The sequence below is a fragment of the Xyrauchen texanus genome, chromosome 27 (genome assembly GCF_025860055.1).
Source record: "Xyrauchen texanus isolate HMW12.3.18 chromosome 27, RBS_HiC_50CHRs, whole genome shotgun sequence".
NCBI classification, from domain to species: domain Eukaryota; kingdom Metazoa; phylum Chordata; class Actinopteri; order Cypriniformes; family Catostomidae; genus Xyrauchen; species Xyrauchen texanus.
The window spans coordinates 12,642,115-12,786,293 of NC_068302.1; the positions used below are offsets into that span (position 1 = coordinate 12,642,115).

Sequence of the window (144,179 nt, forward strand, 5' to 3'; positions counted from 1 at the left end):
TGCCCTTGCCCAAAATCCTGCACTTTAGGAAATACTTTTTTTTTTTTTTTTTACAAAAGCCATCTACCATACCTTAATTTATTCACTGTATTTATAGAAAGCTTTCAGGAATGAAGACTCGGAGAAGTTTACCTCTGATGTCAGGAGGAAAGTGTGTATAAAAGAGAGCTGGATTTCCACATCACTTAATCTCACAAGCATTCCACGACCTGTAGAAGAAGAAGAATACTTTATTTTGGTCACACATTATACACACAGTTTTTTTTTGCATATATACAGTGAAATTTATTAGTTTTCACATATCCCAGCTAAGCTGGGGTCAGAGTGCAGGGTCAGCCATGATACGGCGCCCCTGGAGCAGATAGGGTTAAGGGCCTTGCTCAAGGGCCCAACAGTGGCATCTTGGTGGTGCTGGGGCTTGAACCCCTGTCCTTCTGGTCAGTAACCAGTAACCCTGAGCCTCAACCACTGAGCCACCACTGCCCTGTAGCATGACATAAACCCTGTAAAAGCTTCTGGCAATTGCTCCTTATACATGGGTTATGCCTCATAACTATTTTAACACTTATAGAAACATTAAGGGAGAACTTTAAGGTGTTTGATTCATGTGTCTCATTAAATGGCAATGTTGAAATACTGGATGCTCCTTTGTGGTTTGATGCCAAACCCAGTTTCTAGAAAATGTAATTATGTAAGTGTCTTGCTGAAGAGATCAGCTAAGACTTCGATTTCCAGGCTGGTTTATGCTGGTTAGTGTTGATTTGGTCAAGTAAAATAATTTTTATTTGTATAGTGCTTTTCACAACACACTTTGTTTTAAAGCAGCTTTTACAGAAACTTAAGCTATAACAGAAAATTAAGCTGTAAAATTTGTAATATCGTAGTTATCATTGCGCTGTTTGATAAAGACGTGATTGCAAATTGTGCCTTAAATAAATACAAATAAAATAAAATAAGTAAATTAATAATATATGTATTTACACCACTGGAGTTTGGTCAAGCTGCTTAACCAGCATAGCCATATTTGGTATTTATTATGTGTTATTTATTCACATTATATTTTCACACAAGGTTTGAAGCACTTTAGACCTAGTTTTCCAGGTTGGTTTCTGCAGGTTAGTGCAGGTCTGGTTTACTAGTATAGTTATGCTATCCACCTGCAAAACCTAGTTGGTAACCTTAAATGGTTACCTTAAAGGGATAGTTCAACCAAAAATGAAAATTCTCTCATCATTTACTCACCCTCCTGCCATCCCGGATGTGTTTGACTTTCTTTATTCTGCTGAACAAAAACATTTTTTTTAAATATAATGTCAGCACTGTAGGTCCTCACAATGCAAGTGAATGGGTGCCAAAAAAGTAAAGCTTCAAAATACAAATAAAGACAGCATAAAACTAATCTATAAGACTATAAGTTGTTAAATCCATTTCTTCAGAAGTGAAGTGACAGGTGTGGGTGAGAAACAGATAAATATTTACTATAAATTCTCCTCCCTGCCCAGTAGGGGGCGATATGCATGAAGAATGGAAATCGGCAAAAACAAAAGAAGAATGTAAAAAGAGATTTAAATATTGATCTTTTTCTCACCCACACCTATCATATCACTTCTGAAGACATGCATTTAACCACTGGAGACTAATGAATTAATTCTATGCTGCCTTTTTGTGCTTTTTGGACTTTCAAAGTTCTGGTCACCATTCTCTTCCATTGTGAGGACCAACAGAGCTGAAATATTCTTCTACAAATCTTTTTTTGTGGTCAATAGAATAAAGAAAGTCATACACATCTGGGATGGTATGAGGGTGAGCAAATGATGAGAGAATTATAATTTTTGGGTGATCTATCCCTTTAATGAGCTATTTCTTACTTATCTAAGCCTTTATATTAGTTTTCTTGGTGTAAACTGAAAAAGTGGTAACCTTCAGTTATTGCCTCTATTTGAAATTAAATTGTCAAAATTGAATCTACTTCAAGGTAAATTAAATTTTCAGATTAAATATAATTTTTTAAATGGAATAAAACCAGTTAATTTAGATGTTTTCATATACACTGATCAAGCCACAACATTAAAATCACTGGCAGGTGAAGTTAATAAAATGTATTATATCATTACAATGACACCTGTATAGGGGTGGAATATATTAGGCAGCAAGTGAACAGTCAGTTCTTAAATTTCATATGGAAGCAGGATAAATGGGCAAGCATAAGAACCTGAACCTTTGACAAGGGCCAAATTGTGATGGCTAGATGACTGGGTCAGAGCATCTCCAAAACGGCAGGTCTTGTGGGGTTTTCCTGGTATGCAGTGGATAGTTGGTACCTACAAAAAGTGGTCCAAGGAAGGACAACCGGTGAACTTGCGAAGGGTCATGATTGACCAAGGCTCATTGATGTGCGAAGGGAGTGAAGGCTAGCCCGTCTTGTCTGATCCCACAGAAGAGCTATTGTAGCACAAGTTGCTGAAAAACGTAATGCTGGCCATGATAGAAAGGTGTCAGAACACACAGTGCATCGCACTCTGCTGCGTATGGGTCTTCATAGCTGCAGACCGGTCAGAGTGGCCATGCTGACCCCTGTCCACTGCCGAAAGTGCCTAAAATGGGCATGTGAGCGTCAAAACTGGACCATGGAGCAATGGAAGAAGATGGCCTGGTCTGATGAATCAAGTTTTCTTTTAGATCATGTGGACAGCCAGGTGTGTGTGTGTGTGTGTTGTTTACCTGGTGAAGAGATGGCAGCAGAATGCACCATGGGAGGCAGTGTGATGCTCTGGGGGAATGTTCTGCTGGGAAACCTCAGGTTCTGGTATTCATGTGGATGTTACTTTGACACATAACACCTACCTAAAATTGTTGCAGACCATGACAACGGTATTCCCTGATGACAGTGGCCTCTTTCAGCAGGATGCGCCTTGTCACACTGCAAAAATTGTTCAGGAATGGTTTGAGGAACATGACAAAGAGTTCAAGGTATTGACTTGGCCTCCGAATTCCCCAGATTTCAATCCAACTGAGTATCTATGGGATGTGCTGGACCAACAAGTCCGGTCCACGGAGGCCCTTTCTTTTGGCTTTGCAGCAAACAGGTAAGCAAAAATTATATTTTCTGTGGTCTCCCATTAAACACTATAGAAGTTTACCCTACATTGGTTTACTTCTGCATTCCAAAACCTGGAAATGTAAAAAAAAAAAAGTATATTTGGTAAGACAAGCAATACTATTTTGATTGCTCATATGTCATGTTAGGGATTCGAAGAATCTATTAGAACATAAATCACATACAAATCATGCTGCATGTTTAGGATGTAATGTATGATGTGTTTGTTCATGTATTTCATGTCTTTTATTTTGAAAGTTTATTTCATGTTTCATGTCATGTTGAACCCTAGTCATGTGATTCCTGTTTCCCTCCATGTTTATATCTCTTGTTTTCAATGGGTTATTGTATTGTTTTCTTGTTATCAGTTCTGTCTGTTCATTGGTTCCCTCGTCATTGTTTTACCCCTTGTCCATGTATTTAAGCCCTCATGTTTTCCATTGTCCTTGGTCAGGTATTGTGTTTGGTAACATTGTTAAGTCAAGTCAAGTCTAGTTCATATTTATGCTTCATTCACGTCTATAGGTAGGGTTTTTGGATTTCACTTTTGTTAAAATTGCACTTGGGTTCTTCACTCCATCGTCTTTGTCATTGCCAGCACCAGCAACATTCGTTACATAGGAAAGGTGCTTTGTTACTTTTCTAAGTGATCAGGCAGATGATAAAATGGGTGAAACAATCCTTGACTTGCATTAAAGGAGGGATCTGCGCCATGTCTAAGGCCATATCCAATGCCTTAGAAACCACCCAAAAGAACCTAGCTACCCCACAACAATGTACTGAAAAGCACCCAAAAGCACAGAACCCAAGTATTGTTGTTGCAGCAAGTTTTGTCCAACCAAGCACCACTCATATTTTCTTAAAAATTTAGTCTACAGCTTGGGTTGGTGTTGAATTCAGGCCAGGAAAATGAAGAGAATGCAAGGTAGTTGATCACATGCCACTCTCATTTTATTTTCATTTTTAGATTTGTGTTACTGTCTATCATGCACTTTGTTCAGACATGAACACAGTGTGAGTTGATGATGACATAGCAACAGAGAGAGAGCATGGCAATGACAAGCAGTCATGACTCAGAACTGCATGGTGAATGTAATGGTGACAGGCTGTGGTTGTGTAGCAGAGATAGAGAGAAAGAGAAAGAAAGACGACATGCCGTGTGAGTGTTTGAGAGAAAAATCCTTGCACTTAAACATTCCATCATTTACATCCCTGCAGCCTCTCTGTCCCCCAACCCCTCCTCCTAGAGAGAGAGAGAGAGAGAGAGAGAGCGAGAGAGAGCGAGAGAGAGAGAGATTCAATAAGCAAGGCAGCAAATGGCAAGGGGACTCCCATCTGCCAAAGCACAGCACTGCTGCTTGGCTTCTTGAGAGGAGAGAGGCAGAGAATCACAAGCCTTCTCCTCCTCCATCCTGTGTGTGAGCGTGTGGCTTTTTTTCACTGGTACACACGTTGGCTGGTGGAATCACACAGCACTGTTAGCATTAGCGGAGGATCTGTGCTGTGTCTTCCAAAATGCTCAACAATCTCACTGAATGTGAAGAGGGCGAAGGGGGACCCAACAGTCAGGGTGAGTGCTGTCATCCTGTCGCAGCAATTGGATGATGCAAGTGTATGAGTGTGTGTGTGTGTGTGTGGGAGGGGAGTGCAGTGGAAAAGCAATGAAAATGTGAATTTGTGCCGGTCACTGTTGGTGGTACCAGTGCAAGCTATGTGTGTGTGTGTAGGTGCAGTGGATGAGCAGAGATTGAGAAAATGTGAATTTGATATATGCTGTATATACATACATATAAATTAAAATGTTCTCAATATCTGCTTATATATGTGTGTGTGTGTGTGTGTATCTAATGAATGACGGTAGATGAAGTTCAATCCTGCCAATAATTGTGTATACTGTATACTATATTGAGTGTGTGTGAGTGAGTGTGTGTGTGTGTGTGTGTGTGAGTCTGATGAATGAGGGTAGATGAAGACCAGTCATATACCAAAGACTGATGGCTGTAGAATTGGTAATTACAATGGTATTATACTATAAATGTGGTTTATGAGGACATTTGTAGTGTCTCCATTATTCAAATCGCTTAAAAAAACATACTAAACAATGTTTTTTTGAAAATTGTAAAATGCAGAAAGTTTTTATGAGGGTTAGGCTGAGGTTTAAAGTTAGGATATAGAATCTATAGTTCATACAGTATAAAAATTGTTATGTCTATGGAAATTCCTCATAAGGATAGCCACACCAACATGTGTGTGTGTTTTAGTGTGTGAGAGTGAGATATTAGGGGTGAAGTCAACAAATATTTCTATAAATGATGTCATAAATGCATAAATGTGTGTGTGTGTGTGTATTTGGTATAAGCACAGAGATAGAGACAGGGAATGGTTCAAAGGAATAATACAGTTGGGAATTCTTATTTGTGTGTGTGTTTGTGTGTGTGCTGATGTATATACAGCTTGGCAATGGCTTGTGCTGCAAGGATGCTGTGAGGAGAATGATAATGATTTCTGTGTCTGTATGAGGAAGTATGACAGCAGTGTGTGTGTGTGTGTGGATAGTCCAGCATCATCACGTCCCTTGGGAACAACTCAACCTGCCTCCATCAACATTTTATGTTTGTCTTTCTTTTTCAGTGTCTTTCTATTTGTCACTCTCTTTCATAATCTTATTTAGTTTTTACAGTCAGTGGATGATGGGCTTCGCTTTGTCTCTTAGATCCTGGGGAGTAATTTGAATAATTGGAGCATCTTAGTAAAAGCAGACCTTTCAGTACATTTAATGTCCTTAATCCCTGGCTGTCTTGGAAAGGAAAGGGGTCTTGCACATGCAGGATGCTCAGTTTGTACTATAAAAGCTTAGTACAGGTACAGTAGCAACCTGTGAAAGAGAGGCTACCTGACATCCTCTGTCATACAGTGTATTCTTATTAACGCCCTACAGTACGGCAGAACATGCACTCATTATATGAATCCAAAAGCTTGTTAGGTGTGTGATATATTCTTTACATGTATGTGCATAAATATGTGATTGAACATATACATGTATGTGTCTGTGTATTTCAGTTCCAAATTTGACATAATTTTATTGCAGTGATTGTAGCAGGTACTCTGTCCATGGTGCTGAAATGAATGCCTATTGAGCCAATATTATCAGTAATGCTGTCCATGGTCCTGAAACAGACTTCCGCAGTCAGAATTCACATGTAATTTCACAGCATTGTGAATGTACACCCGTTTTAGGGCCTCTGTTACCACAGGACTGTGCTGTTTTGTGTAGACCTGCGTGGAGCTGGCTGCAGAATGCTGCATTGTTGCTTTTCATAGGGTCTCTCTTTCTCTCTCTCTCTCTCTCTCTCTCTCTCTCTCGTCTCTCTCTCTCTCCCCCTCACTGCCTTGCTCCCTCCAAAGTCTAATGCTGCCCTGAATTTTCTCTCAGCCTTTCCCTCTGTCTTTCTCCCATCAGGGGGTAGGGACAGTACTGCGGTGGTTTTAATGCCTATTTGCTCATAAAATTCATGCTTGGTAGATCACCAGCTAAAGCTGTCCTGAAACAATCTTTTGGGTGTTCACTGTCGTTGTCTGTCAGGAAGTTGTGAGGGCATTTACATCGTCTTCATTATGCTAAAATGTAACTTGAAGAAGCTATTTCTATCTGATATTACCTATAAAATGAGTTTTGTTGGTGCAACCTAATGTATTCAGATTGATTTTAGTTATTGACTTACTAATATACTACTATATATATGCTACTATACTACACACTTTTTACTCCAGAGAACATTTCTCAGAGTAGGGGTATTTTTAAAGTCAGCTTCCGCTTATACCTTAAATATACAGTATGCAGGGGCAGTGGTGGCTCAGTGGTTGAGGCTCAGGGTTACTGACCAGAAGGTCAGGGTTCAAGCCCCAGCACCACCAAGATGCCACTGTTGGGCCCTTGAGCAAGGCACTTAACTCCATGTTGCTCCGGAGGGATTGTCCCTGTAATAACTGCACTGTAAGTCACTTTGGATAAATGTAAATGTAAAGTCTTAAAGTTACTACATACATAAAAAGATTCAGTTCATTGAATTCATGTTGACATTTTGTGACAACTTGCCCCAATTGCAGGGCATGTTGTCACAAAACATGGGGCAAGATGTCAAACTGGAACCTGTGAATCAGCTTTTCAGCCAAATTTAAAAAGTAAAACAACTATTAGGCACAAAACAAATCATAAAACAACAAAAATGGAAAAGATTATATAAACCAATATCCAACAAATATTGTTATTGCTTTTAAAACACGTGACAACCAAACGTGTCAACATGATGTGACCAGACATAAAAAATAGCTTTGTCTTAATAACAAATGTAAATCTTACTTTAAAAATCTGCCTTCATAATATAGCTGACCATTGCCTTAATGTATGTCAGAGGGGTTTGATTATGTTTGCTTGTTTACCCAAAATCTATAACAAAAATATGATATTTAAAATTGACTTGGGAGGATGGAATTCACAAAAATATTCTAATTTAAGTGGGTTTAAAATGGTGTCTTTGAAACCAACATACAAAACCTTTGCTAGAGAAAACACACAATTGTCCGACTGGACTTTTGACTCCAAATCTTATTGTTACTGAGACATAGCTCTTGTGTGACAACTTCCCCATGTGACAACTAGACCTGGTCTCCACTATTTTAAAAAGCCCCAACCATAACACTTTGCTTAATGGTTGAGAGAATGTCATATTTGTGATTAGATTGATATAAATTAAGACCCAAAGTACAGTGTTTGAAACCCTAACTTCTCTTGAAGACAACTGGGTTTGACAGATATACCATAAGTGTTATAACCATGTTTTAGCAGCTTCACAGATAATGTATTGTGATTACAATTGCTATGACAGTGGTTTAGTTACATCACACTTAGTGTAGCCTGACACAATCATTTTTAACCTTTCTCTCATTGGCCTATGAGGTTTACAATCTATCTGATTGCATTATGACACCGATGATCTTTGGTATTTGTCAGCAATCAAGAAGGCTGGACTAGGTAAGTGACAAATTAAATGAAAGGGAAAGGAAATTGATTGTTGATCGACTTCACCGGCAATGTACAACCTCTGAGCTATTTGACACATCTCATCACAGCTCCACATGACTAATAGCGATACCGACACCATTTACAATCAATGTCAAAAATACATTCATCTATGATTTGAGAATTAGAAAATGTTTTATGAGTTTTTTTTAAAACAGTTTCAAAACTTTTTTTGGACTTAATAATAGCTTAACATTATTAACTTTATCTATTGAAGAGCTTGTTAATTATTATAGCTAAAATGATAATATCATTAGCTAAATGATTTTAATAGTATTAAATGAATGTCGAACACTCAATAAATCATGACCCTGCACTTATAAAATGCAAAAATTACTAAATCTTAAATATCAAATTAAATATCTAATTCAGTCCATGTCAAGTGCTTTAATTGCCATTACACAAGACATGGGAATTTGATTTGAATTATTATGGTGTTGTGGATTTATGTTGGCTTGGCTGAAACAAAACAAAAAATCTTACATTATTTCTCCTTAATCTGATTATTATAATGACTTTAATTTCAAGCACAGGCCATAACTATTAGGAATCTAGTATCTGCAAGAATGACTGTGTACACTGTAATATTTCCAAATTTCCTGTATAAAAAGCACCTATAATAATAATAATAATAATAATAAAAACATTTCTAAGTATATGTAGTGATTATAGTCCATTCAATTTTGTCATAAACTTCAAAGCAGCATTAGTCAAAGAGTTTAAATCAATAATAGTAAAATAAAAAGGAGATACATTGAGTGACTATTGATGAGTGGTTTGTCATTAAAAGAATATTCTGGGTTCAGTACAAAATAAGCTCAATCAACGGCATTTGTTGCATAATGTTGATTTCCACAAAACTTTATTTTGACTTGCCCCTCCTTTTCTTTAAAAAAAGCACAAATCTGGGTTTCAGTGATGCACTTACAATGGAAGTCAATGGGGGCCAATCTGTTAACGTTAAAATACTCAATGTTTCAAAAGTATAGCCATGAGACATATGCGTGTGAACTTGATTTAATTGTGAAGTCACTTATTAACTTTATCTATGTAAAGTTGTATCCACTTTTGCAATGATGATGTAATGTCAACAAGCTGTAAAACCCTAAAATGACAGTAACTGTCACGAACCCAGCTCCTCCGCTTCCTCGGGCGCGCACGCTTGCACTCCGCTGGCGTGCTCGCGTCCCGCTCCCTCGCTCCGCCCCCCTGGGCTCGTACGCTCTTTTTCCTCCCACGAGCACTCACGCTCTTGGTGCTGTTGCGAGCTCTCGCTCGTGGGCTATCTCCCTCCTCTGACTCACATGCCCGCTTCACGCCAGAACATTATGACCACTTTCACACACGCGCCTCCAATCTTCTGCACTCCCACACATTAGTTACACCTGCCACAGTCCCAATCCCCTGTTATTGTCTACACCTGCACCTTCCCCTATAAATACCCAGCACTTCCGTTTCACGGGTGTTGGTTATTGTGTGTTTAGTTTCCCGTGCTTTGCCCCGCTAGTCCCGTCTAGTTCTGCCCCCGCTAGTCTCATCTAGTTTCGTTCTCGTTACCTCTTAGCTTGCCAACTCCCTATTCTTCTCGTTCCCGTCATTGTTCCCGCTCGTCTCGTTTTGTTCGTCGCCCTACTTGTTAACTGTTTTCCCGTCTTCGACCCCTTGTTATATCTTTGATTCCCCGGCTTCTGACCCAACGCTTCCCTCGACTACTCTCTCTGTATTTGCCCTGTGGTGTACTTTTGCCTGCACTGCTTTTAATAATCATTAAAAGCAGTTTTCACCGACATTGTGACTGTCTCATCTTGTGTGTGTGTGTTCCCGGGTTACAGAATAACCAACCTCACCATTGACAGTCACAATGCCCCGCGATCAGGATTCGCGCAGCTCACTCGAGCGGAGAAACACGTCACATTCGGCGCGCGGAGCTACTGTGTGGAGAGAGGACCACGCGCTCTCGGCCCGGGGGCAGCAGGTAGGCATAATGTCTGATTTATGTCACCCTGTTTTACCTGTGTCTGCCCCCGAGCCCGTTTATGCATCTAGTGCATTTCTGAGCGCCGTGCACTCTTCGGGCGCTAACCTAGGGTTATTTATGCGAGGTAGCGGTTGTGTGGCTCTTAGCCCCGCCCTCGACATCATGGACCCAGCGGCCCAACTCATGGTTTTGCGTCAGGGGAGCCAAACCTTGGAGGCTTATGTCTCTGATTTTTGTGCCCTGGCCAGCCAGGTGAATTTTGATGAGGTGGTTCTGAAGGACATTTTTCAAGATGGACTGAATGAGCCAGCCTCATCATACATGCCTGGTGGTCGCTGCTCTCTCAACCTGGTTCAGTTTATTGACCTCGCCCTGCTGTGCGTTGGTTCCTCGTTTACTGTGGGGGAGGCAGATACTGAACCAGCGCTTTACACGGCCCCCAAGCCTTACACGGCCCCCGTCTTGAAGCCTACTACGGCCCCCGTCTTGAAGCCTTACACGGCCCCCGTCTTGAAGCCTTACACGGCCCCCGTCTTGAAGCCTGACACGGCCCCCGTCTTGAAGCCTGACACGGCCCCCGTCTTGAAGCCTTACACGGCCCCCGTCTTGAAGCCTGTCACGGTCCCAGTCCCTATGCCTGACACGGCCCCAGTTCCGGGGCCTGTCACGGCCACAGCCTCGAAGCCTGGCACGGCCAGCGAGTCAACGCCCATGCCTGCCACGGCCAACGAGCCAGCGCCCACGGCCAACGAGCCAGCGCCCACGGCCAACGAGCCAGCGCCCATGCCCGCCTCGGCCAACGAGCCAGCGCCCCTGTCTGCCACGGCCGGTGTGCCAGCGCACATGTCTGCCACGGTCAGCGAGCCAGGGCCTGTAGCCTCGACCGTCCCCATGGCCACGTCCCCTGTTGGCCGAAGACGTAAGAGAAGGAAGAGGGCCCCTTCTCCCCAGTCTCGTCTTGTGTTCAAGACCGCAGAGGGTCCCTCAGAGTCTCCCACGGCTCTGCCGGGCTCTGCTCCGCCCCCAGAGTCTCCCACGGCTCTGCCGGGCTCTGCTCCGCCCCCAGAGTCTCCCACGGCTCTGCCGGGCTCTGCTCCGCCCCCAGAGTCTCCCACGGCTCTGCCGGGCTCTGCTCCGCCCCCAGAGTCTCCCACGGCTCTGTCGGGTTCTGCTCGCCCCTCTGAGCCCTCCCGGGCTCCGCCTCACGAGTCTCCAAGGGCCCCTCACGAGCCTCCCAGAGCTCTACCCCTCAAGTCCCTCAGGGCTCCACCCTTCAAGCCTCTCACGGCTTCGCCCCTCGAGTCTCTCAAGGCTCCATCCCTCGAGTCTTTCATGGCTCCACCCCTCAAGCCTCTCACGGCTTCGCCTCTCGAGTCTCTCAGGGCTCCATCCCTCGAGTCTCTCATGGCTCCACCCCTCAAGCCTCTCACGGCTTCGCCTCTCGAGTCTCTCAGGGCTCCATCCCTCGAGTCTTTCATGGCTCCACCCCTCAAGCCTCTCACGGCTTCGCCTCTCGAGTCTCTCAGGGCTCCATCCCTCGAGTCTTTCATGGCTCCACCCCTCAAGCCTCTCACGGCTTCGCCTCTCGAGTCTCTCAGGGCTCCTCCGCCTCTCAGGGCGTCCCCTCTCGAGTCTTTCATGGCTCCACCCCTCAAGCCTCTCACGGCTTCGCCTCTCGAGTCTTTCATGGCTCCACCCCTCAAGCCTCTCACGGCTTCGCCTCTCGAGTCTTTCAGGGCTCCACCCCTCGAGTCTTTCATGGCTCCACCCCTCAAGCCTCTCACGGCTTCGCCTCTCGAGTCTCTCAGGGCTCCTCCGCCTCTCAGGGCTCCGCCCCTCGAGTCTTTCATGGCTCCTCTCCTCAAGCCTCTCACGGCTTCGCCTCTCGAGTCTCTCAGGGCTCCTCCCCCTCTCAGGGCTCCGCCCCTCGAGTCTCTCAGGGCTCCTCCCCCTCTCAAGCCTCTCAGGGCTCCCCCTCTCGAGTCTTTCAGGGCTCCTCCTCCTCTCAAGCCTCTCAGGGCTTCGTCTCTCGAGTCTTTCAAGGCTCCCCCCCTCAAGCCTCTCGAGCCTCCCAGGGCTCTGCCTCCCGAGCCTCCTATGGCTCTGCCTCCCGAGCCTCCTACGGCTCCCCCTCCAGAGCCTCCTACGGCTCCACCTCCCGAGCCTCCCAGGGCTCGGCCACTAGAGGCTCCTACGGCTCCGCCTCCCGAGCCTCCTACGGCTCCCCCTCCAGAGCCTCCTACGGCTCCACCTCCCGAGCCTCTCATGGCTCTGCTCCCAAAGACTCCAGAGCTTCCTAGGGCTCCGCCTCTCGAGCCTTCCACGGCTCCGCCACCCGAGCCTCCTACGGCTCCCCCTCCAGAGCCTCCTACGGCTCCACCTCCCGAGCCTCCCAGGGCTCGGCCACTAGAGGCTCCTACGGCTCCGCCTCCCGAGCCTCCTACGGCTCCCCCTCCAGAGCCTCCTACGGCTCCGCCTCCCGAGCCTCCTACGGCTCCCCCTCCAGAGCCTCCTACGGCTCCACCTCCCGAGCCTCTCATGGCTCTGCTCCCAAAGACTCCAGAGCCTTCTAGAGATTCGCCTCCCGAGCCTCCTACGGCGCCACCTCCCACGGCGTCACCTCCCCCGGCTCTGCCTCCAGAGCCTACCAGGGCTTCACTCCTGGAGCCTTCTACGGCGCCACCTCCCATGGCGTCACCTCCCTCGACTCTGCCTCCAGAACCTACCAGGGCTTCACTCCTGGAGCCTTCTACGGTGCCACCTCCCACAGCGTCACCTCCCTCGGCTCTGCCTCCAGACCCTACCAGGGCTTCACTCCTGGAGCCTTCTACGGTGCCACCTCCCACGGCGTCACCTCCCTCGGCTCTGTCTCCAGAGCCTACCAGGGCTTCACTCCTGGAGCCTTCTACGGCGCCACCTCCCACGGCGTCACCTCCCTCGGCTCTGCCTCCAGAGCCTTCCAGGGCTTCACCTCTGGAGCCTCCTACGGCGCCACCTCCATGGGCTCCACTTCCAGAGCCTTCCAGGCCTTCACCCCTAAAGCCCCCCTTGGCTCCACCTCCAGAGCCGTCCAGGCCTTCGCCCCTAAAGCCTCCTTCGGCTCCACCTCCAGAGCCCACCAGGGCCTCGCCCCTGGAGTCCTCCACGACTCCGCCTTTCACGGCTCCGCCCCCTGAAACCTTTCCTCACTGGGTCTTGCCTGCTCCTCTTGTGACCGTTCCTCTCCCTGCCCCCTGGCCTCCTGACCTTGTCCGGTGGCCTCCTGACCCTCTACCTGTCCTGTGGCCTCTTCCCTGGCCTCCGGACCCTATTCCTGTCCGGTGGTCACCTTCCAGACCCCCGGACCCAGTCCCTGTCCTCCAGTCGCCTTCCAGGCCCCCTGACCTAGTCTCTGCCCTATGGCTGCCCCCTAGACCTCCCGACCACCCGCCTGTCCACTATGTTCCCCCTGACCTTGCCTTATACTGCCCATTGACCCCGATGGACTGTTTCATTCCCTTTGTGCCTTCTGCCCCCCGCGAGATCACACTCTCGTTCTGTTCCCCGCGAGATCACACGCTCGTTCTGTTCCCCGCGAGATCACACGCTCGTTCTGTTCCCCGCGAGATCACACGCTCGTTCTGTTCCCCGCGAGATCACACGCTCGTTCTGTCCCCCGCGAGATCACACGCTCGTTCTGTCCCCCGCGAGATCACACTCTCGTTCTGTCCCCCGCGAGATCACACTCTCGTTCTGTCCCCCGCGAGATCACACTCTCGTTCTGTCCCCGCGAGATCACACTCTCGTTCTGTCCCCCGCGAGCTCACACTCGTTCTGTCCCCCGCGAGCTCACACTCTCGTTCTGTCCCCCACGAGCTCACACTCTCGTTCTGTTCCCCGCGAGCTCACACGCTCGTTCTGTTCCCCGCGAGCTCACACGCTCGTTCTGTTCCCCACGAGCTCACACGCTCGTTCTGTCCCCTCGCTCCGCAGCCGCGGCGTGGCCGTCAGGAGCCGTCCTATTCAGAGGGGAGTACTGTCACGAACCCAGCTCCTCCGCTTCCTCGGGCGCGCGCGCTTGCACTCCGCTGGCGTGCTCGCGTCCCGCTCCTCGCTCCGCCCCCTGGGCTCGTACGCTCTTTTTCCTCCCACGAGCACTCACGCTCTTGGTGCTGTTGCGAGCTCTCGCTCGTGGGCTATCTCCCTCCTCTGACTCACATGCCCGCTTCACGCCAGAACATTATGACCACTTTCACACACGCGCCTCCAATCTTCTGCACTCCCACACATTAGTTACACCTGCCACAGTCCCAATCCCCTGTTATTGTCTACACCTGCACCTTCCCTATAAATACCCAGCACTTCCGTTTCACGGGTGTTGGTTATTGTGTGTTTAGTTTCCGTGCTTTGCCCCGCTAGTCCCGTCTAGTTCTGCCCCCGCTAGTCTCATCTAGTTTCGTTCTCGTTACCTCTTAGCTTGCCAACTCCCTATTCTTCTCGTTCCCGTCATTGTTCCCGCTCGTCTCGTTTTGTTCGTCAGCCCTACTTGTTAATTGTTTTCCCGTCTTCGACCCCTTGTTATATCTTTGATTCCCCGGCTTCTGACCCAACGCTTCCCTCGACTACTCTCTCTGTATTTGCCCTGTGGTGTACTTTTGCCTGCACTGCTTTTAATAATCATTAAAAGCAGTTTTCACCGACATTGTGACTGTCTCATCTTGTGTGTGTGTGTTCCCGGGTTACAGTAACATTTATGATATAAACAAATTTAAAGCTCAAATAGTACATGTTTACAGAAGAAATGTAAGTGCTTTATAAAATAATAAGCTTCACATTTCTGTCTTTAAACCCTCCAAAAATTGGCTTTTTTTTTTTAAGAAAAGGAGGGACGAGTCAAAATTCTTTTTTGAGGTAATCAACACTGTCACAAATGCTGTGGACTGAGCTTCCCTTATATTGAACCCTGAATATCCCTTTAATTTAATGACAGACTGGTAATCAGTCATAAAAAGAAAATTTATTTTATTATTTTTTATCTTTTAAAATGTAAAGGATGTATAGTAAAGAACATAATGGCTTTTGTCCTAAGTTTAATCCTTTTTATCCTCATTACATAATTTTTCCAAAGAGCTGACCACAATTAAGAACATCAGTGTGGTCCAAAGTCGTCAATAGCATTGATATGAATTAGAGATGGGTGGCTCAATACACTGCATGTTTACTATGCAGTTAGCAATGTAAACCAAGATTTCAGAGCGATGGAAAAAAAGATATGCTTTGATTCTGAAAAGTAAGAAAGAGGGAGAAAAGAGAGGAGTGTGCACGGATGGCTGCTTGTCCTTTTAGTGGAGTATCAGGTCAAGATGAACATCAGGCCAGATGGTACAGACCTGTTTTAGCAGCCACAGACACATGAGGACATTAAAGTACAACAGGACCACCCTGTATTAGTAACATATGGAGCACTGCACTCACTTAAGTCTTCAAAAAATATACATAGTCACAGATGTACACGCAAACGGTGCATGAGAGAAATACTTGTTCTGAAGCAAGCTTCATTGCCCTGTTGAAACTTAATGAATTTTTTTGCTGGTTCAGGCTGGTGGGTTAATCAAGCATGGTCTTTCTGGTGAAGCTGGTTGACCAAGAAACTCATGTTAAGTCATGTAATTAAGAAGCCTCATAGGGACACCAGCAAACCAGCATCTCCATCCAAAACAGTACATACTGTATGCTGGCCTGTTCAACAGGAATATAAGACTTATTTTGTCATGTAGTCTCTCTATCTTAAAATAATGGACCCTATTCATAATGTTTTAAAACTCCAGAACATGACAGAACATGACTTCAAACCCAGAAATCCGTGCTGCTCTATTATAAACTGCATCTCTGCATATTATGTCATTTATCAAATTCAGGTTTTCTGACAGGCGTGTAAAAGCTCAGTAATATATGTATATACTTATACTCAGATGCTTGTAAATGCTATTAGAGTTTACTGCAGTTTAATCATATCTGTTGACTATTGAACACAAGGTTAGTGGATATGTCTAATGTAACATTTCCCTCTACCAAGATCTAATTAATCAACACACCAGATGTCAACAACAACAACTACACCTTGCTCTCAGCCAATCAGCACACAGGATCTTCTGCACATAATGTGACAATGTCTACAATGGGACTAGTTTGCAAAACTATTGTATCATCAGTCTTTCAATACTTTAGACAAAAACATAATTACATTTCCTTCAACAGGATAGTTAATTTATAAACTAAATATCTTCATCGGTTGGTTTCTTAGCTCTGAGCTATCATATTTATGGAAATATAGACTGCTGTGACAATTGGTTAATTTGTTACTGTTTATCTTTCAAGAACATCAGGCTATGTGGATGTCACTTGACAATTACAGTTGTAATTATAATGCATACTACTTATCATAACGACTTATTGCACTATATTTGCATTTGCATGTTTATGAGGGTAGGTGTCTGTTTTGAAGGTCAGAGGGATATAGTTCTTACGCAATTGTGGCACTGTAATGAGTATTATGCCAATGCAAATGACCAGTGCATTATATAAAAATATTTTCCTAATGCCGCATTTCTTTTTTTAATATGCCCTCTTGTAATCCTGCTGATGTATTTGCCCTTGATGGATTTGTTAAGTTGTAATGGCCAGCTGTCTGTGGCAGGTGCCTGGGAAGCCATTTCAGGTTGAGACAAGAGAGGAGGGTAAATGCTGTTAGGTTTGACAGAAAAGAGAGAAGGATGGAGTGAATACATTTAAGAAATAAAGAAGAGAGACAGATGTTACTGTAGCTCACATGCAATGTATAAGCTAGTGTTATGCATGAACACACAGACAAAGGCCACTATGTCTACAGGAAAGTGATCAGGTGTGTCGATACAAACAAACAAATACATTAATGTAATTATACCAGCCTTTCTACAGTATTAGTAGTACAGAGTATCAAACTTTACTCTGCAACAGCTGTAAACAGTAAACAAAAATGTGTGAAATGGTAAGATTCTTTGTGTGTCCAATCAGAGGACTTTAAGCCATTTACTGCCTGTCAATCGTTTTGTTGCAAAGACATTACCAGACCATATTTAGGAGGGCTTCAGTCCCAAATTTAACCTCAGTCCCTTCTAAAATCTATGAATTTGCAATCAGAAAACAAATCTGCCATCGCCCATTGTGAGCTCTTTGAACAGTGGCAGCACTGCACTAGTTTGAAGCGCAAGACGGCTTTGATGGCTTTTCCCACATGTAAAGATTGACTGTAGCATAAGTCTATAGCATTCGTGTCTGGGCTGTGAAGAAGCATATCATTGGTTTGACAAACTGAATGAATATGACCCTTCACTGATCCTTTTGGTCATTTGAGTTTCATAAAGAAGGTTTGTGAACAAGAGAGGATCAGCGTCGGTTGACCGACCGAAGGAGAGGAAAAAGTGTGTTTGTTTAGTTCGGTAATCTCGTTTAAGGAGAGAAAAGGGCTGGATCACTTATGAGTAAAAGTGACTGATGTGACATTACAATGACAACAGGATGTAATTGAAAACGAAAATTATTTTAGGCTAATATTTTTGTCTTTTTTGTATAGCTTGATAGGCATGCATAGCAGTTCACAAAATGATATATATACTTTTTGTCATAATGGTGTAATTTTATGATGCTTAAACACTCTACTGTATTCTCTAAGTAGACTTGCAGACATGCACATTTTAAGAAAGTATACTTAGACCCGTCTCGGTCGTAAATGACTCAGTGCTTCATCAAGGTTTAATGACTAATTCAAAAGACATTCATTTATTGCCACCTACTGGCATGAAATGTGAGTTACAAAAATCACCTGACTGAACAAATCTGAAATACTCTAATCTTTTGAACGAATTCAAAAGACTCGAGCCTCAAGCTATTGACAGACAGAGAAATATCATCTGGAGCCAATTCACTCCACTAAATAGCGAACAAGCTAAATGTGACATTTGTGCAAACAAGCAAACATGTATACCCTCAGATTCTCTTTATCTGTGTCCACGTAATGGAGAAACATGATCACATGGAAAGTCAGCATGGTGTTTATATCAGAAAGACTCGCAGACTTGATAAACATAATATAACATTTATTTGATGAAATGATATTGAAAGACAGAATATATTTTCTCTTTTGGCGTAAGCCCCGTCTGGCAGTCCAATGAGATTGCTACTCAATCCTGCCCCCGTGCAGGACGGTACTTGACTGGTGGATTTGGGGAAGTGTAGGTTGCCATGTTGGCACACTGAAACAGCAAAGAGGTAGATTAAATGCAGGCTTTTAAAGCAATGGCTGATGTATGATTGACAAGGAGCTAACTAGATAATGGCGTGATGATGTACAGCTGTGAGTCTCCCGCTAGAACGACGCTTACACTTATATTTCCGAGATTTCCAGTAGGATCGGCAACATTGTGCTAACTCACTAACAAGAGGAATCTCCTATCAGACATTTTGCATTGGCTGTGCTTTGCACATATCCGTATGCTACTGGGGCCAGTGTTTTGAATTTGAGGAAACACAGATCGATTTTAGCTAAAGAAATGTCAACATGCTGTTTACGATTTCACTGTTAGGTCAGTGTAGGAGAACAGAGCACAACGGTCTGGTTACTGAAGTAAAAATTACATTACTTTTCTTCATGGACGAAATTATTTTTAACAAACTTATGAACATTTAAAAACAGACCTTGTTAATAAATGGTTTATGCTTCAGTTGAATTAAAAAACATAGATAACATTTGAAAAAATTACATTTAATATTGGAATTACTGGTTAAGAACTAAACTGCCTGTGAATCCTAAAGAGAGAGCTCCATCAATCAGAGCGCAGCGAAAAAAAATTCAAATTGCAAATGACGCAATCAAGTTAGTCTACCTACACTCTCAGACTACGTCTATATTTGTATACATCTGAATATTTTGCAATGCATTTAAAATACAATATATTGTTTCTTCAACAACCTAATATTAATAGTTTTATATATTTCCATAGTTTTTAAATTGATTACTTTATTCACAATACTTCTTGGTATTATAGTTAATTCTGTCATTAAAGATATTAAAGCTGGATAAGTTTTTCATTGTTAAAATATTTTCTCTTATCCCACTTAATATGCAGAGACAACTATATGTAAGCTATTCAGATGTAAATTTTCAAAAAAAAACAGTAAACACTGTGTCTCTGTGGCGCTATGAAAATTCCTGTTTGTTTTGAGTGACAACATTGACTCGGCCAATGGTGTGAGTTTGGGGCAGGACTATCTGTATGTTATTTCAATGGAAGATGGGTATTCAATATACTGTTTTGAAAACAATGTTTATTTTTTCAATTCCGTTCAGTGACTCTAATGGCATAGAAATTCACACTTCACCTTTAAGTACACAGTCTTGTACCTTCATATTTTTGTCTGATTAAAATTATTTTTTTTTTTGCCTAAAATCAAAGTTTGAAATGTTGTGATTAACCTTGGAACTTGTTGGTTTGGTTCATGGGTAAGAAATGTTTTTTATGCAGAATTGTTTAATATCCCTAATGAAAAAATGAATAGGGAAAGACTATTACTGGGGAACCAAGATAACTGGAAAACTGCGCGGACACTGTTAAACTCTTTTAAGATTGGCACACCCTTAAACTGCTATACTGAGCTTATGATGTAGGGGGAAGTGCCTCTGTGACTGTACATTACTCTGTGAGGTATTGTTTTGTTTTTTTCGGTAACACTTTACAATGAGATTCCATTTATTAACATTAGTTAACAACATGAACTAACAATGAACAATACAATTGCAGCATTAATTCATTTTAGTTTATGTTAATTTCAAAATGTACTAATACATTTTTAAAATCAAAAGTTGTATTTTCTAACATTAGTTAATGCACTATGAACTAACATGAACTAACAATGAATAATTATATTTTTATTAACTAACATTAACAAAGATTATTAAATGCTGTAAAAATATATTGTTCATTGTTAGTTCATGATAACTTATGCATTAACTAATGTTAACAAATGGAACCTTATTGTAAAGTGTTACCGTTTTAACTGTTGTCACCTTCCTGCTGGTCTGAGTGAGTTATTCATTTATAAAGTGTCACTCTGAAGCTCCAAATTTGTGATGGCAGTGTCCTTGAAAAAGTAATGAAGTTAGCCTTGCATAACAGCAAGGAAAATTGGATAGGAAGAAAGAAAGTGGGAAGACCACACTAAGGTTTCTTGCTCTTTTAATAATGGCCTTTGAGCAAAGAAAGGCAGCTAAGAGCCTTTGAGTTCGACCTAAGACTATTTTCTAAGTAGTTTTCACATCAGTCATAACATTGCATCACTGGACTGTTCATTCATAATGACAGTAAGGTCATCATTTAAAGGTCTATTCTCTACAGGATTTTTTAGGTGTTGCATGCATTCTGACAAATTGAGCTGTGTTAGTCCTTTCAAAGTTTCAAGCACTCCTCATAGTAATACTACTAAGGATGTCTTGATGGCAATAGATCTTATTAATGCATAGTAGACAGCAAATGTAATATGCTGTGAACTAAAACAGTTGTGAATAACAGTTTGTTCATTATGTCATATAGTTTTAACGTCAACACTATAGTTATGTATAGTTATCCATAAGTGAACCATGTCTGGCGCATGCGTTAGCTGCGACGGCACTGTCGGTGCGTTTGTCTGTATGTGTTGTTTGAGTTTATTATTATTTTTTTGTTAATTCTGAGAGTGTACTACGGCAAAAACATCATGGGAAATTGGACAAGTTGGTTTTGGACTATCCTTATAATTATATGGATTGTAACTGACTCCGTGGTATGGACTATTCAATTGGATGATATCGGAGCAGGGAATGGACTCACCTATTCCCGGGATGAACTTCTATCTCTGCGCAATTCTATCCACTGCCAACTGTTTCCATCTACGATCATGCCCCCTGAGCTAATTTCAACATCAAGCTTAAAGAGGAAATGAGGAAGGCGAGGAGGGTGCGGTGCAGACTTAGAAGACGTCCTTTTAAACCTCCGCTACCTTCATTAATTCTCTCAAATTAATTCTGCTTTTAATTCATTGAGAAATAAAATGGACTTGTTGCATGCTAAATGTCTCACGGATGCATCGTTCAGGGAGGCATGTGTTTTTGCTTTGACTGAGTCTTGGCTAGATGAGTCTGTCCCGGACACCGAGGTTAGCCTGGATGGCTTTGAGATCTTTCGGGCGGACAGAAACAGTAACTCTGGGAAAGAGCGTGGAGGTGGGGTGTGTATGTACATCAACTCGCGCTGGTGCACTAACATCAAAGTACACGAGAAGATCTGTAATCCAAACCTGGAGCTGCTCACCCTGTCCGCTCATGCTTTCTATCTCCCTAGGGAATTTCCGACTGTTGTGCTTAGTTGTGTATATGTTCCACCAAGCCTAATGTCAAGGCAGCGGCTGAGCAGATAGCGCAAAATACACAGGCTATGCTCAGCAAATACCCGATGCTCCAGTGCTACTTCTTGGTGACTTTAACAGCTGTCGGCTTGACTGCTCATTGCCAGCCTTCAATCAACATGTGGATGTACCAACGAGATTCAATAAAACTATAGATTTGTGTTACAGTAACATTCCGGAAGCCTTTAAAGCCAGAGCTCTCCCACCGCTAGGGTTAGCGGATCACAATGTTATTCATTTACTTCCTGTTTACAAACAATGGCTGAAACAACGCAAACCGGTAATACGCAGCATCCCCCAGTGGTCGGAAGATGCTATTGCATGCCTTCAAGGCTGTTTTGCATGTACGGACTGGGAAGTCTTTGAGGGAGACCTGGATGAACAGGTTTCAGTTATTACAGATTACATCAAATTCTGTATGGATCTTTGTATACCGGTAAAGACTATCAGAGCATATTCCAACTCAAAACCATGGATTAATCCACAGATAAAATATATTTTCAAGAAGAGGAAACTTGCCTTTAGGCAAAAGGACTCCGCTGGTCTCAAAAAAATAAATCAGGATATCAAAAATGAGATCTTTAAAGCGAAAAATAATTATAAAAACAAATTGGAGCAGGACTTTGCAAATATGAACACCAAGCAGGCATTCCAGCGTGTTAGGACTCTTACTGGACAAGCCTTTAAACAGACTACTTGTGCATCAGATCCCACCACCTTTGCAAGTAATCTTAATAAGTTTTATGCCCGTTTTGACACATCTGACTTTTCAGCAGAGTGTGATAGCCTTTTGGATTCTTTGCCCCTTCAAGAGTTGAACTATGAGTCCCTTCTAACCAGGCAGGATGTCTATTCCCAGCTCATTAAGTGCAAACCGAATAAGGCTCCTGGGCCGGATGGTATTCAGGGCCGGGTCTTGAAAAGCTGTGCCCTGGAATTAACCCCTATTCTCCATTCACTCTTCCTCCGTTCACTCTGTACTTCAACAATACCTGTTTTGTTAAAAAACATTATGCTTCCATATGTTATACCATCTCTAGATTGTCTACAATTTGCATATAAGCAGAAGAGAGGCACAGATGATGCAGTGGCCTGTCTCTTACATTGTCTACTTCAACACCTGGACATTTCGGTGAATTATGCCAGACTTCTCTTTATTGACTTTAGTTCTGCTTTTAATTCGATTCAGCGTCACCTGGTGATAAAGAAACTACAGAGAATGCAAGTCCCATCATCCCTAATATATTGGATCCATAATTTTCTTTCCAATAGACCCCAAGTGGTTAAGGTGGGCAGTGCATCATCAACCATTGTCCTTAATACCGGCGCCCCTCAGGGGTGTGTACTTAGCCCATTCCTTTTTATTCTTTACACAAATGACTGTCAGAGTCCTTTTACAACGACTCATTATTTTAAATATGCAGATGATACAGCCATTCTTGCTCTGCTTAATGAGGACAAGGAATCTTTTTTGGACTATCAACGTTCTACAGCACATTTTAGAAAGTGGTGTGAGGATAACTTTCTGCACCTCAATATTTTAAAGACTAAGGAACTGGTCTTTAGCACCTCAAAAACACAGATCCATGCTTCTAGCATTATCATTGATGGAGAGATAGTTGAGAGAGTAGAGCATTTCAAATATCTTGGCATTATTTTGGACCAAAATCTCAATTTTAACCAGCATACTCTAGGGGTTTACAAATGCTGTCAACAAAGACTGACTGCTATTCGTAAACTTAGGCACTTGTCTGTTCAGCCACGCTTCTGTATCGTAGTATTATTGAACCGGTCCTTACTTATGGGGCCATTTGTTTTTTTTCATATGCTTACAGTTACCAACAAGAAAAAATTCTTAAAGATAACTCATTTAGCAAGTAAAATTATTGGTATCCCTACCCCCAATTTATCGGATAGTGTCTCGACATTCACGTTGCGAAAGGCACAAAAAATATTAAATGACTCAGAACACCCACTTTACAAGTATTTTATCCTTCTGCCTTCTGGCCGCAGGTATAGGTTACCGATGTGTAGGAAGGCCAAGTTCAGTAAGAGTTTTGTTCCTGTATCTATATGAGCTCTAAATACATAGGAAATCAGCCTTTGATACGTCAGGTATGCTCTCTGTCTCTGTCTCTGTTTTTTTTTTTTTTTGTAGATGTTTATATGTTGATGTTTCTAATATGTTATACATGTTTGTCTGTATTATGTACGCACCTATGGTGGAAACAAATTTCCTCTCGAGGACAAATCAATCAATCAATCAATCAATCAATCAATCAATCAATCAATCAATCAATCAATCAATCAATCAATCAATCAGTCAATCAATCAATCAATCACAACCCATGCTTTCTCTGTGTTTTTTTTTTCTTTTTTGTCGACTGAAAATATTATGCGTTTAGTATGCATCAAATTAAATACTGTATGGTGTCTACTCTGATTAAGGTGTATAATTTGTGTTATACCAGAAGTACTGTTTGATGTCAGGACATGTAATATACAGTGCTTTGGAAGAGGCACATTTGTCCATACACTGCTGAGAACAAGAAAACACCTTTAGAATGTAGATGGTACATGCTGTCCCTGAGAGTGCTGGATGAGTCAGTTTCACCCCAAGCGCACTGTGTTCTTTCTCCATCTCTCTCTCTCTCTCTCTCTCTCTCTCTCTCTCAATCTCCCATTTTCTCTCTTTTCCTTTCTTAGAAAGGGGTGAGGATCTCCCTTTCTCAGTTGGAACTGTACTAAATCCCTCAGCCTGTTTTCATGCATAGCTCTCTCGCTTCTCTTCTCCATTTGTACCAGACCAACAGTCCTCTTTGCTCTCATCCTCTTTCAACAGAAGTCAGCAGAGCAGCATATGTCTCTCTCTCTCTCTCTCTCTCTCTCTCTCTTGCAGCTGCAGAATAAATGAATTTCCACCTTTAATTTCTCTGTCAGACAGCACTGTAAATGTCATCTTATGCATGGAAAAATGATGGTCTGGCTGTCATCTTACACCTCTGTTTGTCTTTTTTGATCTTGCCTTTGTGTGTGTGTGTGTGTGTGTGTGTGCGTCTGTGTGTATGTGCATTTGTCTGAATGTGTACAGTCATGCATGCTTGTCCTTGCAATATAACTTGCAAAAATATCAGTACCATTCAGATTTTAACTAATGTCATCAGTACATGTTCATGTACCTTCAGTATTGCCTACAGCATTTTTATTGCAAAGCAAATTTCAGTACAAGGTGTACATTTTCTCAGTATATGTGTTCCGTGGGAATATACACCAGGAAACTCACCAATGTGCTAATTTTTCCAATAGCAAAATGAGTGAAATACCAAACTACATTCCCCCTGTACTCCTCTAGACGGCGAGGCAAGGCAAGTTTATTTATATAGCACATTTCATACACAATAGCAATTCAAAGTGCTTTACATATAACATTTTAAAGAAAATGCAAGATACTTTACAAATTAAAAATTAAAATTGGGTAATTTATTTGGGAGGCAGTTCTAAATGATTTGCGGTGTAGATTCAAAAGAATTATCACATAAGAGTCATTCACTAGGGAACACAAACAAAGATTTTCAAAGTGAGAAACAGATACATATTTAAGTCCTTATTTTTACTATAAATCTCCACTTTCACTTTTTTAAATGTGAAAGAATTAGAGAGTGAAAGTGGAGATTTATAGTAAAAAGTTTCTCACCAACACTTAAATTGCTTATATTTAACCACTGGAGACTTATGGAGTACTTGAATGCTGCCTTTTGTAGATTCTATGTTTTGGTCACCATTCACTTGCATTGTGAGGATCTACAGAGCTGAGATATTCTCCTAAAAATCTTTGTTTGTGTTCTGCAGTAGGAAGAAAGTCATACACATCTGGAATGGCATAATGAGAGATGAGAGAGTTTTCATTTTTGGGTGAACTATCCCTTTAATGGAACTGAAAATCATTCAGATCAGGTGGTTTTTTTTGTTAGATTTTTTAAAAATCTTTTTATCTTTTAAAATCTTAAATCTTCCCCTCCACTGCTGCTCTCAAATCTCATTCACCATTCCATTCTGCATATTCAAACTGTCATGTCCTGTTCACTAATGACACATGTGTGAACCAATGGCGTTTTTGCATCAATGACATCAAACCTGGTGTGATGTGTTTTGAGAGCTTTTGCAAAAGGAAAGATTATCAGTGAAGTAGAATTTACATATTCTTCAGCAAATCTGTCGTATGGCTCCAGAAGACTTATATACTGTAGTGCAAAAGCACTACTTTTATGGTGTTTTTAAAAATAATTTGGGAACTTAACAGCCATGAAAATTGGATTTTGAATCTTTAATCGGATTTTATTTATTTATCTATTTATTTATTAATAATACCTATATAATTAATACAATTTTATGCAGTATTCATTAATATTGAGTGAACGTTTTAAGTCATCATTACCATTTAACTTGGACCCTTTTAACAGCTTTGGACTGCATATAGATGACTGTATTGACAAAGACAACATGATATCCAAGGACAAAAATTTGAGGCACGTGTTGCAGCTCATATGCAAGACAGTGAAATATGACATCCCATCCTATGTGTGAAAGACGCGTGTGTGTGTGTGCAGTATGTGTGTGTTTGTGTATTTAGTCTAAAAGGATGTCCTCTGTCCACACAATGTCTTCACGTGATGTGCTATTGGAGTCAGTGAAGTCTGCCAGTATTGGCTCTTAACACTTTGTACTACCCTCACACTCTGTGGGACAAACCTTTAATAGCCGCTCAGCTGGCTTGAATACTGTCTGCGGCTGCTCATCTCTGTAAGCTAGGCTGTTAAGTAGACATATGTGAGTCTATCTTACCAACACCAGCCTGACCTAAGAAATCTTCAGTGTCAGTTCAACCAGCAGCTCTATAGAGCAGTCATTCTTGTGGTATGCTACATATTAAGGGATTCCTTACATTTTATGTTTGAAGAAATCACTGTAGTGATGAAATAGCTGAATGACTCGTGGGAATTTTATGCATGGACACACACATGCCTGGTGAAATACGTGTGTATCTGATTATGTGTGTGTGTGTGTGTCTGTATCCTTGTGGCAGCTGCATGCGCCATCAGGCAGTAGTTCTCCACTATGTAGGTCATACTGCATTGAGGGAGAAAGGGCTGAACGGCACCAACACTGTGACTCTACTTGTTTATTTATTCAATTGGAACCAATTTACTGCAAAAAATATTTTTCTTACTGAGCAGTTCTGTCTTGTTTTTTAGTTAAAATATCTAAACATCTTTAAAACAAGATACATTTTCCAGAGAACCAAAATTACATTAGATATTTACTATAGTTTTCAGAGAAATCTAAAAAACAGTTGTGAGGTAATGCTTAAAGGTGCACTCAGTAATTTTTTAAGTACCGTAATTTCCGGACTATTGAGCGCACCTGAATATAAGCCGCACCCACTGATTTTTAAATAAAATATTATTTTGAACATAAATAAGCCGCACCTGTCTATAAGCCGCAGGTGTCTACCGGTACATTGAAACAAATGAACTTTACTCAGGCTTTAACGAAACACGGTGTGGCAGCGGGGGCGTGGTCAAGCGCCCGTCCGGGAGAGAAAAGCGGTAAGGGCGCTTACACCTGAGCTAAATTATGCCTAACACCGGTGTCTAATTTCAGTAAGCATGGGGAGAGTGGCATAAAAAGGCAGCAGCCACAGAGCTGAGAGAGTGACACACGTCAGTCTAGTGTTGGCGCATAGAAGAATTGAGAAACTTTATAAAATTGATTAAACATTGTTGTGGCCATTAAAAGCCTTACCTGGAACGTCAAGTGCCCTGCTGAAAACTGTCACACTGTTGCCCGTGTGACAGTTTTCCCAAGAAGGACACGTGAAGCAGGGCACTTGCAATTAGACACCGGTGTTAAACATAATTTAGCTCAGGTGTAAGCGCCCTTTCAGCTTTTCTCTCACGGACGGGCGCTTGACCACGCCCCCGCTGCCACACACGGCTTGTAATAAAACATTTGCAGTAAACAGTAGCCTACCAAGTCATTGGTCACTATCTTCCTCGTTCCTGTGCACTGAAACCACTGAAGTCATCTCCTTCGGTGTCGGAGTTAAATAGCCTCAGATTTAGTTGTCTTTTTGCACTGAGTCAATTCCTCACGCTGCTGTTTCCAGCGTCTTATCATCGACTCATTAAGACCAAGCTCCCGTGCAACAGCCAGATCAATCGCCTTCAACTTGAAAGCAGCATCATATGCGTTTCTCCATGTCTTTGCCATGGTGAGGGTGACAAAATGACTACCGTAGGCCTAATCAGAATGATGGGACGTTTGAGCGCGCTCGATTTAATCTAAACTGTAAACAAAAAAAGTTGTTTTGACCTTAACCCGTTCGGCAATTTCATTGGTCTAATGAAAGCTTCACGCTGCCAAAAAACTGAGCACGTCACAGAATGTTTTTTTTTTATTTATTTTTTTTTTATAAAATTTGAAAGCGGGAAAAATCCATATATTAGCCGCGTCATTGTATAAACCGCGAGGTTCAAGGCATGGGAAAAAAGTTGCGGCTTATAGTCCGGAAATTACGGTAAATCGAAGTATGGATTACACTGACACCTAATGGCCTGGATGCTGCATCATTCAAACACAGTAGCTTTCAGTTACCAAAGCCATTGTAAGAATTCATTACGCACTGTAAACTAGGATTAATTTAATCCATGAGTGAAAGTGTCCAATTACAAGGTAGGTACTGAGATTAAGCAAGAAGTATTCTCATGGTCATGTGATGCTAACATGGCTGTCACCATGAGGTGCCCCTGCACAATGTAGAATAAAGGAGATTTAATAAGGTTAATTAAATGACTGAACTCTTAATCTCACATTAGTTATCGTGGTTTTATACACGTTTCAAAATTACTATTCCACAAGGAGGTTACCCCATGTGTCTCTACTCTCCCTAGCATATGGGATAACCATGTGACTCTACTCTCCCTAGCATATGGGATAACCATGTGTCTCTACTCTCCCTAGCATATGGGATAACCATGTGACTCTACTCTCCCTAGCATATGGGGTAACCATGTGACTCTTCTCTCCCTAGCATATGGGGTAACCATGTGACTCTACTCTCCCTAGCAACCTGGCCAATTTGGTTGATTAGGAGACCTGGCTGGATTCTCTCAGCACACCCTGGGTTCAAACTCACAACTCCAGGGGTGGTAGTTAGGTTTCATATGTTAACATTAGTTAACAACATAAGTTAACATGAACCAGGGCCAGCCCTAGCATTTTGGTGGCCCCTGAGCAGAATTTAATAATGCCACCCCTACCTAGAAGTACACCTATCCAAACTCACCCAACATCAATAACTAAGCAAGTTTAAATTGTGCAAATAAACAAGACTATTTCTTAAATTATTCAAATTGGCAAATATTTTTTTCTAGTATAAAATCAATCATTTCTGTTATATTTCTTTAGAAACAAGACACAAAAGCTTTGTCATTTTGCTTCTTAAGTAAACATATCATGTTTTAAGGACGTTTAGATATTTTAACTGGAGAACAAGACAAAAATACTAATAAAGAACCAGATTTTGTAGCGTTCAAATTATAATATCCACATCTGAAAAAAAAGGTTAATTTGTTTCGAATTAGTTTTTCTTTTTGTGTTATGATAATCTATTTCCAACCTTGTCATGCTTTTATTATTGTGCTTGCTAACATGTGGTTGTATGCACTATTAATGATCTTGTCATAGGAATTGTAGTACAGTAAATGCAACTCCCCTGGGGGTTTATACAGACAGATCAGAGAACTCCCTGGACGGACAGGGGTTTGTTTGTTTGTGTATGTGCATGTGTGTGCAGGTGCGTGGATGTTGAAGGTCAAAGATGCACTCCTGAAATAAACCCCCCAAAACAGGCCCACACAGGGATAGTTCTCTCTATGGTTTACTAGGGTGCATATCTGTATAGACAATCATCATCCTGAATCAGAAATTTCCCAATTTCACCTAAAACAGGAGATTGCAAAACATTTTTAATACAATGTAGACCTTCTCAGAAAAAAAAAAAACATTTATTAAAAATGCATAGATTGAAGGACTGATTTTTAAATGAAGCATATTATGTAGGTACGGGTATGGTAGTGCCTGGTTTGATTAACCATTAATAGCCTAATTAAATAGAGGTAATTTATAATATAATATAATATCATATAATAATAAAAAAATATATGTTTAATTAGTTTAATCACATGTATTAAAAAGTATTTTCAGTGTTAATTAACATATAAAAGTGTGATAATGCTGTAGTACATTTTACTGACATGCAAAAGTGAGGGAGATCAGAGGCAGTACAACAGAGTGAGAGAGAATGAAATGTCTTTGCCAGACGAGCCATTATGGGAGATTAAATCTGATCTAGACCAAAAGTGACCCAGTGGAGAGAGAGAGAGAAATAGACTCTCAGCTTGGCTTATTGTATTAATAGCTGTCGGTGGGTGTCAATATCTCTATATCACATTGGAGAGACTTTGATCTGATTTAAAGTTTGTCTGGACAAAGTGGGTCAGTCTCTGCCCTTATGATAACAGCACTAAGAAGTCTTTTCCTAAGAGACTCGAAAAAGTCTATTTTGCCAAGGTCCCTGAGGTCAGTTCACTCTGACCTTAACAGTTTAGGCAGCACTAACCCTAATTCTAAACCTAAACCTAAACCTAACATTACCTTACCTTACCTAACCTAATCTAATCTAAACTCACCTAATCTAAACTAACCTAATTTAGCCTAGCCTTACCTAAACTAATCTAAACTAACCTAATTTATCCTAACCTTACCTAACCTAATCTAAACAAACCTAACCTAATTTATCCTAACCTTACCTAACCTAATCTAATTTAGCCTAACCTTACCTAACCTAATCTAAACTAACCTAACCTAATTTAGCCTAAACTTACCTAACCTTATCAAAACTAACCTAACCTAATTTAGCCTAACCTTACCTAACCTAATCTAAACTAACCTAACCTAATTTAGCATAACCTTACCTAACCTAAACTAAACTAACCTAATTTAGCCTAACCTTATTAAAACTAACCTAACCTAATTTAGCCTAACCTTACCTAACCTTATCTAAACTAACCTAACCTAACTTAGCCTAACCTTACCTAACCTAATCTAAACTAACCTAATTTAGCCTAACCTTACCTAACCTTACCTTACCTAACCTAACTTAGCCTAAACTTACCTAACCTAATCTAAACTAACCTAACCTAATTTAGCATAACCTTATCTAAACTAACCTAACCTAACTTAGCCTAAACTTACCTAACCTAATCTAAACTAACCTAACATAATTTAGCCTAACCTTACCTAACCTTATCAAAACTAACCTAACCTAATTTAGCCTAACCTTACCTAACCTAATCTAACCTAACCTAATTTAGCCTAACTTTATCTAAACTACCCTAACCTAACCTAACCTAACTTAGCCTAACCTTACCTAACCTAATCTAAACTAACCTAACCTAATTTAGGCTAACCTTATCTAAACTAACCTAAACTAACCTAACCTAATTTAGCCTAACCTTATCTAAACTAACCTAACCTAACCTAACTTAGCCTAACCTTACCTAACCTAATCTAAACTAACCTAATTTAGCCTAACCTTATCTAAACTAACCTAAACTAACCTAACCTAATTTAGCCTAACCTTATCAAAACTAACCTAACCTAATTTAGCCTAACCTTATCTAAACTAACCTAAACTAATTTAGCCTAACCTTATCTAAACTAACCTAACCTAACCTAATTTAGCCTAACCTTATCTAAACTAACCCAACCTAATTTAGCCTAACCTTACCTAACCTTATCAAAACTAACCTAACCTAATTTAGCCTAACCTTACCTAACCTAATCTAAACTAACCTAACCTAATTTAGCATAACCTTACCTTACCTAACCTAACCTAACTTAGCCTAAACTTACCTAACCTAATCTAAACTAACCTAATTTAGCATAACCTTATCTAAACTAACCTAACCTAACTTAGCCTAATCTTACCTAACCTAATCTAAACTAAACTAACCTAATTTAGCCTAACCTAACCTAATTTAGCCTAACCTTATCAAAACTAACCTAACCTAATTTAGCCTAACCTTATCTAAACTAACCTAAACTAACCTAACCTAATTTAGCCTATCCTTATCTAAACTAACCTAACCTAACCTAACCTAACCTAATTTAGCCTAACCTTATCTAAACTAACCTAACCTTACCCAACTTAGCCTAACCTTACCTAACCTTATCAAAACTAAACTAACCTAATTTAGCCTAACCTTACCTAACCTAATCTAAACTAACCTAACCTAATTTAGCATAACCTTACCTAACCTAAACTAAACTAACCTAACCTAATTTAGCCTAACCTTATCTAAACTAACCTAACCTAATTTAGCCTAACCTTACCTAACCTAATGTAAACTAACCTAACCTAATTTAGCCTAACCTTATCTAAACTAGCCTAACCTAACTTAGCCTAACCTTACCTAACCTAATCTAAACTAACCTAACCTAATTTAGCCTAACCTTACCTTACCTAACCTAACCTAACTTAGCCTAAACTTACCTAACCTAATCTAAACTAACCTAACCTAATTTAGCCTAACCTTATCTAACCTAACCTAACCTAGCCTAACCTTACCTAACCTAATCTAAACTAACCTAACCTAATTTAGCCTAACCTTACCTAACCTTATCAAAACTAACCTAACCTAATTTAGCCTAAACTTACCTAACCTAATCTAAACTAACCTAATTTAGCCTAACCTTATCTAAACTAACCTAACCTATCCTAACCTAATTTAGCCTAACCTTACCTAATCTAAACTAACCTAACCTAATTTAGCCTAACCTAACCTAATTTAGCCTAACCTTATCAAAACTAACCTAACCTAATTTAGCCTAACCTTATCTAAACTAACCTAAACTAACCTAACCTAATTTAGCCTAACCTTATCTAAACTAACCTAACCTAACCTAACCTAATTTAGCCTAACCTTATCTAAACTAACCTAACCTAATTTAGCCTAACCTTACCTAACCTTATCAAAACTAACCTAACCTAATTTAGCCTAACCTTACCTAACCTAATCTAAACTATCCTAACCTAATTTAGCATAACCTTACCTTACCTAACCTAACCTAACTTAGCCTAAACTTACCTAACCTAATCTAAACTAACCTAACCTAATTTAGCATAACCTTATCTAAACTAACCTAACCTAACCAAACTTAGCCTAATCTTACCTAACCTAATCTAAACTAAACTAACCTAATTTAGCCTAACCTTATCTAAACTAACCTAATCTAATTTAGCCTAACCTTATCTAAACTAACCTAACCTAACCTAACCTAACTTAGCCTAACCTTACCTAACCTAATCTAAACTAACCTAACCTAATTTAGCCTAACCTTATCTAAACTAACCTAAACTAACCTAACCTAATTTAGCCTAACCTTATCAAAACTAACCTAACCTAATTTAGCCTAACCTTATCTAAACTAACCTAAACTAACCTAACCTAATTTAGCCTATCCTTATCTAAACTAACCTAACCTAACCTAATTTAGCCTAACTTTATCTAAACTAACCTAACCTAACCCAACTTTGCCTAACCTTACCTAACCTTATCAAAACTAACCTAACCTAATTTAGCCTAACCTTACCTAACCTAATCTAAACTAACCTAACCTAATTTAGCATAACCTTACCTAACCTAAACTAAACTAACCTAATTTAGCCTAACCTTATCTAAACTAACCTAACCTAATTTAGCCTAACCTTACCTAACCTTATCAAAACTAACCTAACCTAATTTAGCCTAACCTTACCTAACCTAATCTAAACTAACCTAATTTAGCCTAACTTATCAACCTAACCTAACCTAACTTAGCCTAACCTTACCTAACCTTATCAAAACTAACCTAACCTAATTTAGCCTAACCTTACCTAACCTAATCTAAACTAACCTAACCTAATTTAGCCTAACTTTATCTAAACTACCCTAACCTAACCTAACTTAGCCTAACCTTACCTAACCTAATCTAAACTAACCTAACCTAATTTAGCCTAACCTTATCTAAACTAACCTAAACTAACCTAACCTAATTTAGCCTAACCTTATCTAAACTAACCTAACCTAACCTAACTTAGCCTAACCTTACCTAACCTAATCTAAACTAACCTAACCTAATTTAGCCTAACCTTATCTAAACTAACCTAAACTAACCTAACCTAATTTAGCCTAACCTTATCAAAACTAACCTAACCTAATTTAGCCTAACCTTATCTAAACTAACCTAAACTAATTTAGCCTAACCTATCTAAACTAACCTAACCTAATTTAGCCTAACCATCTAAACTAACCTAACCTAATTTAGCCTAAACTTACCTAACCTAATCAATAGCTAACCTAACCTAATTGGTCTAACCTAACCTAATACCATACTAACTAACCTAACCTAATTTAGCCTAACCTTATCTAAACTAACCTAAACTAATTTAGCCTAACCTTATCTAAACTAACCTAACCTAATTTAGCCTAACCTTATCTAAACTAACCTAACCTAATTTAGCCTAAACTTACCTAACCTTATCAAAACTAACCTAACCTAATTTAGCCTAACCTTACCTAACCTAATCTAAACTAACCTAACCTAATTTAGCATAACCTTACTTTACCTAACCTAACCTAACTTAGCCTAAACTTACCTAACCTAATCTAAACTAACCTAATTTAGCATAACCTTATCTAAACTAACCTAACCTAACTTAGCCTAATCTTACCTAATCTAATCTAAACTAAACTAACCTAATTTAGCCTAACCTTATCTAAACTTAGCCTAACCTTACCTAATCTAAACTAACCTAACCTAATTTAGCCTAACCTTATCTAAACTAACCTAAACTAACCTAATCTAATTTAGCCTAACCTTATCTAAACTAACCTAACCTAACCTAACTTAGCCTAACCTTACCTAATCTAAACTAACCTAACCTAATTTAGCCTAACCTTATCTAAACTAACCTAAACTAACCTAATTTAGCCTAACCTTATCAAAACTAACCTAACCTAATTTAGCCTAACCTTATCTAAACTAACCTAAACTAACCTAACCTAATTTAGCCTATCCTTATCTAAACTAACCTAACCTAACCTAATTTAGCCTAACCTTATCTAAACTAACCTAACCTAATCCAATTTAGCCTAACCTTACCTAACCTTATCAAAACTAAACTAACCTAATTTAGCCTAACCTTACCTAACCTAATCTAAACTAACCTAACCTAATTTAGCATAACCTTACCTAACCTAAACTAACATAACCTAATTTAGCCTAACCTTATCTAAACTAACCTAACCTAATTTAGCCTAACCTTACCTAACCTAATCTAAACTAACCTAACCTAATTTAGCCTAACCTTACCTAACCTTATCTAAACTAACCTAACCTAATTTAGCCTAACCTTACCTTACCTAACCTAACCTAATTTAGCCTAAACTTACCTAACCTTATCTAAACTAACCTAACCTAATTTAGCCTAACCTTATCTAACCTAACCTAACCTAGCCTAACCTTACCTAACCTAATCTAAACTAACCTAACCTAATTTAGCCTAACCTGACCTAAACTTATCAAAACTAACCTAACCTAATTTAGCCTAAACTTACCTAACCTAATCTAAACTAACCTAATTTAGCCTAACCTTATCTAAACTAATCTAACCTATCCTAACCTAACTTAGCCTAACCTTACCTAACCTAATCTAAACTAACCTAACCTAATTTAGCCTAACCTTATCTAAACTAACCTAAACTAACCTAACCTAATTTAGCCTAACCTTATCAAAACTAACCTAACCTAATTTAGCCTAACCTTATCTAAACTAACCTAACCTAATTTAGCCTAACCTTATCTAAACTAACCTAACCTAACCTAATTTAGCCTAACCTTATCTAAACTAACCTAACCTAATTTAGCCTAACCTTACCTAACCTTATCAAAACTAACCTAACCTAATTTAGCCTAACCTTACCTAAACTAATCTAAACTAACCTAACCTAATTTAGCATAACCTTACCTTACCTAACCTAACCTAACTTAGCCTAAACTTACCTAACCTAATCTAAACTAACCTAACCTAATTTAGCCTAACCTTATCTAAACTAACCTAACCTAACCTAACTTAGCCTAATCTTACCTAACCTAATCTAAACTAACCTAATTTAGCCTAACCTTATCTAAACTAACCTAATCTAATTTAGCCTAACCTTATCTAAACTAACCTAACCTAACTTAGCCTAACCTTACCTAACCTAATCTAAACTAACCTAATTTAGCCTAACCTTATCTAAACTAACCTAAACTAACCTAATTTAGCCTAACCTTATCTAAACTAACCTAAACTAACCTAACCTAATTTAGCCTAACCTTATCAAAACTAACCTAACCTAATTTAGCCTAACCTTATCTAAACTAACCTAAACTAACCTAATCTAATTTAGCCTAACCTTACCTAACCTTATCTAAACTAACCTAACCTAACTTAGCCTAACCTTACCTAACCTAATCTAAACTAACCTAACCTAATTTAGCCTAACCTTACCTTACCTAACCTAACCTAACTTAGCCTAAACTTACCTAACCTTATCTAAACTAACCTAACCTAATTTAGCCTAACCTTATCTAACCTAACCTAACCTAGCCTAACCTTACCTAACCTAATCTAAACTAACCTAACCTAATTTAGCCTAACCTGACCTAAACTTATCAAAACTAACCTAACCTAATTTAGCCTAAACTTACCTAACCTAATCTAAACTAACCTAATTTAGCCTAACCTTATCTAAACTAACCTAACCTATCCTAACCTAACTTAGCCTAACCTTACCTAACCTAATCTAAACTAACCTAACCTAATTTAGCCTAACCTTATCTAAACTAACCTAAACTAACCTAACCTAATTTAGCCTAACCTTATCAAAACTAACCTAACCTAATTTAGCCTAACCTTATCTAAACTAACCTAACCTAATTTAGCCTAACCTTATCTAAACTAACCTAACCTAACCTAATTTAGCCTAACCTTATCTAAACTAACCTAACCTAATTTAGCCTAACCTTACCTAACCTTATCAAAACTAACCTAACCTAATTTAGCCTAACCTTACCTAACCTAATCTAAACTAACCTAACCTAATTTAGCATAACCTTACCTTACCTAACCTAACCTAACTTAGCCTAAACTTACCTAACCTAATCTAAACTAACCTAACCTAATTTAGCCTAACCTTATCTAAACTAACCTAACCTAACCTAACTTAGACTAATCTTACCTAACCTAATCTAAACTAACCTAATTTAGCCTAACCTTATCTAAACTAACCTAATCTAATTTAGCCTAACCTTATCTAAACTAACCTAACCTAACTTAGCCTAACCTTACCTAACCTAATCTAAACTAACCTAATTTAGCCTAACCTTATCTAAACTAACCTAAACTAACCTAATTTAGCCTAACCTTATCAAAACTAACCTAAACTAACCTAACCTAATTTAGTCTAACCTTATCAAAACTAACCTAACCTAATTTAGCCTAACCTTATCTAAACTAACCTAAACTAATTTAGCCTAACCTTATCTAAACTAACCTAACCTAACCTAATTTAGCCTAACCTTATCTAAACTAACCTAACCTAATTTAGCCTAACCTTACCTAACCTTATCAAAACTAACCTAACCTAATTTAGCCTAACCTTACCTAACCTAAACTAACCTAACCTAATTTAGCATAACCTTACCTAACCTAATTTAGCATAACCTTACCTAACCTAAACTAACCTAACCTAATTTAGCCTAACCTTATCTAAACTAACCTAACCTAATTTAGCCTAACCTTACCTAACCTAATCTAAACTAACCTAACCTAATTTAGCCTAACCTTACCTAACCTTATCTAAACTAACCTAACCTAACTTAGCCTAACCTTACCTAACCTAATCTAAACTAACCTAACCTAATTTAGCCTAACCTTACCTTACCTAACCTAACCTAATTTAGCCTAAACTTACCTAACCTAATCTAAACTAACCTAACCTAATTTAGCCTAACCATATCTAACCTAACCTAACCTAGCCTAACCTTACCTAACCTAATCTAAACTAACCTAACCTAATTTAGCCTAACCTTACCTAACCTTATCAAAACTAACCTAACCTAATTTAGCCTAAACTTACCTAATCTAAACTAACCTAACCTAATTTAGCCTAACCTTATCTAAACTAACCTAAACTAACCTAACCTAATTTAGCCTAACCTTATCTAAACTAACCTAAACTAACCTAACCTAATTTAGCCTAACCTTATCTAAACTAACCTAACCTAACCTAATTTAGCCTAACCTTATCTAAACTAACCTAATTTAGCCTAACCTTACCTAACCTTATCAAAACTAACCTAACCTAATTTAGCCTAACCTTACCTAACCTAATCTAAACTAACCTAACCTAATTTAGCCTAACCTTACCTAACCTAAACTAACCTAACCTAATTTAGCCTAACCTTACCTAACCTAATCTAAACTAACCTAACCTAATTTAGCCTAACCTTACCTAACCTAAACTAACCTAACCTAATTTAGCATAACCTTACCTTATCTAACCTAACTTAGCCTAAACTTACCTAACCTAATCTAAACTAACCTAACCTAATTTAGCATAACCTTATCTAAACTAACCTAACCTAACTTAGCCTAATCTTACCTAACCTAATCTAAACTAAACTAACCTAATTTAGCCTAACCTTATCTAAACTAACCTAATCTAATTTAGCCTAACCTTATCTAAACTAACCTAACCTAACCTAGCCTAACCTTACCTAACCTAATCTAAACTAACCTAACCTAATTTAGCCTAACCTTATCTAAACTAACCTAAACTAACCTAACCTAATTTAGCCTAACCTTATCAAAACTAACCTAACCTAATTTAGCCTAACCTTATCTAAACTAACCTAAACTAACCTAACCTAATTTAGCCTATCCTTATCTAACCTAACCTAACCTAACCTAATTTAGCCTAACTTTATCTAAACTAACCTAACCTAACCCAACTTAGCCTAACCTTACCTAACCTTATGAAAACTAACCTAACCTAATTTAGCCTAACCTTACCTAACCTAATCTAAACTAACCTAACCTAATTTAGCATAACCTTACCTAACCTAAACTAACCTAATTTAGCCTAACCTTATCTAAACTAACCTAACCTAATTTAGCCTAACCTTACCTAACCTAATCTAAACTAACCTAACCTAATTTAGCATAACCTTACCTAACCTAAACTAAACTAACCTAACCTAATTTAGCCTAACCTTATCTAAACTAACCTAACCTAATTTAGCCTAACCTTACCTAACCTAATCTAAACTAACCTAACCTAATTTAGCCTAACCTTACCTAACCTTATCTAAACTAACCTAACCTAACTTAGCCTAACCTTACCTAACCTAATCTAAACTAACCTAACCTAATTTAGCCTAACCTTACCTAACCTAACCTAACTTAGCCTAAACTTACCTAACCTAATCTAAACTAACCTAACCTAATTTAGCCTAACCTTATCTAAACTAACCTAACCTAACCTAGCCTAACCTTACCTAACCTAATCTAAACTAACCTAACCTAATTTTCCTAACCTTACCTAACCTTATCAAAACTAACCTAACCTAATTTAGCCTAAACTTACCTAACCTAATCTAAACTAACCTAACCTAATTTAGCCTAACCTTATCTAAACTAACCTAACTTATCCTAACCTAACTTAGCCTAACCTTACCTAACCTAATCTAAACTAACCTAACCTAATTTAGCCCAACCTTACCTATCCTTATCAAAACTAAACTAACCTAATCTAACCTAATTTAGCCTAACCTTACCTAAACTAATCTAAACTCACCAAACCTAACCTAACCTAACCTTAACCCTTTTTGAACCTGTCATATGGTTTTGTTATTGATTTCACTTTCGCAAGTTTATTTAATCATAACAAAGATCCTTTACATGATGAAGTCTTAAAGCTATAATAAAACAACATGTGTAATTCTAATCATTCTAAAGGGGAGAAAGAGGGTGGGTAATGGTCATGTAAAACTAAATTATGACTGTTCTGGAACAAGAAATCTTTAGTAAGAATAAGGTTCTGCAATGTGTGGGATATGGCCCCTTTAAGTGTAATTATTGCAAATAAATGCTCACCATGAGAATGTTTAACCTTCCTGTGCTGAAGGACACTGTTTGACAGGCTAGTGAAGGTATGTTGTGATTAAGTCATTAAATATCAGTCTACTCTTTGTTGTTACTAAGCAACCAGTTTCATGGCAACACTTTATTTGTCTATTGGCAACCTTTGACTTAATTCAGAACGACTGTTTCCCCAGTGCTTGGTATGCTTTGTCATCTCTAAGTACATTCAAGTCTTGAACCAAAAAATTAGACAGTGAGTGTTTACATGCACATACACATCTTTTACAATTACACAATAATCCAGCAATGAGTATGGTCATGTAAATGCATTCACTGTGTTCTTATATCTGAGAAAGGTCATAAACTGTTACACAGATTTCACTCTGCATGTAAACATCTTAACCAAACATCTGGTGAATATCCAGTGTGTGTGTGTCTTGTGCACATGTCTCTTTACATTTTGGGTAAACCCCAGGGTGGAACCCAAAGTACATTTTTCATAATCGAAAATGAGGCTGTGAGGGATAGACTTATATTTCATGGGATGTACAATCTAAATGTTTGTTTTTTTAGAATTAGGTGATTTTTAAAAGTTATCAGCATAGTGTGTAGTGCACATACTTTTCAGTGTTCAGATTTGACATTGACCTGCTCTCTGTTGCAAGTCTTAAAAAGTGCTGCGTCAGAACACTAATGCGAAATTCACCTCACTTCAGTACAGCAGGGGGTTTTATATGACCACAAATCTGTTTGGATAACAAGTGGCTATAGAAGGTACGTTTAACAAATGAAGAGGATACATGGCTGGCTGACTGCAGTGTGAGGAAAGGGAGACAGCTGGAGGATTTCATCAAAGAGTGTGCAACAGGGAGCTAGAGTGGGTAGAAGATGAAGAGAGATAGAAGGATGGAGGGAGTGAGATGTTTCTCAGGACAAAAGCAGCACCTTTGCAGCTCTGCACCACTTTGTATTTCAGTACCCTGGGTGTAAGATATCTGCAGAAATTAATCTGACAGCTGTGGCTATATGTCTAAGCATGCCTTTGTATTTGTGTTTTTGCTTTCAGGTGGCCTATTTACTGAAATTAATGCAATATCTGGCATGCCACGATCACCCACTGTGTGTGTGTGTGTGTGTGTGTGTGTGTGTGTGTGTGTGTGTGTGTGTGGCTGTTGGGATAATCCTAGTGAACCACACATCTAGTAAGCCTTTGAAAGCTGGTGTAAACTGTCCATTTTGTGATAAATGTACCACATGAGGGATGTAATCTGTGCTAACCTAACCCTTTGCTGGTTTTAGTCGTGTAAGTCCTATGCTTGCCACTATTCACTTCCCACTTTAAACTGTGTTATTGCTTTGCCATACCTGAAGCCTTATAAATCTGGAGTGAGTCTTAAGGCCCGTTCACACTGTCAGCGGCTCGCAGCCACAAAACGACAGGAGACCATTCATTTTCAATGAGAGCTGGCAACTTCCGTCGACAGCGACTGCTGGCAACAGGATGCGGGAGTGTCAAGACATGCGGCAAAGTTGAGGAAAGTTTATCTTTATGCAAATGCAGAGCGATATTGCGCACAGACAACCGATAGGAGTGAAAACATCTGTGTTCAGTGAGATTCTGATGTCGAGTGCAGGAAAAATGCAAAGGTTAAAGATGTCATCGATTTCACTGTTTCATGTCATTTGTCTGTAACCACATACATACATACATATATATATATATATATATATATATATATATATATATATATATATATAGATTCATTGATTGTTCATATTGTTAATGCTATGATGCATTGAGCACTGCTTCAGTTTATGTAAAAATACTCTCAGATTGACACTGTGAATTTTACCGGCAAAATATCTCATCTGTGATTTTCTAAAGTTATGGCCAGTTGTGCAGGCAACCAATAACATTAGAGCAACAGCAATAGGAATGCCCAATAGTGACACAGAATACAGAGACTATCGACATCCAGTGCTTACATTGTGATCAGGGCTTCATATTTCTGTAGTGAGTCATAAAGGTCTGTAGAGAACCTTTTAGGTCTGTAGGGCGTATTGTTGGTCTGAAGAGAAGTCACAGACCTTTAGTGAAACTTATAGGTCTGTAATGAGCCATATAGGTCTACAGAGAATGTTATAGGTCTTTAGTGGGGGTGGGGCAATTCGATTCGATAATGATTCACTACCTAACAATTACGATGCCAGTGATGCATCGTGAAATCGGAAACCAGTAATTACAGATTAAATATCATGTGCTGGCAGTTACGATCCAATCAAGCAGGCTCAGCAGGGTCACAGAATGAAAAACTATCTATTAGTAGCATGTAAAGATTACAAGATGGGATGTGGTAACCATGAGTTCCCTATTAATTTTGGCATAGGGAAAGAGGCGCCAGGCGGCCACACAGAGACACCTCCGCTTGTCAAGCTCATTAATGAGAATTCAATCTCATTTTCATGCAGGACAGTTTGGGGCACACACTGTGCACACAGATAATGTTTTTTATTTTATTTTCATGGCTGCCAGGTGTTGTTGACCAATTACAGGTGACTGTAATCCACTGGTTAGTTTCCATTAGAATAGTCTGAAATCGCCCCTGATTCTATAACATTGGCTATAAAAAGTATTAATGAACGAGTGAGTGTTTTCGTTCACAGCCAATGTCTGCCCACCAGTCACATTTATTTAAGCCAATTCTATTCGTGGTTAAACTGTTTTATGGAGAAATTGTACAGTTTATGGTGACACAAAAGCAATAGTAACGTAATATATATCATAATCGGGGAAGAAGGTAGGTCAAATACTGTAGTCTGCGGCATACTTGGCTATATAGTGCTCAGAATGGGACTGCGAGATCAGAATTGCACATGCAAATTCCATTCAGCAGCGATTTTGTGGCCGGGTTTGGACCGTTACCTGATTTGCATAATTCCTTTAGCACTAAACTAGTGCAATTCATAAGTCTGCATTGATCCATAAATGTTTGTAAAGAACCGTATAGATGTGTAGTGGGTCTTCTAGCTGTAAAGCTAATATTAAAGGTCTGTAGTGTTCTTATAGGTCTGTAGAGAATGTTAAAGGTCTGCGGTGATCCTTATAGATCTGTAGCAGGTCTTATGGGTTTTAAAGGTCTGCAATGAACCTTATAGATCTGTAGTGATCTTGAAGGTCTGTAGAGGAATTTGAAGGTCTGCTGTGAACTTTATAGATCTGTAGTGGGTCTTATAGGTTTGTAGAGGATGTGAAAGATCTGCCATGAACCTTATAGATCTGTAGTACTTTAGGTCTTAGAGGTCTGTAGAGAAATAAAGGTCTGCGGTGATCCTTATAGATCTGTAGCAGGTCTTATGGGTTTTAAAGGTCTGCTGTGAACCTTATAGATCTGTAGTGGTTCTTCAAGGTCTGTAGAGAAATTTGAATGTCTGCAGTGAACCTTATAGATCTGTAGTGAGTTTTATAGGTCTGTAGAGAATGTTAAAGGTCTGCAGTAAACCTTACAGATCTGTAGCATTTCTTATATGTCTGTAGATAATTTAAAAGGTCTGCAGTGAAGCCTATAGTTCTGTAGCGGGTCTTATAAGTAAGCAATAACCTTGATGAACTCCAGAATACAGCAATTATGCCAGTTTCTTAAACCTAACTGAGCAGCCTACTTGGACAGCATTATAGGCATTATAAGTGTGTTCTCCTTATAAAAGTCTGTTCTTGAACTACACTATTCTGGCATCAAATGTAATCCTTAAAACGTATACATACATACATGTGGACATAGAGACAGTAAAATGGTTTCTCTATTCTGCTCCAGATGAATACACATAAGACCAACACTGATCTGCAATCACATTCATTCTACAGGAACTGCTGAATGATCTTTGCATCTCACACACACACACACACACTGCAGCTGCAGCACTACCACAGGCTATAGTCTACATACTCAGATGCACAGCTGTGGTCTTCCTCTCTGTGCTTTTGACTTGTGGTCTGGACAGTCATTATATAAGACTTGAGTCACTGAATTGGTGGTGAGCTCTCTGGGGGAACATGAAGGTTTATGTCAATAATGTTCACACACAGCACTCTAGGGATTTGAGGGCAAGGAGTGTGAATGACTAGAGATTTAGTCAGAACAATGCTTGCCTTTGTTGTACACAACCTTTTGACCCAGAGTTGAATAAATGATAAGATTAATGCTTATAAATGTCACATTCCCTGTTGTCTTTTGTTTGTGTACTTTTATGTTGAAATTCTTGTTAAGTTCCTGTTTCCCAGTCATGTGATGTCCCGTTTTCCCTCCGTGTTCATGTGTCTTGCTTTCATTGGTTCATTGTTTGATTACTTTGTTATCAGTTCTAGTTTGTCATTGGTTTTGGTTCATTGCCTTGTTATCTTGTTTAGAGTTCTGTTTTTTCATTTTCATTTCATTTGGCTTAAGTTTCCCCATGTCCATGTATTTAAGCCCTCATGTTTGCCATTGTCTCTTGTCTAGTATTGATGTTAGTTTGTGTAACAGAGCCCTAGTCATGTCCTGTTCTTAGTCCAGTTTCTAGTTCCTGTTTCCAGTTTATGTCTAGTTTAGTTCATGCTCATGGGTATAGATAGGGTTTCTTGTATCGTCATCGGTTTGGTAATAAATCCACACTTGGGTCCTACACATCATCTTCGTCATTGCCATTGTCAGCTACACGGTGTTACAATAAATAAGTGTCATGCCATAAACGCAAGCACTGACTGAAATTACCATTTCCATTCTCAATGGATGGTTCCTATGCAATTTATTTAGTCAGGGTGCTAAGGTTTTTATTTGCTCACATTTACAGAATAATTTATGGGATTAGATAAATGACTGCTCAACAAAATATTCAAAATAGCACATATGTCAGCAAATCAAACTCTGTGGCAGTGAACTCTGAGTGTATTTTAACCACACAGAAGCCTTCTGGCATTAAGTTTGTTTGGACTAAGCCAGTTGGCATAGTGTTAACTTTCTTTGACACCAATGCCACATTGCCAGCTCCATGAATCAGCACTTCTGGCCTGAGGATAAATGCCTTTGTTTTCAGTCCAAGTGCTCGGGGAAAGAAGCATCTATAGAAGTAGTAACAAAACACAAAATTCCAGAAATGTCAGTTTGCCAAGACAAGTTAATTTCTGCTGTATTAAATACAATTGAGAACTGTGAAAGAGAGGTGATTTTCTTAATCCCCCCTCCTTTTTATAATCTTTCTATTTCCCAATTCTTTTCTTCTCTTGTCACTTATGTCTAAAATGATGAATCTCAGACATTGGTCAGGATAAATGCAATATTTACTTAATGTGAATGGAAAGAAGATATAGTCTAAAAGGGTTGGTTCCCCTATAAATTAAAACTGTCATCATTTACACACCCTCATTTTCTTCCAAACCCATATGATTTTCTTTATTCCGTGGAACACAAAAGGAGATGGCAGTTGTTCTGTTACGAGGCAGATGAGGAGTGAGGATCTAAATGCAGCTTTTAATTAAAACAAAAGATGAACTGGGTAACTCAGAATAAAACAAAAACACAGGGAACTAAGAACAGGGCTTGGAACAAGACATGTATACATTCAACAACTGACAATACTGAACAGAAATCAGGGCATTAAATACACAAAGACTAATGAGAACATTAAACACAGGTGAGGAACAATGAGGGACAGCTGGCAGTGATCAGAGCAGGGAATTATGGGAAGTGTAGTCCGGGAACAGATGACCGGAGAGAAACACAGGGCAGATAACAGTGAATTGTGACACAAGTATAAAATAACCAAATTTTTCAAAATGTGTATCATAACTCCTGATTTCTGGTTTATTCGTTGCTTTGCATATAGTTTTAAGTTCAAGGGCACGGTCTGAACTTCACTTTAGACTGTGGAACTTTACTACTCAGCTACCCCTAGGATCAGACCAAGCACCATCCCTCGCTTAACAACTTTTGTGCCAAAGTTTGCTGCAAAGCTCATTTGTATGTTAAAATAATCAGTGGTGAATTTTCAGCAAGTTTTGTAACTTTTTGACATTTTGTAAGGGAATTTATCAGTTCCCACTTGCCACCAGTGCAAAAGATGAGGAGGCCTTAAAAAATAGTTGAATAGAAGTATTTTATCCTGGGGAGTAAAAAGTACACAGAAATTATACTTAAGTGAAAGTATGGATACTGACCATGCGTTTGGACCAGAGGTGGCAAGAGCTTCAAAATTCGCTCTGGCTGCCCTGCCAACAACGCTATCGAAGATTCGTGGATGCTCTGACGTAGTTGAAATAGGTGGCAACATTCGTTCGGAATGCTTGGTTTTGTGAACTATATTTAAAGGGGCTGCAAAACATCCAGACATGTCGATCTTTTTGCCGACCTATCACAAGTAGCGTATATCCTCATTAAATCTTTTAAATGTGAAAGTAAGAAATCGATCGATGGCAGAAAGTAATTAAAATTATGGTTGTTTGTTACCAAAATAATAACATTTATAATTATAACTGTGGTGCTGGTTGTTTAGTGCAATGGGTCAAATCAGTGTTTTATTACGGGGAAACCCACCACGGCAATAATTAGTTTCTTCTCCATTTTGTCTTTGGAACTATTGTTTGGTGGGAACCAAAGTTTACGCTGTTGTGTTCTCAAGACTTTGACAGAGTGGAGCACTTCCATATTCCATGTCAAAGCTCATTACCATAATGCTGTCTGCACTTTAACTTGCCTCTGATGCCTACAATGGCCAAACGGCACCGGCCATGGACGCACCGCTTCTCGTCGTGAGAGACGCTGACTGTAATAGAAAACGAATGACTTCTGGTCGATTTGACACTCTTGATGCCTCTGGACTGAATGCACAATGAGTGAAAATTTTACTCAATTAAAAGTCCAAGTATTTAGCCAAAAACATACTTGAGTGAATGTATTCACATTAAATTGTACTTAAGTATTAATAAAGTAAAAAGTTACCTTTTTCCTTGCTAGAATTAAATCAAGAAAGGAGATTGTGTGAGAGAGGATGTTGTTAAATTCGATTTGGTTTGTTAAGTCCCCTTTATACTGTCTCTGACTGTCATATTTCTCCCCCCAGTGGCATTCGCAACTTGGTTAAAGAATCATGTTACAATAACTAAATTTTTTTAAAAATCCCCTACTTTTTACTTTGCTCCTCACACTGTGCTATCTTACGACATATAAACACTTACTGTAGCACATGACTAATTTTAACCTTTGCATTAATAAACGGCTACATTTACAAGCCTGTTCAAATATGATCAAATTGCACAGTAGCTCAACTGAGAGTGCTGCATATGCGATACAAAGGACCGGGCTCTGAGTACTGTAGAGCATGCAAGCCTACGTGTGAACCGAAAGTGTCATAGAAGCGCCACAAAATGACCACTGTGTTTGCTATTTGCTAGCCTGCATAGCATTGCTAGTTCTTCTTATATGGTCATCATTTATCCCTTGCCATTTTACTGCGTGCACCTGTTTTCTCTCTTTTTCTTTCTTATTATTTTCTCCGTTTGTCTTCATCTCGTGTCTCGCCTGCATGGATTAGTTTTCTCCACTGTGTTTTACATGGATTATTGCATCAATTACAAACCTCTGCTGATCAGGAACCCCTTTGAACCACATCGATCTCAAACACTCACCACTCAAGAACAACCATAACAACAACAACAACAAAAAACTAATGTGGTAAGTCATGGCATCCGCTCATGTTATTTCTTCATGCATTGCATGCCACATGTTTACTATAGCTTCTTCCATAAGCAGTGAGGGATTTACATGTGATAAATGTACTGTAAGGAATTATTCAGACTGATGGAGAAGGTTAATGATTTAGACGCATGAATCCGAACAGTAATGGAGGTCAGTGAGAAAGAGAAGCCAGTAGATATTACTTCGGATGGGAGCAGTGAGCAACACACACACTTTGGTTCCGGCTGTAGAGCCTCTGTAGCAGGTCATCTGGGTAACGTCTCGGCAGCATACTCGGTCAGCAAAGTGACACCACTTTCCTGTTCCTGTTAGGGTTTCCAATCGATTCTCCCCACTCAGTGATGCACCCACTGAAAATAATTTTGAAATTGCCTTGGTCATAGGTGATTCTGTTTGTAAGGAATGTGCAAATAGAGACTCCAGCCACCATTGTTAAATGCATTTCACATAACAGAGCATCTGATATCAGATAAAATGTACAAGTGCTAGCTAATGCTAAATGTAGATTTTCTAAGATTGTTATTAATGTTAGCACTAACGATGTCCGTATTCGCCAGTCGGAGATTTTATTGATTGATTGATTGATTGATTATGTTTATTTCATTCATGGATATTTTCCATTAACTTACTTCATCATCCTCATATACAGGTCCTTCTCAAAAAATTAGCATATTGTGATAAAGGTCATTATTTTCCATAATGTAATGATAAAAATTAAACTTTCATATATTTTAGATTCATTGCACACCAACTGAAATATTTCAGGTCTTTTATTGTTTTAATACTGATGATTTTGGCATACAGCTCATGAAAACCCAAAATTCCTATCTCAAAAAATTAGCATATCATGAAAAGGGTCTCTAAACAAGCTATTAACCTAATCATCTGAATCAACTAATTAACTCTAAACACCTGCAAAAGATTCCTGAGGCTTTTAAAAACTCCCAGCCTGTTTCATTACTCAAAACCGCAATCATGGGTAAGACTGCCGACCTGACTGCTGTCCAGAAGGCCATCATTGACACCCTCAAGCAAGAGGGTAAGACACAGAAAGAAATTTCTGAATAAATAGGCTGTTCCCAGAGTGCTGTATCAAGGCACCTCAGTGGGAAGTCTGTGGGAAGGCAAAAGTGTGGCAAAAAAACGCTGCACAACGAGAAGAGGTGACCGGACCCTGAGGAAGATTGTGGAGAAGGACCGATTCCAGACCTTGGGGGACCTGCGGAAGCAGTGGACTGAATCTGGAGTAGAAACATCCCCGCATTCCCCAGGTCAAGCCACTTTTGAACCAGAAACAGCGGCAGAAGCGCCTGACCTGGGCTACAGAGAAGCAGCACTGGACTGTTGCTCAGTGGTCCAAAGTACTTTTTCGGATGAAAGCAAATTTTGCATGTCATTCGAAATCAAGGTGCCAGAGTCTGGAGGAAGACTGGGGAGAAGGAAATGCCAAAATGCCTGAAGTCCAGTGTCAAGTACCCACAGTCAGTGATGGTCTGGGGTGCCATGTCAGTTGCTGGTGTTGGTCCACTGTGTTTTATCAAGGGCAGGGTCAATGCAGCTAGCTATCAGGAGATTTTGGAGCACTTCATGCTTCCATCTGCTGAAAAGCTTTATGGAGATGAAGATTTCATTTTTCAGCACGACCTGGCACCTGCTCACAGTGCCAAAACCACTGGTAAATGGTTTACTGACCATGGTATTACTGTGCTCAATTGGCCTGCCAACTCTCCTGACCTGAACCCCATAGAGAATCTGTGGTATTTTGTGAAGAGAAAGTTGAGAGACGCAAGACCCAACACTCTGGATGAGCTTAAGGCCGCTATCGAAGCATCCTGGGCCTCCATAACACCTCAGCAGTGCCACAGGCTGATTGCCTCCATGCCACGCCGCATTGAAGCAGTCATTTCTGCAAAAGGATTCCCGACCAAGTATTGAGTGCATAACTGAACATAATTATTTGAAGGTTGACTTTTTTTTGGTATTAAAAACACTTCTTTTATTGGTTGGATCAAATATGCTAATTTTTTGAGATAGGAATTTTGGGTTTTCATGAGCTGTATGCCAAAATCATCAGTATTAAAACAATAAAAGACCTGAAATATTTCAGTTGGTGTGCAATGAATCTAAAATATATGAAAGTTAAATTTTTATCATTACATTATGGAAAATAATGACCTTTATCACAATATGCTAATTTTTTGAGAAGGACCTGTATATAATTTATAAAACCATGATGAAAAGGAGGCAGGACGAAGAATATCTTATATTTCCTGCCCCCTCCACAAAAAAAATTAAATAAAAAATAAACTCAACATATCAAAAGACTCAGCATATCAAGTCCCCGTCAATACATGCTGATAACTAATGAAACAAACTAGAAACCAAAACATCAACCTGAAACAGATTTCCAAAGCAAAAGCAATCCATGATCAGAACCATCATCATCATCATCAATTTCTATAAATATTCATCCAAAACAAAAGCAAACCATGATCACAACCATCATCATCATCATCATCATCATCATCATCATCACTTCTATAAGTGTTCATACAAATCAATTGTTTTCTCTTTAAATCTTTTTTTAAACTGAAATATATTTTTATATTGCTTTAGTTCATTTTGCAAAGAATTCCAAACTTTCACTCCCACCACTGAAGTACACATTTGTTTTGTTTTGAGATCACTAAAGATAATGTTAAAAACGATGTCTAACACTGTAATATGCTCTGGCACCCTACCTGCTTGTTGAGGTGATGAGGTTTATAGTAGATTAGTGTCACTGAACGGCTGGATGTCTGAATGGTGTCCGGAAAATGGCTTAGGATTTATAGACAATTGGAAGAGTTTTTGGGGTAAGCCTGACCTGCTAAAGAGAGACAGACTCCATCCCTCCAGGGAAGGTGCTGCTCTCCTCTCTAGAAAATTTGGCTCATAGTCTTAATAGTGAAAGTATTTGACTAACTGGGGCCCAGGTAAGGACGCAGACAAACTGGTTAATCAGAATGTCTGCTAGCTGCCTTGAGATGTGTCACAGGTCACATAAACTACAACACATAGAGACTCCATTACCTACTTATCATATAGAGACTGTCTGTTCCACGAACTACCAAACACAAACCCCTCACTAAATAATTTAGTTTTATAATTTTTTGATTAAGGTCAAACTTGAAAAAAAACAAAACAATTGAAGATAAACATCATATAAAGGTAGGACTACTAAACATTAGATCTCTTTCAACCAAAGCACTAATTGTAAATTAAATTATTACAGTTCATAATTTGAATGTGCTCTGCTTGACTGAATCCTGTCTTAAACCGGATGAATATATTTTAATGAATCCACTCCCCTAGGTTATTATTATAAACATGAGCCTCATCTGAAGGGTCAAGGAGGTGTTGCTACAATTTACAATGAAGTTTTTGGTATTACTTAGAGGACAGGATATAAGTTTAACAAAAATGACACATTGGGATTAGAATTTTTTGATATTCTCAACTTTCTTGGAGTCGGACAAAATGTGACAGGACCAACTCATTGCCATATTCATATGCTAGATTTAATTTTGTCATATGGTGTTGATGCTGATACTATAGAAATTGTACCGCAGAGCGATGGCATATCAGATCATTACCTCATCTCTTGTTTGATGCGATTAGCTAATGTCACTCAATCTACACCAAACTATTGTTCTGGTAAAACTATTCTTTCGACCACTAAAAATAGCTTAACTAATAATCTTTCAGAATTATCTCACATACTCAGTAAGCCAAAAGGTCAAGAAGAACTTGAAGTAATAATAGAAAATATAAATAAAGTCTTCTCTGGCACCTTTGATATTGTCGTCCCCCCTTTGAATAAAGAAAATTAAAGAAAAAAAAAACCTTTTCTATGGTACAATGATTGCTCTCATGCTCTCAAGAGGGCAACTTGGAAAATGGAGTGCAAGTGGAAGAATACAAAATTAGAGGTATTTCACAGTGCATAGAAGAATAGTGTCTGTAGTTATAGACCGGCACGAAAAGCTGCCAGGTCAGCATATTATGGCAATCTCATAGAAAATAACTTCAACAATCCTAGGTGTTTTAAAAACAAATAGTGGAAACAAAAATCCACATCTAGGCACTCTTGTAGGGTTTGAAGTTAAAAAGCCTTTTTGGTTAGGGCTACATAATATAAAAGCACCAATGCGTATTGGCCCAAACAGGCCTTCATCAGGGTGTCACAAAATGAAAGACACATGAAGCGACTTAATAGTCTCCCCTGAGTGTTCTACGCATACTGGCCTCTAGAGGTCTCAAGTTGTATTGCACCAACATCAACTTTCAAGCAAAACAAAAGTGAAACAATATACAAAATAATTAATATATGTACAGAGTCAGAAATCACATTTCATATAAACCAACACTATTGTACAGTATCATACTACTGTATATAATTTACATCTACAGAACATGATCAAACAAAACAGACATCAGATTTAGCAAGACAGTATCTCCATCCATGATTTTCAAATTGGAAACAGGCAAGATTAATGTTCTTATAGTCATAAAAAAGGGGAGAAATCTATGTCCTCATTAAGTCCAGGATGTGACAGAGCTTTTAATGTATGGATCCAGTAAGTCTCTCGCTGTTTTAATCTTTTCAATCTATCTCCATCCCAAATGTCACATGACACCTGTTCTATTCCCCGAACTTTCAGAGAGCTGTCATTTCCATGTTTGGCTTGGATGTAATGTTTAGTTATTGGGTAGTTCATATTGCCAGTAGGCCTATGTATTGCATACCCATGTCCTGCCACTCTGTCCCTCAACCTGCTCCTGGTAAGACCTATATAAAAATATCTACATGGGCATTCCAATCTGTAAACCACATGAGTAGAGTTGCAATTAATGAAGTTGTTGATGTTAGTGTCATACAACTTTAGGCCTCTAGTGGCCAGTATGTGTAGAACACTATGGGAAGACTATTAAAATTACTATTAAGTCACTTTAATAGCCAGGTAACACCCTGATGAAGGCCTATTTGGGCCGATAAGCGTTGGTGCTTTTATAATATGTAGCCCTCACAATAAAGGGTTTCTAACTTAAAACCCCACATGAGTTCCTAGATGTGGATTTTTGTTTCCACTTTTTGTTTTTCAACTTCCTTTCCCTGATCTGGAGCACCTGTGGAACTGTTTGAGTACCAGATGCCCTTGTGGACATTTCATTCTTCTTCAATCATTGATGTTTATTCAGAAATGTGGCTAAATTGGTTCGGAACAAAGCATCGACTGAACCAGATATTACAAAGCAGCACAATAGCAATTCATGAATTTCTTTATTGGTAAAACAGAAAATGAAATTATGCAGTTAACTGTCACTGCACCTCAGAAAACAGTGTCTCATACATTTCCTCACAAGCAACTTCAATCCTTCGCTGTCATAGGTCATGAATAGATAACAAACCTTATCATAAAATCAAAAACCACAACATGTATGTTAGATCAAATACCAACTAAGCTCTTAAAAGAGGTATTCCTTATAATCTCAGAACCTCTTCTTAATATTATTAATTCCTCGCTATCCTTAGGACATGTCCCAAGAAAATTTTAAATGGCAGTTATCAAACCACTTACTTAGAAGCCACAGCTTAATCCTGGAGAACTGGCTAATTATAGACACATTTGAAATCTACCATTTATGACGAAAATACTAGAATAATGTAATGTCATCTCAAATATGTTCATTTCTACAGAGAAATTGTATATATGAACTGGATTTATGCCCCATCACAGGACAGAGTCTTCACTTATCAGCGTTACAAATTACTTGCTCTTATCATCTGATCACGGCAAAATTTCTCTTCTAGTGCTTTTAGATCTTAGTGCTGCCTTCGACACGATAGATCACGACATTCTCTTGAATAGGATAGAGAATTTTGTTGCATTAGTGGACTTGCATTAGCATGGTTCTTTTTGTCAGACCAATACCACTTTGTATGTGTAATCAAGGAATTGTCAAATCAAACAAAAGTTTAGTATGGGGTGCCAAAGGAATCAGTTTTAGGGCCTCTGCCCTAAATATTAGTGAAATCAAAGATTGATTTCATCATCGGCCTTTGTTTGTATAAATACCCTCCAGTTTTGTTCATTCCCGGTCAGTCCTTGAAGTGTTACTTTGTGTTATGTTAGGCAGTTTAACTTTATAGTTTGTTCCACTCTAATGTTTATTAAGTTTGAAAGTATCTACCCCTGTTTCTCCTCTCTTCCACTCCAAATACCCAACATTAAAACATGTTAAATTTCATATACATTTTTTAATTCTGTAACTACATCCAAAGTTTTGAATGGTCTAGCTCCACAGTGCTTAAGTGACCTTCTGTCACGCTATATTCCATCACGTTCATTATGATCACAAAATTCTGGCCTGTTAATAGTTCCTAGAATATCAAAATCCACAAATGGAGGTAGATCCTTCTCCTATTTGGCTCCTAAACTATGGAATGGTTTCCCTAACACTGTTTGGGACACAGACACACTCACTCAGTTTAAGTCTAGACTCATCTATTTAGCCAGGCATACACCTAATTTATCCATTAACTCACAATTATGTTGCTTTAGTTAGGTCTGCTGGAACCAGAAACATTTCCAGACACATCTCTCTATCTCTCTGTCTATCTAAACTCTGCAATAAACTGAATGGCATCTACACTAATATTATTATATATGTTTCCCTGTCTCAACCCCGGGATTCATATCCCGAGTTTACCAGAGCCGGCCAGATCCAGCTCCATTCCTGCTTGGTGTCGGACTCCACTGCTAAGTGTCGCTGAGTGATGACAACACTACAGCCGGTTATAGCCAGACATCACCGATGGACCCCACCGAATCTCACTGAAATGACCTGTCAGATGAACTGTGATCCACCTCATTAATCTCTGCCTGCATCACCTTTGCCTGTTGATGGACTACACTCTTGAAATGGAATACATAGACTATCAATTAATTGACAACAAAAGCCTTCATCAGCCAGCTAACAAAGGATAATGTATCTATGTGAACTTCTGTAGTTAACCAGGATGGACTTCAGAGATATTAGTCATTAATCTTACAGTTCATACAAAATCTTTGTTAAAACACTGGACCATAACACTTATTAGTTTACAAATTTTAAACCATGACTTGCACTGCTCACAAATAACTAATATTGGCATTGTATTCATGCTGGTTAGCCAGAGGGGAACTGGTCCCCTCAGTGAGCCTGGTTCCTCCCAAGGTTATTTTTCTCCATTTGTTAAAACACTGGACCATAACACTTATTAGTTTACACATTTTAAACCATGACTTGCACTGCACACAAATAACTAATATTGGCATTGTATTCATGCTGGTTAGCCAGAGGGGAACTGGCCCCCTCAGTGAGCCTGGTTCCTCCCAAGGTTATTTTTCTCCATTAACCAACATCGTATGAAGTTTTGTGTTCCTTGCCACAATTGCCTTCGGCTTGCTCATTGGGGTTCTAAATACAATTATTATTTATTTATATAATGATTTATTTTTCTTTTACACAATTTACAATCATATTTAATCAAATTACACAATGATGACTAAGACATTATAGATATTACAGTTTCAATGTCTGTTAAAGCATGAATTTCTGTAAAGCTGCTTTTAAATAATCTGTGTTGTGAAAAGCACTATGTAAAAAAACTTGACATGGTTGTATTAGAATCTGTGTTTTTCATGTCACATTTCATTTCGGAAATGCCCTGAGACGTGTAATGAACAACATGATTTTATTTAGCAAAACCTTTCCACAGTCATGCATGGGAGTTCTTTGCATGGGAGAAGGCACTCAAAAATTGTGAGTCAGAGCACCCAGCCCCTTTAGACATAGGGAAAAAAAATTAAATGAAAATAAGCTTTGAATAAAGTTAGTATGTTGTTGGGTTTGTGAATTGTTTTCTGAGGTATGCTACCAAACCTTGCTGTTGAGAATATGGATGAATTAAATAAAATGCATAATTAATATTTACTCAGATCCCATTATCATTGCTGGTTTTATAGTTATTATTATAAAAGTTGCCCAACAACAACAATAATATTTCAGTAAAAAGTGAATAGAAATTCATAGATATGATCTAAATATGAAGGCAAGTGTAGAAATAAATTGTGTACACATTTAATTCCAAAAGCTTTTTGTTTACATATATACTGTATATCTATTTCAGCCCAGCTATATTTGCAACATGAATGATCATTTTTGACTGTCCAGGCTCTAAAAGAAACAGGTGTTTAGAAAAACATTTAGGATGAAAACCATCAGTGTTTCTCACTTCGTGCTCATAGTTTTTTTTTTTTTTTTTATCCCCCTTTTCTCCCAATTTGGAATGCCAAATTCCCACTACTTAGTAGGTCCTCCTGGTGGTGTGGTTACTCACCTCAATCCAGGTGGCAGAGGACAAGTCTCAGTTGCCTCCGCTTCTGAGACAGTCAACCAATGGATCTTATGTGGCTCATTGTGCATGACACCACGGAGACTCCCAGCATGTGGAGACTCCTGCTACTCTCCGCGATCCACACACAATTTTCCACGCACCCCATTGAGATAGATATCCACTAATTGTGACCACGAGGAGGTCACCCCATGTGACTCAACCCTCCCTAGCATTTGAACTCGCGACTCTATGGGTAGTAGTCAGCGTCAATTCTCGATGAGCTACCCAGGCCCCCCGTGCTCATAGATTTGAATTAATATATTATATTCTATCAGGAGGTCACACACAGTCTAGTTGCACAAATAATTCAGCATATCCGAGGCTCAAATTAGATCCGAAATTCCACCTCTGCAGATGGTCGGGACTGCATTTGAAATGACTGACCTCTGGTCTGTCGTTTGTCAGATGCAGTAAAAAAGATGGCTTCAGGCCAGCAAGATGAAAGAAAAGAATCTGCAAAAATGTAGTGAGTAATTTTCAAGTTACTATTTAATACTATTTATTTTTAAGTAACTATTTTTTTCTTTGTAAATGTAATTAAGTAATAGTACAAGTTATTCTGTTTAAATTACAAATCCCCCAAAATAATACTTAAGTATTTTTACTAAATTACTTTACATCCCTGATGGTTTCCCCAGCAACAAACCACAAGTCACTCAAGACCAGCTGAACAAAAAAGAAATGCCATGAGATCTTTAAACAGGAAGAGGGTGCAGACACATATGCATTGGGGAATTCACAAATTTTAGGTACAAGCTTTATTGCAAACTTTTTCAGATCAACGTGAAGGAGTTATGGAGTGGAATGAGAACTATCATGAACTACAAGCTGGCTAGTTGCCATGCATTGCAGGGACTCTTCTTTCCATCACCATTAGTTCAAATGTGCTGGTTGGGTTTTGGGAAGCTGGTTTCTTGCCCCACACACACCCTTCCACAACCTTTTATTGATTTCAGACACTGCAGCCTCCATCATGTTCATTCAGAATGAAACTGTCTATCTCTGCTGATCAGGTGTGTAGAGAGCGGTGGAAGCTCCACACGGGCAAAGCGACAGAACCTGATATAATCAGCCCGAGGGAGCTCAGGACATGAGTTTACCAGTTCTTTGGGGTTTTCAAACACATACCCTCTCTCTCCTTGAGTAAGATAAAGGTGCCTCAATTCTGGAAGTGCCAAAGATGACATTCACCAATAACCTTAGGGAATATTGACTTTCAGATAATTAAGTCTTTTGAGAGACTGGGCATGGAACATCTTGACTTCAGCTAATCTGGAGCCATTGCAGTTTAACCGGCAGACAGAATGATGCACTCATCAATATGCTACACCCATTCCCACATAGATTAGGCTTGTTCTACAGCTACAATTATGTTCTTTGGTTTCTCCAGAAGTTGAAACACCATCCTGTCTTTTGGACAGGTTCAGGAAGATGCAGGCGGATCTACTGTCTTCTAGATCATGGACAACCTTACTGAGAGACTATATTTTATGAGGCTAGTTATCATGTTAATGACCAGCACAAGGCGACCTCAGGAAAATGTCCTGTCTTGCTTTCTTGTCACCTTTTACACAAGTTACAATTTAATACTTTATACCACTTGTTTTCCAAGTACTCTTCCATTGTTTCCATTGCAAACTAGCTTTTTTTACTCTGCTTTGTCTGTCAGATCGTAGCAAAGTTTCCCACCAACCTAACCATTTCCTGCTCTAGTCTCAGTTCTGGTTAGTTATTGATTCCTTTTCTGTTCAATAACGTCAATATTTCGATTTTGACCTAACCCACCTAACCCACATTTGATTAAATGTTCTACACATGAATCCTAAACACACTAATGAATTTTCTGTGTCATGAGGGTTCAGGAGTTTGGCTTTGGCATGGCAAATACTAACTGACCACACAAATGCCAGAGGAGAGAGAGAAGTGGGGAGGCATGACAACATAAAAAAATTACAAAGCAGATTGCTTTTATGTCAAAAGCTAAAATGGGCTTTAAAAAGCAGATTTTATAACTGTGGATTATAGAAATGTGCTTAGAGGGAACGAGGGCATTGCTGATTTAATTTCACTGAATATTCTCATATTAACAGCTGCATCTTACAGAAGCTAAAAAACATGTTGCCTGTTTATTTGTAGTGTTTATATACTGGAAATTTGTGTGGTACCCTGGGATTTAGGTTTTCATTCCTTAGATTTATATTGGTTTATGTTGGTTTTATAGGCTATACAACACTTAATTTAGGCATCGTGTTGATGTATCCTGACACTACCCACTTCCACTTTATACTGAATAAGTTATTACATCCTTGGAAATCTGATACAGAATCTATTTAGCTAAACTCAATTGATGTGCTGGCATTATAAAGGCAAAAAACAACAGCAACTAGTGCAAAGCTGAACTACATGAGATAAGAGCATCAGACTCATCACAGTGTTACAGCTTTAGTCAGCCTACACATTTTGCTCAGCACTAGTTAGCATTTATTTAGTCTTTGAGTAGCTCTATAAATTAAATATGCATGAAGTTAACATGAATTACTTTCCTTGATCTGCAGTATGCTATGACTCATCAAGGTTTTCTCACATGCTGATATATGCAAATGTAGCTATTTGGGTTGTTCTTGTTGTTGTTTATTATTTTTCCCCAAGTTCCATTGATATTAGAATTGAGACTATTGCAAATATGTCATTTAGATGATGGTTTTGTCTAAAACAGCTAACAGAAGCAACCTGAATGACTTGCTCAAAGGCACGATACTGATTGTTTGAACCTATAACTGGTTACCAGCCTAGATCTGCACCAAAAAAAAAAAAAAAAAAAGAGGATTTTTGCTGCTTGTTCAATTTAATTAAGCAACAAAAGCAACACAATTCTTGAATATTTTGTCACAGCTTCATTTCATTGCATTCTATTCATTTAAATTTGTAAAATGGAAGTTTATTTAATCAGTTTGATTTGGGACTACATGAATACTTTTTGTGGTGTTAATGTAGCATCAATGAAACTGGGCAGGAGATTTCCATTTCCCATCATGCTTTGCATGGCTCTCGATAGGGAGAGTAAATGTTAAAATGAAGTGATATTTTAATATAAAGGGGGGATACTTGTTAGAGTTTAATGTTTTGTTATGTTGAGATTTAGAAGAGTTTCTGTTATGTTGGAGTTTTGGGGGTTACCATTATGGTGAAGAGTGGAGCTTGAGCTAAGGCTGTCCACAGATATGTATCTAATTTATGTAAATGGTGTGTTAACTACAATTCAGTTATGTGATAATCTGTGCTTTGTTGTGCTTCTAACAAACATGTATTTAGCATGTAGGTAATCACTCTCAGTAGTTAAAACATTAACAAATACAAATTGATTTGCAATGGCATATTTAATTTATTTGGGTTGATCCAATTAAAGTGTTTGTGTTGAGATTGCATATTAATTTTAAATTAGGAAAACGTTTGGTTACGTATGTAACCTCCGTTCCCCGAGGGAGGGAACAACACGTTGTGTCGGAGAAGTGACACTAGGGGTCTCTCTTGAGTGCCGATATTCACCTCTGTCCTATTGAAAAGGGCCAATGAGAGTTGGCAGTCAGTATTTGCATACCCCGCCCCCGCATACGGTTATTTATGCGGGGCAAATACGGAAGTTTAGTCAGGATTTTTCTGAGGAGCCGGAAATGGTCCGGCCACAACAGTGGCTCGGTTCAGCGACATGGTGGAGGAAAGACGCAACGTGTCGTTCCCTCCCTCGGGGAACGGAGGTTACATACGTAACCAAACGTTCCCCTATTGTCGCTTCTCCGACACAACGTGGAGAGAGCGACAGAAGCCAATCTTGCCATGCGCTGAACCGTGTACGTGAACCGCCGATACAGAGGCGGGCAGGGATTTCATCCAGTGCCGCGCATCGTCTGTACCTGGCTGCACGTACCCTTCCCCAATGCCCCATAAGAACATCGGAATCCTTCTAGTTACCCTAGGGGGGAACAAGGCGATGTTTGCCAACATGGGAACGGGCCAGCCTGGCTGGGCCTCTTTTCTCTCTATGTTTCTCGCATAGAGCAATCACGGCCGGGGCCCTTACACGCATATAGGGAAGGGGGTCTTACCCAGACCCTGCGGAGACCACACCTGCCCTTATTCTCGGGGAGGAAAAGTGGTAGACACGTCACACGTCCGTCTTAGGGCTCGTGTGGAAAGTATGGTGCGGTGGTAGATCCAGCCTCGAAAGGGGGGAGTTGCTACAGTACGGCGACCGGGGCAGCTGTAACTGCCTAAGGGAGACACGGGGGTCCGCTCGTAAGGGGACAGAACCGTGGAATTACACACAGGGGGAGTCCGCGCAGGAGGCCTTACCTGTGGAGCACCTATACCAGTACAGGGTAGCCATCAGGGTACCCGCAGTGGCCTGGGTCGGCGAGTTCCTCCGCTGAACTGCGGACCCGGAGGGCTGGGGAGGAATCGACCAGGGTCCCGACTCGGAGTGGGGCGCCCTGGGAGGAAGGCGCACTACTTTACCTTGACGTCAGGAAAACGGCCCTGGGCACAAGCGATCCACCCGGCCGGTCGGTCTACGTGTTACCGAGTTCTACGGGCTCGGACCTGACAAAACACGAGACGCAACCGACTCAACGCGGAGGTTGTAAAACCTCGCAAAGGTGTTGGGTGTTGCCCAACCCGCGGCTCTACAGATGTCTGCTAGGGAGGTGCACTTGGCCAGTGCCCACGAGGACGCAACACCCCTTGTTGAGTGAGCTCGGACCCGCAAGGGTAGGGGCACGGCCTGGGTGTGATAAGCCAGTGTGATGGCGTCGACAACCCAGTGGGCGAACCTCTGTTTGGAGACGGCATTCCCTTTCTGCCGTCCCCCAAAGCAGACAAAGAGCTGCTCAGAGCGTCTGGTGCTCTGTGTGCGGTCCAGGTAAATGCGCAGGGCGCGCACTGGACATAGCAACGAAAGGGCTGGGTCTGCCTCCTCCCGGGGCAGCGCTTGCAGGTTCACTACCTGATCTCGGAAGGGTGTGGTAGGAACCTTGGGCACATAGCCCGGTCACGGTCTTAGGATCACAGACGTATCTGCCGGACCGAACTCCAGGCAAGTGTCGCTGACAGAGAACACTTGCAGGTCCCCGACCCTTTTGATAGAGGCGAGTGCGATCAGCAGGGCCGTCTTAAGAGAGAGGGCCCTGAGTCCAATTGAGTCAAGCAGCTCGAAGGGAGGTCTCTGGAGTCCTGCCAAGACTACTGAGAGATCCCAGGAGGGAACTAGGCCTGGCCGGGAGGGATTCAACCTCTGGGCGCCTCTCAGGAACCTGAGGATCAGGTCGTGCTTACCCAAAGACTTGCTGTCTACAGGATCGTGGTGGGCGGCAATGCCGGCAAACATACACCTTGAGGGTGGATGGGGACAGCCTCCTGTCCAGCCTCTCCTGTAGGAACAGGAGCACTGACTTGATCGCGCATCTCTGCGGGTCTTCAGTTCGGGAAGAACACCAATCTGCGAACAAGCGCCACTTTAGGGCATAAAGGTGCCTGGTAGAGGGGGCTCTGGCTTGGTTGATTGTATTCACAACGGTCGCCAGTAAGCCGGCTAGCTCTTCCGCATCCCATCCAGGGACCAGACGTGGAGGTTCCAGAGGTCTGGGTGCGGGTGCCAGAGCGTGCCCCGTCCCTGAGAGAGGAGGTCCTTTCTCGCAGCAGGGCGGAACAGGTAGTGCAGCGTGGGCCGGCTTCTTTGCGACCTGAGGCTGAGGTGCTGAGAATAGACTCAAAGCACTTACCTTGCTCCGCGCACCCGGCAGGGGGCGGGTTCGTGACTGAGGAGAAGGTCTGATGCTGGCGTCCTCTGGACTCGTCTGAACCGGCCGGCCGGGGGACAGTCGTGGGCAGGCAGAAGGCGGGATCACCGCGTCCGGTGTACCGGGACTGTCGTAATCTGAAAGCAGATTGCCGTGAGAACAGCATTTGCGGGCCAGGTGACCCAGAGGCAAAGGAAATAGCTCTTTTATTGAGAATGTGGGTACCACAGCCCCCGTCAGGGGGTGTGGCAAATGAAAAAACAAAGGATTCTCCTCCCGGCCCTCCACCGGGGGACGGAGTGGTCTTACCACCTCCGGAGCTAACGTCTTCGGCTCTGGGTCGGCTGTCTCAGGAACGCTTGGGAGCCTTCCGGGTCCTAGAGGGGGTTCGTGAGACAGGGGGCATGCGCCGCCTGTGGGGTGCTCAACGCTGGGGCTGAGAGCTGGGCCCGGGTTGAGGCGGAGCAGGAGCTGGTTTCTTCAAAGGGGGACGCCCTCGGTGGGCAGACGGGGCAGGGCCCGTAGCGGCAGGTCTGCGGCGGGGCATGATGTGACTGATGGCTTCCGTCTGCTTCTTCACTGCGGAGAACTGTTGGGCGAAGTCCTCGACGGTGTCGCCGAAAAGGCCAATCTGGGAGACAGGTGCATCCAGGAAGCGGTTCTTATCAGCCTCACGCATCTCGACCAGGTTGAGCCAAAGATGGTGTTCCTGGACCACTAGGGTGGCCATCGTCTGTCCGAGTGCCTGCGCTGTGGCCTTCGTCGCTCTCAGGGTGAGGTCGGTCGCTGAGCACAGTTCCTGCAGCACATCAGGATCACGTCCACCCCCGTGCATGTTTCTGAGAGCTTTGGCCTGGTGGACTTGCAGGAGGGCCATCGCATGCAGGGCAGAGGCAGCACATCCAGCCGCACTGTAGGCCTTCGCGTTGAGCGAGGATGTTGTCCTACAGGGCTTGGATGGGAGTACGGGGCGACCATGCCAGGAGGTAGGGCTACCGGGGCATAGATGGTACGCAACTGCCCTATCGACCTGGGGAATCGCGCCGTATCCGTGGCGCTCTCCGCCGTCGAGGGTGGAGAGAGTGGAGCGGGTGGCACCTAGACGAGCGGAGAGCGGGGCTCTCCACGTAGACGTCAGCTCATCATGCACCTCCGGGAAAAACGGGACCGGGGATGCGAGGCCGCGAACGGCGCGCTGTCCCCAGGAACCAATCATCCAACCGCGAAGGCTGTGGGGAGGACGGAGGGTTCCAGTCCAACCCCATGCTCGCGGCGGCCCGGGAAAGCATGTCGGACATCTGAGCGTCGGCCTCAGCCTGGGCCTGCTGGCCCGAAGGCAGCAGTCCAGGGGAGTCCTCGGCATCAGACACCGCACTCTCCGATGCAGCGGCGAGCTTATCTGCTTCGGACTCGGGAGGATAGACGGCCAGGCCGTGAGGCGAGCCGCTATCGCCGCGAGCTTGGACGGGGACCAGCGAGCGTGTCGGGGAACGGGAGGTTCGCGGGGGGCTACCCGGCGAAACCGCACCCGCTGCTGCCCCCAAATCGCCCCCAGTGCCAACCGCATCGTCCTCAATCCCGTGGGAACGAGCAATGCGGGGTGCAGCTGGGGTGGCTTGCCTTCTGTTGAAAGCAAGCCGCGACCGCAATGTGGTCATGGTCATGTTCTCGCAGTGAGAACATGAACCATCCACAAACGCCACCTCGGTGTGATCGTGGCCCAAACACAGGAGACAGCGCCTGTGGCCGTCTGAAGCAGAGAGGCTTCTACCGCATCCAGGAACGACACAGGGGCGGAAGGGCATCTTGAAAAAGACGCGTCCTGAAAAGGACGTTCAAGGCCGCTGTGTTTGCTCTTTTAGAGAAATTTGCTCTTTTAGGGAAATTTGCTCTTTTAATACACAGTGTGTGTGTGTGTCTGCGCTGTCGAAGCGCTCAGGGGCAACAATGCACGCCGTGCAAAGTAGGAGAAAGCCGCTGTTGTGCGGCGTCAAATCCAACAGCAGGCAGCTCGTCAGAGAAACGGGAACGTTCAGGCTTCTGTATTCTCACAGCAGACTCCGAAGAAATTTTCTGACTAATCTTCCGTATTTGCCCCGCTTAAATACCCGTATGCGGGGGCGGGGTATGCAAATACTGACTGCCAACTCTCATTGGCCCTTTTCAATAGGTCAGAGGTGAGTATCGGCGCTCAAGAGAGACCCCTAGTGTCGCTTCCCCGACACAACGTGGAGAGAGCGACAGAAGGGGAACTCATTTCAGACACATGGAACCCCTGTCCACGATTGACTCAAGCTCAGCCAAAGAACAATTTTTTGAGTGTGTAACCACTAAACAAAAATTGTTGGAGAGCATTACTAAAATGTTAAAATAACCACACTGCACATGACATGTGTTAATATCAATTAGCATTAAGAAATATTTGTATTATAATGCATGGTTTTAAGAAGAGAATAAAGAAACAAAAAAGAAACATTTGAAATAGTTTCAAACAGATGTAACTGTACACTATAATTGACAGTGTAAACTAATAAAGACAAATATATAGTATTGCTTTAGAAGAGCCACACATAATGCAGATTCCATGGCTCAGATAAGAGAAATAGCAGAGCTGTGTCAAAGCAGTCCCCAGTCGCCCAATTGGGCAGAGCTCAAGAAGTAGAGAAAAGGAAAAAGATGGGAAAAGGTGGGTTGCAATAGCCCAGAAAATGAGTTTATTATTTTTAATATTAAAATAAGTAACATTTTTAGTCCTGCCCTTGCCTTTTCAACATCACATAACTGAAACATTTAGATTGACAGCAGGCAGAATCAGTAGACCACCATTAAAGCCCACTGCTCTACAAATATGCCAGTGAGCAGACCGCCAGTACCTAACAAGATCTGATATCTACCAGCATTCCTCTGAGATGCCCAGTGACCCTTCTAAGGATTGTAACAAAGTAACAGATTCTTCTGTTATAATTTTCACCACACAAGATTAGATGTCACTGGTTAGGATCTGTCTTTATCTGTACACTCTTTCTTCCTTTTTCTTTTTAGTGCTTTTACATAGTGTGTCTCTGCTTGGGGGAATGGTGTATGTCAAAAGAGCCAAAAGCAGGGCCATAAGCAAATACTAGAGGGAAAACACACTACATTACATGCAAACAAATGTCAAATGTGTTTCCATGTAGACCAAAGTTGACATAACTTCAACATCACATAAAATTACTCCTCTTCATTGATCATATGCAATGGCGCTTACTTTAATATAAGCAGAAGTGAATTTTACCAAATGTTTCATTTTATTCTTTTTTTTTTTTTTTTTTTTTGCAAAAAGATGTAATCAAAGCATCATATTTTCTAAAGAATTGTGCTTAATTTAAAACAGACCATGAACATTTATCATGAATCTTTGCATATTATGTGCTTGTTTTTCAAAATACTGTAGAAAATACTAAACATGGTGCCATATTGATTCAGTGGTGACAGATTAATTTGCAAGGTGAAGTGTGTGTCACAGGTCACTGCACAAGCAAATATGGTGATAATGAAAACGTGCAAAGGTTTGCCACACACCAAGATTAATTAAACTAATACATTACATTAAATCGGGCGAGCTAAGACACAGGATTCCCACATATAATTATGATAGAAAAGTCAGTGAAGGTAGTAACAACATACAAAGAAATTACAATAGACACTCCAATTTAGAAATACATACAATTCAAATCCGTTGCTTTTGGGAAAGGTACATAATAGTTGTTATTTATAGGACACAATGGCACAAAGGACTCAACAAGGGTTTATTTTGTACTACTTCAAAATTTCCTGATCAAAGGTTCCTGTTATAAACGATGTGCGGCTGAAGGCGGTAGTGTAAAAATAGGCTCATAACCGGGTTGTTGCCATGGAGGAGCATGTAGAAATCCTGAAATTCCTCACTCACCCATATACGCACACACACAATGATATACATACATACATACATAGTTTTCTTTCTTCATGCACTGCAGTTTTTTGCACTCTTTTCTGTATCTTTTCTGTACCTTTTCTGTGTTTTATTGCTTTGAATTTAATTAACTAGTCTCTTTAAATTTCCAGGAACTTAATTTGAACTGAAACTGGGAAGGGGATTTTTGTTTCCCAGCATGCTTTGAATGGGAGAGTAAATGTTAAAATTAAGTGTTATATAATGTGTATTTGTGCAAATGAATGTAAAGGGGGTGACTTGTTGGGGTTTAATGTTTTGTTGTGTTATTTAGTAGAGTTTGTGTTTTGTTGGGGTTTTAGAGTTACCATTATGGTGAATAGTGGCCCTCGAGGACAGATCCAGTATTACACAACTAAGCAGAATTCAAATATTTCTTGTTTAGTTGAAAAACTGCTTTTTAATTAAAGAGATAGTATTTCTGGGCAACTTGCATTTATCATGCTAGTGTTCATTGTACTAACTAATAAATTTTCTCTACCGTAAGTGATTAAATTGATCTTACATGTCAGTTGTAAGTCCAACCAAATGTTCAGCTTAAAGTAAAGTGTCATTAAATGATCATACTCATTATTTCAAGGTAAGAGCAATAAACATGCATGTTTAGAACAAAATTCAATTGTTCAATTAACCTTGGGAGTTTATTAACTTGAGAAAATGTATGTAACTGTTTGACTACATTTTTGAGTTTTGCTAAATTATTTGGGTTTACAGTGTAGGGTTCATTAAGTATCTTTTGTAATAGCAGGATGAAAGTCTTACAGTATGCATGATTCCCTGAGGTTATGACTTAAGACATCCTTTTTGACTCCCTCTTCTAAACAGCATTTATACTCCAAATACCATAAATGTGTGCTTGTGCGGGTGGTATTTAACTCAAATGTTTTATTTCTGTATGTTTACAGGAGATGCAACTTCCAAGGAGAGCAGCCCCTTTATCAACAGCAGCACAAGTGACGTAGAAAAAAGCCATTATGATGGAAAAAACATGGCTCTGTTTGAGGTACAGTTCAAGATTGTTAATAATGATTAATTTAGTTGGAACTTCAAGTGTCTGTGTAGAGTGCCAACTTCCTCTAAAAGCACTGATATTTATGTTCTTGCACAGCACAGAGACGGTGCTTATAAAGATACAGTATTAATGATATTCGACTAAATACTGATTAGTGATGGGAAGTCTGATTCATTTCCGCAAACCGGTTCTTTCAGACAGTTTGTTTCCATGAACCAATACAAAAACCGATCCAGCGGATCTTTTATGTCATCACGCTAGTACGTTATTCTTGGAGTCATGGTTTTCATGCTCAAACATTTAAATAAAGCCATATGTGAATGCATATTGCTGATTATTACCTTTTATTCAATTAAGATATTATAATAATGCAGTTTATTGTTAGCAGTGTTTCATTCTGTGATCCTGCACCTCGAACACGACTTACAAATATTGATTACATCTTGGATAAGTATCCTAAATTTTTCCTACATAGTTTTTCACCTAAAACACCCAATACAGACACTGATGCAAAAATGCATGTCTAAAGTATGTCTTTACATGTCTAAAGTATATAAAGTCAATAAACTAGTCTTAATCAACTCACCAGAAACGTCATAGTTACTGTTGTAACCTCCGTTCCCCGAGGGAAGGAACGAGACGTTGTGTAAAAATGAAGTGACACAAGGGGTCTTCCTGGACGCCAAACGTACCGCTGAACCTGAGAAAAGGCCAATTCAAGTTGGCAGACAGAATTTGCATGCCCCGCCCCAGACATACGGGTATAAAGGGAAGCGGGGCAGCGAGTGCCAGTCAGGATTTTGCACTGAGGAGCCGAAAATAAGGTACAGACGTTTACAGTGGTAGGTCTAGTGCTGTGGCAGGAGGGACACAACGTCTCATTCCTTCCCTCGGGGAACGGAGATTACAACAGTAACCATGATGTTCCCCTTCTGTCACTCACTCAACATTGTGTCGAATGAAGTGACACAAGGGGTCCCATATAAAAACGGCACGCACTGACCGTGTTACGTGAACTGTCGAGACATGTGCAAGCAGGCTACTGTGTGCTAGAGGCAACTGTGTCGGCTGCACGTAGCCCTCCCCAACGCCCCCAAAGAGATGTCACATCTGTATGACCTTAGGTTCCCCGCACCCCTGAGGGGGGAAACAGGTGCTAAATGACTAGCATGGGAGCAAGCCCGGCAGCCACGGCCTTCTCTCTCACTATGTCTCTCACATAGGACATGGAGCGGTTGGGGCTATCTTAACACTATGAAATGCGTCGGGGAAGGTGGTCTTTCCCGGTCCTATTCTTTCAGGGGGTAAAGACCCTGCGGAGGCCACATCCTGCCCAGACTAGGGGGAGGTAACATGTGGCAAATACACCACGAAGGTTGTGAAGCCGTACGTGGGAAATGGCGCAGTGGTAGGTCCAGCCTAATGTGGGGGGACTCTACAAGCACGGCGACCGGGGAAACGCGGGTCCGGCGACAGGGGGACCGTACAGCGGGAAACACTTGGAGTTTGCCTGAAAAGGGAACTAAGCCCGTGGAGCCCGACCCCAGTACAGAGCACCTGTGACTCGTAGTTGGTCTGGATGCGAATTGGTTCACAGAATTCGCAGGCCAGAAGGCTAGACTGCACAGCGTGCAGAGAGAGAGAACGCCAGCTGGAAACGCACCGTAGATCCAACAGCAATGCTTCTCACTGACAGAGGTGAGTGAAACAGTGGTGTACTTCAGCTTGCTGTTGCACAACCATTCGGCTCCGAAGAAAAAGTCTGCCTTTATTACATAATTAAACAAGACATTAATTTGCAAATATTTTTGAATAATTCAAAAATAACACAGAAAAAACATCTGTAGCTTTATAAATGTTTTATTTGGCTACTGTCATTAACAACTCAACACATAGCAAGTCCTCGGTAATCCTCTGCAAACTTAGACAGTCATCGGGACCGGCTCATTTGGTTCTTTTTGAGTCGGCGAGTTCGACGTGCTGCGTAGCTAGTACATCTTCAACCTGGAACTAAAGTTTGATCCAGTGTGATGTTGTGAACTGGCTCAACCAGTTACTTGCTGAGAATCGGCTCAAAAGAACAATTCGTTCAAGGATTGGACGTTAAAAATACTGATTCTGGCAAAATATCAGTGATGGCATTCAGGGCCGCTGCTGGCCAGATTGATTGGTTTCGTGTGATATGAGCTTGAAGTGATCATCTGTGTTCCTTAATAGCTTTCGGGTCCTTGAATAACATATAACTTGCGAGTAAGGGCAGCTGTTAGACTTTCTGGTGCCCTCCTAGGGTAAGATGGTACCCCCTAGAGAGTTGGTGCCCTACGCTGACTGCGTAGTCTGCTTATAGGGAGCGGCAGTACTGCTGGCATTACTAGATCTGTGCTGCCTTTGACACTGTTTACAAAAACATTCTCCTAGACAGGCTGGAAATCAGGGTAGGGCTCTCTGGGACAATCCTCAGCTAGTTCAGGTCATATATAGATGGGAGGGGTTACTATGTGAACATAGGCAACTATGAATCTGAGTGGACATCCATGTCCCACAAGGCTCAATTCTTGCACCACTCCTGTTCAACCTATATATGATCCCACTTGGCAAAATTATGAAAAAGAACCAAATTGTGTACCATAGCTATGCAGATGACACCTAGATCTGCCTAGCCCTATCACTAAATGACAACAGTCCCATAGATTCTCTGTGCCAGTGCACTGACAAGAATTAACAGTTGGATGTTCCGAAACATCATTCAGTTAAACAACATCAAAACAGAGGTCATTGAATTTGGCAACAAAGGCAAAATTCCCAAGGTGAACACATACTGTACATTGTCTCCAGGTGTCTTAAGACAAAAAACAAAAAAACAAGTAAGGAATCTTGGTGTCATTTTGGAGTCAGACCTTAGTTACAGAAGATACATCAAATCAATATCCAAATCAGCCTACTATCATCTCAAAAATATAGAGAGAATTCAACATTTTGTATCCAGTCAAGACTTAGAGAAACTTGTTCATGCTTTCATCACCAGTAGGGTGGATTACTGCAATGGACTTCTCACCGACCTTCCCAAAAATACCATTAGACACCTGCAGCTCATTTAGAATGCTGCTGTCAAGATTCTCAACCTAACCCAAAAAAATCTGATTTTACTCCAGTCCTCATGTATTCACACTGACTTCAAGAATTGATTTTAAAGTGCTATTACTCGTTTATAAATCACTCAATGGCATAGGACCTAAATACATTTCAGATATGCTTGTTGAATACAAACATAACAGACCACTCAGATCATTAGAATCAATTCAGTTAGAAATTCCACTCAAAATAAGGTGAGACAGCATTTAGCTAGAAAGCCACCTGCAGCTGGAACCAGCTTCCAGTAGAGGTCAGATTGTACTGCATCATTTTTATTCATTTTAATGTTTACTTTTTAAAATGTATTTGATTACTTTTTATTCTTATTCTTATATCTTTATTTTTATTTCTTGTTCTTAATTGGTTTTAAAATTATGCAAAACAGTCAGAGGCTTAGAGATTAATGTTTCAAATAAGTTTAAAAACTTTGTTTATGTCTGTGTGTGTTTTGTAGGAGGAGATGGACACTAGTCCCATGGTATCTTCTTTGCTCAGCAGCCTAGCCAACTACTCCAACCTGACACAGGGCAGTAAAGAGCACGAGGAGGCAGAAAACAATGAGGAAGCACGCAAGAAAACTGTGAAGGTGAACGCAAAAATGCAGATAGGGTACAAAGATTTAATGACAAAAAACTAGGGTTTTTGTCTATTGTTCTCTATGACCTATCTCTGCAAGTTCTCTACAGACTACTAAGTCACCAATGACAGTGATCTGACCCTCATTTCTTTAACCTATCATGTATACATCAATAGATGGTACCTAATCATTGATTGGATGAATGTTGATTGACAGACAGCTAAAATAGCCATTTGAAGGCCCGATGAAAATGTGGCTTTTAGATGATGTCTATTAGCTTTGAAGCCATCTATATTCTAGTATTCTCCCAAAAATTCAATTTTAGCCAGCACGGATATTTGTCTTCCGAGAATACAGACCAAAAATATTGATGGCATTTCCTGCACTACAGTACACAGATTTTTGTCCAATCAGATCCTCCCTAGAATGAGAGTGCCCTTACTCCTTAAACATTATGCAGCTGTCTTGCTAGTGGCAAATAATGATTTATAGCTGTGATGTAAATTAAAGCCTATTGGCTATTAAAAACAAATGGGGGATCAGCCCTTCGTTTTGTCCCAAGAAAGCTATGCTGGTCAAGCAATTTTTTTACATATTATTCATTGGTTGATTTGATTTTATTGACAGGCTCCACGCATGGGCACGTTAATGGGCGTTTACCTGCCATGTATGCAGAACATCCTGGGGGTGATCCTGTTTCTCAGGATGACCTGGCTGGTTGGCGTTGGAGGTGTACTGGGCACATTCACCATCGTCTTCATTTGTTGCTCCACGGTCAGTCTCAGATTCACACACTTTTCTTGAATCTATAGGAACAGAAAGGTCCCTTCTGCACTATCATCTCAGCAACAGTAGGTCATAAGCCTAGTGGTCAAAGCTGGAAGTGTTTTTGAACATATGCGCTCAAGTTTCTGGGTCAAATGTCCACTGAGTAGTGCCAAAAGTGAGTAGTAAAGTTGTAAATTATATAATATAGTCAAGAGGAAAGCATATTTTATTAACCACATGTCCCAAACCTAAACCGAACCTAGTGAAGTAAAAATGTATCTTAGAGGGAAAATGCAACCTCTGAATCACGATTACTTCCTGGTTTCCATGGGACCAGAAATCATGTCACAGAGGTTGCTCGCACAACATACTATCAGTAGCGCTAGAGTGAAAGGTAAACACATTTGAATTGATGCAAAAGTGTCTGATGGGAAAAATTGGACTAAATGGGGTTGATTTCAAAGTACATGAACATTCGAAACATGTTGATTTCCTCTGTGATCATACAGTGAATATCTTACCATTAAGTGTGCTGTAAGTGATTTTAGCCATTCTGGAAATTTCATGTCACGCCCCCTCTTTCCAAAACACCACCCTTCAAAGATAGTGTTGAGACTGAACAGAAGAGCAGTGTGTCTTATCATGGTTGGCAAAACAGCGCCCTCAACTTATATCTGTTATGAATCTGAATAAGACATTAAACCTCCACTTCAGATTCCACCTCTACACTAGAAGTACAGACATGAAAGTCTTCTGATTGGCTGATCAAAGAATGTATCTGTGGTCACATTTTTGTTTTCTGTTTACACTGTCTAGTTCTGTCACAGAGACCAGTGAGATATGTCAGGACACTTATTTCAGTGATATCTTTCAGGAAGAAGGAACATTTACTGCATAATGAACATACCCTTCCATATATATAAAAAAATTGCTTATATAACGCAGAAATGTAGCCCACTTTCACCCATCCTAACTTTCTCTCTTTGTAACCCTTCTCTAGAGATACGGTTCTCTTTTAACCCCTCTGCACATTTAGCGATTATTGCTTAGTTATGCAATCGTGTTGGTGTAAGTCACTTTGATTAGGTAATATCTCAGAATGGCATGAGTACCAGCACTGCCATTCTAGGTTTCTGCCAAGACTGGAAATGTAACTTCTTGCATGTGGCATTTCATTTCAGCGCTGGAACTTTAAGGGCTAAGCTGCTCCCGCTGCGATTCTGTTGTTGTGTGCTCCTGTGTGTTCTGTGTATGCTCATGTCACATTTTAAGTAAAGATTTGCTTTTTTTTTTGTGAGTGAATTCCCAGTGTTGCCATTCTGAGCTCTTTTCCCCTCCTGTCATATCTGTTTTAATAATGTTTGATATCAAAAAGCTGAAAGCTGTCCCTTCAGATTGCGCCACCATAAATCCCCCATAATGCCTTCGTGACCCTGCCAAACCCAAGCAAATGCACATAAACTCACAGACTGTCAGCCCACACTAACGTCATAGTCACTATTACTCTAGATTTGTTTAATTCCTGGCAAACCTGGCAAAAGAAATGTACTTTAAGTAACATTCTTAAAGTACATTTGTCACCATACATTCTGATTTGTTTGTCAGCAGATGAAAATGATTAATACTTCTTACATTCTCTATAATTTAATGGAGCATAAATCCAATCCTGACATTTTCTATGCATATAAAAGGAGCTGTCACTGTCATAGAAATTCCTGACATTCAACAGGGATGCAGATAATTCACAAAAGAAGCTAAATTCATATTTCTTTTCTTCTGATTTATTCTTTACAGACCATTTACACTATCAGCTTCTTGAAATGTGCTGTCTTTGTTTATATTGCTCATTAGTTATCCCTTAGTCAAGGCTAGATTGGTAATCTGGCATACCGGGCATTTTCCTGGTGGGCCGACGCACTTTGGGGCCGATCAGGGGCGGACTGGCCATCAGGACCACCGGGCTGGCCATGAAACAGGCGAATGGCCTGCGATAAGCTGAAATGAGCCACGGCGTTATGCAGAACGGGCCACTAAATTGTGCTGCGATATGCTGAAGGGGGCAGAAATAGGCAGAAAAGGACATATACTTCCCTGTTCTTTCTGCACATTATACTGGGCAGAAGAGGATAAAGCATTTAATAAAATACTTATATAAAAAACTACACAGATCACCTTTAATGGTACAACATAATAACTAATAACCCGTCATTGAGCAGGGCTGTCGCTAAAATTAAAATGGCAAAAACAACCCACTTAATGTTTCTACTGTAATATTTATTTTCAAATAAATGCATGAGTCATTGGAGGACTTAGTAGTGGGTCCCCCTATTGACAGCCCTGCATGATTGCCCCCCTCACTCTCTCGAATGTATTATATCTCCATCACTCACTGTCCTCTCTGCATTAATCTTTATTTACCATATTTACAGACTATGCTGACTGCTATCTCAATGAGTGCAATTGCCACCAATGGAGTTGTGCCAGGTAAGCAAAAATTCTCAGTGTTTGTATAAGTGTGGACCCCAGAGGACGGCTGTCTTATTGTTCTTCATGGGCACTTAGATACAGTGCACACTACAGCTCCCTTCTGTGCTGAGTTCAGCTCCTTGCTTATAACTTTGTGTATTCTTGTGTGGACATATGTCTGTCTGCGTTAGAAATAAACAAAATAGATATATTGTACTGACACTCACCCTCCTCTTTAAACTGACCTTTCAAGGACAGTTCAATACGGATTGTTTTTAATAGAATGGTAAGAAATATGTGTTTTAGGATTACTTACTACAGTGTTTTTATTATTTACAGCATAAACAGTTCTTCTATTGTATAATTTTGTAGTTTTTTTTATGTGTGTTTATTGTAATTGTTAATTTTTTATGTCAACATATAGCTGGCGGTTCCTACTACATGATTTCTCGTTCACTGGGGCCAGAGTTTGGCGGAGCTGTTGGTATTTGTTTCTACCTGGGTACCACTTATGCTGGAGCCATGTATATCCTGGGCTGCATCGAAATCCTGCTGGTATGACACATCTTGTATATGCATTGGTTTTCTCTTAACCTGAACTTAATTTAGACATTAACAGATAAATGTGACAATATAAACAATGCATTAACATTAACAACCAATGGTTACAACTGGAATTGAATTGATTCCTAAAGTAATTTCTGTGATTTTTACTTTGTAGATCTACATTGTGCCAGGAGCTGCTATATTTAAAATGGAGGGTCTGGAGGGAGGAGAGGCCGAGGCAGCACTGTTGAACAACATGCGTGTGTACGGTACCATCGTGCTCTCCTTAATGGCTTTGGTTGTCTTTGTCGGTGTCAAGTATGTCAACAAGTTGGCCCTCGTGTTCCTCGCCTGCGTCATTCTCTCCATCCTTGCTGTCTATGCGGGTGTCATCAAGACATCTTTTGATCCGCCAGACTTTCCGTGAGTACAATTTTCTGGACATTTTGTGATAACCATATTTATTCAGTATGTTCTTCAAGGTTATAGAATATATTCACAAACACTGTAAACATACAGATTTGTCTTGTATAGGGTCTGTGTGATCGGGAATCGAACTCTTATGTCAAAGAACTTTGACATTTGTGCCAAAACCATAGAAAGGGGCAATGCTACAGTTACCACCAAGCTCTGGAGAGCCTTCTGTGACTCTGAATTCCTGAACGCCACCTGTGATGAGTACTTCACTAACAACAACCTCTCTCAGGTCCAGGGAATCCCTGGAGTCACCAGTGGCATCCTTGCAGGTTAGAAATGTATAATGGCTTAAAGGGATAGTTCACCCAAAATTAAAATTATGTAATCATTTACTCACCCTAATATTGTTCCAAACCTGTATGACTTTCTTATGTGGAACACAAAAGTTTTAAGCAGGAGCTTCCATCGTATGGTTTTAAAAACAACAAAAGTTCCCCTATAAGTGAGCTTCCCTCATAGTGATGATGAATTCTCAATGGGCATCAAGAATTACACTGACAACGACTTAAATTTCAGAGTATTTCACATTAAAATCTATTGTATGCCTTCAGAAGATTTGGAATATGACAAGTCAAATGAACAACTTTTATGATACTTTTGGGTTTTATAATACTTTCAAGCTTTAAAGTTAATTAAAAATTAATTTGTCACACTGAAGGACTATTTTCGCGAACTGTACAAAAGCTGAAAGGTCATTAAAAATGGTGAAAAACCTCAAATAAATGGTGACTATTACAGCTCCCAATATTATCATACACCTTATGTTCATGTAACGATTATAAGTAAGATATTATGATGTTGTACTGTATATTATAGGAAATTATGTAGGAAAATGAATTTCCTCTTTTCCTTCTCATAGAGAATCTTTTCAGTTCCTTTATGGAGAAAAATTCTATCTTAGAGAAGCGAGGTCTGCAAACAGTACTTGACCCTGACACCCCACCAACCAACACCAACCGATATGTCCTGGCAGACATCACTAGCTTCTTCACCCTGCTGGTGGGCATCTACTTCCCCTCTGTCACAGGTCAGTATGGAACAATCTGATCATTAATAGGGAAATTATTGATTATGGCTACATGATTATGACCAAAATCATAATTGTTGATTATTGCCCTAGAAGTTATATGAAACACTTATTTGTTCAAATTATTATTTATGTTCTGTAGGCTACACATCCAAAACAAGCTAAAAACTGTTAAGATAAATTACTTTGTTGCTGTTCACATTGGCCTGCTTAGTAGCATGACAAAAATAAATAATTCTTAAAATGTTCACTAAAATTGAGCAAAACAACAATATTAAACTCTCTAAAGTGATCACGTACTGCAGGTTTACACGAATTGAATGCTCTCATTATAAATGAAGCTGCATACATGGCACAATAAATCACTTCTTTACACTGTGTCTATGCCTTGATTATGATGCAAGCGTTCTAATTTCATTGCCTTGCTCGTTTGAAGTGTATATACCATCTACATTACAAACAAGCAGCATGACCTGTAACAAGCTTTTTGCTTTTTCCCCTAAACCTTCTTTTCAAGTGTCAGATGATGGTTCTTCAGTGCCACCAACTGTTTAAAACGTGCACTTTGCAATTGATTGTCATTACTGATAGGACTAATTTAAAGGGATAGTTCACCCGAAAATGATAATTCTCTCATCATTTACTCACCCTCATGCCATCCCAGATGTGTATGACTTTCTTTCTTTTGCAGAACACAAATGATTTTTAGAAGAATATTAAGCTGTGAAGGTCCATACAATGCAAGTGAATGGAGTCTAAAACTATGATGCTCCAAAAAGCACATATAGGCAGCATAAAATTAATCCTTACGTCTCCAGTGGTTTAATCCATGTCTTCTGAAGCGATCAAATTAATTTTGGATGAAAACAGACCAAAATATAACTCCTTTTTCACTATAAATCTTGACATCAGCAGCCTTCTTGGCAATCATGATTTCAAGCTCGATTACACGCATGCACAAAGCGATAGATGGCGCTAGAAAGTGTATTCAACCTTGAAATCATGATCGCCAAGAAGGCTGCTGATGTCAAGATTTATTGAAAAAGGAGTTATATTTTGGTCTGTTTTCATCCAAAATGAATTTGATCGCTTCAGAAGACATGGATTAAACCACTAAAGATGTAAGGATTACTTTTAAGCTGCATGTATGTGCTTTTTGGAGCTTCAAAGTTTTGGGTGAAAAATCCCTTTATGTTTTCTGTAATATGTACATGGTGTGAGTGTTCAGTGTTGGGTGACTGAAAGGGGGAGGTGGAACAGACAGACATGATAATTATCATTATTCTATGTGTGACACCAAAATAAGAAGAAATAAGAAGTAATCCAAAGGTAATCGGATTAGACTGTCTAAAATGGATAATCTATAAGATTACATTACTGATTATCATTTTAGTCACATCATTTGAAATCAGTACCAAATTACAATTCAGAAGTAATATACCAACCCAGTGTTTGCATCTGCTTATAAGTGATGACAACAGAGATAGTGTTACTTGCAGGGTAGGGATCTGTTTTAACAGCATTGAGAAACCACACAATAACTTTACACAGATTATCCATGATACAATGTCTTCATAATGAGCAACCTCCTTTTAAACTCCTTTCAAAATATTTACATTGTGTGTGTGTGTTTCATAGGTATCATGGCTGGTTCCAACCGTTCTGGTGACCTGCAGGATGCTCAGAAGTCCATCCCTGTTGGTACCATCTTGGCCATTGCCACCACCTCCTTTATCTGTATCCTTTTCTTCAAAGTCATTACAGTAAACTTCTCTAATAAATGACCTGTGATTTCCATCCAGTGCAGACATGCACATTTTGGAAGCATACCATATACAGTGTAATTGGACACAAAGGAAACCTTTGTGTGGTAAAATAGCTGAAATAGGAGAAATGCCTTTTTGTTGCTTTGTGTTGTTATCCTAAATTTGTTCTCTTACAGACATGTCTAGTGTGATTCTTTTTGGAGCCTGTGTGGACGGAGTCGTTTTGAGGGACAAGTGAGTCTTTAGCTGTGACTTTTCATTGACTGTGAATGCAGTATATGCTTAAGTCAGTTTCAAATGTATTTAGGTTAGCTTCAGCTTAAATTAGTGTAGTTCAGGTCAATATAAAAACTCAATTTCAAAAATGTTTTGAAATCTTTACCTGTAAGATTCTTACTTCACCTTTTTTTTTTTTTTTTTACAAAAAAAAAGGTTTGGGGAAGGTGTCAATGGTAACTTAGTTATCGGCACGCTGGCATGGCCCTCGCCCTGGGTCATTGTGTTTGGCTCCTTCTTCTCCACCTGTGGGGCAGGGCTTCAGAGTTTGACAGGAGCGCCTCGCCTCCTTCAAGCCATCGCCCGAGACGGAATCATTCCTTTCCTCAGGGTACATGTCATTATCATTATTTATAGTACATATGTTTTATACTACATATTATATGGGTGGTACTAGTATGCCCCCTGATTTTCAATCTGTTTTGATGCTTTGATATTTGATTATATCATAAGGCATACATTTTTACATACTGTATGTTTGCATGTTTTATAGGTGTTTGGTCATGGCAAAGCTAATGGTGAACCCACATGGGCTCTCCTCTTGACGGCTTGTATCTGTGAGAGTGGCATCCTCATCGCCTCTCTGGATGCAGTTGCACCCATTCTCTCCATGTGCGCAATGCTACCAAAAAACACACAACCCCACCTCATTATGGTTGCCTTTATATTCAGGGAATGAATTGGGAAGGAACAATCTGGGGGAAAAAAGATTGCCAGTTTGCTTGTCAATCCATTCCATTTTGTATGAGAAGCAGTTTTTGGCATCATTTAACATACTTGCCCAAAAAAACAAAACAAACATACATACATACATATTTATATTACACACTGTATTCTGATGGAGTTTTGCTCTGTTTGCTCTGTGTTCTCCAACAGGTTCTTTCTTATGTGCTACATGTTTGTAAACCTGGCTTGTGCCCTGCAGACGCTTCTCAGAACCCCGAACTGGAGGCCACGCTTTAAGTTCTACCACTGGTACATAATCACACGTACAAAAACACACACTCACGTTTGTTTCATCATGGTGGCCACTTTCCATTGACATCTATTTTTTTATACTGTGCTAATAATAATTTTGATATGCTAACAATACCCTTGCCCTTGATTTGAGGGGATACAAGTTAACAGACTAGACTCTGTTCCTATAAACTATTAATAGAGGCTGCAGAAATGGCACATCACTACTTTCAGCCCTGTCACCCATGACATAACACATGACACTTATTGTAATTAGTACAAACACATCTGTCACCAAAACACTGTTACTATTGCATAGATCCAGTGTCTGAGTTTTTTTTTTTTGTTTTTTCAGGGCTTTGTCACTCTTGGGCATGAGCTTGTGTCTTACCCTGATGTTCTTGTGCTCCTGGTACTATGCCATTGTTGCCATGGTGATCGCTAGCTGTATCTACAAATACATCGAGTTCTGTGGGTAAGTGGACGTAAATGAGCCTCGGGGGAAGAGACTGGACAAAATTTTTTGAAAAAACCTAATGATTTTCACACAAAGAAAATCAATCTCAGACTTGGCAAAAACAGCATTATAAACTGTACAGTTTTCAGGCCAAGATGAGTTTTGTTTAGAATCTATTTCAAGATCCGCAGTTGTGACTGAATAATTAGGCATAGCATGTTACATTTATCTAGTTTCAGATGACTGTCAATGGATGACACTGATAAATTATTTCAACCTAAACATGTGCAAAAAGTTTATTGTGCTTTATTGTGTCTCTAAATTAATTTACAGTTGGCCAATAAGCAGGGTTGGGAGGGTTACGTTAGATTACTCATCATTAGTAACGTAATCTAAATACTTTGGATTACTTCTTCAGCACTGCCAGATTTGTTTTTACTTGTTTTTGACAATACACAAGTGAATAATGTGCAAAAAAAAAAATGCATAAATATATTATGCAGTGTAACTACTCAAGTACATTTATTTTAAGGATTTTATCAAATATTTTTACAGGAAAACAATACAAAAACGGTTTTGCATCTGGCAGTACATCTTTGCTCTAGTTTCAAAGGTCTTACTAAAATCTAGACATGGATCAAACGTGGATTTTCTTATTAGAATTAATTATAAAATATAATCGTGCCTTTTAACAGGTGCATGTAAGGGCTAGAAATAGCATTTTTGCTTGGCAAAAAGCTAAATGTTCACAAATTTTTTTACAAAGTTACAAAAGTTTTACACATGATTAACTATTTCTGCTGCTCCAAACTTAGTCAAAGCCCCACCGAGTATACACATCGACATCTTTTTCTGATAGTACGTGGATTCTCTCTGTTAAGCTCACAAGGGAAAGTTCTACAATGGCGTCAGATCCACCTGGTGGATGTGAGAGTGCCCTCTGTCTGCACGTATGAATGTAACGCATCATAAGAAAGTGTTTCACCGCTGTTCAAACCAGGGACTAAAAACAAAATGTTTTTCATTTTGGTTCATTCTGAGAAAAATATTTGTTATTTCTTCTTTATGGTTCAAAAGTTCTGCAGCTTCTTTCCAAATGGTTACCAGTAATTTATCACAATAGAAATCTTAAGCATGTATTTAATTAACATTTAAATACAATTTTAATTAAAGATCTGCTTCTTAGTTAAAACCCGGCCGCATCAAATCTGTATTAATTCATCATATCTAACAATAATTCAGTGAAGACTTGAGAAAAGTACTTTTTACATCTTATAATGTTTTCCTTGTATCTGAATTTGCATGTGTACTGTATGTAGTCATAGTTGTTAAGAAGGTCTTCATTCACAGAACGCAACATCCACAATGAACAATTAGTCAAAGAAATAACGTTTTCACTCCAAAACAAATGAAAATCACTTTGTTCCCGTTTTTGGTTAGGTGCTGCAAAAAATATGTTTGTTTTCGGTTTTCATACCTTCAGCAATCGTGCACTTAAGGAGATAAGGTGACCAGACGTCCCAATAACAGGGTCAGTCCTGATTCGCCTTTTGTCTGAATCTTTTTTATTAGAATTTTATGTCCACTCCAATCCATGCTCATGATGCCTAAACATTAATTTATCATATGTTTTTATCCAAAGTGACGGAACTCTTTTTTTTTTTTAGAACATTTATCAATGGGACACAAATACTCAGGTACTACAAAATAATAAAATGTTATTAAATATAATAATACACCAAATGTGGCTTGCGATCTCTCATGCCTTGTCCATTTGAGGCACTTCACAACAACTCCAATTATGTTCACAGCAAGTTACATATGAAATGCATATTTTACAGTGAGTGGTGGTTCAAGACAACATTTAATTAAAATGTAGACAAATGCAGAGCGATCCAATTCTGTCTGGTTGGATTAAGGCAGTCCAGAAGACGAGGCGGGTTGACCAATCAGGCAAAAGGGTTGTTTCAGTGCTGCCCACATGTGAGTATCAAATATTCAAGCCGTAAACTAATTTTTTAAACAATTAACAAAAAAAAAAAAATCGAGCTGTTTCCACCTTTGTCTTTAAATAGAAAATGAAATGGTCAACAGAAAATCAGTTTGTACGTATCTGCTAATTCTGTTCATCAGTGTTAAAACCAAGAAACCGCATTTTTCGTTTTGGGTTTAAAAAGATAAAGGAATGGACGCGAAAGTACACAGACAATAAATGTTTTCCAAATGAACAGATACAATAAAATGCAAAGTAATCTCTTCAGTAATCCAACATTTTGAAAGTAACTGTATTCTGATTACCAGTGATTTATATCATAACTGTAGTGGAATACAGTTACTTTTGTATTTTAAAACCGTTACATGTATTCAGTTACTCACTAACCCTGCCAATAAGCAACAATAAAATATATAAGTGATAGCACAAAATCCCGCCCCTATTTTAGGAAGGGTGTTAAGGCACTGAAATACTTCTAGTGAAATTGAAGAAAGAATGGGTAACATAAAATCTGTTTTTTTTTTCAGTTCATTGCAGTGGTCCAAAAACCATTACCCATGAGAACTTTCAGATATTACAAGTATAGCATGTTAGCATTAACATGCTGAATGTAAACATGTCAAATTACACATTATTAATCTCATGCATGTTATTTTCAGTCATAATTAAGTGATCAAAATAGCTTCTTTTACTGATCTAATGTAGATTCTATTCATAGAATGAGGCATGTGGTAATTGATAACACATAAATGTCACATTGTAATGCCACATATATTCAGTATTTTACATGTTCACTGAAAACAATGATTCATTGGCTCAGCAACCATAACGTATGAAAATAAATAGCTTCTACTCAGAAACGTATATATTTATAATATTTTGAGCTTTATTTAATTTACTTTTATGAGTTCTACAACACAAAATATTAATTATAAGGTGAACTTAGAGTGATACATAAAGTAAAAAATAATAACTGAGTTCCTTTTTAAGTAGTACTAACTCAAACGATCAAGTACAGAAGTGAGGTTGTGGGGAATACCAATAAGCCCTTGTACTTAAATAATTTAAGTATGTTTGTTTGGTCAAAAGGAACTTATTGGGGCATTTTATTAGCTGATATTAAGAAATCATAGAGATTTTTGTCATTTATTTGTATTATTGATGTTTTACTGTAATTAGTTGTTTCGTGTAAAGTCATACTTAGGTGATTAGTGTTCCTTTTGGTGAAGTTGGATCCTGTTCAATCTTTAAGTAAAATCTTAAGTAAATCCAACACATAATTTTTTCAATATTGTCCGTTGTCAGGACAGTATGTTTTTCATATTTAAATGCACCTCTAAACACCGGCCCTAGCACCGTAGGCGGTGTCCGAATGTTCGTAAACAGTTTACCGTTGCTCGACTGTTTCACCCACTATTTTTCTCTGAGTAAGGAATGAAGAGGAACTTTGCTGTGAGTGTATTAGAGCCTATACACTGACCGTGGTAATATGTTTCCTCTCTTTAGGGCAGAGAAGGAGTGGGGTGATGGGATACGTGGCATATCTCTCAGTGCTGCCCGCTTTGCTCTTATGAGGCTGGAGGAAGGTCCTCCTCACACTAAAAACTGGAGGTAAGTGCCTCATCTTAAATATATCTGTACACAAAGATACTATTTCTCAATATACAGTAAAACAGTATATGTAAATGGTCACAAAAAAAAACTTTCCACAAATATAGTGGGAATTTATTTTAAATTCACAACTTCCAGGCCACAGATTCTGGTGCTTGTGGGTTTGGATGGTGAGCAGAAAGTGGAGCAACCTCGACTGCTTTCGTTGACCAATCAGCTGAAAGCGGGCAAAGGTTTGACTATCGTAGGGGCATGTGTGGAGGGAACCTACTTGAACAACCAACCACAGGCACAGAAAGCAGACCAAGTATGCACATACACACACAGAATCAAAACTGAACACACTTGAAGCCAAACTGAGATCAATGATCCATTATTACACAAAACCAAAGCCTGTTTTCCCCCTGCCTTTCTCTCTCAATCTCTCAGTCTTTAAGGAAGCTGATGGAGGTTGAGAAGGTGAAGGGATTCAGTCAGGTGGTGATCTCTTCTAACTTGCGGGATGCCACTTCACACCTGATCCAAGCTGGAGGACTCGGTGGCCTTCGCCACAACACTGTGCTGGTCAGCTTCCCCAAGAACTGGAAACAGGCTGAGGAGCGCCACCGCTGCAGGAACTTCATTGGTAAGACATTAGCTGCTTTTTCACTATCGGACCAGTGCGAGCCAGTGCCATCAACTGGACAACCTGGGCCAATAGCCACGGACCTTGAGTCACGAGGCTAAAATTCATCTGCATTCCCACCATCGGGCCAATAGCCCCGCAGTGTTGCCATAAAACCCGCCCTTATTATACCAACATGGTGCCCCCCCCCCAACATTTCATAAGCAAGAGGGAAGCTCAAGCTGAGGTATCATGTTATCTAGTTATCTAGAATATCAAGTTTATAAGTTTATGTAATCATTAGCTAGCTAGCAAGATAAGTTAGCTTTGACAACTCACCGACAGTAGCTACCTCTATACTAACACCATCAATGATCTCGAACCATGGAAAGTTTTTACTTTGGGCACCGCTTTGTCCATAGTTTAAAAGATTTTTACTATGCCCGCAACTGTTTATATTAACTGATCCTAAACAATTGTGCAATTGTGCGCTGGATACACAACCTGGCAAGTTCAGCAATCTTGGCGCCAACCCTCTGACCTGATTCACCGAAAATCTGCCTTTGACATTGACCCCGCCTCAATACCAAGTTGGCCTTGTTTGGCAAAAAGGGTAATAGGTGGGCCAAAGGCCATTGGCCCCGAGGAAGTACGATGAAGCCCCAAAAGTGACAGTAGGAACGCAACTGGCCCTGGCATGCACTAACATGCCCTCATTAGGCCCGATAGTAGAAATGAGGCTAGTGATATCAGCTGGGCATTGAAGTTACATTGGCCATTTACATGTTTTTACTTAGTTACATTAGTTAGGTGCCTGCTACAACTCTGATGCCCAAGAGATGGTTGTTATCCTGGTTTATCCACAGTTATCCAGGGTTTATGCTTAGTTTCTACAATGTAGGGAGGACAGCAGTGCCTCTGGAATCTGTATGCTTAAGTTTAGGGATTTAAGGTAATTTAGGCAAGGTTTAAAGGGATCTCATTCTCTCAATAATGAAAATTGTGTCATCACTTACTCACTGTTGGTATGTTGTTTCAAACCCATTTTTACTTTCTTTCTTCAGTAGAGCACAAAAGATGTTAGGAAGAATCTTTTTTGCACACAAAGAAAGCAAATGGTGACTGAGGCATTGCTGAGCATTGCTGGTCACCAGCTTATGTTGTGTTTTGGGTGCTGGTTCCCCAGCATGGGATGCTGGTGTGCTGGTGTCTCCATGTGTTTTTTTTAAACAAGCTTAAACTTCATTAGAAAGACCAAGCTGGTAAACCAGTTTCACCAGCTAGATTTTGCAGGTGAAAAGCATGGCTATGCTGGTCCATCAGGTAGACCAGCATGAAACAAGAACCAATCCACATAGCCAGCCTAGACCAGCATGGGAATTGCATGGTCTATTTTAGCATGGAACATTGTGGGATTTTCACCGTTATTGGGTGAACCATCCATTTAATGCTTGAATTGGGAGCAAGCATGCTATTTTAACTCATGTTTTCATTTCTTTTGTGGCAATCTAGCTTCACTACTTGTAGCTTTATTACTTGTGATAAACTAAGAAAAAATTATAAAAAGCGATAAAGACACATATCAGCATAGATAAATGTTAACTCAAATTGTGTTTTTGCCATTTTTCCCCCACAGAGGTTATAAGGGAGACCACCGCGGCTCATTTAGCCCTGCTGGTGCCAAAAAATATTTCTGCATATCCGTCAAATGGCGAGCGTTTCACTGAAGGACACATTGATGTATGGTGGATTGTCCATGATGGAGGCTTGCTCATGCTCCTTCCCTTTCTTCTGCGCCAGCACAAGGTGAACACACACACACACACACACACTACAAACATGTTAGCAGAGAGATTCACTGCTCGAAAATATATTGACTTTAAGTAATGGTAGTACGCTTACATTGTAAAAAGCAGTACCCTGCAAATATTTTCTTAAAGAACTGTTTCTACGTGATGTTACTGTTAAAACTAAAAAAGTTGATTTTGTTTTAAATTAAATTGCATTCAGCACTGGAAAGTATTGAAAGAAGATAATGAGGAACTGATTGTATTCCTGCATGTGTTTCTAGGTGTGGAGGAAATGTAAGATGCGCATCTTCACTGTGGCTCAGATGGACGACAACAGCATTCAGATGAAGAAAGACCTGATGATGTTCCTTTATCACCTGCGGCTTGATGCTGTGGTGGAAGTGGTGGAAATGGTGAGGAATGCACACACTGCCTCTGCACACATGTATAGATACTCTTTTACAAACACACACTGACCTGTTATTTTATTTACTTTAAGCATGACAGTGACATCTCCGCCTACACCTATGAAAAGACCCTGATGTTGGAGCAACGATCACAAATCCTTAAGGAGATGCACCTAACCAAGAATGAGCGTGAGAGAGAGGTACGTCATCACCCTTCTACTTCGACAGTCATATCACAATTTAGACAAAGACAACCACCAATTTTTCATTAAAGCAATAAGACAAAAATGTTATTTGGCATGAGGCAAAGCCTCTCTTTCACTCTTTCGCCAAGAGATATAGTTCACTATTAAGTGATATTACAGCTATATACAGTAACCTATTGTAGATTTGTCAATATTGAATTTAATCAACCTAGTTGTGTAAACATGTCACATGATACGCCAAGCAATGTTGGGAGTAATTCAATTACAAAGTAATAAGTTACTGTATTTGTAACTTATTACTTATTTTACTAACTTATTTGTAGTAAAAGAAGTAGTGTAATGCAATACATTTTAGATACTTGGATTACAGTTACTGTAATCAGATTACAGTTACTGACTTTCAATTCATTTAATTACATTATAAGTACATTATAGGGTTATGCTTATTTCTAATATATTATTTATGTAGAATACATGAATTATGGCCTCATAATGAGTCATTGTGACAGAGAAATGTGAGCTGCTGAGTGTATGATGTGTAAGGATGAACAAGAAAGAAACACAGACATTATTTTGAATTTGTTGAACAGAAAAGGGCTTTAGAAAGTAACTTAAAAGTAATTAGTATTATGATTACTTTTCAATTAATTAAATAGTAAATTAATTTGATTACAATTTTAGAGAAATTATTAGTAGTTTGTAGTGGATTACTATTTTTAAGTAACGTACCAAACACTGATTCCAAGAAATAAGTCAAATTAATTGCAATTATTCAGCATTTTCTGAGAAAAGCCCCTGAAAGAATATAAGGGCCCCAATGATTTCTAAGACATTGATTTATTGTGGCAGACATTTAAAGCATTGATTAAGTCACTTTATTATTTCCAAATCATTGAACATAAACTATACTGACATACAATCCATTTTACAATGGGGGGACCATTCATACTGCACGTTCTTCTATCTGCAATCATTTTATATATTTTTTAATTGTTTGTCAGGGAGTATGGCTAATTATAATTGTAGTTAATCTGTAACATAAATATAATTAATCGCAATAATTGACAGCTCTATTAACCAGGGACTAAAAACAGTTCAAGGAACGAAAACAGAAAACTAAAGAACTTTTTAGCAGATCATAAAGTAATTTTCATTTGTTCTGGAGTGAAAACATTATTTTAAATGCCAGTAACCAGTTATAACCTGTTAATTTTGTTCCAATAATTTTTTCATGAAACTAAAGGCCAAAGGGTTTAGCGCTGTATAACAAAAATTACAAAATTAAATTGTAAAAATTAAACATGTGCTTGGATCCTTATAGAATCTGCCGCATCACACATTTCTTTGACTAATTGCCCATTGTGGACGCCCTTCTTATCAACTATGTATAAATACTACAGTATACATGCACAGTTAATCCAGATATAAGGAAAACATTATTAGAGGCAAAAAGTACATTTCTCAGTTGTTTCCAAGTCTTCACTGAATAATTGTTAGATGTGATGCATTAATGCAGAATTGATGCTGCCGGGTTTTGACTGAGAAGCAGATCTGTAAATAAAATTAGACTTAACTATTAATTAACTGCTTTTTATGATTTCAATGGCAGTTTATTACCCTATTGCTTATTTTCGCTTATTTTGTTTGTTATTTTGGACTTGTTTTTCCAGACCACGTTGCTTGTTTCTCTTGTGAGCTCAGTCAATACTTCAATTGGTATTTCACCCACCCATTAGTGCAAAGTACTGTCATTTTAAAAAGAATGTTATTAACCATACTTTTATTTTGTTCTAACCAGAAAGCTTTTGGAGAGGAGACTGTGGAACATCTGAACCGGAATGAAAAATGACAGTTTTTGCTCAGAACAAACCGAAACGAAAAACCTATTATTATTAGTCTCTGTTAATAACCATTCAAGTGTGGATATAAACATTAAAACTCAAATCTGTCTAACAGCATTGATGTTCTCTTCACAGATTCAAAGCATCACAGATGTGTCTCGTGGGTCTATTCGGCGAAAGAACCCTTCAAACGTGCACGCCCAGAGGAGTATCGCTGATGAGTCAGTGATCGGAAGTGGTGAAGAGAAACCTGAGGAGGAGGTAGCTTGTTTCTCCCTGTCTATTTCTTTCTCTGTGCAATTATCCATCCTGTGTGTGGCTCTGTCCTTGTTTTCCAACTGAACTAATCACAACTTTCTTCTCTCTGTGCCATTTACTTGCTGATTAGCAAGTAAATGAAAATAGCATCTCTTTATCACATTCTATTTTTGTCTCTATCTGTCTTCACTCAGTCATTATCTACTAAAGAATCTTCCACTTCTGTTAACACCATAGCAGTCTCTCTCTCTCTCTCTCTGTCCTTCTGAAAAATGATGTTACAAGAAAAGTGACAATTCTCACTTCTCAATTTTATTTCCCTCTTTTCCCTCATACTTTTTAAACCTTTTTCTTAGTCTGTCCATCTTTCCCATCCTCGGCAGGTGCAACTCATTCAGGGAAAAAATGCCACACCCACCCCAACTAGCCCCACCTCCCCTACCTCTCCCACCCCAGCAGCCATGACCCCCGGAGAGGGTGTGCAGATGACTTGGACGGATGCCACAGAAAAGGCCAATATTCCAGCCGCGGCCAACCCAGAGAGTATAAAGGATTTGTTCAACATGAAACCGTGAGTCACGCCAATGAATATCTTTACTAAATGAATCGGCCACTATTCGCTTTGTTGGTGATTTGATTCCCGGCCCACACGACTCCACATGCCGAAGTGTCCTTGGGCAAGACACTGAACCCCAAGTTGCTCCCAATGGCAGGCTAGCGCCTTGCATGGCAGCTCTGCCGTCATTGGTGTGTGAATTTGAGTGTGAATGGGTGAATGAGACGCAGTGTAAAGCGATTTGAATACCGCTGAGGTTAAAACCATTTACCATTTAATCATTAATTTCACAGTTGATATGGATAAGAGAATATGATTTAAGAGTGTTTGTCAGACCGGTGCAGATACAGTTAAAAAGTCAATTAGGCTACTAAATGCAAGCAAGAATGCATGTTTGGTGGCAATTTTAAAACCTTCCTATTGTCTTAGGGTCATTTTTGAACCGGGACAGGTAAAGAATACGTTATAAATACTGCATAGTTTTTGGTACTGGAATCAAACGTTGTGTGACTTTCTGGATGTTATACAGCTTTAAATAGTGTAGTAGTTTTTTTTTTTTTTGTACACCTGAATGTAAAAATGTATCAAATTATAAAATTTAGCTCCTAGCCCCATAATGTTCTCTAGCTCCCCCACCTTCTCCCCTGGTTACTGCATCTTTCCCCCAAATTGCATTCCTCTCAAATAGGGTTTGCGTACACATGCACATGCCCACACACAAAAACCATTTTGCACAGGTAATATGTTAGTAAATAAGTTTACTAACATGATTTAATATGATAGGAGGGTACAATGGGGCTAAAGGCCCCCCAATGGTAAAAGACCTATTGCATATAATTTTCATTAGATGGCTGAAAGAACTATTACAAACCTTCCTGAACCCCTGTTAGACTGCAACAAATTATTTGACATTATTGGGAAGGAATTAATTTGTTGCTATGGACATGTACTAAAATTGTATCTCTAAAATGTACACTGTTGATTTTCTACAAGCAGAATAAATCAGAAATTGGTGTTATATAGTTTAGATATTATAAAATTCCAAAAGCGATTGCAATAAATGTAAATTGAGACAAGAAAGTTTTTAAACTTTTTATTTTTTAAATGATGTTACTCCATTAATATTGAATATATATATATATATATATATATATATATATATATATATATACATACAGTGGGTAAGGAAAGTATTCAGACCCCCTTAAATTTTTCACTCTTTGTTATATTGCAGCCATTTGCTAAAATCATTTAAGTTCATTTTTTTCCTCATTATTGTACACACAGCACCCCATATTGACAGAAAAACACAGAATTGTTGACATTTTTGCACATTTATTAAAAAGAAAAACTGAACTATCACATGGTCCTAAGTATTCAGACCCTTTGCTGTGACACTTATATATTTAACTCAGGTGCTGTCCATTTCTTCTGATCATCCTTGAGATGGTTCTACACCTTCAATTGAGTCCAGCTGTGTTTGATTATACTGATTGGACTTGATTAGGAAAGCCACACACCTGTCTATATAAGACCTTACAGCTCACAGTGCATGTCAGAGCAAATGAGAATCATGAGGTCAAAGGAACTGCCTGAAGAGCTCAGAGACAGAATTGTGGCAAGGCACAGATCTGGCCAAGGTTACAAAAAATTTCTGCTGCCCTTAAGGTTCATAAGAGCACAGTGGCCTCCATAATCCTTAAATGGAAGACGTTTGGGATGACCAGAACCCTTCCTAGAGCTGGCCGTCCGGCCAAACTGAGTTATCGGGGGAGAAGAGCCTTGGTGAGAGAGGTAAAGAAGAACCCAAAGATCACTGTGGCTGAGCTCCAGAGATGCAGTCGGGAGATGGGAGAAAGTTGTAGTAAGTCAACCATCACTGCAGCCATCCACCAGTCGGGGCTTTATGGCAGAGTGGCCCGACGGAAGCCTCTCCTCAGTGCAAGACACATGAAAGCCCGCATGGAGTTAGCTTAAAAACACCTGAAGGACTCCAAGATGGTGATAAATAAGATTATCTGGTCTGATGAGACCAAGATAGAACTTTTTGGCCTTAATTCTAAGCGGTATGTGTGGAGAAAACCAGGCACTGCTCATCACCTGTCCAATACAGTCTCAACAGTGAAGCATGGTGGTGGCAGCATCATGCTGTGGGGGTGTTTTTCAGCTGCAGGGACAGGACGACTGGTTGCAATCGAGGGAAAGATGAATGCGGCCAAGTACAGGGATATCCTGGACCGAAAACCTTCTCCAGAGTGCTCTGGACCTCAGACTGGGCCGAAGGTTCACCTTCCAACAAGACAATGACCCTAAGCACACCGCTAAAATAACAAAGGAGTGGCTTCACAACAACTCCGTGACTGTTCTTGAATGGCCCAGCCAGAGCCCTGACTTAAACCCAATTGAGCATCTCTGGAGAGACCTGAAAATGGCTGTCCACCAACGTTTACCATCCAACCTGACAGAACTGGAGAGGATCTGCAAGGAGGAATGGCAGAGGATACCCAAATCCAGATGTGAAAAACTTGTTGCATCTTTCCCAAAAAGACTCATGGCTGTATTAGATCAAAAGGGTGCTTCTACTAAATACTGAACAAAGGGTCTGAATACTTAGGACCATGTGATATTTCAGTTTTTCTTTTTTAATAAATGTGCAAAAATGTCAACAATTCTGTGTTTTTCTGTCAATATGGGGTGCTGTGTGTACAATAATGAGGAAAAAAAAAATGAACTTAAATGATTTTAGCAAATGGCTGCAATATAACAAAGAGTAAAAAATGTAAGGGGGTCTGAATACTTTCCGTACCCACTGTATATGTATATATATATATATATATATACTGTATAATGATAGGGGCAAACAATTATATATATATACAGTGAGGAAAATAAGTATTTGAACACCCTGCTATTTTGCAAGTTCTCCCACTTAGAAATCATGGAGGGGTCTGAAATTGTCATCGTAGGTGCATGTCCACTGTGAGAGACATAATCTAAAAAAAAAAATCCAGAAATCACAATGTATGATTCTTTAACTATTTATTTGTATGATACAGCTGCAAATAAGTATTTGAACACCTGTCTATCAGCTAGAATTCTGACCCTCAAAGACCTGCTGGTCTGCCTTTAAAATGTCCACCTCCACTCCATTTATTATCCTAAATTAGATGCACCTATTTGAGGTCATTAGGTGCATAAAGACACCTGTCCACCCCATACAATCAGTAAGAATCCAACTACTAACATGGCCAAGACCAAAGAGCTGTCCAAAGACACTAGAGACAAAATTGTACACCTCCACAAGGCTGGAAAGGGCTACAGGGAAATCGCCAAGCAGCTTGGTGAAAAAAGGTCCACTGTTGGAGCAATCATTAGAAAATGGAAGAAGCTAAACATGACTGTCAATCTCCCTCGGACTGGGGCTCCGTGCAAGATCTCACCTCGTGGGGTCTCAATGATCCTAAGAAAGGTGAAAAATCAGCCCAGAACTACACGGGAGGAGCTGGTCAATGACCTGAAAAGAGCTGGGACCACCGTTTCCAAGGTTACTGTTGGTAATACACTAAGACGTCACGGTTTGAAATCATGCATGGCACGGAAGGTTCCCCTGCTTAAACCAGCACATGTCAAGGCCCGTCTTAAGTTTGCCAATGACCATTTGGATGATCCAGAGGAGTCATGGGAGAAAGTCATGTGGTCAGATGAGACCTTTTGGTCATAATTCCACTAACCGTGTTTGGAGGAAGAAGAATGATGAGTACCATCCCAAGAACACCATCCCTACTGTGAAGCATGGGGGTGGTAGCATCATGATTTGGGGGAGTTTTTCTGCACATGGGACAGGGCGACTGCACTGTATTAAGGAGAGGATGACCGGGGCCATGTATTGCGAGATTTTGGGGAACAACCTCCTTCCCTCAGTTAGAGCATTGAAGATGGGTTGAGGCTGGGGCTTCCAACATGACAATGACCCGAAGCACACAGCCAGGATAACCAAGGAGTGGCTCTGTAAGAAGCATATCAAGGTTCTGACGTGGCCTAGCCAGTCTCCAGACCTAAACCCAATAGAGAATCTTTGGAGGGAGCTCAAACTCCGTGTTTCTCAGCGACAGCCCAGAAACCTGACTGATCTAGAGAAGATCTGTGTGGAGGAGTGGGCCAAAATCCCTCCTGCAGTGTGTGCAAACCTGGTGAAAAACTACAGGAAACGTTTAATTGCAAACAAAGGCTACTGTACCAAATATTAACATTGATTTTCTCAGGTGTTCAAATACTTATTTGCAGCTGTATCATACAAATAAATAGTTAAAAAATCATACATTGTGATTTCTGGATTTTTTTTTAGATTATGTCTCTCACAGTGGACATGCACCTACGATGACAATTTCAGACCCCTCCATGATTTCTAAGTGGGAGAACTTGCAAAATAGCAGGGTGTTCAAATACTTATTTTCCTCACTGTATATATATATATATATATATATATATATATATATATATATATATATAATTGTTTGCCCCTATCATTATACAGTTTGGGACCACAATAAAACAGATTGTCATTAAGGGAGGTCTTTAGGGCCGTTGTACACTTATCAAGAATTTATGCAAATTAATGGTTTTCAATATGGGTCAATAATGACCCAAAGGACAAAAGGAGGGTGCAGATTCATTTGACAACAGGAGGGTTAAAGACACCATTAAATATAGCTTGGTGAGCTCAGTTTTATTTTCTTTGTTGACAAATTTCCTATTGAAACAGGAAGTTACTGAAAGAAAGAACTAGCGAAGGACTTACTTTTTGTAGAATAAAAAGTAGCTTTTGGTTTGCGTGACAGCCATGAAACATGATTTGCTATTTGTTGTTGCTAGTCAAACATAGGTTATATTAGAGGGAGGTACATTCTCTTTCTAGAGAGCATTTGATTGGACATCAATAGTTCTTTTTCCTGGGAGAGAAAGACTGTAACTTTGAAATGGAAATTATCTGCTAAATGTTAACGTTAGGAAGAATACTAGCATATAGATGGTCTCAATGTTGACAGACATGGACTAGAAGACACAAAGCTGCAATTATGATTTCATGAGGTCTTAAAAAAACTAAAAACACTACATGTGCTGCAGCCAAATGCTTTGTTGTTTCTTTTCTCTGTTAACTGTTTTGCTCACCATTATTTTCCTTTGTTTATGCCTCAGGGAATGGGAGAACCTGTGAGTACACTTTCAAGCCAATGCTACTTCATTAGATTCCTTTTGTTTATTTAGGAAGGCAGGGCACATTTAATTACTATCACAGATGAATGGACACTTAATGTCTCTTTAATCAGCAGAAATATGCTGAAGGTTGTTATGATAGCTTTTAATATGAATCATATCAAGAAATTTCAGCCCACGAAAAATGTTTTCTCAGGAATCAGTCCAACGTGAGACGCATGCACCACGCACAGAAGCTCAACGAGGTCATTCTGAAGAAGTCACAAGAAGCTAAACTAGTCCTGCTTAACATGCCTGGACCACCTAAGAATCGCACTGGAGAAGAGACCTGTATCCTTATTGTTTCTTCTCTTGTCTGTCTACCCATTTGTAACTTGTTTATCTTTTTTAAAATTAAGTTACTCCGAGCTCATTAATGACATGGACTGCTCTCATGAAAATTTCAAAATTTGCCTCTTAACTTCAGACACACAGACATGGAGTTTCTTGAGGTCTTGACTGAAGGTCTCAACAGGGTCCTCCTTGTGCGTGGAGGCGGACGTGAGGTCATTACTATCTACTCTTGAGGGACTCAAGAGTACCACCAAATATTTCTCACTGCATAGCCGGACCGCCCCAGTAATCACATCCTACACCATGAGCAATAACGCCCCATCACGTATCAGATGACTTTGCACTACTTAGTCTAAGAACTCTTAAAAGACACCAGCTTATTAGATTTCACTTCTTTCACATTCTTTTACACATTTTATCTCTCTATCTTTCTATAATATTTCTATTGGCCAATTTCTCATCTCACAAACTCTGTTAACCATTGAGTTCGTCTTTGTTACTATACTCTTATTAATAATTTTCACATTTTCTCCAGTGACACCCAACTGAATTCTTCAATCCTTCTAACCTTATTTATTATTACATTTCTAAAAACAAAAATACACACTAAAGGAGGCCACACTAGATTTTGAGCATGCACAATTACTTTTGCACAATTGCTGCAAATCATGCAGCTTCTCTTACTTAAAGGGATAGTTCACCCGAAAATGAATATTCTCTCATCATTTACTCACCCCCATGCCATCTTTGTACAACTTTCTTTTTCTGCTGAACACAAACAAAGATTTTTAGAAGAATATTTCAGCTCTGTAGGTCCACATAATGTAAGTGAATGGTGGCCAGAACTGTGAAGCTCCAAAAAGCACATAAAGGCATCATAATAGTAATCCATAATACTCCAGTGGTTTAATCAGTATCTCCAGAAGTGATACGACAGGTGTGGTTGAGAAACAGATCAATATTTAAGTCCTTTTTTACTACAAATCTCCACGTTCACTTTCCCATTCTTCTGGGTTTGTGGGTTTCTCACCCACACATCATATCACTTCTGAACATATGGATTTAACCACTGGAGTCTTATGAATTACTTTTATGCTGCCTTTTGTTTTTTTTTGGACCTTCAAAGTTCAAGCCGCCATTCACTTGCATTGTAAGCACCAACGGAGCTGAGTTATTCTTCTAAAAATCTTTGTTTGTGTTCAGCAGAACAAAGAAAATCATACACGTCTTATATGGCATGAGGGTGAGTAAATAATGAGAGAAAATGAAAAAAGTGTTCTCCATGTTGATTTTCAGCCAAGTTGCCAATCTGTGACATCTAGGTCCTCTGTTGGTGAAACATCTTATTGCAATTCAAATTCGCAGGTTAAAGTTAATAAACTTGTATGCTGCAAAAGTGTGCAAAAATTACATATATTATAATGCATATTATTGTAAGTGAATGGATCTCAGAATTTAGTGTGGCCACCTCATTACGCTGTGTCCTAACCAAATGCGTTGAGCAACAGCACATTTTGTCGATTGCCTGGTTACTATTTCTGCTGCATCGTGCTATGTTGCCCCATGTACAGTGAAATCTCATTGGCTTGAAATTCTGCTCCACATAACTGTATATGAATCATCAAATGTTTTCTTATTGGCTTTTACGCTGCATTTTTGCTTTTAGTGTGGACAGATAAACTGCTTGTCGCTGGAAACTTTTAGAGACCCACTGGTTAGGACACAGTGTTACGGCAAATTTTCTTACTCTACTGTCACTCCACTGTTCCATTGTTTGTCATAGGGTAAACAGAATGGGTGAACTATTTATTTGTTGAGAAAAAGTCTTCCAGTGTACCATGTAATTGTCTGAGGTGTGTTTTTACACCATGGACAGAACTGACCAGCTTTGCCCTTGACCATTTGCATGTCTTCTTGTCTATATCAGCGAGTCATATACATCTGAGCACGTGGGACTGTCAGTGTGTGTGTACTGGAGTAGACATGGAGGAGTTTTAATAGCAGAATATTGATGAATTGTTTCCTTTCACAATTCCATGAAACTGAAAAATAGCAGACATAGTAGATATACATTTTTATTGCTCAATCCACACATATGAGTATACCGTGGAGAGTGAGTGTTATAAAAATCGGAATAGAATCTGCTGTATAATGAAAACACATTTACAGTTAAAATATTCATTGCAGATATAATCCTGAATAATCTTATATACAATAATCTGAATAATCTGAATTAAAAATATCTTAAGGGAATGTAAATAGAAAAGAATAGCATTTATATTTCAAATATTTATTTACAATGAAAATTATTTATTAATTCAACAATTTTTGATTGATTGTAAAATGGGTCTAAACATGGATTTACATATCTTGCCAAATCATAAAATCTGAATTGTGCCATATGAAGACAGGGAAGAAGAAATAACATCTTTAAAAAATGAACGAACAAATAAATCATTCTTCTCTTTACATTTCATATAAGAAAAAGGCGGTGCTGGGTTAGATGTTGAGACATCAAAACATATCATGTATCTAATATAACCAGATATTTTGCAAAGCAGATCCAGTTTTATCTCAAAATATTTCTCACTAAATTATTCTTTTTCACCAAATCAAATTTGTGAATAAAAACATAACATTTTAAAACATATTACAAATAATATTTGTCATGAATGTCTATTTTATTTTTTACATTTGTAAAGACACTAATTTGCTACAGTACGTGTAAGCGTCATCTGCGAAAGTCTGATGCAGACTGTTCAAATCACAAGCACGAAATATATAGTTTATGTGTGGTAGAAATAGAAGATCAAAAACACATTTATCTAAAGAATTATATTATTATTTTTTGTAAAATTGCAATGATGAATATATATATATATATATATATATATATATACATACACTGAATATACTAGTAAAACTATTGTTGTGTGTAACTGTGAGACTTAAAAAAGGAAAATAACTAACTGTATTATATTACTTTTAAAATCAAATTGTGCAGATGTTGCTGCTACCTTCATTCAAATGTAAATATATTCAATCCCTGCCCCCTAAAAACATAACAATGAAAACAAAAGAACAAAGAATATTTATAGAATATTTTAATTATATTGAAAGTGTGCATTCACACCCAAATTAGTTGTGAGTGTTTTTCACTAAATATTTAACAGGGTTTTGAGAACTTTACTAGTAAAATGTCTCTGTCGATGCCACTGTCTGTGTGTCCGTATACGTTTTAAGCTTACCTCATGTCCTCATCCTACCTCATATGTTGTCATGTCAAAGTTCACACTTAAGTAGAAAGGTATAAGGGTTATGGTCTATAAGTTTATAGAATTCTTCTTTAGCTAAGTCTTTGTTTGGAAAATTGAAATAATAGCTTTACCATTATACTTGATCAGAACCAGCTAATCTTTTTACCCAAAACAGGAAATTTTGAATTATATAATAAGTGCTATACCTATCATAATTCTTCCAATTCAATTGCTTATGTTTCTATCTGAAATTATTATCTTACTGTATTTGAAGGAACTTTTTGCATTGCTGTAAGTATTTACACCACAAAATACAAGTTTGACTTCTTTGGAGTCCTATGCAATTACCGGGTCTAAAATGACTTTTTGATTGAATTGTTTATAGCTGTTTAAGGATTACAGATTGAAATCAGAGCTTCCATGATCTGCCAGGATTGCTTGCAGTTTAAATAGAATTTTACCACATTAAGTAATGCAAAGGAAACATGCTGAGACAATGCACAGATTTAGCCATATTGGCTGCATACTATGCTGTTGGATACAGAGGTTTCACTCTGCAAACAGGACCATGTCTGATGTCCCATTCTTATTGAAATATGGAATATCTGAATTGAAATCACATTGATGCTAAGGGCTTTATCATATTATCAGATATGTCTTATCCTTTCCCAAGGCTGTAGACATAAAGTGTCATCAAATTTGCAAACGCATGTAGTTCCTTATCTCCACTTTAAAAGATGGTACACTCTGAATTCACCCCAATTGGGCCAAAGCATAACAAGAAATAAGCACTGTGAACATTCAAAGTAAAGTTGGTGTTTCTTTTTGACATTTCTACATTGATCCATGTTTAAATTGTCTATAATGTATGCCAATATATATCTCCATTTTTTCTTGATGTGTAATGATATGCAGTTTTGTTGTTGGAAAACCCAAGTAAATGTTTAGGTTCTTTATAATCCATTTAGTTTAATCACAATGCTTTTTGTGCAATGATGACTTGTAACTGTCCTTCAACAATGGTGTTCTGGTAGTCTACTATTTGACTAACAGCGCTTATAAACTAACCAGGTAACTGAATTCGATTCCTAAAAAAATTGCAGTTGTTTCTAGAAGGTGCTAAATTATTTGAAAGTGTTAGCTGAAGTGATATGAATGAAAATGTTAAACACTCTTTAAAATTTGATTGGTTGAAGGAGGTTAATCATCATTCATTCAACTGTTTTCTGTGTACCTGCTCTCATCAGCATGTTGGTGTTTTAACTGAAGGTCTCCAGGCCTCAACTAAATCACAGCTTGACATTATTTGACATATTGATTCTGATTTTCTGTAGGTAAAGTACACACGCATCTTCAAGTACCTCTAAAACTTTCCCAGTGGTGTGTGCAAGAAATTTTCTACACAGGCAGCATATCTATTTTATTCATAGGACATCAGTGACATTTTGTATTGTCGTCAATGTAGATCCAAAGACAGTGATTTTTATTATTGATGTGTTTTATGTTCTCTGCTTCAGTTCACACTCCTTGGAACATGGAGTCAGTGTCAAAATAGTGTGCATTTGTGAGTGTGACTGTAATGGGAAAAGAGGTGGCGTGTTTCTCTTTATGTATATGATTGTGTATGACATATCACTATATGATAAAGAAAGGTTAAACATTGGTAGATACTTTTGTAAATATATAACACATTATAGTTATATTAGCCTAGATGTTTAATTTGTGTGTCCATGCAAGTTTAATATTTTAAAATAAGTAGAAAATTGTCTCAATTGTGTTATATGAAAATATATTTAAACTAGATATCTTAAATTATTGTTTTACCTTATCAAATGCTTCTATGTTCTATGAATAATGGTTTCTCTTGACTTGTCTGCACAAAATGCAATAAAGTTCAAGTCATTTATTACAACTGTTATTGTGTTTTCTTTCGCGGGTGAAGTGTTAAACAAAGCTGTTCTTATAAGTTTCTCTGAAAATCCAGCTATTTCTTCATAGAGCCTTAAAAACCTCTTTTATTAAAACATATTTTATTCAAAATGTTTCATATTTAGGATATGATGAAATACTGTTTTGTCATGTTTTGCCAGAATATACAGTATATTTAAAGGGATAGTTCACCCCCTAAATGAAAGTTCAATTATTGTTTACTCACTCCTTTGTTGTTGTAACCCATATAACTTTCTTTCTTTTTGGAACACAAAGGGAGTAATTGTGGAAAAAAACTGTGCTAAGTGATGTCATAAAATGGCAGTTTATGGTGACCCTTCAAGCCTCAAAATAACATAAAATTATGATTCAGAAGTCTAATAAATTATTCCATGAGAGAGACTCATGATTGATATGAAAGCATATAAGGTTTGGTGAGAAACAATCCAAAATCAAATGTATTATTTAGTGAAAATGTTCACCGCATATTGATCTCCTGTGCATGTTCATTATAGGGCTTGAGAGCAATAGTTCACGCAGCCCCCTTGCGACATTGGGACGTTCAAGCAAAATCTTTTTTTATTGTTTATTTTGTTTATACTGCATTTGTCCTTGAAGTTGGACATGTTGCGGTAATGTGAAATTAACCAAATTCTATAAAAATTTAAAATAAAACATGACATCCTTTATAATCTTTATGTCCAAGATAGAGCACATGTATACTGTTTCAATCATATTCAATTTTCAGAATAGAATTTCCTAAAGATTTTTCTATAGAAATCCTCACTGCCGTGCTCCAAGCTCAGTTTTGTAAGAATTACATGTTGACATTTTAAAATAGAAATCCCATCAAGCCAGGATAAATTATTTTTGCTAAATGTGTTTGCAAATAAACTGCTTGTCTGAATAAAGCAACAATGCATGTTTACATAATGTCATAATCATAATGTTTACTTCTAGATATTCTGTTCAATTTTATTGCATTAGGGTGTTTGCAATCCTTTAGTCCTGTTATTAAGTTAAAAATGAGGCTGAAAAATATTATGGACCAATATAACTGGAGCAACAAGATGAGACAAATATGTCCTTTTAATATACTATCTTAAGGACCTCTTGCATTTTACAAATATAATCTCTTCTTTTGACTAATACAGACGTAGTGACGCTGTCTGTTCTAACAGAGGTCATGTACTTTCCAAACAACAACATCTCATGTTTGTGGATAACAAAAACTACTGTATAAGAAAACAAATTAACATTAGCAAAAATAAAAAAGATTTTATACACAATTCTAATGCTTTTACAATACATTCTCATCACTGTGAGAATTAAAGCAACATTACTTGAAGAATAAATAGTAAAGTAAATATTTGCAGCTTTCAAATGAAACTTTTCTGGGTTTTCTAAAAGATGCACTATGTTTAGAAACAATTGAGTGAAGCTTTTGTACTGTGTTATCAGTACTACTGTCAGGAAGCAACGATGTGAAATTTCCTCAAGATTGAGTATTTTCCTCAAGTGGTACCATGACTTTGTAACCGTTGGCCCATTGATCTCTGTAATACACATGTTAATTGTTTCTTTATGCCTCTCTTTACCCATCTGTCACTCTTTGGCGATTTATGATTTAAGCAGTCTAAAAACTGTTGAGCAATTTAAACCTGAGAATGGTTATGACCACGGACAATGTGCAGCTGGCTCCCACTGTACCCAGAGTTGGGGAGTAACGGAATACATGAAACGGGATTACGTATGTAAAATACAAAATATAACTGTATTCCACTACAGGTACAATTTAAATAATTGGTAATTAGAAGTTACATTCAAAAAGTATTTTGATTACTGAAGAGATTACTTTGCATTTTATTGTCATTTATTTAATTTAATATTTAGTCCTTTCAGATGGAAAACATTTATAAATGATGCGTGAACAGACAAATGAACAGCGGTGAAACACTTTCTTATGATGAGTTACATTCATACAAGCAGTCAGAGAAGTAAGTTTGAAGTAAGTTTGGAGCAGAAGAAATAGAAATAAACCTTGTGTAAATTGTCAGCTTTACGCTAAGCTAAAATGCTATTTCTAGCCATGTTACATGCACATATTACCAGACACGATCATATTTTTTATAAAGAAAATTCACATTGGATTATAATTTCTTTTTTTCTAGTAAGGCTTTTGATATTAGGGCAAACATTTTATTCTTGATAATAATTGTTGTATTGCTTTCCTGTTAAAATATCAAAGAATCCTTATAATAAAAATAAATTGTATTAATCTTGTTTTAGAAACAACACTGCATAAGATATTTAGGCTATACATTTCAGAGAATGTATTTTTTACATGTGTATTTTGTCTCACTGTACTGGCAGAATTTTTATAGTCAAAACAAGTGAATAAAATCTACCAGTGCTGAAGAAGTAATCCAAATTATTTAAAATATGTTACTGACGTTGAGTAGTCTAACAGAATACATTACAAATTACACTTTAAAGCATGTATTCTGTAATCTGTGGTGGAATACATTTCAAAAGTAACCCTCCCAACACTGCCTTTACCGGCGGCATGTGGATGATATAATTTTAGTTTTTAGCCAATGGCCAGCATTGTGCTTATCAAGCTACAGTAGATAAAATAAAAAAGTGTCAGTAGAAAGTGTGATAGGACTGCAGGCTTTCCACACAGATATAGTTAAGATGAAGAAACAATCTACAAACTTGCGTATACAGCTTCCTGCTCTAATTTGTATGCTGGAGGTACTGATTGTGGTTCTTTACGCTCTCTTTGTGACTTATGATGTGCAGCTCCTGGTAAATTTTTCTCTATTGCAGCAGGTGGATTGCTATTAGACCCTGCATTTAAAAGAGCTGTTCTGTCTTACTCATGAATGGCTGCAGCACTTAAAATGTCACCCTTCTTGGTATAGTTGATAATAATATTAATGAAATATTTCCAAGGCAAGATACTTTCGAAAGATGTGTTGAGAAATCTCGTCTCGGCAGGGCTCCCTATGTAAATGCTTCTTGTTTTACAACCTGCCCCTAATTGACTGGCAGTATTAAAATTGTCAGCATTTGACTGATACAAATGTACTACTGATGTTTATTTAGCTATTTATTTTATTTTTGATAGATTCATTATTTTAATGGTCAGCATTTGACTGATTCAAAACATACAGTACTGATGTTTATTTAGCTATTTATTTAATTTGTATTTATTCTTTATTTAAATGGTAAGCAATTGAATTACACTAAACAGTAGTGATGTTTATTTAGCTATTTACTATATTTGTAATTATTATTTATTTAAATAGTCAGCATTTGACTCATACAAAACAGTACTGATGTTTATTTAGCTATTTATTGTATTTTTATTTATTCTTTATTTAAATGGTCAGCATTTGACTTACACTAAACACGCAGACACCGTATCCTTGAGTAATTGTGCTAAATTGCTAATTTGGTACTATAAAAACACTTGTCTTTATATTAAACACAGCTGAAAGCTATTTGTTTTATTAAATGAAGCTTAACATTGTCTCTGTGTTTGTTTTTGAGTTGCCAAAGTATGCAAAAGACTGGCATGCTTTAAGGTCAATATTAGGTAAAAAAAAAAAAAAAAAAGTGGCAAAAAAGAAACAGAAACTTTCTCTAGAAACTCGGCAGTCAATACATTTTTTGAGGAATGAAGTCTATACAATGCTTGAAACTGCCAAAAAAATGTCTAGGTTACGTATGTAACCTCCGTTCCCTGATGGAGGGAAAGAGACATTGTGTCAGAGAAGCGACATAGGGGTCTCTCTTGAGCACCGATATTCACCTCTGAACTATGAAATAAGGCCAATGAGAGTTGGCAGCCAGTATTTGCATGTCCCGCCCCCGGACATACGGGTATTTAAGCGGCGCAAATACGGGAGTTCATTCAGGATTTTTCTGAGGAGCCAGAAATGGTCCGGCCACAACAGTGGCTCGGCTCAGCGACGTGGCAGGGGAGACACAACGTCTCGTTCCCTCCATCGGGGAACGGAGGTTACATACGTAACCTAGACGTTCCCCTTCTGTCGCTCTCTCCATGTTGTGTCAGAGAAGCGACACTGGGGGTCCACTTAAAAAGTGCCATGCGCTGAGCCGTGTACGTGAACTGCCGATACAGGAGCGAGCAGGTATTCTTACGTGTAGGACGACCAACTGTATCAGGCTGCACGTACCCTTCCCCAATGCCCCATTTAAGCCATCAGACTCCTTATCGTTACCCTGGTGGGGGGAACAAGACTGGGCCTCTTTTCTCTCTATGTTTCTCGCATAGAGCAACTACGGCCGGGGCCCTTACACGCATTGAGGGAAGGGGGTCTTAGCCCTTCTTTTAGGGCGGAGAAGACCCTGCGGAGGCCACACCTACGTGGCAGGGGAGGCAAAGTTTTAGTGGCAAATACAACAGATGGCCTAACTTAGGACCTATGTGGAAAAGTTGGTGCGGTGGTAGACCCAACCCCGTGGGGGGGATAGCAAACAGCACGGCGACCGAGGCAGCTGTAACTGCCTACGGGAGACACGGGGGTCCGCTCGTGAGGGGACAGTACCATGGCATTACACACAGGGGGAGTCCGAACAGGAGGCCTTACCTGTGGAGCACCTATACTAGTACAGGGTAGCTTGAGGTACCCGCAGTGGCTTGGGTCGGCGAGTTCCTCCACTGAACTGCGGACCACGAGGGCTAGGGAGGAGTCAACCAGCGGCCCAAAGATGGGATCTCCTGGGAACGGAGGCACACTGTTTTCCCTTGGTTAGAGGGAAAGGGCGCTAGGCGCAAGCGGTTCACCCGGTCAGATCATCAGCGTGCTACCGAGTTCTACGGGCTCGGACCTGAGAAAACACGGGACGATACTGACTCAACTCGGAGATTATAGAATCACGCAAAAGTGTTAGGTGTTGCCCAGCCCGCTGCTCTACAGATGTCTGCTAGGGCGGTGCCCCTAGCCAGTGTCCACGATGACGCAACACTCCGAGCTCACTGGTGGAGTGAGCTCGGACCCACAAGGGGGGGGGGGCACGGCCTGGGTGTGATAAGCCAAGGAAATGGCGTCGACAACCCAGTGGGAGAGTCTCTGCTTGGAGACAGCGTTCCCTTTCCGCTGTCCCCATTAGCAGACGAAGAGCTGCTCAGAGCGTCTAGTGCTCTGTGTGCGGTCCAGATAGATACGTAAAGCATGTTTCACTGGACACAGCAGTGAAAGGGCTGGGTCTGCCTCCTCCCGGGGCAGTGCTTGCAGGTTCCCTGAAGGGTGTGGTAGGAACCTTGGGCACATAGCCCGGTCGTGGTCTTAGGATCACGAAAGTGTCTGCCGGACCGAACTCCAGGCAAGAGTCGCTAACAGAGAATGCTTGCAGGTCCCCGACCCTCTTGATGGAGGCGAGCGCGATCAGCAGGGCGGTCTTGAGAGAGAGGGCCCTGAGTCCAAATGAGTCTAGCGGCTCGAAGGGGGGTCTCTCGAGGCCCGTGAGGATGACCGAGAGATCCCAGGAGGGGAACAGGTTAGGCCAGGAGGGAGTCAGCCTCCGGGCACCTTTTAGGAACCTGACAATTAAGTCGTGCTTACCAAGAGACTTGCCGTCTACCGTGTCGTGGTGAGCCGCGTTAGCGGCGACATACACCTTGAGGGTGGAGGGGGCAGCCTCCTCTCCAGCCTCTCCTGTAGAAACACGAGCACTGACCTAACCGCGCACTTCTGTGGGTCTTCGGCTCAGGAAGAACACCGGTCTGTGAACAGACGCCACTTTAGGGCGTAAAGATGCCTGGTCTAAGGGGCTCTGGCTTGGTTGATAGTATCTATGACGGCCGGTGGTAGGCCGGCTAGATCTTCCATGTCCCATCCAGGGGCCAGACGTGGAGGTTCCAGAGGTCTGGGTGCGGGTGCCAGAGCGTGCCCCGTCCCTGAGAAAGAAGATCCTTCCTCAGGGGGATTCGCCAGGGAGGGGCTGTCGTGAGGAGCGTGAGATCCGAGAACCACGTCCGGGTGGGCCAGTAGGGGGCCACCAGAGTGACTTGCTCCTCGTCCTCCCTGACCTTGCATAGCACCTGTGCAAGAAGTCTCACTGGGGGAAAAGCGTACTTGCGCAGCCCCGCGAGCCAGCTGTGCGCCAGAGCATCTGTCCCGAGGGGAGCCTCTGTGAGGGCATACCAGAGCGGGCAGTGGGAGGTTTCCTGGGAGGCAAACAGGTCTACCTGGGCCTTGCCGAACCTGTCCCAAATCAGCTGAACCGACTGGGGGTGGAGCCTCCACTCTCCGCCGGGCAAGCTCTGCCTTGACAACGCATCCGCTACCGCATTGAGGTTGCCGGGGATGTGAGTGGCGCGCAGTGACTTGAGTCGCTGCTGGCTCCAAAGTAGGAGACGACAGGCGAGCTGTGACATGTGGAGGGAGCGTACTCCGCCTTGTCGGTTTATGTAGGCTACCACCGTGGCGCGGCCGCCGGGGAGGATGCCATATGCCCCAGGAGTTGTTGGAAATGTTTTAGAGGGACCACGGTGCCTGGCTTGAAGGAAGCGAGGCATTTCAGCACTGACTGAGCACGCTCGTTGGAGAGACGTGCTGTCATTGAGACTGAGTCTAACTCCAAACCGAGAAAAGAGATGCTCTGGACCGGGGTGAGCTTGCTCTTCACCCAGTTGACCTGAAACCCCAAAGGCCGAGGTGCTTGAGCTCTGTGTGCGCATAGTAATTCCCGCAAGGAGGCCAGAATGAGCCAGTCGTCGAGGTAATTGAGTATGCGTATGCCAGCTCCTCAGAGCGGGGCAAGAGCCGCCTCTGCGACTTTCGTGAAGACGCGAGGGGACAGAGACAGGCCGAAGGGGAGGACTTTGTACTGATACGCCTGGCCGTAGAACGCGAACCGCAGGAAGGGTCGATGTCGAGGGAGAATCGAGACGTGGAAGTACGCGTCCTTCAGGTCTATCGCTGCGAACCAATCTAGATGCCAGACAGAATTTGTTTCTGGGTGAGCATTTTGAACGGGAGTTTGGACAAGGTCCGATTGAAAACTCGCAGGTCCAAGATCGGTCGTACGCCGCCTTTCTTGGGTACAACGAAGTAAGGGCTGTAGAAACCCTTCTTCGTTTCGGTTGGAGGGACAGGCTCTATCGCGTCCTCGATTAAAAGGGAGGCGATTTCTTCGCGCAAGGACTGAGCGTGTTTGTAGTGCACTGCAGAAAAATGAACGCCCACGAACGGGGGTGGAGACCTGGCAAACTGAATTGCGTAACAGATTCGAATGGTCCGGTGCAGCCATCGCGAAGGGTTGGGCAGTGAAAGCCACGCCTCTAAGCTCCGTGCTAGGGGCACCAAGGGGACGAGTATTTTGGACGTACACGGCGGGGCGTCGCAGCGATGCGGAGCAGGTAACGCGGCGTCAGGGGCAACGTGGCATCCCGAGGCTCTGGTGCTGAGACTAAACTCAAAGCACTTACCTTGCTCCACGCACCAGGCGGGGGGCGGGTTCATGACTGAGGAGGAGGTCCGACGCTGGCGTCCTCTGGACTCGTCTGAACCGGCCAGCCGGGGAACAGTCATGGGGCTGAGGGCGGGAGCACCACATCCAGGAAGCTGGGACTGTTGAGGCCTGAAAGCAGAGTGCCGTGAGAACGGCATTTGTGAGCCACATGACCCAGAGGTAAAGTAAATAGCTCTTTTATTGAGAATTTGGGTACCGCAGCCCATGTTGAGGGGTGCGGCAAATGAAAAAACAAAAGATTCTCCTCCCGGCCCTCCACCGGGGGACGGAGCGGTCTTACCACCTTCGGAGCTAACTTCTTGCACTCTGGGTCTGTTCTCTCAGGAGCGCCTGGGAGCCTTCCGGGTCCTCGATGGGGTTCGTGAGACAGGGGGCGTATGCTTCCCGCGGTTTGCTCGACACCGGGGCTGAGAGCTGGGCCCGGGTTGAGGTGGAGCAGAAGGTCTTCTGGCCGCGGGAGGACGCCCTCGGCGAGCAGATGGGGCCTGGGCCGTGGCGGCAGGCTTGTGGCGAGGCATGATGTGAGAAATGGCCTCCGTCTGCTTCTTCACCATGGAGAACTGCTGGGCGAAGTCCTCAACAGTGTCGCCGAAGAGGCCGATCTGGGAGACAGGGGCGTTGAGAAAGCGAGTCTTGTCGGCTTCACGCATCTCAACCAAGTTCAGCCATTGCTGACGTTCCTGGACCACCAGCGTGGCCATCGCCTGCCCGAGCGCCTGCGCTGTGACCTTCGTCGCTCTCAGGGCGAGGTCGGTCGCTGAGCGCAGTTCCTGCAGCGTGTCGGGATCAGGGCCACCCCCGTGCATGTTTCGCAGTGCCTTGGCTTGATGGACCTGCAGGAGAGCCATGGCATGCAGGGCGGAAGCGGCGTGTCCGGTGGTGCTGTAGGCCTTCGCGGTGAGCGAGGATGTTGCTCTACAGGACCGGGAAGGGAGTACAGGGCGACCCCGCCAGGTGGTAGTGCTTCCGGGGCATAGGTGGAGCGCAACAGCCCTATCCACCTGGGGAATCGCCGTGTGCCTGTGGGTCTTCCGGGTCTTTTGGTGTTGCTGAGCTCACCGGTGCATTCTTTCTTTTTAAGAATGTTCCAAACAGTTGATTTGGCCACACCTAATGTTTTTGCTATCTCTCTGATGGGTTTGTTTTGATTTTTCAGCCTAATGATGGCTTGCTTCACTGATAGTGACAGCTCTTTGGATCTCATATTGAGAGTTGACAGCAACAGATTCCAAATGTAAATAGCACACTTAAAATGAAATCTGGACCTTTTATCTGCTCCTTGTAAATGGGATAATGAGGGAATAACACACACCTAGCCATGGAACAGCTGAGCAGCCAATTGTCCCATTACTTTTGGTCCCTTAAAAAGTGGGAGGCACATATACAAACTGTTGTAATTCTTACACCGTTCACCTGATTTGGATGTAAATACCCTCAAATTAAAGCAGAAAGTCTGCAGTTGAAGCACATCTTGTTCGTTTCATTTCAAATCCATTGTGGTGGTGTATAGAGCCAAAAAGATTAGAATTGTGTCGATGTCCCAATATTTATGGACCTGACTGTATGTGGCAGTGAATTAACATCATCACGGACTATAAATGGAATAAAAACTCCGCCATGAACACCGCTGCCTCTCTCCCGGATGAGCTTAATACATTTTATGCTCATTTTGAGGACAATAACACCGCCCTCGCGGAGAGAGTATTCGCGGCTGACGCTACAGAGGATGGTTCACTCTCCATCTCTGTTGCGGATGTAACCCGATCCTTCCGACGGGTGAACATACGTAAAGCTGCGGGTCCAGACGGCATTCCGGGCCGCATCATCAGAACGTGCGCGAACCAACTGGCTGGTGTTTTTACGGATATTTTCAACCTGTCCCTCTCCCTGTCTGTAGTCCCCACATGCTTCAAAACATCAACCATTGTGCCTGTACCGAAGCAAGCCATAATCACTTGCTTAAATGACTGGTGTCCTGTTGCTCTGACCCCCATCATCAGCAAATGCTTTGAGAGGTTAATCAGAGATTTCATCTGCTCTGTTCTGCCCCCCTCTTTGGACCCATTTCAGTTTGCCTACCGCAACAACCGCTCCACTGATGATGCCATTGCATCTACAATACACACTGCTCTCTCCCATCTGGAAAAAAGGAACACATATGTGAGAATGCTGTTTGTAGACTACAGCTCAGCATTCAACACCATAGTGCCCTCCAAGCTTGATGAGAAACTCCGGGCTCTGGGCTTAAACAGCTCACTGTGCAGCTGGATCCTGGCTTTCCTGTCAGGCAGACGACAGGTGGTTAGAATGGGCAGCAACATCTCCTCATCACTGACCCTCAACACTGGAGCCCCGCAGGGCTGTGTTCTCAGCCCACTCCTGTATTCCCTATACACACATGACTGTGTGGCAACACATAGCTCCAATGCCATCATTAAGTTTGCTGACGATACGACGTTGGTAGGTCTGATCACTGACAATGATGAAACCGCCTACAGAGAGGAGGTGCACACTCTGACACGCTGGTGTCAGGAGCACAACCTCTCCCTCAACGTTAGCAAGACCAAGGAGCTTGTAGTGGACTTCAGGAGGAACGACAGAGAACACAGCCAAATCACCATTAATGGAGCACCGGTGGAGAGAGTCAGCAGCTTCAAGTTCCTCGGTGTCCACATCACTGAGGAACTCACATGGTCTGTCCACACTGAGGCCGTTGTGAAGAAGGCTCACCAGCGCCTCTTCTTCCTGAGACGGCTGAGGAAGTTTGGAATGAACCACCACATCTTCACACGGTTCTACACCAGCACTGTAGAGAGCATCCTGACTGGCTGCATCACCACCTGGTACGGCAATAGCACCGCCCACAACTGCAAAGACCTGCAAAGGGTGGTGCGAACTGTCAGAAGCATCATCGGAGGTGAGCTTCCCTCCCTCCAGGACATCTATAACAGGCAGTGTGTGAAAAAGCTCGGAGGATCATCAGAGACTCAAGCCACCCGAGTCATGGGCTGCTCTCACTGCTACCATCAGGCAGGCGGTATTGCAGCATCAGGACCCGCACCAGCCGGTTACATGACAGCTTCTTCCCCCAAGCAATCAGACTTTTGAACACTTTTTATCAATAATCAGCACTGCACTTTATTAATCTATAATCTCACACTGGACTGTCAAATATATTCTCCCCAATTCAACTACTGTATATATAGTTTATATACCCTCACCCTTATTTTTATTGTATGTGTATTCTATATTGTGTGTATTGTTTACTGTACATTGTATATTGTGTAAGAATGTGTACATTTGTTATGTAAATTGTGTTGTGTAAATATGTTGTTTATTGTAAATGGTACTGCTATGTTATTTGGAACTGCACACAAGACTTTCACCTACTGTTGCACTTGTGTACACAGTAGTGTGACAATAAAGTGATTTGATTTGATTTATGCAGCACAATGAGCTAGTAGCTAACAGCTAGAGGTCGTGTTATTGTTTATGATCAGTAATGGATGATGTCACGACAGTAGAGGTGGCACAACTAAGACGATCAGCCTATTAACCCACCCACGTTGAGGTGGCACTATACTGCAGTGGAAAGGCAAGCTCAGAATAGTAAAGCGAGCCGAGTCAGGTCAAACCGTAATGTGCAGTGGAAAAGTGCCATAGAATGCCAAAGATCTGCAAAGCTGTCATTCCTGCATGTGTAGGATTTTGGATAAGAACTCTTTGAAGTAGTTTAAGATTGTAATAGTAATTTTTCACATTATTAATGTCCTACTATATATTGTGATCAGTGGAATGCCACTTTGGTGAATAAAAGTATCAATTTCTTTCCATAAGAGCAAAATCTGTACATTATTCCAAACTTTTGTCTACCAGTGTATATGAAATACAATGTAGAAAAGTGTGTCAAGTCTGTTCTTACATGCACACTTCTTTCACTCATGCAACCTCATGGACTTGCTGAGAATAGGAAACTTGTATTCACAATATACAATAGATAGGCAGCATCCCTTTATATCTCATTATTGACTAATAATTTTCACTTACCATCTAATTTTTGTTTACTTTTTAAAACATACTCTCTTAATATTTCATTATTTTAAATGTATCTCATAATTATGACTTTTAATCTCATCAATATGACTTAAAGTCTCCGAATTATAACTTACCAAAGAACATGTTTTGCCATGTTGCGGAAATGGGCTTCTTTAACTCCACCCATACGTTTACAAATGTAAAGCTAGCTTCTGTTCAATATGTGGAAGTCACATCAGCTGCAGAATTTATATGCAATAACATTATTGGGGAGTATTAAAAAATAAAATAAAAAAGCACCGCAAATTCTGCAGATAACACCTGAGGTAACGAAACAAAAAAATTCCCCCCTTGGCTTTTATCTAACCCCCTTTGTGTTTTTCATGAGGGAAGCCCTGCCCACTATCAGCGTCCATTTTGGGCTAAGCAGGAAGTTGTTTAGTGAGGAAAGCTAAACTGATCAACTTCTTAAACGTCCACTGATACATATATCATCATAGTAGTATTTGAAGCATTGTTCGCTGATGTTGGTAGACAGTCACAGACTGGACTATATGCGTATTTGACCGTTTGTTTTGCAGTCGTGGTGATAGTCAAACTTCTCACGCGCGTCGCAGAGGTCGCGACGAAAACAAGGGACTGTAAATAAAAACAGGTAACGTTTGTTTACAATACTCGTTGTTTTTCTCCATATTCTGCATTTATTTTCGATTGAAATACACTTTGTAGTGGGCTGTTCGTCAGAACTTGACTGCAGTGTCTAAATCAGGTACTTATGTAATGCATATGCTACGGTGTCTCGCGGGCACTCGAGCGTGTTATTTACAGACCATCAGCACACCAGCGCGACTGTAACAAGTGTTTTTCTTGTGTGTTTTTAAAAAAAAAATGTAATTTAGTTTAGGTAACCAGAAACCGTAAACAGGTTCCATAACTCTGGTTTGTAAACCGCGTAATGTTTTTCATTTGCAGGCCAGGATGGCGGATGACTTTGATGTCGAGGCCATGCTTGAAGCTCCCTATAAGAAGGTGGGTTGGCATCCGGAAGTTGCCGGATCTGGTTTATTTGTAGGCATTTATGCTTTTTCACAACTAAAAGAGTATGTGATATGGCTGTTCAGAAATCCTACTTTTGTTGTCTGTGCCTGACTGAAGTGTATGTTAGTGTGTGTTGTGTAAGAGAGAGTGATGTTGTTTAGTGTGATATCGTGAATTACAAATAAATGCCCGTCTATCTCTCTTTATAGACATGCCTAATGATATCTCACCTCTACTCCCCTGAATACATCTTTGATTCCAGTGTGAACTGTGAAAAAACGTAAGGTAGTAATTGCGCAATGTTTTGATGTACTGTGATCCCTTAGGTAAAACACAAATAGACCGCCACCTTAGACCATCCAATCACCTGTTTGGTTTCAGCAGGGTGAATGTGTGCCAATGGATGAAACATTACGTGACATGGAGCAGAGACAGTATTCAGATATAGAATTTTGCCATGTCACTATGAGTATTTCGCTGTTGCTAATTGTATTGAGTCAATTGCAACAAAATGTAGCCATAAAAAAAAATTGCCCTTGGATTAGCTATGTTTTATGGTGCATTCAAGTCCTCCTGGAAGTTCGTACTTACGAGGTCGAAAATCGTAAATGCTATGCGATTTTATTTGGGAAGAACGAACACGTTTTCAGTTTCATATTTCTTTATCTCTCTCGTTTTTAGTTTTTTTTGTGTACTAGCAAAGCCAGAAAACTTTTTTAGCGCCAGTGCAACTAAATGAAGAGCAAAGCCATGCATTAGGAGTGTAATTAATGCTTTATCTACCTGTTTTATCATTCTTGTGCGGCCATATATGAAAATATAGTTTGTGGCCAATGCTTGCTGTGCATTAACCAGCTAAATTAGTCTTATTTTCTGGTAAGTTTTGTTGTTATTCTTCATTAACAGTTTAAAACTGAACACAAACAAACAAACTGCACAGTAAACGTGAAACTTAATTATTACTAATAACAATTTGTTTCCGCCAGGGTTCTTAAATCGGAAAGTCAGGGGCTTAAAGAAAATCCAAACTTTCCCACTCGTAATTATGACTTTGTGGTTCATTCATGTGCATTCAACTAAATACGTTCATTCCGACAAGACTTGAGTGCACCATTAACACAAAACATTTTATATACAATACATGCTTTAGTGTATAAATGTAGGTTAACTGTATAAGCCACTCAAGTTGTCATATTTAGCGTTAAGACTGAAATCCTACTGTAAATGGAAAAATAAACTATCGCTGAGTGCAGTCCTTGGGCTTTTGTTTAAAACTGAGAAATCTGAAAATACAAATTGTTTAAGTCCAATCTTAAACCATTTGCATGTGGGGATGGGGAGGCTCGCCAATAAAAGTTGTTTCCTGGGCCTTGTGAATGCAAGTGATGATCCTGAGCCATGTGCTTGGCTTTTACTGTTGGTGTTCATAGTTGAAAAGAGTGGAATTCTCTTATAAATATAGATTATAGTCCCAAATAAGAATACTGTCTCTCTACCTAGTCTATTTTGAAGGTCTCCAACATCGATTACATTGGCATTTGGTTTGTGCATGCCCTTGACACAATTAGTAATATCTCTTAACCATACAATTGCTTACCGTTTAAAAAAATAAAAATGTTTACAGCTGCACGATTATAGCAAAAAAAAAAAAAATCATAATTGCCGATTATTTCCCTTGAATTACCATAATTTTTTTTATTTGGGCTACACATCCAAAACAAGCGGAGAAATTTGAGTTACTTTAAAGCAGTTTTATCAGTAAATGAAGAAAATTGTCTACTTATCATTGGCCCTCTTAAGCGGCATGAAGAACAATACTGTTGCTCAAATTTGTAATAAATTATACACCGAAGCAAGCTCGGACATTTCTGTGATTAGAAACAATGCTCGGCAGCTGCAAAAACCCATGTTAAATAGAAAATGTACCAAAAAAATGTTGGCGCAACATCCCTATATGGACTGCTTTAATTGACCCCTTTCACGATAAGTTAATTGGGCAACTCTATTATTAATACGATGAATTGTGCAGCCCTACACTAAATAATACATTATATCTGTTAGAATTGGCACATTTTGATGTGCCTTTTTTTTATATTGAAGAAAAATACATGCCTTAATGGTTCATGTTTACTCAATGGATCTAAAAAGAGGCAAATAAGGCCAAAACGAAAATCTTTTGATGAGGTTTTAAGTGGTATCTTTTTTGGCTTTCTTTAATGCGCTGTCTTTGGGGATTGCGATATGACTAAGCCGTGTAAATCCCTGTCTGCTTCAGGACGTGCTGTGAGACAGAGATGGCATCGAGCTCTCACAGTCCTTCCACGCCAACTGGTGAAGATCTCACGGACTGACATCCTCAACTTTGGAATGCCCTTTAGCAGCTCTATAGCATGACTACAGCAAGACTTAGGCTTAAATAGCAGGGTACCTGAATACAACCCCGGGGGTCCCCTGAAAATACATGGCCTCCCTTAGCATGTCAAGACCTTTGATGCACAGTTTTGATTTTTTTTATTGGGTTTGAATTATATTTAAGGATGATTTTGGTTATTTTATATGTGACACACAATGTTTAAAACAGATGCTAAATCACTCCCATTACATCTGGAGCTGTCTACACTGGAACCGCCTGAAACTGCCTTCAGTCGACGGATGCCCCGTTTCTATATTTGATGTGTCGCACAGCTACTCCAGCCATTTTATTTTTGCCATCCTTCTGTAATGTTTTTGTTATTTTTTTCATGAATTGATTAATATGAATGTTATTTTTGTATTGAACTGTTCAGCCCTGACGTGAATTTGTAGGCGAACCCGGAAGACTACTTCACCAGGGTTTCCCTCAGGAGTTTCCTGTGGGTTTTATAATGGGGGTTTGCCAGTTTATTAGCAGTGTTGGATGTAATCCAATTACAAATTAACTATTTTCTCTAATATCTAATTTTACTAAGTCAAAAAAAGTAGTGAAATGCATTATATTTTAAATTCTTGTAATTAGATTAGTTACTGAATTTCAATTCATATACTTATTAAATATACAATATACTTGTTTCTTAAATATTGATGTACAATACATGAATTATGGCCTCGTAATGAGTCATTGTGAAGGCTAAATGAGAGGTGCTGAGTGTATGACTTGTTCGTAACAATGAACAAGAACGAAAGTGACATTATTTAGAATTTGTTGAGAAGAAAAGTGTTTTATAAAGTAACGTAAAAGTAATTAGTAATGTGATTACAGTGAAGTAATTAGTGAAGTTATCTGATTACAATTTTAGAGAAATAATTAGTAATTTGTTGTGGATTACTATTTTAAATAACTTACCCAACACTGCTTATGAGTAAATGGAGGTCTATGGTAAACATTACTTGATGATACGTGGACGTTTTTTTTCTACCACATAAATGACAGTCATTACCTCAAACGTGCATTTTTGAAGCCACAGTGTGTGTGTGTTTTTTTAAGTATGTAATTTAATACGGCTTCCAAATTCACATTTGAGGTATGAAAGTGTATCATTTATGTTGTTGAACAGAACGTCCACTTATCGTCAATTAATGTTTACCACAGACCTTATTTTACCTCATTATAAAAACCCACAGGAAAATCCTGAGGGAACCCATGGCAAATTCTCTTCTGGGGTTTTGAACTACAAGCTGAACTGCTCTATTGTTTTATATTTAAACAATATATGACCGTTACAGCAAAGTCAGCTTGTAATGTGGTCTTTGCCACACCATTTTAAATTCTCTGGTTTCTAACTATATTTATACGCTGTTGATGCATATTTTCTAAAATCATTGTATTTCTGTTGAAAAAATATTTGGGAAACAAGTTCACCCATTATACTGTATAAGTCTAGACTCGAGCTTCCAGCTAATTGTTCTGCAGTTTATGAAAATTCAGAGGTTGTTTCCAGTGTAGACGTAGTTACTGAGAGCAATAGCTGAAAAGAACTGAACGAGAAATGTTTTTTTTTTCAAAAGTTATAGAGGAAAAAGACAGACCCCCACTAACAGATTTATAACTGACTATTTGATTTACTTTTTATATATTTACCATATACTTTTATCCAAAGTGACTTAAATTGTGCACTTTATCACTTTATCATAAAGGAGGCAACATTATGAGTAATGCCACAATATCGAATTTCAGAAAATTTGGTTTTTGTTTGCATTTCTCAATTCTATTAAATTACAGCAATCTGTAATCTCTCTTGTCCCCTCCCCCTCTCCCCTGCAATCTTCATTTTTGTAATAATGTTTTCTTTTCTCTCAATCCTGCTCAGGGAGAAAGCAAGTCCTTTGGCGCCAATAGTCATGATGACAGCCGCAGCAAGAAGTAAGCAAACATCCTCTGAGTTTTCTTTTTAAAAAAATTTCAAGAGACTATCACGTTGTGTTCTACAGCATAAATTAAACTGTTATACCACAACGTGAAGTTTGAAACCAGTTATCTGCTTAATTACACGTAATTCATCACACAGTAGAAGTTTGCATGCTTGATGAATGATATACAGCTCAGCAATTATGTATGTTTTGCTTAAGTATTGTTTATAGAAGAATATTTGCACTTCTCATTACTGTAACGTGTCTGAACATTTTACTTTGACTACTATTGTTTTCAATGGGAATTCTCATTACTGTAAAACTGTCATGTTTTTAAATTAACAGAGTAAACAGAGTGTTGTGAACAGTATTCCGTTGGTTTAAATGAATTGAAATTATGTGTTGCGTATAGCAAAATCTAAATACACACAATGGTTTCAAATTCACCCTTTTGGTATGACTGTGTGTTACTTGAAAATCTTTAATTCTTGTGTACAAATCACAGAAAAGCTTTAAAATCTAAGAGAAGTGATTTTGAGCCTTTTCTATATTTTTTGGTGTGGATTATATATTTTTAATGCATTTATGAATAGTGATAATGATTTCTACCTTAGGAAAAGACACAGCAAAAGTCGCAGTCCAGACCACCGGAGGAGTAGAAGCAGAGACCGTAAGAAGGGTCGAGAGCAACGGAGGAGCCGCAGTCGTGATCGGAAGCGTTCACGCAGCAAAGAGCGCAGGCGTTCACGATCCCGAAGCCGGAATCGTGGTGGACGCTACCATGGACACAAAAGTCCCTTGTGAGTTAACATCAACCATTCAGTGTCACTGTAAAATTTATAGAAGTCAAAGTGGAGCTTTATAAAATTCACTGTTGTACAGTTACAAAGACCAGCAAATATAGCCTAATGATTTGTATGCTGGAAGTCTATGTAGGCCAACAAGCTTCCCCAAAATGACCATACTGCTCATGCGCTTTACCAGCTGAATTTTGCAAGACCAATCCCAGACCAGTATAAACCAGCGTGGACAAGCATGGAAATTTATGATGGTATTTTCAGCAGAGTGATAATGCTGCTGGATAAATAAAATAAAAAGACACCGTTTTTGATTAGCATTGTAGTCAATTCTGTTTAGAGGCCACCTCTTGTTTTTTTGTATGTTCATTTCTGAGGTGTTTATGGAGGTTAATTGTATAAAATGGATTACTGCTAGATCAGGACTAAATAAGTGGCTGTATAATTTAGGGCTGTAAATTGCCACTCTGCCCTCAACAACAGAGTAAAATAGTTCAGACAAATCATGCACACAAATTTGTATGTATTGCCACCTGTTTTGTATCTAGGCAGCATTTCACATTTTGTGATCTGAGCATATCCTCGGTTATATTGAAGTGCAGGGAGCCCACATAAAGCCGCATCGGCTTGTGATCAAAGGGTGGTCTTGCAAAATATGCATCTCTTTTGCTAGAAATGCAGGAGTACTTACATTTTGTTTTCTTTCAGTGTTGCAATGCAGTTGCCATACAGTTATTAAATTTAGCATACATACTAAAAATGTGAAAATACTCAAATATATATATATATATTAACATTTAAGGCATTTAGCAGATGCTCTGATCCAGAACACTTATAAAAAGTGCTTTAGCTTTTTTTATGTACTTTTTGGAGATGCCTGAAATGTGTAGCATACCTTGAAACCACATGAACCCTCTTTCCATCAAGGCCTGCTGTGTTCTAGCCATTGGGGGCCACCTTAAGTATAAGTTTATTGGCCAATAGCATGACTCCATACGTCCGTTTCTAGAGATATTCAGTTTGTTGTCTTAACCTGGAACAGAAGTGGTCTTTTTGAGCCATGGGAGCCTTTGGAAATCTCTTTGGAAATAGTTTTTTAAAATAGCGTTTTTCGATTTATGAGTACAATAAAGTCTGTGGTTAACATTACTTGAATACGTTTTTATTCGTTCACACACAGTCAAACCTAAAGCATGAATTTGAAACAATTGTGTGCTTTAAAGGTAATTACATTTGCAATATAATTATGTTATAAAACACAATGTGAAAGATTATTCATAAATCGAAAAATTTGAAATTTATCCACAAAAAAAAAATGAACTCATGGCAAATTAGCACATTCACATCATGACTGAACCAGATCTATTTTGATGGCTAAATCTGCATTTGGTTTTCACTGGATACTTGCCCTCCTGCACCATTATGTAGTAGCCCTTGCATGGCCATAGTGGCTGAAAGCTGGCTGGTTTAAAGCTTAAACCAAACCCATGTTTTGTATGTCATAGTATGGGGTCGAAGTTAAACGGTGGTCCTGGAGGGAAATTTGGCCCACAACATTTCACCAAGCACAGGTTTCTATAATCTAATTATCTTCTGTGGCTTGTGCTGCCTGATAAATGTGTGTGCTGTGTGTATCACGAAGAACCATACACTGCTGTCTAACAAACAAACTGACTTATATTGTGCTTTCTTACCCCAGTCGCAGGCGCTCTCGGAGCAAGAGCCCCTTTAAGAAAGACAAGAGCCCCTTTAAGAAAGACAAGAGCCCCTATAAGAAAGACAAGAGCCCCTTTAAGAAAGACAAGAGCCCCTTTAAGAAAGACAAGAGCTCCTTCAAGAAAGACAAGAGCCCCATCAGGTGAGACACTCAGTACATTTACATTATGTTTGTGTTATAAATGTCATTACATTTATCTAATTACGTAACTATGTATTTACAAGTGTATATATTTTTTATGATTATAGCATTTAGGGGTGGGTAAAAATATAGATTTTCCGATGCATCATGACCTTCGTTTGAACGATTTAGATATTTAAATTCCAAGATCGATCTTTCACATTTACACAACCCTCAAAAATGCGAGTTCATCACTCACATATGATATAAAATCTCCTGCTATGCAACTAAAAATGTCTTATTAGCCACTAATGTTCAGATTTTGATCACCAGTGGTTGAGTTCTCTAGAGGAGAAGAAGTTATTAGAAGTGAGAAACTTTCACTACGTGTTCTGTGTGTCCACAGACGAGATCCACAGATCCATACATCATTAAATAATGTCTCTTTTAAAACCCTTTGTTTTTTGCAGTCAGTTGTTAATGAAAAACTATAACAAATAAGCATTTCATTCTAATCACACATTGATGAGCTTAAGAAACCACACACACGTCTTCTCAAGTTATATGTACTTACTGACTGATGCGGTTGTCTTAAAGAGACCATACCAATTTATCACGCGTCTACATAGCAATGTGAATACTTGCAAATGGTACAAATAATTCAAGTAAACAATAAACATGTAACATAAATATATATGCAACATAATATATGCAATTTCAAGACATTAGTTTATGGAATAGACTGAATTTGAACATTATTCAAAAGCTAAAATATGACAAATTTGATTAAAAACTAATGATAAAATATAATTTGTTAAATGTATATTTTTCTAATTGTATCTAGTAGGTTCCTTTTTAAAATAAGAGCATTAGCTGAGAGAAAATGTATTTCATATGTTAGCAAAATGGACATTGTAACAGAAGTGTCAACTCAATATTGAATTGAATAGCGAGCTTGTGAATCTGGAAATCTGTATCAATACACAGTCCTAATAGCATTAGGGTATTTTAAAGTTGTGAATTCCATGCCTGGAAATCATAATGAAATCTTGGAAAAATAAAGTCATCAAAGGTTTTTATACTGTGTGTATGTATGTTTATAGATAGATATATATATATATATATATACACATTTATAAAGTGAAGAAAACACGTTACGTTCTTGCGTTCAAAACACTTGGAGTTTAACTTGACACAGAGACCTAAAAATTATGTTTGTTTGACCTAAAAATGATGTATGTTTATGACGCAATGCACCCGAGACACTTAAACAAGCCCTCATAATAAATCTTGAACTGATTGACACATTCACTTGTGAAATGGATTGCTGTGAACTGTATGCCAATGATTGACTTATGATCAATAATATGGTAGTAAACAATACATTGTAGTCTAAAGCCGCTTTTTGTATGGCCTTATCAATGATTAATTCTTCTGCTACAAGAATGTAATGCATTTAAATTATCTGAATATTATATATATATATATATATCTCATTTTTAAATATTTAAAGATAACTATGTATAATTATTTCATCATTATATATTGAATTATTGTTATATGAGGGGCTTTCTCAGCAAATATTTGTATATGCTATTAAATGCGATTAATTAATCGGGACACCATGTAATTAATTAGATTTAAAAAAAAATGTAATTGATTGAGTGTGTGTGTGTGTGTGTGTGTGTGTGTGTGTGTGTGTGTGTGTGTGTGTCTTTTTTTTGGGTATACAAAACAACATGGATTACTTTGAGTTGTCATATCAGTTCAAGCTGTGGCCAAAATAAATTTATTTAAGCCTTAATGTTTGTGTTAGAAGAATTATACCCTATTAAATACAAGTTAAACTCAATCAACATCATTTGTGGTATAATGTTTATTACCACAAAATTATTTTGACTATTTATTATTCCCTGCTTTTCTTTAAAAAAACAAAACAAATATGAGTTACTGTGAGGCACTTAAAATAGAAGTGAATGGGGCCAATCTTTGGAGGATTTAAAGAGCTGTGGTGTGAAGCTTATACTTTGATAAAAACACATTAATTCTTCTGTCAAAGAAGACTCAAGCAATGAATCTTTAACAGATTTCATTATTATATTTTGCGACTTCCCAGATCCATGGTTTTGCCATTTCCCGATATTGTCGATCATTATCAGTTCGCAATCTGCATCAGGATCTTTGTAAGACATCTTCGATATCCGATTACATCATCCTATTGCCCTAGTCTTCAATTGCCCTATACTTTTGAAACGGTGAGTATTTTAACATTTACGGATTGGCCCCCATTCACTTCTATTGTAAGTGCCACACTGTAACCTAGATTTTTTTCTTTTTAGAAAAGGACGTACAAGTTCAAATATTTTTTGTTTGTAATCAACGTAATGAAACGCTTGCTGTCAATTGAGCTTAATTTGTATTGTATTCAGAATATTCCTTTACAGTAATAACTTCGCTTAATGCATGTTTATGTTTAGAATGGCTTATGCTTTAGGAATACCAGCCTGTCCATGAGAGATTAATTTGAGGTCATATATTGTATTTGCATAGAGAATAGGTATGCACCGATACCACTTTCTCTTTTGATCCGATTCCGATATCGGAAATCTCGATTGTTCTCAGTAGTTTTTTTTGCATAATGAGTTTAGAATATCTTTACATTATTGTGTGGAACTAATTGGGAGTACTCTTTAATATGTAAAGAAATACAAACCTCCAACTACACATTATTTCAATATTAATGTATAGCTTATTAAGAAACACTTTTTTATTAACATGTTTATTTTATAATGTAGCAGCAAAATTAACAGTAATTCCAGTCTTCATGTCTTTTTTTTTTGTCCTCCAAAAATTTGTCATCTTGCATCTGGACTTCAGATCTCTATGTTGTTCAATTTATTTGTAAGATATCAGCTCACTTTTCATTTACACAGTTATTTTTTAGAACCCATTCAACTTAAATATTGTAATAAATTGTAAACAAATACTAATGATGATGATGATGATGATAATAATAATAATAATAATAATACATTATTAATATCATTACTATTGACTTTTAAATACAACTGTAATATATTTAAGTCGAGCACTTTTTAAACCCTCAAGCTTTTATTTTGACATTCTGAACTCTGCAGGAAGTCCTGTATGTGTCTGTTTGTAGGCAAGTTCCAAGTAGTTTAATTTGCTTCTTATTCAAATTAAAAAAAAATCACCTCCGGTGCCATTCTAAATGCATATTATAAGTGAACCAAACTATTGAGTATCTAGATCTGAGATGATGATGTTGAGTAGCGCTCAAATATTGAGCACTGCTATAAATAGCCGCTAGTGCATCACCAGCCTGTGAGTGAGTTTATGTCAACAGAGCTACACCATTCAATAACGCACTGGTGCTGCGCATTCTATATATTTACTTATTAAACACAGCCTTTTGTGATACACAGAGCTATCGCACATCTTCAAGTGGCTTTGAATAAATTCTCGAGTCATATGAACTGCTTTTATGGTGTTTTTATGATACTTTTAGTCATTCTTGGAGCTTGACAGTGACGAACATGACTAACACACAGTATCGGATTTGGATCGGGCTCGTCGTACCGATTCTCAATCCGCCTAAAAGCTTCATTATCAGAGCCGATACAGATCCAGGTATCGAATCGGTGCATCCCTAATAGAGAATGTCTTTCACAGTGTTTAATGACCTCTGTTGTTTCTCAAACAGGCAGCCAATAGATAATCTGAGCCCAGAGGAGAGAGATGCCCGCACGGTGTTCTGCATGCAGCTGGCTGCCAGAATTAGACCTAAAGATCTGGAAGAGTTCTTCTCAGCAGTAGGAAAAGTATGATGTTTTTGATGAAATGTGTTTAATTGGGATTTGTTTCCATTTTCACTGCCTTTTTTAATCTTTTAATTATTGTTGTGTGTATGCCTCTTTTCTTATGTCTCCCAATTTAAATTTTTACTAAATGAAAAACACAACATCTTTTTATGTTTATCTTTAAAGGTGCGTGATGTAAGGATGATTTCAGATAGAAACTCTCGGAGGTCAAAGGGCATTGCCTACATTGAGTTTGTGGAGGCAACCTCAGTACCTCTGGCCATCGGGCTGACAGGACAGCGGGTGCTGGGAGTGCCAATTATAGTCCAGGCCTCACAGGTCAGAACATCACCACGCATTTTAAATCATCCACTGTGTGCTGCTAGATCTGTCACCACATTTGTCTAATGATTAATTGGCATACAAATAATTGCAATTGTATTTTTTGTCACTAAGTGTAATCTTTATACATTTATTCATATGTACAATGTATGATTTCTTTTAAGGCTAAATATTGGCTCAGGGATAAAATTACATGAACAATATAATTTTAAATGTTAAAATAACATTAAAGATACATGAAAATCTGCATTTCATAGCTTTTCTATGATTACTTGTAATTCCGCATATTTTGATGACCATATGTAAGTGGGTTTTAAAGTGCACAATAATCACAATTATCACACATAATCACAATTAGATCAAACAGGCCACCAGGCGATTATGTAATAATCACAACTATTCAGCAGATATGAATAAGAATTGTTTGTTGACTTGTGTCCATACATGTTTCAGGCTGAGAAGAACAGGGCAGCAGCAGCATTGGCAGCCAGTCTCCAGAGAGGTGGTGCAGGGCCGATGCGGCTTTATGTGGGCTCCCTGCACTTCAATATAACCGAGGATATGCTCAGAGGCATTTTTGAGCCATTCGGCAAGGTGGGGTTATCATTTGAAATATTGTCATAGCAAAACTAATTTGCAGTGAATCTGTCATTCAATGCGAGTTCTGTTTCTCTACTCAGATTGAGGGTATTCAGCTAATGATGGACAATGAGACAGGCAGGTCGAAAGGATATGGCTTCATCTCAGTGAGTTCAACAATATTGTGGAGCAAAAATTTGAACAAATTCAAATGTGGAGCAAATTCACTTTTTAAATGGGCTGTATTTTGCACTTTTGTTACAGTATTGTTTTTTTAATAATTTTTTTAACTGAAGTCCATTTATAATGTTGGATCATTTCCACCTTATCTATTTTTGCCACTGTACCTTTAAGACTTCTATAGGTAAATTACTTGTTATTTTTGGCTAATCTCTTTACGTGTTGAGTGTACCATAGTTCTCACTGCCGTTCATTAGGGCAGGCCAAGTTGCTGTATGCTGAATATGTAAACATGGGTGGTCTTGCGTTAATAATCCTGTTTGTGAGAAAAATGAATGAAATGAGTTTACTAACATGTCGTTCTATATCAGGATGACATTCTTTTCTGTGTGAAACACAAAGGGAGAAATTAAGTGTAAATTTCAATATGTGAACACGTGAATGAGATAAGGGACCTTTAGAAAACTGTGAATAATGACTTTTGGTCTGTTTCTAACACTTAGTGATTCTATGGCTTCAGAAGTCTTGGAAAATAGAGCATACATTCGTATTGACAACTATTATTATATGGAACCTTTTGGAGTGTTTTTGCATCCTTTTTGAAGCATAAAATGTAATTGGTTGGAAAAGAGTGACTAGTAGTACATTAGTAAAGATGTCTTCTTTTGCATTCCACTAAAGAAAGAAAGTCATGGTGTTCTGGAATGACATGAGGTTGAGTAAATAATTATGGAATTTACATGATTATGGGCTTCTTTTTTTTTTTTTTTTATATATATATATATTTTTGTGTGCAGTTTGCTGATGCAGAATGTGCTAAAAAAGCCTTGGATCAGCTAAATGGTTTTGAGCTTGCTGGTCGGCCCATGAAAGTCGGTCATGTTACAGAGCGTTCAGATGCGTCTTCGGCCAGCTCCTTCTTGGACAATGATGAGCTGGAGAGAACGGGCATTGACTTGGGCACGACGGGTCGCCTTCAGCTGATGGCAAGACTCGCAGAGGGTACAGATTTAACCCTGCTTATTAGTGTCTCTCCAAACGAATTGCCTACTTGCATTATGGCATGTTTTTGCATATATTGCGTTGTAAGGAAGTCATTGAAATGAAGTTGCGCTGAATGTTTTGTAGGTACAGGATTGCAGATTCCTGCTGCTGCCAAGCACGCTTTACAGATGAGTGGCTCTCTGGCACTTGGAAATCTGGCAAATGGTGAGGCTTTTACTATTTCTTTCAAATATTAATTTGAAAGTTTTGTTTTTCATAAAACAGTCCTAAAACATACTCTTTTTATTTATTTATTTATTTTTATCGTATCATATTGCGCCTTCCACTTTTTAAAGAAATCTTTAAAGCAGCGTTTTATAGTAAACTGTTTTCTCTGATAAAGTTTATCCGGTAATATAAAAGACAATGTGTTAAAATGTTTAACGTTGCAATCTTGATCAACTGCATTGTACATGTATCTTGAGAATCAATCATTCCAGTATCCCATAATTGAGCTTTGTTTCTTAATTAAATCTTGCATATCTGGCTGATTTAATTTACTTTTAAGTGCGCTGAAACCTCAGGAATTTGCCTCAGGAGTCTGTGAATCCAACTTTAAGATTCAGCAAATTCAAACAAAGCTTGTCGGCTTGCTTACTGGTTCCCACCTTTTACTTGTTCCTCAGCTGCGAAAGTGTCAATTGCAGTGATTAATTTGTGTGTTTGTGCAGCTACAACCACAGCTCCCCTGCTCTCCAATCCTGGGATGAACCAAGCCATGAACCTTCCAACCCAACCACTGGCCACACACTGTTTACAGCTCTCCAACATGTTCAATCCACAGTCGTGAGTTGCCTTGATATTACTTTCCCTGGCAATGTGGTGCATGTCCACATAATATTCCATGAAATTTGCTGTTGTCATTGTAAACTTATTGGTTTGTTGCTTTTGTAGGGAAGACGAACAGGGGTGGGACATTGAGATACAGGATGATGTCATCGAAGAGTGCAAAAAACATGGTGGCATTGTTCACATATACATTGACAAGAACTCTCCTCAAGTAAGCACTTTAGTTCAATCAGTTGCCTCTGTAGGTGAATCTCAGGAAACCTGTCAAAACATGTCCAGGTCATATTTTTGTGGTTTGATTGAACCCGGAATATTCCTTTAAATGGGTCATTAAATGCTGTTTTTATAGTTGTATTGCCTTCCCTGAGGTCCACTGGTAATGTAAGTCATGTTTTTTGCATTAAACATTCATAATTTAGTAAAATATGATAATTTTCCACCCATCTCTTTCCCTCTGTCTGAAACACTCTGTTTTGGCATAAGCGCCTCCTTAAAACTTCATCGTAAATGCCCACTGTTCTGATTTGTCTAACATTGTGCAGGTTCAGCCATTTTTTAAATACAGTCTGAAGAGAATGAACAAGCTCCAAAACATTAAACAAAATTTCAGGGTTTACACATAACGCACATCCAACACATTGCATCTGAATATATTAAACTCTTCATCTCAACCACAACTGTTAACTCTCCCTTTCTACACCAGACGCAAGAGTTGCTTTGCATCAAAAACAATAGAACCCATTATAAATAATTATGCTGTTTACCATAGAAACAGACGTCCCGTTCCATTTTGCGCTGCACGTGCTGACGGTACTACTGTCAACAACACAAACGGTTTAGAAATTTGTACTGATGCGCATAGTGTAGACCGCCTCAAGCCGCTGTGTCACACCAACGGATGCTCCCGGTGTCCCCATCCTTCAATAACAGTTCCTTTGCGAAGCTTGAATTGTATGACTGATTCACAAGCAATCCAGGCTGATATGAGCAGAAAATATGAAATATGCTGAAGACACATCCACATTTAGTTTCCAGTATTCTGCACTGAAATGCACATTACCGGAAACTTATCTAACCGGTCAAAGACATCCCATCCAGCAGGTTTTCATACACCAACAATTACAAATAGTGCAGTTGGGCGAAATAACGTGTCCATGATGCATTTGTGCTCAAAACAGCAAGAGGCAGCAGCTGAATAAAAGATAATGGCTTCTCCTCTTCAGAGATGTAACATCTTGTAAAAGCGGCCAGAGATATGCATCAAGCAGTCAAAGACAAAGCATATTTTTATACAAACATAATAAAAAATAGTCCAGATCGGTCCCCTTTGGTGTTCAGAAATAGTTAGAGAGAAGGACAAACAAGGCCTACTGTAGCTTGTTTACAATCTGAAGCACTAGTGGGCCAAGGGCAGGGGCGCAACTACCCAGTGTTAGAGGGGTATGCAGCAACAATTTTGGCGCCCACACCCCACATATAAATAAATAAGTTTGCCGGACATCATCATGTATGGGCTTCAAATAATAAAGGTTTATTTGAAAGTATATCAGAGAGCCACTGTAGGCCTATGGTATATATGTACATATATTATTAACAATGTTAACAAATAATAAAAAGTTACAAACAGAATAAACAGTTAGAACTAGTCAGTCACCGATTCTCGATGTCCAATCCAAGTAACAATGATGCTTCCAAACATTCAAAAGTGCTCTTTAGTTTTTACTAAATTGTAACATGGCGTGCCTATTCACTTGCCCATTTATCTAGTTTTGCATCGAATGAAATGGTTCGTGCCACACTGTTTTCAATTGAAATGACTGCTAATTGGGTTAAGCGATCATTACTCATGTTGGAACGAAGGTATGTGTTTATCAGCTTTAGCTTGCTGGATGATCTCTCCGCAGAGGCAATTGTCATAGGCATTGTCAGGAAAACTCTCAGGGCTACTGTTACATTTGGAAAATAGGTTGGTCAACATAACTTCAATCCATACTGGACATTTAGTTTTGTGTAGTCTAACTAATATAACTCCTACCTGATGTCATCACTGGTCTCCTCTATACTTGATGCCATCGCCGACATCATGTCTGTCTCTTTTACCCCTTGCCTGTGTTCTTCTCCACTAAGACATTTTCAAACAAACATTATGTAGTAGATTTTCCATATTACTTTTTCCATATCAATAATATTAATAAATTAATCTGTTGGTATCAAGTGGCTCCCTCTACACTTCCACCTAACGTTAGACCTACCTGTTGCCTTTCCCTGTCTTTCCTGATCCACCATCCTCACACCTGAAAGAAATGAACTCACTGTTAAAGCAGCCTAAATTCAATTCTTAAATCAGCCTAGTGATGGCATCATATAAGACAACTATTATGCAGTAAGGTAGTGCTGCTGTTGAAATTACATTAACATTTTGGATTTTAAAAAGTACAAATATGGCACACACACACAGACATATATATATATATATATGATATGTAATTACAGGGTCACATCTCTTCCTTTAAAGGTCTGTGCTATATATATACAGTGAGGAAAATAAGTATTTGAACACCCTGCTATTTTGCAAGTTCTCCCACTTTTAAATCATGGAGGGGTCTGAAATTGTCATCGTAGGTGCATGTCCACTGTGAGAGACATAATCTAAAAAAAAAAATCCAGAAATCACAATGTATGATTTTTTAACTATTTATTTGTATGATACAGCTGCAAATAAGTATTTGAACACCTGAGAAAATCAATGTTAATATTTGGTACAGTAGCCTTTGTTTGCAATTACAGAGGTCAAACGTTTCCTGTAGTTTTTCCACCAGGTTTGCACACACTGCAGGAGGGATTTTGGCCCACTCCTCCACACAGATCTTCTCTAGATCAGTCAGGTTTCTGGGCTGTCGCTGAGAAACACGGAGTTTGAGCTCCCTCCAAAGATTCTCTATTGGGTTTAGGTCTAGAGACTGGCTAGGCCACGCCAGAACCTTGATATGCTTCTTAAAGAGCCACTCCTTGGTTATCCTGGCTGTGTGCTTCGGGTCATTGTCATGTTGGAAGACCCAGCCTCGACCCATCTTCAATGCTCTAACTGAGGGAAGGAGGTTGTTCCCCAAAATCTCGCAATACATGGCCCCGGTCATCCTCTCCTTAATACAGTGCAGTCAGCCCTGTCCCATGTGCAGAAAAACACCCCCAAAGCATGATGCTACCACCCCCATGCTTCACAGTAGGGATGGTGTTCTTGGGATGGTACTCATCATTCTTCTTCCTCCAAACACGGTTAGTGGAATTATGACCAAAAAGTTCTATTTTGGTCTCATCTGACCACATGACTTTCTCCCATGACTCCTCTGGATCATCCAAATGGTCATTGGCAAACTTAAGACGGGCCTTGACATGTGCTGGTTTAAGCAGGGGAACCTTCCGTGCCATGCATGATTTCAAACCATGACGTCTTAGTGTATTACCAACAGTAACCTTGGAAACGGTGGTCCCAGCTCTTTTCAGGTCATTGACCAGCTCCTCCCGTGTAGTCCTGTGCTGATTTCTCACCTTTCTTAGGATCATTGAGACCCCACGAGGTGAGATCTTGCATGGAGCCCCAGTCCGAGGGAGATTGACAGTCATGTTTAGCTTCTTCCATTTTCTAATGATTGCTCCAACAGTGGACCTTTTTTCACCAAGCTGCTTGGTAATTTCCCCGTAGCCCTTTCCAGCCTTGTGGAGGTGTACAATTTTGTCTCTAGTGTCTTTGGACAGCTCTTTGGTCTTGGCCATGTTAGTAGTTGGATTCTTACTGATTGTATGGGGTGGACAGGTGTCTTTATGCAGCTAACGACCTCAAACAGGTGCATCTAATTTAGGATAATAAATGGAGTGGAGGTGGACATTTTAAAGGCAGACTAACAGGTCAATGAGGGTCAGAATTCTAGCTGATAGACAGGTGTTCAAATACTTATTTGCAGCTGTATCATACAAATAAATAGTTAAAAAATCATATGTTGTGATTTCTGGATTTTTTTTTTAGATTATGTCTCTCACAGTGGACATGCACCTACGATGACAATTTCAGACCCCTCCATGATTTCCAAGTGGGAGAACTTGCAAAATAGCAGGGTGTTCAAATACTTATTTTCCTCACTGTATATATATATATATACACACACACACACACACACAGAGCACAGATTTTTAAAGAGAGAGATGTGACCCTACCATAGGGTTTAACCTAAATGTAAATATCAGCAACATTATTTTGCATTAAGTTAGCAAACACCTGCCAGTCTCTTAACATTAATATTTGCAAGCCTCCAAGTTTGCTAGCAGATCTATGCATGATTCCATGGTAAACCAGAGATATTGCATTAGTTGTTTTCCAGATTCTTGTCATTTATCGTACATGCTTCCTTATATTTTTCAGTTTTCAGCTCAGCTCGGTTTTGCATATTCTAAGCTAGCTAGCTACATATTCTGGCTGCTACATTCCCAGTCTTAGCAAACGCTAGCTAGTCTGTTAACATGAATATTTGCGAGCTTCCAAGCACAGATGTCACACTATAAATCCTACCTGTTGCCTTTCACCATCCACTTATTAAGCTGCTGTCGCATCCCTTGACATGCAATCTCCTTTTCCCTCTTTCTTTTTCTGTTTTTAGAAAAACAGACAGCTTTTTTGCTTTATCCATCTTTGAGTTTTAACGACAACTCACTCCTGCTGCTCACTCAGCGCTCGCGTCGCGATATTACCCTTCTGTCAAAATAAATTCTATGATGGAATCTTATGAGGGCGCCGGCGCCTACTCTAGCCTGTTAGTCCTGTAAAATTTATATAACTTTTTTATATTTAACTTTATATAACTTTTATATAAATTTAATATAAATTTATAAAACTTATATAAATTAGAATTTTTTTATTTTTTTTTCATTTTTCTTTTTACCATCGCTTTGGCGCCCCCATGGTGAGGCGCCGCATATAGCGCATACCCACTTTTTGCGCCACTGGCCAAGGGTGCGACGATTTTATGTAGGAGTTCATATTTTTGAGCTGTAGTGGTGGTCATGAATGAATGAGTCTCCAAATGACGTAGGAAAGTTGCGGAAATGGAGAACGAGGTGTTTTTGCAATTTGATTTAAAATAAATGCTTTTATTTCACTGGGGATTAAGTTTTGAGTTCTAAAATTTGCAGTATGTTTTTATAGTAGGAAGACCTCTATCAAAATATCAAGGAAAATTGTATTCCTCATGACATGACCCCTTGAAGATTTTTCCCTGTAATGCAAACAAGCCTCATTCTCTTTACTGTAAAAATAAATGAATAAATATTGTCCAAATTGTAAAATATTTGTTTTATAGTAGTTTTGATGTACTACCTTTTTATGCTGATTTAAATAGAAATAAATACTCTGGGTAACACTTTACAATACGATTCTAATTAGTAACATTAGTTCTTCTCAGAAACTATTTTTTTAATTTTAATGAAAGAATACAACATTATTGTAAAGTGGTACCATTTACTGTATTACAGTAATGACAATCTAATGTGACACAATGTTGAGAATAATGGGGAATTATAGTAAAATGCCTGGCTGCAATATGTTAAACAAGAAGATGAGCCAAAGTGGCATGAAAATAATGTCACCGCAAAACAATCTTTAAATTAATAGTTCACCTAAAAATGAAAATTCTGTCATCATTTACCCTCATGTTGCACAAATAAACTTTGTTCTGTGGAAACACAAATGAAGATATTTGAAGTTGTGATCCCCATTGCGTTGTATGGAAAACAACAGCTCAGACATTCGAAATATCTTCATTTATGCTGTGCAGAAGAAATCAATTCAGGTTTAGAATGATTTTGGGTGAAATATTTCTTTAATGATCATAAAAGTAGGTTTTATGCATTTGATTTACCTTAAGGTGTGTATGTGCGTGCGTGCGTGCGTTAGGGCTGTCAGTCGATTAAAATGTTTTATCTAATTAATTACATGGTGTCCCGATTTAATTAATCGCATATACAAATATAGCTGAGAAAGCCCCTCATATAACAATATCTCAATATATAATGATTATACATAGTAATCTTAAATATTTAAAAATGTTATATATATATATATATATATATATATAATTAAAATGCTTTACATTCCTGTAGCAGAAGATAAGGCCATACAAAAAGCGGCTTTAGAATACAATGTATTGTTTACTACCATATTATTGATCATAAGTCAATCATTGGCATACAGTTCACAGAAATCCATTTCACAAGTGAACTTGTCAATCAGTTGGAGATTTATTCTGAGGGCTTGTTTAAGGACCCATCAATCTACACCTGCGTCAGACGTCTGGGGTGTGTTGCGTCATAAACATAAAATGTTTAGGTCACTGTGTCAAGTTAAATATAGTTTAATACTCAATCTTTAAACACATCTGGAGATCCCTTAGATCGCATTTGCGCTCCTTCGAGTGTTTTGAATGCAAGAACGTAACGCATGTTTGTGTTGTTCTGCCTACTGAAGTGTTTTCTTCACTGTATAAACTGTGCTTTGTTCATACAGCTGAAATTTCAATTACTGCCCTCTGGAGTAAACAGGTGGTACTACAAGCTTGCATTTGTCAGGAATCTTCCTTATTATGGTCTGTGGGCATGCGATTAATTGCGATTTAATCTTTTTAACGCGTTAATTCAGTGCGATTCGTTTTACAAAAAATAACGCGTTAAAAAGATTAAATCGCAATTAATCGCATGCCCACAGACCATAATAAGGATCGTAAATTACTAAATCGACAGCCCTAATAAATATATATATATATGCATTCAGTGGACCTGGACAGGTTTTTTGTGAGACTCATCCTTACATTTTAGAGCTCAAAAGTCTGTCTTTTTTTTGTCTTCTTTTTTTCACAAGATCATTAATCCACACTTTCTCTCTTGTTTGACAGGGAAATGTTTATGTAAAATGTCAGACCATCCCAGTAGCAATGGCTGTCGTCGGCGCCTTGCATGGCCGGTGGTTTGCAGGTAAGCCGTCACATTTTCTCCAAACTACCATGCTTTACTCTATTTACTCCCTGCATGTTAATTTGTTGCATTAATACTAATCTCTTTTCTTTTAACAGGTAAAATGATTACAGCTGCCTACGTGCCCCTTCCCACTTATCATAACCTGTTTCCAGACTCCGCCACAGCCACCGAGCTCCTGAGGCCGACGCGCCGGTGATACAGCTCGTTTCACCTTTAACCCCTGCCTATCTCTGACCCATGGTAACGCAATGCGTCCATACCCCTTCTCAAATTAACTGCTGCGGATCTGGGACAGTCTTGTCATAATGTTTGAAGTTACATAATGAGGGTTACGATTTAGTTAGGCCTGATTTTATTTTATTTTATTTTATTTTTTTTATCCTTTTTTTTTATTTTTTTTTTTATTATTATTATTATTTTAGCAGGAGTGTAAATCCACAGTCAGTCACCTGTGCTTGTAATGACAAAACAAAGTTCTCAATCAGCGCTCTGCTTTATGTATATTGGCCTATTGACAAGTTTAGAGAACACTTGTAATGCCCTGTCTAGACAGGATCCAGACTGCTGAAACAAGTCTTGAAGGATATTCTAGAGTTTTAAAGGTATTTCTTTTGAAGATTTTTGTTTGTTTGTTTGATTTCTCTGCTTTTTCATTTTATCATTGCCTAGTAAGGTGAAAAAAAAAAATGTATTTTCAGTTTAAGTCATAAATGTCTTTATCTTTTATGAAAATCTGTTGTGAACCCTTGCCTCATTTCCAGTCCGTTTCTTTCATTTTAAGCCACAAAAGACAACTAAAATTTTTTTTATTTAATTGTTTTTTGTGCTGACAGTCTTGAGCTGGTACATTTTCTAAAACCACTTTGAAATGATAACTTTTTATAATCAAGAACTGTTGTTTTCTTTTTTTTTTTGTTGTTGTTGTTTTTTTTTTTATCTATCAATTAAAGGACTTTCACAACACTGTGTAAAATGAGTTTGGCTTTGTTTTTATTATGTTAAAAAGGGTTAATAAACACTCATCTAGCACTTTATTAGTTATGCTATTATCTAATCAGCCAATTGTGTGGCAGCAGTGCAATGCATAAAATCATGCAGATATGTGTCAGGACCTTCAGTTAATGTTCATATCAACCATCTGAAATGGGGGGTAAATGTGATGTCAGTCATTTAGACCATGGCATGATTGTTGGTGCCAGAAGGGCTGGTTTGAGTATTTCTTTAACTGCTGTTCTCTCTTTTTTCCGAAATGCTACGGTAACTCAGATAACCACTCTGTACAATTGTAGTTAGCAGTATAGAGGCTCAGAATGCACAAGTCAAGCCTTGAAGCGGATGGGCTATAGTGTTCCTAATAAAGTGCTCAGTAAGTTTATTTAGCACATGTTTTATTAAGATCAGAGAACACCTCTAGAGGGAGCTGTGAATCTGTTATCTAGTTAAGTGCGTATCAAGGAATTTAAATGTTTCACTTATAGCCTGGCTGCATTTGCTTTTTAGGTGATGGGAAAACAACGTCTTTCATTTTCAGTTAATGCTAAAATTGCTGTAATCCACAATAGATTTTTGAATTAAATGTTTATGTCTTGTATAACATTTGGGCATATTTTCATGCATTCTATTTTTATATCATTCATAGGATTCATTATTATACGATCACAAAAAGTATTACATGATCACTGCTGAATTATTACTTACTGCTAGACTTCTTTTTTCTGTCTGCTTTTTAGTCAATTTCATGACACCAGAGTCAGAAATTAACCAGGACTTGGGGCAACCATGTCTTCAATAGTGATGAAAATGTCCCCAAAATAAAAATGTTGAAGCAAAAAATTCCCCCATAATGAATTCCTCTTATTTGTAACATCGGATATATTTCTTCTATTCTATTTTAGGCCTATTATACACCATTTCATAATTTATGAGATTCAGCTTGAGAATGTATGGTAATTCATTAATCAGTGCTTGAGCGATGTATCGTTCGGCCGATATTAACCTTTCACCGACATATCGGTATTGGCATATATGTGCAGATATGAAAACTTTTTTTTCAGACCATATAATGCAGAAAACAATGCTTTAGGATTGGTGTCATTATGTAGTTTGTCCAGCAGAGCGCACTCCGACTCTGAATTTTTTTCAGAGCTAATTCTGAGCTGATGGTGGCTCTGCAGACAAGGTGGAGATGAGCAGTGAAGAGTAAAGCAGTGTCTTCATGGTAAGTTGCTAGTTTGTGTAATACATACTGGAAAGTTAATCAATGACCACATAATTTACATAACATTAATCCTGTCCCTGACAATCATGTCTGTTTGCCAGATATAGTGTGTCAGTGCAGTCAGTAATGTAGCAGATTGAAAGGTAAACAGCATCTTTTTGCAGCTCAGCAGACAATGGTGCGGTGGTGGATTGTGCCTGTTGAGAGTTGATTTTATGCTACATTGGTACATAGTTGGTGAGACGCAAAGCTGTTTCGTCTTTTACTCCATGACAACGAGCTTACAGCTAACTAGCTAACCACGTAGCTACTGTCATATCTTGTCAGCTGAGTGGAAGCTATTGTGTAAACGTATTCAACAAACTGTTTTGTTCAGGATTCACAGTTTGTACCCCCTTCAAGCGAACAATTCAATTAATATTTTAAAGTCTGGTTTTCCACCGTTGAAAGTTTCCCCTGAACTTTTATAGCAGAATATGGTGTAACACCGCTGCCGCTGTTTATTGCATGACTCGGCAGGTGTAAATGCTTCTTGTTTTACAATCTGACACTAATTGACTGGCAGTATTAAAATAGTCAGCATTTGACTGATACTATTTAAGTACCGATGTTTATTTAGCTATTTAATGTATTTTATATTATCCTTTATTTTAATGGTCAGCAACTGACTGATACTAAAACCTTTGCATGGTCATATCAGTGCAAAATCAGTGCACAATCCACATAGAAAAGGTCGGTTTTCATTCCAGCTCATAAATGAACTATATTGGCCACCATATCGGTAATCTGTGAATTTCCCCCTCTAAAATGGGTATCCGCCACAAATATCCCACACCAGTCAGGCTCTATAATTGATTAAAGTATTAAGATCAACATTATGCTGAAACTTTGATGTATCGATTACAGAGTATAATAATCAATTATACAAAGCAGTCTACTTACTGTCTTTTGTTTTTGTTTGTATTAAGTCAGGAATTATAATCCTATATTCATACTGGCTCAATAATTCGTATCAATAGTATTATATATATATATATATATATATATATATATATATATATATATATATATATATTTTATAGACCAAATCTCACTGTAGTCAATTAATAAAAAGAATGTTTGGAAAAGCTTTTGAATCTTCTTACAGTTGTGCATTTTTCTGTTCAACACAATGCATTTCTTATCAACAAATATGTTTCTGAACTGGTGAATGTAACCTAAACCCAATGTGTTTTTTTATTATTTATTTTATTTTTTTCTGTGTAGTGCAGTTTATCCCAACATTTATATTTTCGTCTTTAGCATATTTTGGAAAATGATTATGGATACAATATACCTTAATCGAGTTGCATGTCTAATTAGGCTATTAAGCATAATATTTTGATACTTAAGCTTTAAAATTAAACAAAATGCACACGCACACACACACACACACACACACACACACACAGAGAGAAAGTCACTTTAGCACAAAAGAAATTGAGGTGCATGTGTACCCCCAACCCCCTCTAAAAGGTTTAGAGCCCTGGCCTCTCAAAATGTCTGTGCACGTCCGTGTGTGGGAGCCAGGCAAAATCGGGTTGTTATAAAAATAAAAAACTTATTCATATCACTCATTATTGTTCAGAATCAGGATAAAGTGATATGTCACATATAACTAACTATTTTCTTTCCAGTAAATTTATTCAGCCATTTAATTTTAATAAAAATAAAAACACGAATGGTTTTTCTGACACTTTTCTACTAAGTGTCAGAAAACCATCCAATCAGAAGGCGTCGTCAAGCTGGTGACGGATAGACAAATTTTGTCCAATCATTTGACTTCTAAATATATCTGTAAATGATTTAATAATAAACTGAAACTTTAACAGACAAAGACACACACATGACGGACATGTCCATAAACTATCTCTCTCTCCCGCACGATCCTCTGCAGTCGACCTTTATCCCTCTCGGAAGGCTTGTTTAGCCTAATACGGGACCGGATGTGTACTTTCACGACCTGGCCCTGCCCTCCGCCCTGCCATATTCCTCCCTCGTTCTCTCAGGCTGGGGAGCCCCCTGCCTGACGTACACCCCCCCAACCTCTTTCCCTGGGGAAGGGCGTGCTTTAAGTCTAGTCTGCCGGCAGGTCATCCCCATCTACCTGGACGAGGGAGGGGACAAGGGGAGGGAAACAGAGATAATTAAAATGGGGGGGTACTTCCTGTAACAGTGTAGTACCCCCCCAAAAAAACACTGTCAAATTTAAAAGAGAGGGAAAATGCCAACGCAGAGCGACAGTGTGAGAGAGAGAGAGGAGAGAGAGATGAAAAAAATCTGATACACCGCAGCTTGTTCCTCGGCCACTTCTCCACCCTCTATCGGACGACAGCCGCGCCTCTCCGGGTGGATCAGAGGCAATCCTCCAGCCCCTGGCGGACGGAACGCCCCGCCACGTTCTCGGGGAACAGAAGGGGTCTCCCCCGCCCCTGGCAACGGTTCTCCCACTCCAGGCGGTCAGCAGTGAGCCCCTCCCCGCTCGCGGTCGGCGATCTTAAACCCTGCCGCGTTTCAGCGGCCGGTTGGTGACTCCAGCGCCCCTGGCAGCGGCCCTGACTGCTCCAGGCGGTCGGTTAGGAGCCCCTTCTCCCCTCGCGGTCGACGGCCATCGTCCTCTTTCAGGCGGATGGGCTCCTCGTCCCCCGGCAGATGGCCGCGGCTGCTCCGTTGGGGTGGACGGTAGTGGCGAGAACTCTACTACGGCGTATCCCTCCTCCTTCCCAGGTTTCAGCACCAATGTATAGGGATCAATGGAAAGGAGGAGCCGAGAACCAGCTTGACAATATAAATAATGGTTTAATAATAAACTGAAACTTTAACAGACAAACACACACACATGACGGACATGTCCGTATACTATCTCTCCCACGATCCTCTGGAAGATATAAAAGATCAAAAGTGTTAAAAGCATTATTATTAATGGCCGAGGTAAATATTTCACCACCAGCAGATTTCACTGAGTGAATGGTCGAAAAAGACTCTCTCGGTTATAAATCTAGCCAAAAGTTTTCCTGCTTTTCCCCTGACTCAAAGTATGACTGTCGTGCCCTGAATAACCAAAACTCACCTTCCGTGACAAAATAGTATTATATCTGTATTTCAATCGGGTCAATTCTCTTTGGCTCATCAAAACGAAATTTGTCACTTAAGCTCTGCCTCTGCACTTTTAATATTTCCTTCCAACTCCACGAGTTCTCGTGCTTTGGATTGTTTTGTTGAATGAGGCATACAGTACTGTATGGTCCAACCCCAAAGAACCACCTTAAGTGCCTCCCAAGCCATGCCCACAAAGGATACTGATTATCAGTTGGTCTCCATATAAACATTGATTTCAGCCTTTAACATTTGTTAGGAAATCAGGATTTTGCAAAAGGGATACATTAAAGCGCCAACTATATGATTTATTTTTCTCCATAAATGGCAACACCTCTAAACTCACCAGGGTGTGATCTGAGACTAAAATGTTTCCAATTGAGAAATCAACAACATATGAAATGAGGGATCTGATATAAAAATTTAGAATAAATCATATGGACTGATGAAAAGAATGTATAGTCCCTACCAGCTGGGTTCAAATGTCTCCAAATATTTGTAAGACCAAGATTTTTACACATCCTGTGATGTTGCTCATGGGGGCTTACACACTTTTGTTTCATTATGATCAAGGACTGAGTCCATCAATAGATTAAAGTCTCCTCCCAATATTATATCATGAGGGTTGCCAATGGTTTGCAACATCACAGCAAGATCTATAAAAAAAAGCCCTGATCATCAGTATTAGGTGTATAAATATTAGCCAAAATCAAACTTTGCCACTGAATTTTAGCTAAAACAATATTGACTCTTCCTAATTTATCATTAAGCTGTTTGATACATTTCAATTGTAGATGTTTATTTATCAATATAATGACTCCCCTGCTCTTACTTGAGCTAGCACTAAAGAAAAAATGTCCACCCCATATCTTCCCTATTTTTTCAGCTTCCTGCAGGGAAAGATGAGTTTCTTGAAGAAACACTATATCATATTTATTACATTAAAGAATAGAATAACCTTCCTGTAACATTATCTCTGTAATGATGGGCTGGCGCTGGCAATAACAAAGACGATGATGAAAGTGTAAAGAACCCAAGTGCAAATTTATTCCAACATGTATCCAAAAAACCCTAACTACAAACATGAATTAAACATAAACATGAACTTGACATGACAAACTTGGCTTATCATAAACTAGACAAGACATGAACTTCGACTAACAACCAAAGTTACATTCAACAATACATGACAATGGACAAAGGAAAACATGAGGCTTAAATACATGACATGGGAGAACACATGACAAAGATAACCACTGAACACAAATAACTCTAAACAAGATAACAAGACAATCAACCATTGAAAACAAGATACATGAACATGAAATCACATGACAAGGGAACCTTTATGACAATGCACAGGAACTAGAATTTCAAAATAAGACATGAAAAACTTGAATCAACAAAATACACATGACAAAAGATGATGCTAGCTCAGCAACCATGATGAGGAACTCTGGCTCGGCGGCCATGACGTGGAACTCTGGCTCGGCATCCACCTCCACCACAGTGAACGTGGAACCAATAATCTGCAGGGTGAGGTCGATATATTGAGCCAGGCTGTGGGTACTCTGACCGCCTGAGATCAGCAAAGAGATAGACTCAATTAGTCCAAAATGAAAAATGTCTTTGAGGGCAACCTCATTAAAGTCCAGTTGGCATGCCAGAGCACAACAGTCCTCCACGTAATCCTCCAGGGTACGATTCCCCTGACATAGGCATAGGAGTTGGATTGCTGGGTTCATTTTTGTCGGTCAGGTTTTCTGTAACGTTGTCTCTGTGATGTCTATAACGATGGGCTGGCGCTGGCAATGACAAAGACGAAAGTGTAAATAACCCAAGTGCAAATTTATTCCAACGTGTATCCAGAAAACCCTAAATACAAACATGAATTAAACATAAATATGAACTTGACATAACATAAACTTGGCTTGGCATAAACTAGACTAGACATGAACTTGAACTAACAACCAAAGTTACATTCAACAATACCTGACAATGGACAAAGGAAAACATGAGGCTTAAAATATGACATTGGAGAACGCATAGCAATGATAACCAATGAACACAAATAACTCTAAACAAGATATCAAGACAATGAACAAATGAAAACAAGATACATGACAAGGGAACCACATGAAATGGCACAGGAACTAGAATTTCAAAATAAAAGACATGAAAAACATGAACCAACAAAATACACATGACCCTTCCTTCTTTTTATGGGGTGCCCCAACCCATTCACATTCCATGTGGAGAGAGACAATACATTCATATTAACATCTGACATTTTGATATAATAGAAAAAATTAATTGTGTGTCAAAAACAAAATTATAAAGACCACATTTCAACATTAGTGAAACATTAAAACCCCAAACTTCTGCCCGAACAAAACAAATAGAAAAAAGATAAAGGTGTGCATTAACTCTGCGCTCGACAGTGCCAACCGGTGTCTATCCATTTAAACTCAAAGAGTCCATGCACGCCTACGAGAGCCCCCAAGACAACTTTGCCGTTGGATTGTTTAAGTCCGGTGCTTCTATAAAAATTTTGTGAGGCAAAATTACATAACAGAAATTACTTTGTCAAACAAACCCCAGCCAATTGAAGGCATATGCACAAAGAACAAGCAGATCCATCCACAACTGTACCTTTGGTATGTTCCTCCACAAAACAAACTCCAGCCGCTAGGCAGAACCAGATCAAAAATAAACAAAACAAGCGCCCCAGGGATTATCAGATAATTCCCTCTCCTATGACTCTGCCACTCTTGTAACCAACTCAGAGAATTTTGTTTCCATCACCGTAATCGATCATGAAACATGTTGGATAGTTGATGCTGAATTTCCCCAGCCGCTCCATCCAAATCGAGTCCCCGGTCCGCAGGCCCGTCAGAGATTTCAGATTGAGCAAGTAAGTGTCTTTTATTATCTCCAGAGCCTGAGGATTTTTAATTTTTGTACATATTGACTTCAAAAAGCAAATATGTAGCAGGGTGTATTAAATCTCACAGGATTATAACACAAAAATAATTAAAAACTAACAAAGTGCACAGAGACAAAGTGCTCACACGTCCGCTCCTTGCATGGTGTCACGTGACTCCCCAGTTACCAATTATTTAAATCATAACTGTAGTGGAATACAGTTACTTATATTTTGTATTTTAAATACGTAATCTCGTTACATGTATTCCGTTACTCCCCAGCCCTGAGTGTTTGTATGGCGAATTCCAGAGTCATATGGTCTACTTTAATGGTGCTTTTATGCTCCTTTAATGTCATTTTGGAGCTTGACAGTAACGGCTACGACACACAATAACACATCAGAGCACTGGAAATGCTTTTTATTACCACTTCACTTATGGGGATGTGGACTTTAATGTACAACATAAGCAATGCCCTTTTCTTCATATGAGTGTTCTGTTACCGGATTTTAAAGTAACAGTTTCTTTTCAAGATTTCTGCCTTTTTTTTTCTCTTTCAGCAGAGCCAAACAATCCTTTACATTGGGAAGAGGCAAATGCCAGCAGACCATAAATGATATCCATGACAAATGAATGTGGAAAACACTAGTTAATCTCGTAAACAGTTCCTAGATGTTTAAAGACAACTGTGATGAAGGTGGACCCTGACTGGAGTGACAAAAAGAAAAGTGTGGGGAAAGAAATAATAACCAAAATTATTTTTAGTTGGTGATTTTCATTCTTTGATGGAACAAACACTATAACAAGCCCATATCACAAGCTTTTAAGCCTTATATCAAAATAGAACTGATTGTTAGCAAAGGCATTTTAAATATATCTCTAAATTATTTTAGAACTGTTTTGACAGAATAACTGAAATGTCCTCGTATCAACAATATGAAGAGCAAACATTAAGCAGTGGTACTCAAAGTGGGCATTGGGACTGACTGACTCATTCTCAAATCACTTCACACACATTCAACAAAATTAGAGACAATGCAAGAACCGATGTGCATGATTTCTTCTCCTCTACTTTTTCTCTTGCCTTGTTTAAACTTTCACCAGGCACCACCGCGCATCCTGCATTTAGTCAGTGTCAGGTGCATTCACAGCTGTGCTTATGTAAACAAAGATGACTGGCATGCACCAGTTTCAAATGTTATACTTACATTTCGGTCTGTTCCTCACACAACACTATCGAATGGCTTCAGAAGAATTTAAATATAAGGCACAAGTGATATGAATGACTTCTTTGAGATGGGTGTGAGCAGAGAGAATGTTCAGCGACTGCTATCGGCCCTTCAATAACATAGCATTTGGAGCAAGTGCAGTTAGTGGACCTTTTGGTGTGGGCTAAGGTATGTACACAGGGACACCATGTGATGGCTTTGGTTTCAGGTCCATTTTTATTTCAGTGGTTATTAGAGTTTTTCAATATCATTAGTTAGAGTCCAGAGGTCTGCTTCCGAAATAGTGCGAAGGTGGCACTGTCACGTGGTACCTGTTACTTTTCTCAGCGCAGTCCAGGATCAGCCAATCACAGTCATTTATTATTACTGGACGTTTGCTGGAGTTTAAAAATGCTTTTATAGATAGTGCTAAGGCGGATTTCCATTCACAGGAATGAATACTTGCAATTATTAGTTTTCAGTAAAAATATCTATACAGTGTATAAATAATATTACTCTGAACTTTGTGTTGTGGCTGAATTACTTTTTGCATTGGTATTTGTTTGTATTTACAGTTGAAGTCAGAAGTTTACATACACATTAGCCAAATACATTTAAACTTAGTTTTTCCACAACTCCTGACATTTAATCATAAAAAACATTCCCTGTCATAGGTCAGTTATCACCAATTAATTTTAAGAATGTGAAATGTCATTAATAGTAGTAAGAAAGATTTATTTAACTTTTATTTCTTTCATCACATTCCCAGTACGCTTGGGATCATTGTCCGTTTGGAAGACTCATTTGTGACAAGCTTTAACTTTCTGTCTGATATCTTGAGATGTTGCTTCAATGTATCCACATAATTTTCCACATGATGCCATCTATTTTGTGAAGTGCACCAGTCCCTCCTGCAGCAAAGCACCCTCACAACATGCCGCCGCCCCATGCTTCACGGTTGGGATGGTGTTCTTTGGCTTGCAAGCCTCACCCTTTTTCCTCCAAACATAATGATGGCCAAACATTTTCATTAGACCAGAGGACATTTCTCCAAAAAGTAAGATCTTTCAACATGTGCACTTGAAAACTGTTGTCTGGATTTTTTTTATGCCAGTTTTGAAGCAGAGGCTTCTTCCTTGCTGAGCAGCCTTTCAGGTTAAGTCGATATGGGACTAGTTTTACTGTGGATATAGATACTTGTCTACCTGTTACTTCCACAATCTTAACAAAGTCCTTTGCTGTTGTTCTGGGATTGATTTGCCCTTTTCGCACCAAACTACGTTCATCTCTAGGAGACAGAATGTGTTTCCTTCCTGAGCGGTATGATGGTGTTCCCATGGTGTTTATACTTGCATACTATTGTTTGTACAGATGAATGTGGTACTTTCAGGGGTTTGGAAATTGCTCCCAAGAATGAACCAGACTTGTGGAGGTCCACAATTTGTTTATATTTTCGATTTCCCCATGATGTCAAGCAAAGATGCACTGAGTTTGAAGGTAGGCTTTAAAATACACCCTCAGGTACACTTCCAATTCAGTACACCTCCTATCAGAAGCTAATTGGCTAATTGTCTAAAGACTTGACATCATTTTGTGGAATTTTCCAAGCTGCTTAAAGGCACAGTTAAATTAGTGTATGTAAACTTCTGACTTTAACTGTAAGTTGCCACTTCCATACTTCCTAATGAAAACCACGTTAAGTGGGTGCATTACATTTTTTGGAAGAAATACATTTTTGATATGTATTTGGCAGTGGAAAAGATCCAATCAGCATATTTGAGGGCAGGACACCAAATCTGTTTCACAAGTCACATCCTGTTTTCTTCTAACTAAAGACTCTTTCCTTTGAGGGTAGTTGACTTGTTCTAATCTTTAGCAGACATACTAAAATCCAACCACATTTATATGGTTTGCTTTTGAGGGAGATAAATCTGGTCATATTTAATGCTAAACTAAACAAGATGATGCACAATCTAACAGGACGTTTGACAGAAACAAAATGCAAATCAAAAGGATCAAGTGGGTTGATTGGAAACATTGAT

The 144,179-nt window shown here is 39.5% G+C and overlaps 2 protein-coding genes across 6 annotated transcripts; both read left to right on the forward strand.

Annotated features, from left to right (window-relative positions):
* The first annotated feature begins 4,442 nt into the window (after positions 1 to 4,442).
* Positions 4,443 to 94,908, forward strand: LOC127620907 (solute carrier family 12 member 5-like). Its single transcript, XM_052094252.1, has 26 exons — positions 4,443 to 4,667; positions 66,781 to 66,878; positions 70,474 to 70,605; positions 71,224 to 71,370; positions 73,794 to 73,848; positions 74,255 to 74,385; positions 74,552 to 74,799; positions 74,911 to 75,122; positions 75,713 to 75,880; positions 77,519 to 77,617; positions 77,823 to 77,880; positions 78,079 to 78,253; positions 78,416 to 78,534; positions 78,799 to 78,897; positions 79,235 to 79,354; positions 82,836 to 82,940; positions 83,079 to 83,247; positions 83,370 to 83,565; positions 85,181 to 85,350; positions 85,616 to 85,747; positions 85,834 to 85,941; positions 87,924 to 88,049; positions 88,403 to 88,617; positions 93,799 to 93,813; positions 94,013 to 94,146; positions 94,291 to 94,908. The coding sequence occupies exons 1-26, from the start codon at positions 4,613 to 4,615 to the stop codon at positions 94,380 to 94,382; spliced, it is 3,378 nt and encodes a 1,125-aa protein (XP_051950212.1). The 5' UTR covers positions 4,443 to 4,612; the 3' UTR covers positions 94,383 to 94,908.
* Positions 94,909 to 111,288: 16,380 nt separating this feature from the next.
* On the forward strand, positions 111,289 to 133,609 carry LOC127620891 (RNA-binding protein 39-like). 5 transcript variants are annotated; one of them, XM_052094231.1, is made up of 17 exons: positions 111,289 to 111,534; positions 111,852 to 111,908; positions 112,127 to 112,202; positions 114,193 to 116,256; positions 116,858 to 117,043; positions 118,546 to 118,611; positions 118,740 to 118,898; positions 122,602 to 122,719; positions 122,885 to 123,037; positions 123,494 to 123,634; positions 123,721 to 123,786; positions 124,597 to 124,801; positions 124,928 to 125,008; positions 125,515 to 125,629; positions 125,738 to 125,843; positions 132,571 to 132,649; positions 132,748 to 133,608. In XM_052094231.1, exons 6-17 carry the CDS (start codon positions 118,547 to 118,549, stop codon positions 132,846 to 132,848), a joined length of 1,389 nt encoding a protein of 462 aa, XP_051950191.1. In that variant the 5' UTR covers positions 111,289 to 111,534; positions 111,852 to 111,908; positions 112,127 to 112,202; positions 114,193 to 116,256; positions 116,858 to 117,043; position 118,546; the 3' UTR covers positions 132,849 to 133,608. The 5 variants fall into 5 exon arrangements, with proteins under 5 accessions (XP_051950191.1, XP_051950193.1, XP_051950190.1 ...); XM_052094233.1 differs by having other exon boundaries at positions 116,204 to 116,256; XM_052094230.1 differs by having other exon boundaries at positions 112,127 to 112,197.
* Positions 133,610 to 144,179: the final 10,570 nt, after the last annotated feature.

Bases quoted from the DNA above. Each gene is read 5' to 3' on its own strand.
- LOC127620907 (XM_052094252.1), top strand. From the start codon at position 4,613: ATGCTCAACAATCTCACTGAATGTGAAGAGGGCGAAGGGGGACCCAAC. The intron at 78,898-79,234 runs GTACATAATCAC...TTGTTTTTTCAG, and splicing joins CGCTTTAAGTTCTACCACTG to GGCTTTGTCACTCTTGGGCA. The intron at 83,248-83,369 runs GTATGCACATAC...TCAATCTCTCAG, and splicing joins AGGCACAGAAAGCAGACCAA to TCTTTAAGGAAGCTGATGGA.
- LOC127620891 (XM_052094229.1), top strand. From the start codon at position 111,858: ATGGCGGATGACTTTGATGTCGAGGCCATGCTTGAAGCTCCCTATAAG. The intron at 124,802-124,927 runs GTACAGATTTAA...AATGTTTTGTAG, and splicing joins GATGGCAAGACTCGCAGAGG to GTACAGGATTGCAGATTCCT. The intron at 125,630-125,737 runs GTGAGTTGCCTT...TTGCTTTTGTAG, and splicing joins AACATGTTCAATCCACAGTC to GGAAGACGAACAGGGGTGGG.